The sequence below is a fragment of the Coffea arabica genome, chromosome 6c, assembly GCF_036785885.1.
Source record: "Coffea arabica cultivar ET-39 chromosome 6c, Coffea Arabica ET-39 HiFi, whole genome shotgun sequence".
In the NCBI taxonomy this organism is placed as follows: Eukaryota; Viridiplantae; Streptophyta; class Magnoliopsida; order Gentianales; family Rubiaceae; genus Coffea; species Coffea arabica.
The window spans coordinates 9,487,459-9,626,210 of NC_092320.1; the positions used below are offsets into that span (position 1 = coordinate 9,487,459).

The 138,752-nt window shown below is 35.4% G+C and overlaps 14 protein-coding genes and 2 long non-coding RNA genes across 33 annotated transcripts in view; 7 read left to right on the plus strand and 9 right to left on the minus strand.

Annotated features, from left to right (window-relative positions):
- Positions 1-5,683: 5,683 nt before the first annotated feature.
- Positions 5,684-16,783, plus strand: LOC113694188 (probable RNA-dependent RNA polymerase 3). Of its 3 annotated transcripts, XM_027213052.2 has the most exons (19): positions 5,684-6,258; positions 7,009-7,237; positions 7,320-7,458; positions 7,760-7,834; positions 8,952-9,105; positions 9,389-9,608; positions 9,685-9,772; positions 9,880-10,023; positions 11,351-11,398; positions 11,518-11,589; positions 12,345-12,451; positions 12,898-13,046; positions 13,322-13,547; positions 13,803-14,028; positions 14,540-14,682; positions 15,044-15,206; positions 15,755-15,893; positions 16,120-16,292; positions 16,376-16,783. In XM_027213052.2, exons 1-19 carry the CDS (start codon positions 5,841-5,843, stop codon positions 16,616-16,618), a joined length of 3,156 nt encoding a protein of 1,051 aa, XP_027068853.1. In that variant the 5' UTR covers positions 5,684-5,840; the 3' UTR covers positions 16,619-16,783. The 3 variants fall into 3 exon arrangements, with proteins under 3 accessions (XP_027068853.1, XP_071908814.1, XP_071908815.1); XM_072052713.1 differs by lacking the exon at positions 7,760-7,834; XM_072052714.1 differs by lacking the exons at positions 16,120-16,292; positions 16,376-16,783 and having other exon boundaries at positions 14,540-14,720; positions 15,755-15,935.
- Positions 16,784-18,783: 2,000 nt separating this feature from the next.
- On the plus strand, positions 18,784-30,126 carry LOC113691297 (probable RNA-dependent RNA polymerase 5). Of its 2 annotated transcripts, none has more exons than XM_027209392.2 (19): positions 18,784-19,479; positions 20,225-20,474; positions 20,554-20,692; positions 21,015-21,089; positions 21,713-21,866; positions 22,704-22,926; positions 23,009-23,099; positions 23,214-23,357; positions 24,199-24,273; positions 24,395-24,466; positions 24,629-24,735; positions 25,049-25,197; positions 25,482-25,707; positions 26,711-26,936; positions 27,509-27,645; positions 28,399-28,561; positions 28,981-29,116; positions 29,297-29,460; positions 29,540-30,126. In XM_027209392.2, exons 1-19 carry the CDS (start codon positions 19,041-19,043, stop codon positions 29,774-29,776), a joined length of 3,207 nt encoding a protein of 1,068 aa, XP_027065193.2. In that variant the 5' UTR covers positions 18,784-19,040; the 3' UTR covers positions 29,777-30,126. The 2 variants fall into 2 exon arrangements, with proteins under 2 accessions (XP_027065193.2, XP_071908816.1); XM_072052715.1 differs by lacking the exon at positions 18,784-19,479 and adding an exon at positions 20,058-20,074.
- Positions 30,127-34,419: 4,293 nt separating this feature from the next.
- On the plus strand, positions 34,420-39,466 carry LOC113691422 (NADP-dependent malic enzyme). Its single transcript, XM_072052717.1, has 19 exons — positions 34,420-34,730; positions 35,295-35,415; positions 35,532-35,606; positions 35,800-35,951; positions 36,039-36,144; positions 36,289-36,354; positions 36,597-36,692; positions 36,789-36,860; positions 37,008-37,091; positions 37,170-37,268; positions 37,583-37,630; positions 37,723-37,776; positions 37,909-38,007; positions 38,091-38,180; positions 38,264-38,341; positions 38,505-38,579; positions 38,672-38,762; positions 38,845-38,973; positions 39,083-39,466. Exons 1-19 carry the CDS (start codon positions 34,579-34,581, stop codon positions 39,169-39,171), a joined length of 1,776 nt encoding a protein of 591 aa, XP_071908818.1. The 5' UTR covers positions 34,420-34,578; the 3' UTR covers positions 39,172-39,466.
- A 1,594-nt stretch (positions 39,467-41,060) lies between these two features.
- On the plus strand, positions 41,061-45,235 carry LOC140008429 (uncharacterized). Its single transcript, XM_072052718.1, has 6 exons — positions 41,061-41,196; positions 41,290-41,641; positions 43,016-43,103; positions 43,210-43,298; positions 43,420-43,740; positions 44,277-45,235. Exons 3-6 carry the CDS (start codon positions 43,064-43,066, stop codon positions 44,883-44,885), a joined length of 1,059 nt encoding a protein of 352 aa, XP_071908819.1. The 5' UTR covers positions 41,061-41,196; positions 41,290-41,641; positions 43,016-43,063; the 3' UTR covers positions 44,886-45,235.
- Positions 45,236-48,477: 3,242 nt separating this feature from the next.
- On the minus strand, positions 48,478-48,898 carry LOC140008430 (uncharacterized). The gene is made up of 2 exons (XR_011815807.1): positions 48,806-48,898; positions 48,478-48,689 (listed from the first exon to the last, which is right to left on the minus strand). It is a non-coding gene; the product is annotated as an uncharacterized lncRNA (long non-coding RNA).
- A 438-nt stretch (positions 48,899-49,336) lies between these two features.
- Positions 49,337-54,291, minus strand: LOC113691542 (azadirone synthase LFS). 3 transcript variants are annotated; one of them, XM_027209713.2, is made up of 12 exons: positions 54,186-54,291; positions 53,969-54,105; positions 53,276-53,471; positions 52,791-52,889; positions 52,638-52,689; positions 51,567-51,688; positions 51,397-51,497; positions 51,251-51,309; positions 50,835-50,891; positions 50,293-50,338; positions 49,952-50,031; positions 49,337-49,620 (listed from the first exon to the last, which is right to left on the minus strand). In XM_027209713.2, the coding sequence occupies exons 2-12, from the start codon at positions 54,035-54,037 to the stop codon at positions 49,548-49,550; spliced, it is 954 nt and encodes a 317-aa protein (XP_027065514.1). In that variant the 5' UTR covers positions 54,038-54,105; positions 54,186-54,291; the 3' UTR covers positions 49,337-49,547. The 3 variants fall into 3 exon arrangements, with proteins under 3 accessions (XP_027065514.1, XP_071908820.1, XP_071908821.1); XM_072052719.1 differs by lacking the exon at positions 49,952-50,031; XM_072052720.1 differs by lacking the exons at positions 49,952-50,031; positions 50,293-50,338.
- Positions 54,292-64,787: 10,496 nt separating this feature from the next.
- Positions 64,788-69,711, minus strand: LOC113691545 (azadirone synthase LFS-like). Of its 4 annotated transcripts, none has more exons than XR_011815808.1 (11): positions 69,476-69,711; positions 68,753-68,948; positions 68,268-68,366; positions 68,115-68,166; positions 67,044-67,165; positions 66,874-66,974; positions 66,728-66,786; positions 66,312-66,368; positions 65,770-65,815; positions 65,325-65,508; positions 64,788-65,102 (listed from the first exon to the last, which is right to left on the minus strand). XR_011815808.1 is itself a non-coding variant. In XM_027209721.2 (11 exons), exons 1-11 carry the CDS (start codon positions 69,542-69,544, stop codon positions 65,030-65,032), a joined length of 954 nt encoding a protein of 317 aa, XP_027065522.1. In that variant the 5' UTR covers positions 69,545-69,709; the 3' UTR covers positions 64,788-65,029. The 4 variants fall into 4 exon arrangements, 2 of the variants coding, with proteins under 2 accessions (XP_027065522.1, XP_071908825.1); XM_027209721.2 differs by having other exon boundaries at positions 65,429-65,508; positions 69,476-69,709; XR_011815809.1 differs by having other exon boundaries at positions 64,941-65,102; positions 65,429-65,626; positions 69,476-69,710.
- A 6,096-nt stretch (positions 69,712-75,807) lies between these two features.
- LOC113691543 (kihadalactone A synthase LFS-like) lies at positions 75,808-80,816 on the minus strand. 3 transcript variants are annotated; one of them, XM_027209716.2, is made up of 12 exons: positions 80,693-80,816; positions 80,477-80,613; positions 79,789-79,984; positions 79,304-79,402; positions 79,150-79,201; positions 78,079-78,200; positions 77,910-78,010; positions 77,764-77,822; positions 77,348-77,404; positions 76,806-76,851; positions 76,465-76,544; positions 75,808-76,133 (listed from the first exon to the last, which is right to left on the minus strand). In XM_027209716.2, the coding sequence occupies exons 2-12, from the start codon at positions 80,543-80,545 to the stop codon at positions 76,061-76,063; spliced, it is 954 nt and encodes a 317-aa protein (XP_027065517.1). In that variant the 5' UTR covers positions 80,546-80,613; positions 80,693-80,816; the 3' UTR covers positions 75,808-76,060. The 3 variants fall into 3 exon arrangements, with proteins under 3 accessions (XP_027065517.1, XP_071908822.1, XP_071908824.1); XM_072052721.1 differs by lacking the exon at positions 80,693-80,816 and having other exon boundaries at positions 80,477-80,660; XM_072052723.1 differs by lacking the exons at positions 76,465-76,544; positions 80,693-80,816 and having other exon boundaries at positions 80,477-80,661.
- Positions 80,817-81,338: 522 nt separating this feature from the next.
- LOC113692889 (NADP-dependent malic enzyme-like) lies at positions 81,339-82,627 on the plus strand. The gene is made up of 3 exons (XM_072052725.1): positions 81,339-82,148; positions 82,304-82,432; positions 82,542-82,627. Exons 1-3 carry the CDS (start codon positions 82,052-82,054, stop codon positions 82,595-82,597), a joined length of 282 nt encoding a protein of 93 aa, XP_071908826.1. The 5' UTR covers positions 81,339-82,051; the 3' UTR covers positions 82,598-82,627.
- A 5,853-nt stretch (positions 82,628-88,480) lies between these two features.
- On the minus strand, positions 88,481-93,513 carry LOC113691544 (kihadalactone A synthase LFS-like). 5 transcript variants are annotated; one of them, XM_027209718.2, is made up of 11 exons: positions 93,293-93,513; positions 92,614-92,809; positions 92,148-92,246; positions 91,994-92,045; positions 90,923-91,044; positions 90,755-90,816; positions 90,609-90,667; positions 90,184-90,240; positions 89,670-89,715; positions 89,329-89,408; positions 88,481-89,020 (listed from the first exon to the last, which is right to left on the minus strand). In XM_027209718.2, the coding sequence occupies exons 1-11, from the start codon at positions 93,383-93,385 to the stop codon at positions 88,948-88,950; spliced, it is 939 nt and encodes a 312-aa protein (XP_027065519.1). In that variant the 5' UTR covers positions 93,386-93,513; the 3' UTR covers positions 88,481-88,947. The 5 variants fall into 5 exon arrangements, with proteins under 5 accessions (XP_027065519.1, XP_027065518.1, XP_027065521.1 ...); XM_027209717.2 differs by having other exon boundaries at positions 90,755-90,855; XM_027209720.2 differs by having other exon boundaries at positions 90,755-90,855; positions 92,614-92,879; positions 93,293-93,450.
- A 15,858-nt stretch (positions 93,514-109,371) lies between these two features.
- Positions 109,372-110,521, plus strand: LOC140008431 (uncharacterized). Its single transcript, XR_011815810.1, has 2 exons — positions 109,372-109,475; positions 110,024-110,521. It is a non-coding gene; the product is annotated as an uncharacterized lncRNA (long non-coding RNA).
- LOC113691828 (putative ABC transporter B family member 8) lies at positions 109,773-116,711 on the minus strand. Its single transcript, XM_027210127.2, has 9 exons — positions 116,331-116,711; positions 116,100-116,154; positions 115,545-115,723; positions 114,929-115,386; positions 112,957-113,497; positions 112,623-112,802; positions 111,055-112,335; positions 110,514-110,929; positions 109,773-110,398 (listed from the first exon to the last, which is right to left on the minus strand). The coding sequence occupies exons 1-9, from the start codon at positions 116,574-116,576 to the stop codon at positions 110,044-110,046; spliced, it is 3,711 nt and encodes a 1,236-aa protein (XP_027065928.1). The 5' UTR covers positions 116,577-116,711; the 3' UTR covers positions 109,773-110,043.
- An 8,323-nt stretch (positions 116,712-125,034) lies between these two features.
- LOC113691670 (tRNA A64-2'-O-ribosylphosphate transferase) lies at positions 125,035-129,401 on the minus strand. 2 transcript variants are annotated; one of them, XM_027209918.2, is made up of 7 exons: positions 128,947-129,401; positions 128,299-128,462; positions 127,215-127,881; positions 126,365-126,465; positions 126,155-126,263; positions 125,535-125,594; positions 125,035-125,320 (listed from the first exon to the last, which is right to left on the minus strand). In XM_027209918.2, exons 1-7 carry the CDS (start codon positions 129,251-129,253, stop codon positions 125,145-125,147), a joined length of 1,584 nt encoding a protein of 527 aa, XP_027065719.1. In that variant the 5' UTR covers positions 129,254-129,401; the 3' UTR covers positions 125,035-125,144. The 2 variants fall into 2 exon arrangements, with proteins under 2 accessions (XP_027065719.1, XP_027065721.1); XM_027209920.2 differs by having other exon boundaries at positions 128,299-128,457; positions 128,947-129,378.
- A 1,087-nt stretch (positions 129,402-130,488) lies between these two features.
- On the minus strand, positions 130,489-132,821 carry LOC113691782 (senescence/dehydration-associated protein At4g35985, chloroplastic). 2 transcript variants are annotated; one of them, XM_027210079.2, is made up of 5 exons: positions 132,146-132,817; positions 131,730-131,851; positions 131,379-131,545; positions 131,162-131,246; positions 130,489-130,837 (listed from the first exon to the last, which is right to left on the minus strand). In XM_027210079.2, exons 1-5 carry the CDS (start codon positions 132,728-132,730, stop codon positions 130,672-130,674), a joined length of 1,125 nt encoding a protein of 374 aa, XP_027065880.1. In that variant the 5' UTR covers positions 132,731-132,817; the 3' UTR covers positions 130,489-130,671. The 2 variants fall into 2 exon arrangements, with proteins under 2 accessions (XP_027065880.1, XP_071908829.1); XM_072052728.1 differs by lacking the exon at positions 131,162-131,246 and having other exon boundaries at positions 132,146-132,821.
- Positions 132,822-134,085: 1,264 nt separating this feature from the next.
- Positions 134,086-136,346, plus strand: LOC113691986 (cytochrome B5-like protein). 2 transcript variants are annotated; one of them, XM_027210320.2, is made up of 6 exons: positions 134,086-134,346; positions 134,510-134,658; positions 134,776-134,813; positions 135,501-135,578; positions 135,693-135,784; positions 136,127-136,346. In XM_027210320.2, the coding sequence occupies exons 2-6, from the start codon at positions 134,580-134,582 to the stop codon at positions 136,191-136,193; spliced, it is 354 nt and encodes a 117-aa protein (XP_027066121.1). In that variant the 5' UTR covers positions 134,086-134,346; positions 134,510-134,579; the 3' UTR covers positions 136,194-136,346. The 2 variants fall into 2 exon arrangements, with proteins under 2 accessions (XP_027066121.1, XP_027066120.1); XM_027210319.2 differs by having other exon boundaries at positions 134,088-134,346; positions 134,510-134,661.
- Positions 136,347-136,767: 421 nt separating this feature from the next.
- Positions 136,768-138,752, minus strand: part of LOC113691393 (uncharacterized) — an 8,049-nt gene continuing 6,064 nt past the window's right edge. Inside the window, exons 12-14 of the mRNA XM_027209516.2 lie at positions 138,551-138,696; positions 138,063-138,185; positions 136,768-137,192 (exon numbers count right to left, since the gene is read on the minus strand). Of these exons, the coding sequence (XP_027065317.1) occupies positions 137,040-137,192; positions 138,063-138,185; positions 138,551-138,696 (422 nt within the window). The 3' untranslated portion in view covers positions 136,768-137,039. The remainder of the gene's footprint in view (positions 137,193-138,062; positions 138,186-138,550; positions 138,697-138,752) is intronic.

Sequence of the window (138,752 nt, forward strand, 5' to 3'; positions counted from 1 at the left end):
GCGTTCTGTCTAAAGAGTGTCCTATAAAAATATATTTATGATGTTATCTTTTTAGAAATATAAGATTAATTAAGAAAAACATATAAATACAGGAAGATTGATTAAAAAAAGTATATAAATATAAAAGAAAGTAATAATTATTAGTGTGTGTATGTACATGATAGAATGTGTTAACGAGTTTCTGTAGGGTATTTGTTAAAAAAATTCATGTAAATATTCCTTTTACATGAATATAAATATTTCATAACTATAATTATAAATTCAGGCATCCGATGAACTAGTGATCCATCTGTATATTGGACTAAAGCCAGTCTGGCCACTGCTCCAATGATCCAATCCAAGAAAGAAAATGTTACATCTAGCAAGTTAGATGTAACTAGGTTGTAATTGATGACTTCGTACGATGAGGAATCCGGAAAGATTAAAGAATAACTCTTCCTTTATTTCTGTGTCAAGGGATTTAAAAAGATTCCTCTTAGTCGTCTATTCTTGCGAGGTTATGTTGGTCCCTTAGGCATCCATAATGCTATTACATCTTATGAAGTGTAATTCACATGCCATATTAGTATTACACTTTCTTCTCTTTTATTACACTTTCACTCACAATGGATTACACTTCACAAGGTGTAATAGCATGGATCCACAATTAAATCAAATATTTATTTTAATAATGCATAACTCATATCCCATAAATAAAAAAGTAATTTTTAAAAATAATTTTGTTACTTTTAAAAAATAAAGTACTAACTTTCATTAAATTTTTTACCTTTTGAATTTTTTATTTTCTAAAAATGATATTATTAATTTTTAAGTTTGAATAATATATCTTTTTCTATCTCTCAAAAAGTAATAGCATGGATCCACAATTAAATCAAATATTTATTTTAATAATGCATAACTCATATCCCATAAATAAAAAAGTAATTTTTAAAAATAATTTTGTTACTTTTAAAAAATAAAGTACTAACTTTCATTAAATTTTTTACCTTTTGAATTTTTTATTTTCTAAAAATGATATTATTAATTTTTAAGTTTGAATAATATATCTTTTTCTATCTCTCAAAAATAATATATTGTTATTTTTTCAAAAATAATTATGCAAAAAATTAAACAAATATTTGATACCTCAAATGCGAAGATATCATAATAATCCATACTTAATTAATAATTCGAAATGTAATTAGTTGAACTCCATAACATAATATTACATAATTTAAATCAAATAAAATACAAATAATAATAATGGGATTACAATAAAATGATTATGAGTCCCACAGCATCATGGATTACATGCATCATATCCATGATTCATGTAATCTCCATGACACGACTCCAATGGGAAATCGTGTCATGGAACGGTGTAACGGGGAGCCATTACACCTGCGTTGTGGATGTTCTTAATCTTTATCTATTCTGTCAGTCATTTACGTAGATATGGGGACGCTTATATATATAGTAGACAAGGGGCAGGAACGGTTGCAGGTGCAACTGTTTCTGGCAATTTTGATCATTTTTAACAGCACGTAATTTTGATTGCACACATCGTAACTTTATTTGTATAACGTGTAACTTTAGTATAAAATTTTACGAATTCCACACATATTATGAAAATTAATATATAACTAGTGATCTGAATCACATTTTATCTGGGCCCTTAACCGCTCAGGACGGTCCACCGTCCCTGCCCCTTATCCATATATAGTGGAGACAGGCTGCACTTTCCTGTCATCTTTAAACCTTCTTTGCAATGCTCATATGCGATTTATCTATGGATGTACACGCATTTCCATGCGATTTCTTGTCATCTTTGAACTTTTCTTTACTGTACTAAATCCAGTGCATTGAGTCCGGACAAAGGATAAAAGCACGAGAAGAAATCAAGACCGTCCAGTAATCACTTGGAGACGAAGTAACTGACTGCACACTGGTGGATGAGCTTTCAGAGGTACGATGTTTCCACAGAATCTTGACTCTTGAGCAGGAAAGTGTCCTATGATTGACGTGTTATGTTAGTAGCTTTTTCCTTTACTTTTTTGGCTTCTTTCCATTCCGAAAGGTACACCGGTGCACTTTGCTTTACTTGCCATGCGTCTTTCTGGCTTCAGTTCGCTTTAAACCAATTCATCTAGCGGAGTTAGCGGGTGGCGACCCACTTTGAATTGTGTATTTTTTTGAAATCTTTGTTAAAAAAAACATACACTATTTGAGATTTGATGTGTGTATTGTAAGTAAAAGAAAAAAATATAAAAAAATGTGCAAGGATAATTTTTTTAGAAAATCAAAAAAATTTCACAAAATATAAAATTTCAAAAGAGACTTAGAGTTTCTTGTTAGGCTACAAGACAGAAATCAAATCTCTTGACTTATAGTCCATTCCCAATATGGGCCCCGTTTGGCAAGTGAATTTCTTTTTTATATTTATCTAAAACTTTGGCCGTATTTGGCACTTGAGTTTTTTGCCAAATTTATTTACTACAAGTTTTTTAAAAATTTTAACTACAATAATTTCAAAAAAAAATTTTAAAAATTTTAAATTATACATTTCAAAATATTCAAAAATTTACACACTTCAAAAAAATTTTAAAAAACTTCTACAGTAAACTATAGTAAAGTTTTAGACAAACACTCAAAAAATTCACTTGTCAAACGGGGCCTTTATTGTAACTTATTGTAGAAGTTTTTTTTTAAAAAAATTGAAGTGTATTTTTTTTAATATTTTGAAGTGTATAATTTAAAATTTTGAAAAGTTTTTTGAGTTTATTGTAGCTAAAGTTTTTTAAAAATTTGTAGCAGATAAACTTGGCAAAAAACTTGTCTACCAAACAAGGCCTTGAGGTTTTTTGAGTGTTTGGAAAATAGCAATTAGGAATTTCTTTAATCACAATAGCTTGCAATTACAAAATGGTGCCAATTGATAAACCAAATTTTGATTCACTCTCATAAATTGATACACCAAACAATAATTTATCTGATTTTTTTTCAAGATAAAAAATCTTCACAATTGCCTTATGACTACAATTATGATATTTGAATTTCATTATTCGTCCCTTAGTTTGATGAGACCATAGTTTCTGCACCTATATAGCACCCTCAGCTTGACAGATCCACACAAATAGCTCAATTTTGCCAAATAATATTTCACATGTATCATAAACACATTTCTCAACATATCTCTTAACATTCCCAACCATCTTTTTATCTCACATATATCATATTAAAAAAAGTGTTACAGTAATTATTCTCAATAGTATTTCAAATAATACTCTATCCAAACACTCTCACTATTTTCCTATCTCAAATTTTGCTGCTTCAAGTGAAAATAAGATCCATCTTAATGCTCTTTGTTGCCTTTAAATGCATAATGGCAAAGACCAAAAAAAAAAAAGTTGTTGTAATGCAGTGCACTAGCCGTTGATCCACCTTGTAGAGAAAGTTAGTTGCTATTTATTTCTGGTTCTTTACCATTTGCACTTGCCTTCCTTTACTTTTATTAATATGTTTTTGGTCTTTCATTAATACAACTTATACACATGCATAAAGGGCATTTTTGAAATAAAATTTTATCTCTCTCTTTAAAGTATTTTTTTTTATTTGAACTGATTTTGTTACTAGAATCTTTACCTCAGGAAAGGTTAATATAATTTTTCAAAGCTTAAGGATGGTCAATGAAATTGTCAAAAACCTCAAGGAGGTTTTTGAAATTATCCCTACTTTCAAAGGACGACACTACAGTCTATCTTGGGGCCTGTTTGGAACCTGAGTTTTTTGGGAGTTTGTCTAAAACTTTACTGTAGTGCACTGTAGAAGTTTTTGAAAAAATTTTGTAGAAGTTTTTATAAGGTGAAAAACTTTTTTGTAGAAGTTTTTGAAAAGTTACTGTAGACGTTTTTTGGATTATTTTTAAAGGTATTTTTAAAACATATTTTTGAATATTTTATAATTTATAATTTTTATATTTTTATATTTTTAAACATTTATGCATTTATAATACATTTATAAATATTTAGAAATAAATATATTTATATATTTATATAAAAATATATAAATGTATTATATTATATATAATACGTAATATACATATATTTATAAATGTATAAATGTATAATTAATATAAATATATAAATTATAAATGAATATTATATAAATGTATAAATTATAATTTATAAATGTATACGATGATTATGTATAAATGTATAATTAATATTATTTATAATTTATAATTTTTATTGTTTAAATATTTATATGCATTTATAATACATTTATAAATAAATATATTTATATATTTATATAAAAATATATAAATGTATTATATTATATATAACACATAATATACATATATTTATAAATGTATAAATGTATAATTAATATAAATGTATATATTATAGATGAATATTATATAAATGTATAAATTATAATTTATAAATATATATGATGATTATGTATAACTGTATTAATATAATTAATATAAATGTATAAATGTATAATTAATATTGTTTATAATTTATAATTTTTATTGTTTAAATATTTATATATATTTATGCATTTATAATACATTTATAAATAAATATATTTATATAGTTATATAAAATATATAAATGTATTATATTATATATAATACATAATATAAATATATTTACAAATGTAATAATTGTATATTATTATAAATGAATATTATATAAATATATAAATGAATATATTATAAATATATAAATATATAATATTATGTATAAATGTATTAATATAATTAATATAATTAATACAAATGTATAAATGTATTATTATTATGTATAAATGTATAATTAATATTGTGTGTTAATATTATGGTTAAATGTATTATGTTATACATAATACATAATATAATTGTATATAAATATACATAAATATATATACATAAATGTGTAATATATATAATATGTATTATATATATTAAATATATAATATATAATATTTATATAAATGTATAATTACATATTTATATTAATATTAATTTATATGGTATATAATATTTATATAAATATGTAAAAATATTTGTTTAACAAGATAAAATATTTATAATATGTTTAAATAAATATATAAATATATAATATTATAAATATATAATATATATAATAAATTTTTGAGGGTGAGGGACTCAAAAATTCAAAAAAAAATTTTGAGGTTATCGGCAGCGCCGGAATAGGTGATCGGCGCCGGGAGAGGTGGTGGAGGCGGTGTCTGGTGTGGTGGGTTGGGTGAGGGAGGAAGAAAAATTTTTGAGAAATTTTTTGTGTATAGATTTTTTAAGTGTTTAGGTAAAAAACTTTGAAAAGTTTTTTGGGGTTCCTGTAGCAAAAGTTGTTAAAAAACTAGTAGCTAAAAAACTTGGTAAAAAACTAGGGTGCCAAACAGGCCCTTGGTGTGGTTCGGGCTATGCGTTTTTAAAAGGTTCCCAGTGCCACTCCCAATCCGCATATTGTTATATATATATTAATGAGAGTGTTTGGATATTCAAATTATTTTAAATAATATTTTGTTTGTATCATAAACACATTTTTCAATCTATCTTTTTATATTCTTAATCACCTTTTATTTCACATATATCACATTACAAAAAATATTACAGTAATTATTTCAAATAATGCGTCCAAACAAACTAAATATAAGGAGCGGAGAAATGCGTTCTACGCCACGCCTGTGCGACAAAAGTAATCGTTAGAACCCGTAATTCAATTTCTCAAAAGTCTCTTCTGTCCCTCCCAATTTCAAAACATTTCTCTGTAGCAAAGACGACTACTAGCAAGCACTAGAACTATCAGAATATTACAACCCAAATATCTTCGTTCCCGGCAGCACAACAAACAATGGACAATCCTTTTCGAACTCCACCTCCACATCCGCCTCCACCTCCACCGCTTCAAGGTCAAGTCCCTCTTCCACCGAAAGTAGAGGAGGTAATAAACAGAATCTGCGCAGAAAAGCACCATGATCCGCCGGATCACTTGGCCCGGAAAAAGCTGGCACGGGTGGGTGAAGAAGCTGCTCTTGATGTTGTGAGGAGAATTTACAATACCCCGAACCCCATCCGATCCTTGAGCGGTTACATTACATATTTGGTCAATCAGTCAGACTGTGGAGGTGCTGGCGCTAGTGGTAGCCAAGTAGCAGAAGTCTCTTGTGCTACCGCTACTGCTGCTCCAGAGGAATCTATTCCTTACTATTTCTCTCCTCTGAAACGCCCTTTGCCCTCATCACCTTCTGCTTCTCCTATATCTCCCCAAAGTAACATTCTTTAACTCTCTTACGACTTGCAGTTTTGTTGGTTCCTGTTATTTTGCACCTTTGGTTTTAGTTGCTTATTCGTATGCAGCTTGTTTTTTGTTCTTTTAAGTGCCTTCCTCCAACCCAAGAAAAACGGGGAAATAAAGAAAAACAATAAAAAGAAGAACTTTTAGTTCTAGGCTGCCGTTGGAGTTGTCTGTCGTGTAACTTTGGCCACAGCCTCCAGCTCTTCGCAGCAGTTGGACTTTGTCCGTCTTGTCATCTTTAATTTGGCAAACAGGCTTGGTTCGAATCTGATGGGCACTTGCTTATGCTTCTTCAAATCTAATAGCAACTCCTTTTACATTTCCATATTTCCCGGAAAAGTGCTCATTTCGAACGAAAAAAATTTCAGTCTTTTTGCTCCTTTTCGAGTCTAATCATTTCCAAAATGTGCCATTTATTTAGACAAGCAAATATCATTACTCTTTCGAATGTCTTCTTATTATCTTACTCGTATTATCAAATTCGGAGGTTTTTTTTTATGTGTTACTTCTTCATTAGCGTAATTAAAAACATTTTGGCCAAATCTCCTATAAAATATCTGTTGCTCGTGAGTGGAACTTCCATGCAATAACACGTCCAATGCTTTTTGCTTTGTGGTCAACAGTGGACTCATTGAACAATTTTGGTAGACTGCATTCGCTATGTATGTCTGAACCACTCTGTTGAGATGTCGTCTGATTGATGCGGGCTTTAATGAATATACAGATGGTGAAAGCTCTGGCTATCAGAAGTTGGACCGTCGTGTGGGCTCACCCTCATCATCAAATTTACCAATGCCAAAGGCTAGCAAAGTTACTCGCCAGCTACAGTTTTCTGGTGAACCTGAGCGTAATGAGAAGAAGATAACTCCTGAGGTTTTCAGCTACCAGAGGACTCTCTTAACTAGTAAACTGGAGTACAGAAAGCTATTCTTAATTTACAGTTATATTGGAAGGTCGGTTAATTCTTTAATCCCAGCATTAAACCCTGTTTGTTTACACTGTAGCAGTTTCTGACTGAGCCAGTTTCATTTGCAGGAGAAAGTTCGAAGATGTTGTCAGTGATGATGATGCAGACCAAATTTTGGAGATGAAAGATCTCCCGATGGGTAATTTTGAATCCCGCATTTGGGATGCTTATGGAAAGCGATACGTTCCAGCTGCTGATAGAAGACAGGTGAAGCTTCTATTCAAAGTTCTGTCCTTTTTTTTTTTTTTTTGGGATTCTGAATGTCTTTCAGTTTATAATTGCTCATATTTCTGCACGGTCATCATCTGATCATTGAGTACAAATTAACTTGGTGTTTCAATTATGTAAACTTGGAATTTCGCAAGGATGAAAAATTGATAGAAGATCATGTTTGGTAATCGGGGTGCAATTTGACCAATGACATTGGTTTGTAGCAGACCTTCTCAGTGTTGTTCTTCTGCTAGTTTGATAGCATTTACCATCACTATTTAATCTGTTGGTCTTGCAGAGCACCGAGTGGGATACCGGGAAAACGCATCTGTATTATTGTTACGTATACGCAGATGGAAGTTGTTCTTTTAAGGTTCGTGTTTGTAGAATAATAAAGAGAAAAGCATCTAGTAAGGTTTTTTTTTTTTTTTTTAAACAAAATTTGTTTAATTAGTTGCACTATTTTCTTGCTTTGCTGCACCCTGCAATTTTCTTTGTTTCAAGTTTTCCCAATACTATACTATTTTGTCTTGCTTTTCTTGTCTAAAACAAACTTTTGTGATGGTTGTACTTCCACCTTGTCTGTGACAAGGCCATGGTTTTGCGTCCTTATAATTAGATTTATTTTTTTGTTTTAAATGTGCTGCGCGGGGCAAAGTCCGTCATTTTCTCTTTTAATTTTTTGGGGGGGGGGGGGGGGGGTAGAATTGCATGACAACAAATTCAGTATGTTCTCATTTTCCGTTGGGGTAATAATTTATTTGTCAAATTTTTTCCTTCCTTGTGTTTTGGTCAATTTTTTATTTCAAATATGTACGCATGGGAAACTAACCCAATTCATCCTTCACTATTTTAGATTTTTTTTTTTCTCATTCCCACATTTAAAATAATGCAAAATCATCCCTAAAATTTTGAAAATGCACCATTTTTGTCCCACAATGCAATTCCAATCAACCTTCAAGCTCAAAGTCTCATGTCCCAGCCACGCACATATTATATGAGGGCCAATTCAAAACCAGAAATAAGATTCTTCCCCTCCAAATTTGAAAGACCAATTTTGTCCCTCACATTTTCAAATATATATATATATATAATATAATATGTCTATTATTTTACGGGCTATTTGTCAAACAAGTGATGAAAACAAGAGTAGCTGGCAAACTACAAGTCTAAAATTTGATCTGCTTCACAAATGATGAAGTAGAAGGCAAACAATTCATTTCTCATGTTCCAGGCAAGCCTGTAAAAATGCTTCAACTAGCTGGTAATTTACAAGCTCTCTTCTCTGAATTGTATATATGCATGTGTTTTAGCCCCGGGAGAGGGGGGGGGGGTTGGTATATTCATCATGGCTTATCTGTCAATGTGGTACAGTGTCATGTTTGCCATAATGACATTATGAACTTGAATACTCAATCTTAAAATTGGAAGCGAAGCTTCTATCTGTCTTCTTATTGCTGTAACACATATGTTAAATTTGTGTTGTTCAGGGACCTTGTTTGGATACTACATCAACTCATCTGCAAAGAACATTAGGAGACGACAATATACTAATTGTCAAGTTTGCTGAAGATGGAAGGAGTTGTATTGACAGGATTTTAAAGGAAGGAATCCTTGTTGGTTTGAGATGTTACCAATTTTTTGGTGAGGTCTTCCCTCCTTTTCCTGATCAGAAAATGCTTAAATGTTCTCTGTTGCTTTCTTTGTTAATTATATTGCTCTACTTTAAGCTGCTTTGTACCCAGAATATTCTTGGTAATTATATACCTGTTGAAAGTACGCAACCAAACCTTAATGCCTATTGTGTCTTCTCTTTGACTTACAAGTATTGAACTTTTCTTTTAATAATAATTTACTTGCTTATATGATCTTTTGGAAGGTTAAATGACTTACCAGTATTAGGTATTTTTTTATCTTTATTTTGCAGTTATTAAAGATGAAAGCAAAGGTACCAAGAAACAAAAGGAGATGGAGAAGGATAAGACTTCACTTTCTCCTGCTGTTAGATGCTATTTTGTTAATTATGACTCTATTGCTGCTCGTGGTAATAGTGAATCATATAGTTTGTGTCCATCGAACTTAAACAAAGCTAGATGCCATTTTATGCACGTCCACATGGTATCTAGCTTGGCAAAATACATGGCAAGGTAAGATTCCTTAACTTCATCAATGACCAAATCTTAGAACCTTGCAAGTAGTAACACTTGATACCTTTTAATGCAGGTTTTCGCTGATATTGTCGAAAACAATTAAACTTCCTGTTGATCTGTCTAGCATTGTTATTGAGAGTATTGAAGATATACCTTGTCGTGTATAAGATTTGCTTCCTTTCATTCATTGCCATCACTTGCTTGTATACAAGAAATTTGCTTCTACTAAAGAATTATTTATTGTATATTGAAATTCCATCAATTGTAGGATGAAAATGGTGATGAAATCCTTGATGAAGATGGAGAAGTGCTTGTACTCACAGATGGAACTGGTTTCATCTCAGAAGATTTAGCTCTGAAGTGTCCCCAAAATTTTTGCAGTGCAAAATTTTTGAAGGATAACGACTTTGAGGTGACATGCTATGCTTGTAAACTAAACTGTTAGCGTATCCACCTTTTACTAAATGATTGTTCAAAGGGTCAAAGACTAGCTTCCTTATGTTAGGGTCAAAAGATTGTTTAGACAATGAAGAGTTTGAATGTCTAGATCACCCAAATGTTTAATTCGAATTCAAGGATTTAGAGATGATTTTGAATAGGAAAAACATGTCTGAAATACTCTGTAGTGCCATGATAACAGATGGTCTTAAGTTGTTGACCTGAGAGCAAATTTAAGAAGTGCTTGGGAGACAGTTTTTTCTTTTCTCAATTAAATTGATCAGAAGTAGTTAAAATGTGCGATGAGATTTGTCTGAAGATGACAATTCTTGTGGGCTGAATTTGTGGATAGTGCGACCTTATCTAGTTATGCCAGCAGGGTGCCTACATAATGGTAATTATAAAACATGATAACTATCATTCTGCTGATGTGATACAGAATTTCAGTAGTGCTCAAGCAATGGTTCTTTTACTGTCAAATTTGAAAAACTATAGGAAACTGTGTCCCAGTTTAGAAGGGCTGGACAGCACTTTGTTAGCACATGATTCAAGGGGATTATCAAATTAATATTGCAACTGATTTTCAATGATGGATTAAAGATTGAAAACATTCAAGATGAGAACGAAAGTATCATGTAAGATTATAGGATCCTATTGAGCCTTTTATGTCATGTTGCAGTTCTTTTCTGTTTTGTCCTATGTTTTTACTTCTTGTGACTGCTGGTAAACTCTATCATAAGCTTCATACATGTGGTTGTTCCGTTGAACATGTAATCATGCATACATTCATGGTTTCCAACTTGAATTGGAAGCAAAGAAAGTAGCTTGTGAAGCACAATGAACTGTGGCGAACCCAAAACATCTAAGATTCAAGGTAGGGGGTGATCCTTATAGCTGTGACCATTCTTTCTTCCACAAAATGATACACGTAACAGATGCTCATATGGGAAAGTTGACTCTTGGATTTGGAACCTGGTTGAAAAGTGGGAAGAGAAATTAAAGCAATGGCATGGGCTTTTAATACTGCTACAACTTTTAAAGCGCTATGAGTTGGAGTATAGAGATGACCATTATATAGTATGGCTGCAAAAGCCTCTAGGCGAGCAAATGGCATACTAGAAGTATTCGGCCTGGAAATGTGCTGAGTTGATCTCATAAACTGCCTTGTCTTTAATTCAAATACAACCTTATGGTGGCCTAGTGTGTTTTTGTCTTGAACTTTCTTTTTAAACCTGTTTATGTGTCTTTCAAGTTTTATTTACTTGTTCTTTTCTTACTTGACTATTTTTGTTGAATTTGAGGATGTGCTGCATCAAGAAAGAAGAGTGGAAGATTGGAATAGGAAACCGGTACAAGCTTAAGTCTATTACTTTCTTTGTTCTATTGTTTTGGGAATTTCTCAGTTGATTTTTTCCCCCTCTCAGTGGGGATATGATTGTAAACTCTTCTTTTTACCTTTTTGTTGTAGCCTCTACTGATGCAGTGCCGTCTGTTCAGTAGAGGTTTGGCAGTCAAGGGAACACTTCTTGTTAATAGAAAGGTACTTTCTATCTTTTCTTCGTAGTGTTGTATAATGCCAATTATTTTTTGCACTTGTCTTGTTTACAAGGACAGTGATGCCTTCTGTGTGTGACATGATATTGGTCTTGGAGTGTTCTGGTGGGATCTTCATGGACAGAAAAAGTTTGCACTCGGTCTCTGTCTCAAGTGGTTTGCAGAGAGACAGTCTGGCTTTTATGCCTTCTGAGTTGCTTGTGTTTTCCTTTAAGCCCATATGTGCTTCTTCCTATCTACATGTAACAATTATCCTTGCAGTGAGAAAAGAATATCCAACGATTTGCACATAAGATGACACCAGTCTTTGAACAACCCTAATCTTACATTAGAATAGAAGAACAATACTTGCAGTTACGTTGCCACTTTTTGGATAACTTTTCCAGGAATGTGGTCCAACATTTAGTTTTCAAGGTTTGCTGTATTGAGCAGTCCTGTCATTTCTTTGCCTGTGATTCATGTTGATGTGTAGAATTTCACTTTCATGGTGAGAATGGTGATAACCAACTGAGAGTTCTGGGTTTTGTAGAAGATGTTTAAGCAATTAGTCAGTGCTCCTCTACTTTAATTAAGCAATTAGTCAGTCCCCCCCGGCGGACAAAAACCACCCCACAAAAGAAGGAAATTTATCAAATTGTATCAACCATTATAAATGGTATTTGTTTGCTGTTAAAGCTATATGCCAGTTTGTCTGTTGAATTTGACACCAGACATTACCAATTTATCCTTGTCAAATTTAAGCTTGACGCAGGAACAATTCAGATCAGATCCTCCATGGTGAAGGTCAAGAGGGATATCAGGTGTCCTGTTGCTCCAACATTTGACTCACTTGAAATTGTAGCAGTAAGGTGTCTTCCTTTCCTGAGTGATCTTTATTCCTTTTGCTCTTTATACTGCTGCAGTTTAGTGAAGTTCAGTGCAGGAAGTATGAAGTTGTTGCTCTTTATACTGCTTTCATTTTATTAGAAAATCGATTGATCTGTGCTTTAATTTGGGTTGATCTCAAACTAGTGCAAAGTTTTGTCATTCTGGCTTACAGTTCATGTTCTTAATAATCTAAGCTTTAGTTTGCTGCAGCTGACAAGGTTATGATTTATCTGACTGTTTTAATTAAGTCAATGTTTTACATTAATCAACTCTTATGTCTTATCCATACGTAGGTTGCAAGCAGCTTTGCTTGCTACTTAAAGGTGTTAAACTGCAATTTAAAGATTGAAGAGAGAACAATGCAATGTGATGCATCTGCTTACAAGTTTGATTAGTGATCATGAAACTTTTTTTTTTCATAATTCAGCCATAAACCAAGGAGATGTCAGCTATCGAAAAATTTGATTGCTCTTTTGAGCTATGGAGGAGTGCCAAGAAACTTTTTCCTGGATATTTTGAGAACTGTTCTTGAAGAGACGCAAGCATTATTTACAAACTTGCACGCAGCGCTTAAAGGTATTGCAGATCTGAATCTTATCTGCGTATTTGCTTTAGAGGACAAATCATTTTACATGCTCTCCTTTTATTGATGAGGATTTATAAAACTCTCTTGGCCAAAGATGGATGATGTTGTCTTTCAAATAGTTGTTCCACTCAGAATTTTTTTTATGTTAATTTACTTCAACAGTCGCCACCAATTGCCAAATTTTGAAAAAAAAAAAAAAAAAAAAAAAAACCTTTATACAAACGACATTGAAAAGTACTTCTCTTGGGGGCAATTGATGTTGCAGTTTCTATCCGAAATGGAGACATGGATGATGGTTGGACTACCGCAAGAATGATATTAGCTGGAGTGCCTCTCAGTGAGCCTCACCTTCAGGATCGTTTAGCTAAACTGGCAAATTTTGAGAGGAAATCACTTAAAGAAGGAAAGCTCCCCATTAGTGAAAGCTTTTACGTGATGGGAACAGCTGATCCAACGGGCCTGTTAAAAGCTAATGAAGTCTGTGTGATCTTGTATGTGGACTACTTGGTTTCTTGTTAGTTGCGCATTTTACAATTCAGGCACATTTTGTAGGTGTCATTCATGGGAGTGAGGAATTGTCCTTGCAAGCATTTCATATCTTTTTCGATAATCTGGTTGAGTTTTTAACTTCTTGTTTTCTCCTCTACTGATATTGTTCGTCTATTTTGTACCATAATCAAGAAGTGTGTTTTTGCAGTTATGTAGCATCTTATCTGAATGTTAACATGTATATTCCTGTCTATTAGGGAGAATGGGCAAATATCAGGAAAGGTACTAGTATACAGAAATCCTGGTCTCCACTTTGGTGACGTACATGTCCTTGAAGCAGTATATGTGAAGGAGTTGGAAGATGTAATTGGCAATGCCAAATTTGGTATATTTTTCTCCACCAAAGGACAGAGATCAGTAGCAAATGAAATTGCCAATGGAGATTTTGATGGAGATATGTATTGGGTTTCCAGAAACCCGCAGGTTGGTACTGATATAAGCCCTTAAACCTATCCCTTATATCAAGATACACTTCACTTTTTGACTGCTTATTATGGAGCTGATGTGCTTAATGTGATGATTTAGTCTGTGTTGAATTTTTCAGACAGAGACAAAGAGACAGATAGAGAGAGCACTACAATATTTGGGTGATAGATATGTAAACAATATGGTGGCTGTTTAGAAGTAGCCAAGCTATCAATCCGTTGGCTTCTTTTCTTCCTTTTTTCTAAAAAATAAAAAATCATGAGGCCAAGTATTGTGGTTAAAGCTCATGTTGATAGTTTTTTTACTCGACGGACATTATGCTTTAATTGCAAACTTTTCGTGGATCCAGGAAATTGCATTTTTGTCGAAGGATCTGCCTCTCTCTTTATATTTCATCTGGTCTACATCTACTTATGAGCTTCCTTGTCTTAATGATAATACTATAGTTCGTACTCTTCTGGATATGACAGAAGTTGTTGAAGTTTGTCCACCACTTTTTATATTTCAGCTTTTGAAGTACTTTAGAGCCAGTGAACCATGGACTCGAGTGTATTCATCTCCACCAGCAGAAAACAAGAAGCCCAGTGATTTTTCAGCTGAAGCATTAGAATATGAGCTTTTTCGACTCTCTCTAGAGAAGCGGAAGCAAAGGTATGCAGGCTGCGTGCTCATTATAAAGACATACAGAGGTAGACGTAATTAAAACTTTCAACAATCTCAAATCTGATACCTTTATAGTAGATGCCTGTACCTAGATCTGTGGTATTACCGAAAGGATATGAGTTACTTGTTTGGAGCAAAGTTTTCTGTTGAGTATGAACCAGGAGACCATTGGATGCACTAATCTGTGCCGCTAGTTAAAGATGCACTCCTTGAGCATCTATAGTTGTACCATGTACATTGTTCGTTACTCCTATGACTTTTTTTTTTGAGTTAAATCGCGCGTTATGTTTGCTGGCTCATTATGTGATGTTTGTATGTTGTGAATGGTTCAAATGATTTGCTGTTTCAGCTTTAACATGGCTGTTGCTGCTCATAGCTGGCTCGCATTCATGGACCGTCTTTTGGTACTTCGGGATGAAAATGCTGGTGACACAGATGGTCTTAGGCAACAGATACTTAAATTGGTTGACATATATTATGATGCATTAGATGCACCCAAAAGCGGAAAGAAGGTAAGCTTCAGCACTTGAATTTTCTTGGCATTTTTATTCAACGTGTTTTGGCCTTGTGGATAGCTTTCTTAATTTTTTATGATCTTGACATGCCTTTTCTCATGGAATTTGATCGCGGAATTACACACTTCTAAGTTCAATGCTTTGGTTAGGTGCACCCATTTCATGTGAATGGGCAACCCTTTCAAAGCTCTGGTCCCATGTTTGGCTTGTCGTGATACCAAAAAATGCCAGTTCCCAAGTACAACAATCAAATGGTGAATTGAGCGTTCGACCACTTTTCTTTGCTTCAGTGAAGAAGATGTTTTGGCTTCCATTTACATGTTTTTATGTGCTTATCCTACATGCAACTTTACGTACAAATAATTGGCAGATGGGGTTTAGACAAATACTTGGTGGTAGATAATATCATACACTTATTTTTTTTTTTTTTTTGTTGCTCGTCTCCTTTGAAGGGGAGTAGAATAATTATTATCTGACGAGGGATTGTTAGTCTGTCCACCGACATTCATTTTCCTCAGCGTATCCCTCCTGCTCTTCTGAAACAGGTAAATGTTCCCAGCGACCTGATAGCAAAAAGTTATCCGCACTATATGGGAAAAGGAAACAGCTACCATTCTACATCCATCCTGGGGGATATCTTCGATCAGACTGAGCAGTTTCAATCTGAAAGGCGCTCTATTGGAGGTAAAAATTGGTATTAATCGAAGTAAAAAGGTCGTGCAAAAATATACACTCCAGATGTTTAGGTTGATGAAACACTTTATAGTGAAATGTCATGTTGAGAATTGTGGGTTTGTGACCGTCTTCGCTCCTACATTTTCTATTTTCTTTGTTTCTTGACTAGAAGAAGAAATTGAAGTAGCATCTATCATTTGGGCATATTATATTATATTATATTATTTTCTGCTAGAAATATGGAAACTGCCTTGTTTCAATTCACGCATCCCTGAAGAGTACTTGAGCATGTGGATGGCGAGGTACGATGATTACCGGTATGAGATGCGAGACGCATTGGAACAAAATCCCGCCGACGACGGCCTGAAGAACAAGGCCGCAGACAGAGTGATCAAGAAATACAAGGAGGTCAGTGAATAATTACTCCTAGCGAAATGGATAGGATAGAGGATTGAATGGTTGGCTGAAATGAAGATTTTTTGCTCATGTAGTTGCTGTATGAAGCGGCAGAGTTGCAGGAAAGTAAGAAGAAGATGGAAGAAATCAATAACGAGGCGCTTGCCATCTACCATGTGAGCTATGATCATGCCATCGGTCGGGGATGTATTAGCAAATGCAGTTTTGCTTGGAGAGTGGCGGGTTCTGCTCTCTGCAACCTTCATGCCACAAATACCAGCACCAACGAATATCCAATGCTGGTTGTACCATCAGTCCTCCGGAATGCTTTATTTTAGCCCCCGTTCTGCAACTAATTTTTTTTTTTTTTTTTGGCTTCTTCTTTTTTGTTTTTTTGAAGTTTGTAAGCGTGTAAATATTTATGTTAATGTCAGTGGTGCGCTCGACTTCCCTATATGTAGAATGATTAAAATTAATTATCAAAAAATAACTTTGAATTTTAACTCTCTTTTTCTTGGATTATTTAAAAAGTTTATAATCTAAATGCAAAAGGAAACAGAAACATTAAAAACTCCATGTCTAAAATCAGAAAATATATTTCCCTCTAGGCATCTAAAGGACATAATTATAGAATAAAAAAGGAGTATGTTTATGATGTATTGGATATTCACCTCACTCAAACGCGATATTTACCTCAGCCCCGTCTGGATTATATTTTTTGAATTTTTTATAAAAAAATTATTATAACGATCTGATACATATGAAGTAAAAATGTGTTCAAAAAAATATATAATAACTTTTTTGAGAAAAATTGTAATCTTTCGTCTCCTTTTAGGTGAAATCCAAAGAATAATCGGCTTATGCAAAGTTTTTTTTTATCTATGGCCAATGAAGATCGCCCCATACTGTGATAGATTTTTAACGGTAGACAAGGGTTGGTTGGTGGTGATTACCAGGCCTGGCCAAAGGCCTAATGGCACGAAAAATCATTCATTCATCTGAGGAAGAAGAAAGGCCAAAAAGGAAAACAGACAAAACTCCCCCAGTTTATGATGTTACCCCTCGATGAGACATGTCGGTAGATATTTTCCTCAAATGTCACTCAAAAGTAAAAAGTGATCATGCATTAATATTCCGTTCCCACGGGTACGGGACGTTTTTCTTTTTCCGCTGCCCCCGGGGGCGGTATGTGGGGTCGGCAGTTAGCTATGATCTCGAGGGCAGCAACTTATAATTACGAAAAGCACATCCATGTGCTTTTAGATTTGCTTTCCTTAAATCAGTCCTTCCTTGTACTGTACCGGGAAATTAGTACTAATTATTAGCTTAGTTTGGGAGTTTAGAATAGAAAAGAAAAGAAGAGAAAAGAGAAGTTAGAAAATAAAAGAAAAGACGGAAAAGGATTCAAGCTCCTATTTAAGTTGTTTGGGAGTTTTAAGCAAAGAAGAGAAGGTAAAAAATTTCTTTTATTTTGGAAGTTAAAAACAATTGAAAAAAATACTCAAATAAATTACTTCACAAATTTATTTTTTTTGTAAATAAATATGAATTAAGTAAGTTGAGAGACTCATCAAATCGGAAATTAAAATTTTTTGTATCATAATTTCAAGGGCAATATTATCATATTAAAAATTTTACTTAAGCTTCCCTTCCTTTTCCACCCTACTTTGGACAGAAAGTTTTCCAAAACACAGAGGAAAGTGAAATATTTTCAAATATTTTCTTTTCCTTCTCATTTTTGCTCTCAAACAATGGAAAAAGTTTTTATAATCCTTTTCAATTCATTTCCTTCCTCCCAAACTAGCCATAAGCAAAATTTTTGCAGCAGCATCTTTACCATTAAAATTCAAAAATCAATGGATATCTTCGGATTTGAGCAAATTAAGGAGGTTGTCAAAGGGAAAAAAAAAAAGGAAGAATGAAAAGGTGAAAAAAAAATCCATGGATACACAGTAGGCCTACCAATAAGGTGGTTAATGGGATTCACACGCCGAACAGTACAGTTTGAATAGTAAATTCTTTGCAATAATTTTTTTTAATAATAGTATTGCAACACACTTTTTATTAGATGAAATAAAAATATAATTAAAAAATATGTTGATGAGATAAAATTTTACAAATAATCCCCAATTTCCAAACAAAGTGCAATGTAGATCTTCTATATAATGCACACTGGGATCTGAATATAGTTTTCTCTTTTTTTTTAAAATTTTTTTTCTCTTGATGAATTCCATGCATCGGTAAGTGTCGGACAGTAAAATTAATCTGAAATTCCTAACACTTACCCTCAGATAAATTGTGCCTAAACTGATTTGTTTGTTTAGGCCTCAGATAAATATTCCCATCCATTTTTTCTTCTTTTTTTTTTTTTGGGTGCGAAATTCTCCTCCAATTATAAAATTGGTGGTTTAGGTCGGGGCTCCAAACTCCTAGCGCCCGAACCGTTTGACAATCCGACCGGCTTCCTTCGGACTGAAGCTAATCGAGAAGAATCAACCGCCCTTTAATTTGCGCGGGAATCTTCCTCTCCTTCCCCTTTTGTCTCCTCTCTCTCTCTCTCTCTTTCTCAGAAGTCAGAGTTTATACCTTATAGACTAGAAAGCAGCGACAGCTATGGACTACTACTACTGCTGCGTAGCGTAACGACGATAGCAAGTCAGTTCCCACTGCGCACTTCCCAAGACAACACCCGCCACTTCCATTTCCCGGTTTCCTCCTCTTCACAGGTGTAGTATTACAAGTACAAAGCACCTGCGAAGAATGGGAGATTATCATCCTCCACAGCCCACCACTTTTCTCCACACACCCGCTACCTCCAAGGCAGCAATAATGGGATCTTCTCTTCAAACTCAACGTCGAGGGTCGGTTTCACTTTCAGAACCGGTGGAAAGAATGATCGAGCAGATCTGCATAGAAAAGCAGCAGCCGCCGCCTGATCATTATGCTCGCCAGAGGCTTTTTGATATTGGCGAAGAAAAAGCTTACGAGATTGTGAGGAGGATTTATTACTCCGAGGAGGCCATCCGGACTACTCTCAGTCGCTACATTACCTGGTTCACCGACAGCCCTCAAAGTCCCTTTCGCCAGTCCTCTTCTACTCCCTCCCCGCGCACGCCACCACCCCAACTTCACGCCAGCTCTTCCCCTCCTAAGCGTGCTCTGCATTTTCCTCCGCCTCCTCCCACTTGTTTTTCCCAATGTACGAGTACCTCCTTTTCTTCTTACTCCCACTACTTCAGTTCTTCCATAATTTACTGCTCGCTGGAGTGTTGATTTACTACTGCGGGTGTTTTGGTTGGTCCTTCTTGCCGTTGCAATTATTCAACTGGACTGTTTTTCTTTTTGTTCTTTGTCGCAAAGAATTTTTTCAATGCATTGCACCTCCATCTTTTCTCGTACCAGAAATATCTGAGCTTTGATTTTAATTTTGGGGTGGTGTTTGTTATTTTTCTTAGTACTTTCGATATATCAGTAAAATAGCTTATGCTTACAACTTCCTCTCTTTGCTGAGTTGTTGATTTCGAAGTTCAAATGTATTAGAAAAACTTTTATGCATGTCTTTCTTTTCAACCTACATTTTGAAAACTTTCATTGATATACATTATTATGTATTTGAATCCAACGTTGGCTTTCTTTCTTCATCCCCCCCCCCCCTAACAACAACCCCCAACCCCCAAACACAAAAGCACCACAAAAAACAACCCCCAAGAAAAAAAAACCGTTTGCGGCGCTAGTGGTTGTCCTTATGACCATGATCAGCTTTTTCTTCCCCAAGAAAATATCTGTTGCTTAATGTAAGTGAGCTTCTAGACAAGAGAATAAGTATTAACGAGACTGTATTTTTTAATAGTTTATTCTTTTCCTCGAATTTTTGTTGCATTCATTTTACTAATTTGTTGTCCCTATGATTCATGATGGGCTTGGACGTTTGTACTGCAATGCAGGTGATGAAAGCCCTTGTTCTCCGATGTCAAAGCTGAATATGAGCTCTCCCTTACCGCATCCCGAGAGTGCAAGGCCTTCACAGACTACTCACAAGTCAATGTTTTGTTGTGAACCTGGCGTTGAAGAGAGCACAAGCACCCACGATATGGGTTATCATTTTAAAGTCCTCAATGAAATCAGCTACCAGTTGACGGTCCTTAGTCAACTTGAGTTCAGAAAGTTCTTTCTCTTGTACTCTTACATTGGGAGGCTAGTCCTGTTCTTCATCCACATGTCAAGTCTGGTCTATTGTTGGCCATTTCTTTAACTGAGCCAGTTCTATTTGCAGGAGCAAGTTGGAAGAGGTTATAACTACCGAAAATGCCAATAAGATTTTAGAAATGAAAAATCTCCCAATGGGGGTTTACGAGTCTTGCATTTGGGATATGTGTGGAAAACAGTTATGTGCTCCGTCAGATAGAATAGAGGTTAAAATCACATTCAGTCTTTCTGATATTAGTTTTATTTTGTATATGATTGTCCTGCCTTTTCCCTGTTAGAGCCACCTTTCTCGTTGAGAGTCATAATTGGCAGGCATTTCTTCTGCATGCTTCCTTTTTTTGGTCAATCCCTTTTGCTCTCCCTTTTCTAAACTTTGAATTATATTATGGTCCAGAGTTCTATATGAAAAGTGAAAGTGTTGATTTACTGAAAAGTTAATTAACCAACAACGTTAGGTTAGAGCATAATATGACAAAATGATACAAGTAATATTTATGAACTTTCAATCCATCATCTTTTGTCTTGTAGGTCATCAATTGGGACTCTGGGAAGACGCATTTTTACTATTGTCACGTTTATGAAGATGGAAGTTATTGTTTCAAGGTTTGTGTGAGAATAGTGAAGGAAGATACATCAGGTGTTCATTTTTTTGTATTTTGAAAAGATTTGAATTTTGCAAGAGCATCAGGCATTTGTAATATACTGCAATTATCATGACTTGAAGCTGTTCAAGTAGTGTAGAAGGTGATCTCTTCATTATGGTTGGTGTATCTTGGCATGCTAACCGAGGCGAGGCTTTCTTATAGTAGTGTAATTTTACTTTATATATTGTGAAGAATATAGGTTTTAGAAAGATACTGAGTTTTTAGTATTTCCAAATTGTCCTTGTACTATAAACAAAGTAATCATTAGCTAGAAGGTTGAAAATAAAATGGGTGAACAGAGTTTTCTGAAACTGGTCCAAGTTTCCAACTGGCTACCAAATCATCTACCCGACTTCCTTCTGTAGCTGTTTTTTCCCCTTCTTTAGTAGTTATCTCTACCTAGATAATAGTACATGTTTTTATGACCATGTAGTTTCGTTAGCTCTCATTTTGACTTTACTTTATTCACTAGTTTAATAACCTGTGTACGTTATTGTAGAATTTGAACAAATGCTGATACTCAGTTTGAGTATCATTTGTAGAATTTGGCCAAATGCTACGTAACAGATTGCATTTTCTCAGGGACCTTACTTAAAGACCATAAGAACTCACCTTCAAAGAGCGTTAGGAGATGACAACGTGTTGATTGTCAGGTTTGTTGATGATGGCAAATGTAATTCTGACAGGATCATTGAGGATGGAATTATTGTTGGTTTGAGGCGCTACCGCTTTTTCGGTTGGTTTCCACTCCTTTCCCTAATTGGAAGACCTTCAATTGTTTCAGCTTGATTTTCCATTTCCCAAAACATATTTGCTTGGAATTGCTTTTATATTCTCTGTTCTAGACAGCTATAACTTCTTTAGATGCATTGCTAAACTTGCTATCTTTTGCATTTCTTTGAGTCGCCTGTACTTGAGTTATTTCCTGTCAGCAACAACATAGTCTATTGCCTCATACAGCCTTACCTTGGTCCTGCCAATTACATCAAGATTAACCTGACATTTTTTTCAAGTTTCTTCCAATTGTACCAAGGTTCTGCTTTAAGCTGGCATTATTTAATGAAAGCACCGGCTTACTAGGTCAATATTTGGGTAAGAATGCAAAAGAAAAGACTTAATTGAGCAGCCTTGTTGTTCTTGTCATCATTTAAACTTTTTTTTTTGCTCGTTTGTAGATCTCATTCTGTACATGGTTATAACACTTGAACAGAGTGCATGAATCGTTCTACGAGGTTTTACTATTGCATTCCAGGCTGCAACTATCCTTCTAGATAACCTCTTTCTCTCGTACACTAGCTTGTTTGCCATTTTTCAATAAGAAAATGATCATCTGTTCTTGGTCAACAGCAATTCGTTGCAACTTTGTTTGTTTCACTTATAAGGATTCTAATTACAGGTTTGGCATATGGTAACAGCTTGCACATCATATGACATCTATCTAATTGGCTGTTGGCACTTTCATCCCATTTCCCTCATGTTAAGCTTTTGGTTTGTTCTTGTACAGATTGTTTTACTAAAAGTAGGCAGTATCTTGTGCGGTCATGTGATGTTTTCTTTGTTGTTAATTTTGCAGCTTTTAAAGATGAATGCAAAGATGCCAAGAAGAAAAAAAAAGGATTGGAGAAGAATAAAACTCCTCTTTCTGCTTTTCCCAAGTGCTACTTCGTTCGATTTGATTCTATTGCTACTTCTGGCACTGATGAGCCATACCTTTTATCTTCACTGGAAGTGAATGAAGCAAGGCGCCTATTTATGGATGTGAACAGCATTTCTAGCATGGCAAAATACATAGCTAGGTGATACTTTTATTGTTAATGTGGATATCCATATCTAAGACTTGTATGAGTTGTAAATGTTCTGTACTTGTTCTAAGTGCAGGTTTTCCCTGATCTTGTCAAAGACGATAAAACTTCCAGTGGATCTTTCTTCTGTTGTCATTGATGATACAATTCAAGATATAGAATGCCGTGTATGACCTTTGCTTCTTTTCCTTGTTGTTTTCACTTCCTTCCTTGGCTAGGAGCAATTTCCTTCATCCTCTCATAATGGACATGTTCTTGCTCTATTATCCACTCTATTGTAGGATGGGAATAATCGACCTATCAAAGATGATAATGGAGAACCTCTCATACATACAGATGGAACTGGTTTTATCTCCGAAGATTTAGCACTGAAGTGTCCGCAGGATTTTGGTAGAGCAGAATACATAAAGGACAAGGATTTTCAGGTGAGAACAAAGTTCTTTGAAACGCCAAGTTTTCACTTTCAATTGCATTGATAAAAGTTCCAAGTGTCAAAGAACATGTGCCATGATGGTTTCAGTTGACATATGTAAAGAACTAAACCAGATTTTGTTTTGAGATTTTGTATGAACTTAAAGGTCCAGTTTGCTATACTATAATTCATAGTTGTGATAGAGGAAAAACCTGTCTGATACCATCTTCCTTCCTCTCCTTAATAAAAAAAGCTGTGGAGCTTTCTACTTTTGCCCCATTGCTGAGTCCTAAAATATCATGACTACATGACAATTTTTTTTGCATGTTACTGTTGATTGCATTTCTGTTTTTTAAGGTTCCATGTTGCCGTATAGTGGCACTTCTTGAACCTTGTGCTTGTAGGATAAACTTAAGTTATTTGTATTCACCAGGTAGGGAGGTATACTCCATATTAACATGACAGACATGATCTCAGAGATGGCACTAGTTGTAGTTTCTTTCACAAATGTAAACATTGTCTTCTGCGCAAATTACTTTCACGTTTTGACCCAATTTGAGCTGTACTTTGGAGTAAAATATGCCAACAAAGGGATCTACTGGAAAGTGTAGATCAGCATTTATCTTAAATTGGGCTCAGAACATTTCATATGCATGTCCATATTCTTGCAGTACACCCATAAAATGGAGATAAACATTCACTACATGAACAAATCTAAATTAATGCTTACCTAGTTGGCTTTCATTTTATTGATAGATAAATAATCTGCTAAATTGTCTTGTGTACTTCTGTCTTTTTTTTTTCAATGGCTGAATTGTTCAATATAATTTTCTAACTGTTTATTCTGCAAGTAGAAGTTTCACAATTTTGTCGGATTTGTGGATGCGCCATTTGATGTGAGAGGTACAGAAGCTCGGAATAGGGACCCGGTACGGGCACAGATCCTAATTTTTTCTATTAAATTTTATGAATGGATGCCTGGAAACATCTCAGCTGATGTTTTTAAGATCTTTAGAAGTTTTTCCTTTAATATTTTTGGTTTTCTTCCAGCCTCTGCTGATGCAGTGTCGTCTCTTCAGTCAAGGTCTTGCTGTTAAGGGAACTCTTCTTGTAAATAAAAAGGTAGCTTACTGTCTTTCCATGTGAATATTCTTATTGCAAAAGATGTATCTAAATGCTCTGTAGTTTTGCTAAACTGAGTTTGTTTACTGCACAAGCATTTGATTTGTTCGTATTTTTTTTCAACTGTCACCATAGCTTATAAAATCATCTCCACAAATTCAGCTTAAAGCAGGAACCATTCAGATTAGGCCCTCCATGATAAAGGTTCAGAAAGATAGGGAAGGTCCCATTGGGCAAACATTTGACTCACTGGAAATTGTTGCAGTCAGGTAGGCCATATAAACCCCACACCAGAGTCCCTTACTTCCAAATGTGGGATAACCAAGTCCCATACCTTAACAGTTGGGCCATAACATGCAATGACTTTGACAATTAAATAAGGCTTTGCATTGCAAAAAATTATCTATTCTTTATTTATTACTATAATAATTAGCTCCACTTGCTAGAAGTATCGTAAATGTGGTTAGATGTTAGGACAATTTAACAATTGTATCATAAGGAGGGAGCAAATATCAAAAAACTGTACTGCTTTTGGTGTGTCCTGTTAGAGATTGTAAACTGTTATTATTATTCGCCTTTCAGTCATAGACCGAGGAGATGTCATCTATCAAAGTATTTGATTGCTCTTTTGAGCTACGGAGGCGTTCCCAGGACCTTTTTTGTGGATCTAATGACAAGCGTGTTGGAAGAGACAAATGCTGTCTTCACAGATAAGCGTGCTGCATTCAAAGGTGATATGAGATACTATATTTTATTCTATGAAGAGCTTCTTTTTCTTTTGCAATTTTGGTAAGTTATCTATCCTTTTCTTTGACAAAGACAGAGTATTTTGTTGAGCACAAGTTACTGAATTTGGTTGTTTTTCTTTAAATCTTTGTTGTCCTCAGTTTTTTGTTTTGCTTAACTATACCGCAAAAAGTGATAACCTAGTTGCTTTTTTGTTATTTTTCTTCATTTTCCTCATATATATTGATAATTTCCTAAATGGTGTTCCTCTCTGCTTTAATTAATGCAGTTGCACTACATCAAGAAGGTTTTTATGATGCTGGCGGTGCTCTAAGACTGTTGTTAGCCGGAATCCCTCTTAATGAGCCTCATTTACAAAAACGTCTATCTGAGTTGGCAAATAATGAAAGAACCCTATTGAAAGAGGGAAAGATCCCTATTAGTGAAAGCTTTTACTTGATGGGAACGGCTGATCCTACAGGCTTGTTGAAAGAAAATGAAGTTTGTGTGGTCCTGTATGTAGACTTTTTACATGCTCTGTTCTTTTAATTGGCTTCGATTATTCTCATCACTTGCATTATTTATATTTAAGTGAAGTGATTTTACTTCAACTGTGACCAACTTCATCCTTGGTTCTTTATGCATCAAGGGAAGTACTGCTTTGGAGATAATGAATGCCATGTATTCAAATTAATACCATTATCTATAACTCTGCTTGAGGACATTGCAAGTTTCTCATAACAAATGTTGTGAAAAACAGGTCCTTTATGCAAGTCCACAATTCATCTTGCAAATATATGAAGGGATAATATTAGAAACCTCCCTTAAGAGGTTTCTCTTAATATCACTTGGTACCCTTGAGGTTTTTGAAATATCACTTACCTCTCCCCTAGTAATTTAAAAAGACTATATTAATCCTCACTTGCCACATAATTCGCATATCAAATAATTGGAGTTAAAAAATAAAGTCATTTTCTTCTCTTACCTTTTTTTCCATCATTCTCTGTTACTCATTTTTTGTAATTGTGATAAAGTGGGGTATGATTTATTTGGTTATTTTGAGTTAATTTTTATAATGATTGGTACAATTTAATAGTTTGGGCAAAGGTTGAAAAGAAGTTGAAAAAAATGTAAAGTTTATAAGAAATCAGTTTTAAGCATATAGAGTTAAGTTGGTGCAAGTGTATTTCTTTTCAAATATCTTTTTTATTTTTCAAATTTATTTTTTATGGAGTATAGTTTTATGATGTGGTAGTACTATAAGAGATTGTTTTTTAGGCGATGGTTTCTCTAAAGTGAACAAAGTGGTTTAGGAATATTATTATTTAGCAAGTGAAGGGGTAGTTTAGGGCTTTTAAAAATTTTGTTACACAAATAACAAGAGAAAGGGAGGTAAGTGCTATTAAGATAAACCTCAAGGGAGGTTTCTGATGTTATCCCGTATATGAATAATATTCGATTTGAATCCAAATAGTATCTTCATGCTAATTTTGATATTTCTGGTTTCTTGTATATTAGGGATAATGGTCAGGTTTCTGGGAAGGTTTTACTTTACAGGAATCCTGGTCTGCATTTTGGGGATGTCCATGTCCTTGAAGCGGTTTATGTGCCGGCGCTGGAGGATATAATTGGCAATGCCAAATATGGTATATTCTTCTCCACGAAAGGTCGGAGATCTGTTGCTTCTGAAATTGCAAATGGAGACTTTGATGGTGACATGTATTGGGTTTCTAGAAATCCTCAGGTTTGTGTTCACTAATCTTGTGATTAAATTAATAGTAGTCATTTTTTGATTCCTATTCTGAATTTTTTTATATTGGTCATAAGATATTATGTATCTTGAGCGTGTGGGTATTGATGTGAAGGAGACAGAGAGAGAGAGAGCAATCAGAAACTTAAGATGCTAGTCAATCTGGTTTTTGCTTGCAAGTTGCAAATCTATCAATCTAGTTCTCTTGGTCTCGTGTTGCTTATAAGGTAAAACGTGAAGAGAGATGCTGAAAATATAAAATGCTGTGGCACTTTTAAGTTAAATCTGGTCCAGCAATGAGCTGTGCTGCGTTTCTTTGGTACCATGTTATGTTCATGTGTTATGGTACCTGTCTGCTTGAGGTATCCCAGCATATATTACAACTCTGAGATTTTTCATTTAGCTAGATCCACAGAATTGCTTGTCTTGGAATCTATCTCTCCTGGCATTTTTTTTGTTTGGCTTCTAGCTTTCATGTATTTGCAGATGTAGCAAAGTTTGCATATGCTCTAAATTTGTGTAAGAAATTGGATCTAGCTTTGATTTTTTATCTCTGTGGATGACAGCTCTTAAAGTACTTCAGAGCAAGTCCACCATGGACGCGTGTTTATCCAAGTCCGCGAGCAGAGAGGAAGAATCCAAATGAATATTCAGCTGAACAATTGGAGCATGAGCTTTTTCGACATTTTCTAAAGAAGCCAAGGTATGCTGCCATCTTTGCATGTAAGAATAGCATGTGCATATCGTTCATGTATTGACAGTCACAAACAAGCATAAACATGCATGGTGTTTTAAAACATTTATGTATCTCTGTACAGGAGATAACATGTTTGTCCATATGATACGCATATGTAAACACAACTTAGCATATATGTAGTATTATGCACATACAGATACTTTGCTCGAACATGGTGAATTTGGGCTTATTACTGGATTGATTAGATACTCATGTGACACCACTGGGTTCAAGCTTAGATTTATGTACTTATTCCTGTTTGAATGCCTAAATGTTTTGTGAATCTTTGCAGAGTACTGCCTGTATACAAAAGGAGAACCATGTGAAATTTTGTGAAGTACTTGTGTCATCAATTATTGTTCAATTCCAGATAAAGGGCGTTTCCAATATTTCTCTGTTGTGTAGTAGTGAGTTAGGAGAAAATATAGAAGCAAATTCCTTTCAGAAGAACATGTTGGAAGTTTTGGATGCTCAAGGATGATGGAGATGAGGCTATTGATCAATAATATTAAGAAAAATGGCTCAAATGCATAGATCATCTGCCTTGTTTATGGAAGTGATAAGAGCGTACGAGCCCAAATTGAATGTTTGTCACTGTTATGTCCTTCGATTGCTATCTCCTCAAATTGAAAATGTCACATCAATTAGTATCTGGAAATAACCTTCCGATAGATTTTGTTTTTGTTGTGAATGTCTCTAAAGTTTTGATCTTCTTTTCAGCTATAATATGGCTGTTGCTGCTGATAGTTGGCTAGCTTTTATAGACCGTCTCTTGATATTGGGTGATGACAATGCCAAAGAGAAAGATGCTTTGAAAGAAAATATGCTTAAGTTGATTGATATATATTATGACGCGCTTGATGCACCAAAACGTGGAACGAAGGTCAGTTCTGTGGATACAAATCTTTTTTGCAACTGCCATTCAAATTTTTGTGGATGAGTCTGTCATGGTTACTTTCTAGATTCTTTTTTGGCTTGATGTGCTTGTGTATTTGTGTGCGTTCCTCTAGCACTTTTGTGAAGTTGTGCTTCTTCGCTTGGATTTTAAACATGTAGCTCTCATTTCTTCTGGTAAATGGTGATTGCTTTTTAGCTCTTTTCATACTTTTTATACCTTGAGAAGTGATGTTCATTGCCATCTTTTTAATTGTGATTTTAGATATTTGTGTGTTTTGGAGAACTAGCATGTTTGAATTTGTTTAGTGTCAAAGATAGGCTATAAATGTTTCCTACTATCATCAACATGCCGAGAAGAAGTTTGAAAATCATCTGATCAACGTAGTCCGTTTCATTCTTTCACAGGTCATTGTGCCTGAGGAGTTGAAGGCAGAAAGATTTCCCCATTACATGGGAAAGGATGGTAGCTACCGTTCTACTTCTGTCTTGGGTGACATTTATGACAGAGCAGAGGCATTTCAATCTGAACAACGGTGTATAGGTGGTTTGCATTCTTCTCTGTGCCCGTACCTTGATATTTAGGGGTTGATGATCTTTCTTGTAAATTACGCTGGATTCTTTGGAAAAAGCCTGATTGGTTTTATATTCTCGACAACTGACTCCAAAACATGAGTTCTACTAAGTTCCAAGACTGACATCCATCTTCCACGTGTAACTGTAGCTATTGAAAAACTGCCGTGTTTCGATGTCGAAGTTCCCCAAAACTACTTGAGCTCTTGGAGAGGAAGGTACAACGAGTATCGAAAGGAGATGAATGTGGCACTGCAAAAGGATGATGAATCTAGGAATGATGCTGCTGATGACGTAATCAAGAAATACAAGCGGGTCAGTTTTCATCTTTGTAGTTTATTTACATTGTGGTAAAGAGAAAAATTACTTGGTTGAAAGAACTATGCGATTGCAGTTACTGTACGAAGCAGCAGAGTTTGAAGAAAGTAAGAAGGATGTGCAGGAGATCCATAAGGAGGCACTTGCATTATATCAGGTAACCTATGACTATGCCATTAGCACAAAAGACGCAGGAAAATGTGGGTTTGCCTGGAAAGCAGCAGGTTCTGCTCTCTTGAGCTATTTTGCTACTGGCAGAAACGAAAGACTCGTACCAGTTTCACCGTCTGCTCTGCGAGAACTGTTTTCTTAGCCTCTCTTGGTCTTTCGCAACCGGCTTCGAAAGCACTGACCCAACTAGGAGTGTAGTAAAATGTTAAAAGAGACCTCTACTGGTATTATGCCCCGAGTACATCTCTAAATAGCTCATCCCTGAGCAAAAGTATTGCAAGGAGCCTTCAGAAGTTCGTATGTATTTTTGTTGTGGCCTCATCTTCCCTAAGCAACTAGTTGTTTGTTGTTGTGTAAATTTCTGCGCTCCAATAGCTTCTGTAAATATAGGGCTACGCTCAGACAGTCGCATGCATGTATGTGCTGGAGATCGCAGTGGGTCGCGGATGATGCCGTTGTCTAAGCACCTGCTAATATATTATTATTGCTATATCCTTCTGTGTCTGCCGCTGCTTTTGCATTGGTAAAATTTTCAGTAGCCTTTTGGCCTTTCCTGCGTATGCTTTTGCATTGGTAAGCATTATATTGTTACGATGAATGTCACATGTCCTTAAATTTAAATTCTACTTATATGATACCTATCTAATAATGATAATATATACACTGTCTGATTGATAGGGTATATAAGATTTATTCATATTTATTTATGATGAATTGAAGGTGCCAATTTTATGTTCACATTTAGAAAATTGATTTATTGACAACACGTTGCCTTTTTTTTTTTTTCCCTTCTTCTAATTGAAAGGTGTTTAGTTGTGATTGAGTAAGAATGATTTTTATGTTGTCCCCATTAAAATAAAAAAATAAAAAGGAAAAAAAAGTGTGGGGGATGATTCAAACAAAATGTGGTCACTTTCCTTTTAACTGAGGCCTGGGCATCCACCCATCTAAGCAGTGTGTTGGCTGATTGAATTTTCATCTCTTTTGTTTCTCTTTATTTTTTCCACAAAGGCCCCACTAGAAACTTATTATAATTCAAAATTGGTTGTAGTTTATTGTTCCAGTACAGTTTCCTCCTGTGGCGCCGGCGGATTTGGGGCAGGGACGGTCATCGCGGTTAAGGGTCAAGATTGATCCTCAAAATTTTGTGCAGCTGAGATTACACCGTGTAATTCGATTTTCGCGTCAAGTATAGGATTCATCACTATCCGTTGTGAAAATACATTATGTGAAAAAAAAGTTACACGATATACAAAGAAAGTTACGTCAAGTTGATAATGATTAAAATTGGCACAGACGATTGCACCCGAGTCCGGCGCCGGCTGCATACGAGGGTGGGCCAGGGCTGCTTCTTCATATTATAAAATTAAAGTTCACATTGATCCGATGGCATGTCAGTCCAGCCCTCCCCGTTTCGGTCATGAATTATTGGTGGAAAAAAGTCAAGAGTCAACTTGCTGGGCAAATTTATTTTTTAGTTGGATTAATTGACGCGATCGCCGAATCGTATTGGTTATTGGGAAAGGGCTACACAAGACTTGTATTTTGTTAAAGAAGTATCTTTGTGGATAAAATCTTATATATCAACGGCCACGGGTTTCTTCTAAGAGTCATGACAATGACAAGAGGTGAGTCCAATATTTAGTTGTCTATTAAAAAATAATAATAATTTTGTATACAAAAATTTTAAACAATTTACCAAATAAGATGAATAAAGTGAACTGCCAATGAGAAAAAAAAAAAGAGAATATTTTGAATTTTACATTAAATCTACTCTTATCTATTTTGTCCGTGATGGGCAGATAAGAAAAGCCGCCAGTGGTCGAAATCTTCTAATGGCTGGGTCAGAACTAATGGAGCGTTGGGGAGGTCTTGCACGCCTTGGAATACTATACCAGATCTCAACGTAAGCAACAACTGTTTTTTTTTCTCCTCGTTTTGGGAAGGAACAGAAGTGAATTTCATTTAGGACAAATCCGCAAGTGCAGATCTCCACGCAAGCAACAAATTAATATGTACAGTACTAAAGTACCTGACATTAATAGATCAAGTACCAAATAAATAGCTAATACATGGTACTAAAGTCATCTAACCACTTGGCCAATGGCTTGGTTGTCACTGGATTGCACTGCAGGTGAGGGTTTAAATCTCATTCGTAACTAAAAAAATTTAAGAATTATGTTAGAGCATTTTTTTAGTATAATTGAATCTGTATAACTATTAATCTCCTATCACAGGCTTCTTAAAGTCTCTCTTTCCTTAGATTAATATATATTAAAGTACCGCCTGAGCACAGCATGGAAAAAAAAAAGAATGTACTTTGTCTTTATTCATTCAAATTAACAGCCAACAATCACGGATTCAATCAAGAAATCACATCTGAGGTCTGACCTCAATGGATGTTTCACTTTTGTTCACGTTTCGTTCTTACATGTGGTTTTCATGAGTATTTTTCTTATTGATGAGCTGGTCTCCAACACTTATTTACAATTAGAAGTAATTTATGCTGTGACTTACATAAAAAGGGGAAAAAAACTCAACATTTTTTACACACTAGTACATTTAATATTCAAATAATAAATATTTTGCTCCTAATTAAATAGCATCAACTCATAAAAATCACTAGTAAATTTTTGCTTCGATGCACAACAATAATTTGCCTTTAATTTCCTTACTATTTGTGCCCATGTTAAGTTCCAACAATTATAATTATGTTTCTTTATGGTCATTATGTTAAATTCCCTTTACTTTTACTCTACTCTCTCTCTTTTTTTTTCCTAATATTGGGAGCGGACAAAATGAGAATATCCATTTTCCGCACAGACAACAATTCTGACGTTGACTGGACCGCGTGATGGGCTTCATGAGTCATCGCCGTAAAATTACACGCGCCTGAATCTCTGAAGCGGAAGTCCTTTTTTTTTTTTTTTTTTTTAATGATGATTAGCACTCCATCACATCATATCGGAAAAAAGATCTCCGACAGTGGTTCATAATTGTGGAGAATCTTTTTCTAGATAATCATTATCGTAGACTTGTAGTTGGAGGACTAAAATTTAAAAAGCAGAAAAATGTGGATCCAAAATAACTATTAAACATGTTTAATAAGTAGTTAGTTCAACGGTAATAGAAAAGTTCTACTTTGATTAATATTTAATTACTTGCTAATTTACATGTTAAATAGGATTCATTTGATATGTTGAATGAAATGAATTGGGATCCTAAAACTTTTTATTCGATTAGAAAATAACTATTAGACATATTTGATAGTTATTCTGAATCGGCATAAAATTTTTCGGACTGTTAAATGATCAGCTCGATAGAAATGCAAAGAAAGATCCATAGAAAGATCTTCCCGCTGCTTTGAAAAAAAAAGAAAACTTTTCGTTTTGGGTTGGCATAAACTGTAGCGCTGATTGAGGTTACCCCCCCCCCCCCCCCCCCCAAAAAAAGGCCTAGGATTATAGTAGATTTTTTGTAACGTTCTTAGAAGTGGGGGAAGGCTTGATTGACTAATACAACAAAGTGGTCGTTGCCATCTGGCTTAATAGTAACTAATGCCTAGCATTGGCGTATGAGTTGTGGACCCGTGCTGTCCTGTGGGTATTGATACTCCGGTTCAAAGCTTATGACGTCGTCATGACAGCAATGCGACACTGGTTTTGTTTTCCCGGTCGACGACCCCACCATACAATATCCAAATGTTTGATTATTGGAAGTTGCCAACAGATAGATAAGCATAAGCTCCCCCCGCCTTTCCACAAATAAATTCGATATTATTAATAAATAGTAATACTTACTAGTGGTCGATAAGTTCAGTCGTTAGAAGTGTTTGATCAATAAAAAATTACTACTGTCGTCGATTAACGAAATTACAACGTCACCATCTCATTTATTTAGATTGTACTTAACGTGGAGTTAGCGGGGTCTACAATTTTAGATAAAATATTTTATTTTCATTGGTCAAAGAATAATAACCAACTTGTCAAATAATTAGCCGGGGACGTGATAAAATTTTGAAGACTTGTTCCTGTGGCATATGCTGAATTTGGACACAATTTAGACTCGGCAGTGGTTTACTAGTGGTGGTCGCGGGTAGGGAAACAAACAAATTGAGTGGCTTGTGACCTGACCGATCAAGCAATTGGCTCGACACTGAGTCGATCGAATTCCAGTAGGTCTCGAGCGATTTATTTAGCCAAACGAGTTGAGTATCGGTCATTTTTAATTAGGATCGATAGTTCCTCAAATCTTATCAAACAATACATATTATATATATATATATATATATTAGTGTAGAATAAACTGTATATATAGGAATTAAGTTATTATAAATTTTTAAAACATCTTATTTTCTAATTGAGTTCAATACATCAATTTTCAATTTAAATTCGAGTTCGATTGGGTTTGAGTTTGCTCAAGTGCAAATGAGTCAAACTCGAACATCTCAAAAATATTATCGAATTAAGTTTAATCTATAGAATTTCATATTCAATCAAGTTGAATTCGAATTTGAGCCGCCGTGCCGTTGACTTGGGGCTACGTACGTGTGAAAGCGGTGCGGGAATAACTGAACATAGGAGTATCATATAGCCGAAATGTAATAAAACGATGAAATACTTGAGAGGTGTGGATCTGGTAAGTATATACTCCCATATACTACTTCCGTTTCTCTGCGTGCGTGTGTCTATATATACACACACACACACACATACATAGAGTTCCCCATCATGTCCGTCGGGGTAGCAGTACCATTACCTGCTCTGATATTTTGTGTGTGGTAGGACTGCAGAGTATCATAAGTTGCATACCACTCAAGTCACCGGAGTACCTTGCCTTACAGGCTTGCTTAAAGTTTGCACTGTTATTGTTGCTTCGGTGTGTGACTGTGCTTTTTGTTTTTCTGTCCTTTGAGAGAGAGCGAGAGAAGGAAAAAAGAAAGAAATGGAGAGCACGATGAAGGATTTGAGGGGAGGGGAATCGGTGCTGGACATGTCACCGCGCGCAACTGTCGGAGGCGGTGTTGAGGACGTCTACGGCGAGGATCGTGCGACTGAGGAACAACTCGTCACCCCCTGGGTTACTTCTGTCGCCAGGTCCCTCTTCTCTTTCCTTCGCCCAAATTCCTTTTCTTCTTTCCATTTCCTTTTCCGTCAACTTCTTGTACAACTAAACTAATTGAGTGATGAGAACTACTGCTAGTGTTTTGAATGAATTTTAGTTGGTGTAGTAGATAGGCTAAAATTTTAGTAAGCGATAGTAGTAGTAGTAGTAGTAGTGGTAGTGATTCTTCATGCCTTTTTTTTTTTAGTTAGTGATTCTTCATGCTTGTTTCTTTTTTGCTAAGATTTTGCTGTTTGTTTAACTTCACAATTCAAGGTAGATTCTGAGAAATCTTTGCTGCTTAGTTCCAACAGTTTGCTAAAGTTGAATTTTTTCTTTTACCGATGCTAGTAAAATTTGGTCGATTTGATCATTGTTATGTAAATAAAACAGAATTTAGCCAGATTTTTTACTTTCTGCTGACCCCTTTTTGATTCAAGTGTATTTAAGTTCCTCTCTTCATGCATAATTTGCATGTTCTGAAAGCTTTCGATCACATTAGTAATTGTGTAATGCTTTATTTTGTTAGTGATTTGACTTCACTTGTTTGAGAATAGTGGTTATAATTTGCTGAGAGATCCTCGTTACAACAAAGGACTTGCATTTTCTGAGAAAGAGAGAGATGCTCATTACTTGTGCGGTCTTCTGCCTCCGGCTCTTATGACTCAGGAACTTCAGGTACTATAATCTGGTCAACTTGGGGCTTGGAGAATTTGCTTATGTTTTATCATGTACTCTGTGCCTTTTGCTTGACAGTTCTTTTTAATCAAGTACTTTTGCTTCTACCTTATCAGGAGAAGAAATTGATGCACAGCATTCGCCAGTATCAGGTTCCTTTGCAGAAGTACATTGCTTTGATGGAACTGGAGGTAATGCAAATTGGCTTCTCCGTTCTAGTTTCTTCTCACTTTTAACTTAGAGCGTTCGTGTGGTATTTGACACAGAAAATTAGATTTTCTGGTTTTGATGCCAAAGAGTATTGAAGTTTCCACCTTCATATTGTATCTGAGGATGGCCAGTTGATTGTCTGTTTAAGATTTTCTTGCTACTAACCTTTTACAGGAGAGAAATGAAAGATTATTCTACAAGCTTCTTATTGATAATGTGGAGGAACTGCTCCCTATTGTGTATACTCCCACTGTTGGTGAGGCTTGCCAAAAATATGGGAGCATTTTTAGGCGTCCCCAGGGTCTCTTCATTAGTTTGAAGGAGAAGTATGATCTGTGTGGAAGCTATTCTTTCGAAGGTTACTTGTAGGGTATTATTTTACTCATCCAAATTAAATTTTTTGGAGCTAGCAGGGGTAAGATTCTTGAGGTTTTGAAGAACTGGCCTGAGAGGGCAATCCAAGTTATAGTTGTGACTGATGGTGAAAGAATATTGGGACTTGGGGACCTTGGCTGCCAGGTAAAAGCTGAAGTTCAACATATTTCTGCTTTTCTTCTGTGAATGTACATAATTTGGATTTAAATGTGCTGTATTTTCAACAATTCAGTTATGATGCTTGATTGGTTCAGTAGACTTCACTGGACTTGTTTTGCACTATTACAGGGAATGGGAATACCTGTTGGGAAATTGGCTCTGTACACTGCACTTGGAGGTGTCAGACCTTCAGCTGTAAGCATCAAAGTTTCCCTAAGCTTCTGGTTTTACTTGAAAAATATTAGATTAGAAACTCTTTTTTGGCACCATAAAGGGTGTCTGGAGTCATAATCATTTTGCATATGTTGAACCTGAGCAGTAAAGTTAAAGCTTCTAATCAGGTTTGTTGTGGGTACAACCTTCTCTGGTTGATTGGAGTTTTTGAGTGAAATTTGGTCATTTGGATTTCTGTGATGGCTTCGATCTTACTTGTGCAGTGTTTGCCTATTACCATTGATGTGGGGACAAATAATGAGAAGCTACTAAATGATGAATTCTACATCGGTCTCAAACAGAAGAGACCAACTGGAAAGGTGAAAATTTAGTACATTCTGCATGCGTGCTTCTGTATCACCATCTTTTGATTATGGGTTCCTTAGGGTTGACGTGATTTGTACTTTTAATCACAGGAATATTATGACTTCCTCCATGAGTTCATGACTGCTGTAAAACAGAATTACGGAGAAAAAGTCCTTGTACAGGTTAGTCCCCATACCTGTCAAAAGGTGGCCATATGAGATGATACCATGCTTTCAGGGTGTGTGTGTGTGTGTTCTTTTTTTTGCTTTTTTTTTTTTTCAATAATGTAGTTGTGGATAGAATTATTAATTCAATCTCTAACTCTGCAGTTTGAAGATTTTGCAAATCACAATGCTTTTGAGCTGTTGGCCAAATATGGTACCACCCATCTGGTATTCAATGATGACATACAGGTATGTGGATGCTTACTAGTAGAACCTTGTTGCAGGATTCCCCTTGCTTATTTATAAACATGACCTTGTTTATTTCAGGGGACAGCATCTGTTGTCCTTGCTGGTCTTGTTGCATCACTTAAATTGCTTGGGGGGACCTTGGCTGAGCATACGTTTTTGTTCCTTGGTGCTGGAGAGGTAAAGCTCTGGCTTTTGCTCAAACTATTGAAGTGCATTTCTGTATTATGAAGATAAAATGTAAAACCCCATTTTGACCTGTCTCTTCGACCGGCATGAGCACATCTGTATGTATTAAAACAAGTAGAAGATGAAAGGAATGATAATTTAGGCTTACATTTTTATTTTTTTTTAATCTTTTGGGTACCATAGAGGTGTTTCAACTTTCTTAGTGTATATTTTCCTGCTCTACATGGTTCCCTTGCTGAGACACGTGATGCAAACATGTGCAAGATTGAGCTTTCATATCTCACCTAGTTGTCTTGTAATTGCAGGCTGGTACTGGCATAGCAGAGCTTATAGCCCTTGAAATGTCAAAGAAGGTAAGGACTTGTACCTCTCATTCTGTGTACGGTGAGGAATTCTATTCAGCGGGTTATTTGCAGTGATGTTTTATATCCATGCAAAATTGCAGGCAAATGTTTCTGTTGAAGAGTTGCGTAAGAAGATTTGGCTGGTGGACTCAAAGGTCGTAAAATATTTAATGATTTTCTCTTGGACCATATTTTGGTATTGGTCTTGTTGGTTATTATTTTGTACTGTTACATGGATATGATTATCTAGATTCTCGAATATGCACTCATCGGGAATCATATTGCAGGGTTTAATTGTTAGTTCTCGTAAGGAGTCCCTTCAACACTTCAAGAAGCCTTGGGCTCATGAGTGTGAACCCGTTAACAATCTTTTAGATGCTATTAAGGTTGGTTTATTCTCAATACATATATGCAACCTTTAATAAAACTTTCACAAGCCTTAATCTTTTTTTCATGTGAACTTCATCAGGCTGTCAAGCCTACCGCCCTAATTGGGACCTCTGGAGTTGGAAAACAATTTACAAAGGAGGTCATTGAGGCTATGGCTGCCTTGAACGAGGTTTGTTAATCTCTCTCCTTTCTCGAGGAAATAAAAGCCAGTACAGGCTTAATTCAGTCTCATATTAAATGCATGATATGCAGAAACCTCTTATTATGGCTCTTTCGAACCCAACCTCACAATCTGAGTGCACTGCTGAAGAAGCTTATAAATGGTCTGAGGTGAGATAAATAAAAGTTTTTACTGAGCATTGGTTCTCGTCATACGGCCATTAGGTCTTGTAAAGTGTTTTTGTTGGTTTGTTTATTTGTGATCAAATTATATGGTAGTGTGACCGTGATTCTATAACCAAATCTTTCTTTTCAATGTGTGGTATTGGAAAAGGGTCGAGCAATATTTGCAAGTGGAAGTCCATTTGACCCTGTTGAATTCAACGGCAAAGTTTACGTCCCTGGCCAGGTTTAATAAATTTCTCATGTTCCTAATTTTGTCACAGTTTCCTTCATTAACCGAGCGGACAGTAATTAAATTATGCTGTCTTGGGAATGCAGGCAAACAATTGCTACATATTTCCTGGATTTGGTTTTGGTTTGGTCATGTGTGGTGCAATTCGTGTTCATGATGATATGCTTCTGGCAGCATGTAAGTATTTGCATGTCGAGGTTTGCTGTCTTGTTAATTGTAGTGTAGTATGTTGATACGTTTAGTCTCTATATTGGAACAGCGGAAGCTTTGGCTAAGCAAGTTACAGACGAGCATTATGCACGGGGGATGATTTATCCTCCATTTGCAAATATCAGAAAAATCTCAGCTCATATTGCGGCTGGTGTTGCTGCAAAAGCATATGAGCTCGGTGGGTGCTCTTTACATATTTTCCTATGCGGATGCTTAAAAGCCCCTCCTTTTTTATCTCTAAAACTCAAACGAGATTTGTGCCTGAATGCTGTTTGCTTATTATGTAGGTGTGGCAACACGGCTTCCTCGACCTGCGGATCTGGTGAAGTTCGCTGAAAGCTGCATGTACACTCCAAACTACCGAAGTTACCGGTGATTTCTCAGTTTTTCCTGCTGCTGGTGTGCTGAAAGCTGCATGTACACTCCAAACTACCGAAGTTACCGGTGATTTCTCAGTTTTTCCTGCTGCTGGTGTGCCTTCATCCAATGGTTTGTCTTATGGATGACTCAGGTGTCACAGTGGTCTCTAATAAGCTGCGACGAAATGTGTCTGTACCCTGCCACGTTATCAGCTGATTTGTGGTAAAAATATGACGCTTGCACTGGTCTGTGTTTCTCCTTGCTGTTGTGAGATGAATAAAATATTTTCCGGAGTTTGGTTGCCCTTCAAATCGAATATTGTTGCTCCTTAACGAGTCCGGGGGATTTTTTTGTTTTTTTTTCCGGGAGCAACTAGTTGAGGAGATCCAGAAGTGCAGCACACAGAACTACTACGTAATTTCTAGTTAGAACAAAAATTCAGGGAAAAAGTAGGGGTGGCAATGGAGTGGCGATCACCTCCCCCAACTCCCATCCCGTTGCATGTTAAGTCTTCCCGCCTCTGCCTTGTTCCCTGTCCTGTCCCGTTTTGCTTTTCCCGCTGGGGTACCTGTAGGGTTAAAAAAAATTTTATTATATAATTTTATTATAATTAAATTTGAGCAAATAATTAAGTACTAAAATATCAACACATTATCAAATTATTATTCATTGTAATTTTACAATTGAAATTCATAAAAATAATTAAATAAAGGTTATTTAAATACAATCTAATATAATAAAATAAATATAATTAAAATAATCAAAATTTCACTTTTGATACAAATACAATCACTAAATTATTAGTGTTTTTTTTTAAAAAAAAGTGTTATTGTATTAAGTGTAGTTAGGAATTTAACATAAATGTATTAATAAATTTAGTTTAAATAATTAATAATTTTTATTAATAAACATGTATAATTAATAGTATAATTGATAATATCATTATCAATATATATATATATATATATATATATATAATTATGTACATATACATATATATTTTTTCAAATGAATGACGGGGCGAGGGAGTATACCCCGCCCCTGTCCCGTTTCTAAACGGGGAAAAAAGTCCCCCCACACATGCCCTAATGACCTCTCGCGGGTACCCACCCCCGTTGCCATTGCTAGGGAAAAGGGAAGGGATTTGTTTAAGCACTGCAGAACTTGCATTTTGCATAACGTGGTTGACATGGACGAAGTGAAAATGCCGGGAGGCAAAGACATTCTCAGTTATTTTGTACTCCGTAGTTGGAGAAGGGAAGGGCTTTCTCTTTGCCATTGCAAAGCTTGCATTTTGGATAACATGGTTCATGGGCTACGACAAGTAAATCCAGGAGCATAAACAACATGGCTGATTAGCCTAGGCCTTGGAGAAGTGATTCCGCAAGTGAGCCGGCATTTTCGTTTATTTCGTGCATTTTTTTTATAGTCGCAGAAGTATTTAGTTGTTTACGGGGTATTTTACGGCATTCATGAGTACATTCAAATTAAATTTAACTTATTATGTCAATAAATATGCTTAGATACTTTCTAAAATAAACTTCTAATTTTATATAAAAATTTAACCATCCCTACTTTCCTTGCATCTCCCTCACCAGCCCCCCCCCCCCCCCCCAAAAACAAAAAACACAAAAAAAAAAACACCCAACAAAAAAGGAGAAAAAAAAAGGAACCTGCCACCCACAAAAAGAAAAAAAAAAGAAAAAAAAAAGAAAGAAAGAAAAGTTAAAAAGTGCAAACCAACTGATACAATAATGAGTGTGTTTGGATAGACAATTTTTTGGGTTTTTTGAAATACTGGTACAAAAAAGTGTTTGGATAACACTTCAAATAACACAAATAATTGAGGGATTAGGCCAAAACTTTTCCTGCACACGTGGAATCAGTTACCAACGCTGGTGCTGAACCGTGCATCCACGTGGAAATTCCTTGGGACCCCTGGCTGGTCCACGCACATGATTGTAGCAAATGTGTAAGACGGATATTTTGGAGAACACTGTGCATTTTTTACCGTTGGTGCAATTGAAGACGAAAAGTAAAGGTAAAGCTGCTCCGGTTTCTTCCAAACCTGCAGAGAATTTATTCTCTTTGCTTTTCTCCTTCATTTCGTAGCTGACTGTCTTCTCCCATCCAGAAGTAATCAGATACGGCTTTTATCTTGCATCACGGGCAGATATCTAGCAAATTCGGATCTTGGATTCGATTCGCAACTATCAAATCTAGCTGAAACTACGACAGCAACCCACTGAAAGTGCTTTTCCCTGCTATGCAACACGCTACAGTTGCTCTCCCTGAAGCAGCTTTTCTCACATAAATCGAGCTGCTGCAAAGTCTTTGGAGCATAAATTTGGTGCTGTGTCCCGCGTTGCACGGTTCATCACCGTGCTTCAATTGCTTTTTTCCTTTTCATCAGCGGCGTTCGAGCAAGAACACAAAGCTTGAACAATTTCAGCATTTATTTGAGGGGTTGTGACAAATTGAATTCGGTAAGTAATCCTGATCCTCGATACCGACTGCACTTTCTTGTTTATGTTATGTCTCTATTTGGATGTCTGGACAAGTTACCCTAATGTACCAAAAATTTAAGGGTTCTGATAACTACAATCTGCTTTGTGATTAGAGCTCTCTGTGTTAGGGTTCTCTCGATTTGTCCTTTTCTTCATTACTTTGAAATGAATGTGAGTGGTTGTGTGGAAGAACACTTTGTAGATTTGTGAAATAAATTACTACCAAGCATACACTGGTCCTTTTCCCTAACTGCTGGTTCTCTACCAAGCTTAGGTTCTGAGGAGCGGTCGCTCTCTCCCTTTGCTGCACTGTATACATCGTTGCTTATTTTGATAGGACTTGAGCAGAATTGTAATGTATGTAGAAGTTATTTAAATCCTTTCCCTTCTCTGCTCGGCTCTGCTCGTGAATGACTTTAAGTTTGCTTTGCAGTATAAATATTTGGTTTCTTAATTTTCTTGAAACTCTTGTATTCTGATAAATACTCTACTCCCTGTTTTAGAATTATGGTTTCCTGATAATTGTCATCATGCTCGTAGACCTGAGACAACATCCTCTACTCTGTGCTTGAGGATGTCGATGGGAAAAACATTTGTAGTAATAACACATAGTTGTTCTTCTGATAATGACTGACCTTGATGCTGAATTGGTTTAGGCAGGACTTTTGTCGAGTTGGGTACATTTTGACATTCTGGCTATGGATTTCAAATTGTAAGGTCTTGATCCTTGCGAACGAGCCTAGTGCTATCGTTCTTGCACAGTTTTTAGAACTTTATAATGCTTGACCAGATCAATGATACGTTGATATCAGGTTGTTGGAGGATGGCCATTGATGGCTGTTATCCAAGTAAGAGGGTGCTTCATTCCGGCGTAGAAACTTTGAGTAACTAATTGGGTCTTTGAATGTACAAATGGTATATAAAGTTTGAAATATTGCCTGTACTTTCATTACCCTAAGGTATTTACTTTTCCATAGATAGGCTCTGTCCCTTTGATTTCCTAGACTTTTCTCTAAGCATCTGTCTTGTCTTCAAGTGCTTGTTTAGGTAGCAGATAAATTAGTGGGTCGGGCGTCTTAACTTTATATAACTACATTTACTTCCCCGATTATTTTAATTAAGTAAACGTATCATTTTACAGTAGCCAGATATCCCATATAGACTGGACTAAAGCTTGTTTTTTGTATGCAAACCGTAGCTCAACACTAGAATCCCAGAAATATGTTCGATCTACTGCTCGTTTTCGTTATGCCTTTGAATCTTGTTCTGTTCTTGGAATACCATCTTCACGTGTTTCTTTTTATGAGCTTGCTTATGCTCCTTCGAATTATTATATATGTCACTTTTTCGCAGAGCGGAAACTACAAAGTTTTCGGGAAAACTAATCTGTCGGACGTGTTAATGCCCACCAGAAAAGGGTTAAAATTAAGTTTAAGTCCAGGTAAACCACTGCTTTGTGACCTAACCATCCTCATCGGTTTATCTTCCGTTTTGAATTTATGTAGTTAACTCTTGCTCAATGGTTGTTCTGTTCCTTATTTCCTCAGCATCCCCATCAAGTGTGACTAGTTCGGTTAGTGCAAAGTCTTGTTGCGACTCAAACGACTTTCAAGAAAGCCTAATCAACTACTTTGAGGTGTGCCCATAAATTCTCACCTGGCCTCTTATACGATCAAAATGAAAGCAACATTGCTGTTTCCTCTTTATTTTGCATCTATGTAATCCATTGACTTTCCTTTTCTCGTCCTCAATCATAGATGTATGAAAAGAAGCACTGGGAAGACTGGGAAGAGGAGATGTACATCCGAACGTATGTTGAATGGCAGAAAGATGGAAGGTGGGAGGCAACTCGGACCACCTTGGCAAATCACACTGCAATGGCTGCCTACTTGACCCAAGAATTGGGGGTTATTTGCACTGGAACTCAATCCCAGTCGAAGTTCTATCGTGTGGTCGACAAATGGAGACTCTTCACACACCTCCGAGGTGATTCTGCCAAGGCAGAGATGGGGATAGGATGGGACGAGGAACACAGATGCTTTGTAGCTGGAAAAGAGCAATGGGGATATTTGTACCAAGTATGTTGTTCGACTTCTGCCTTCTACTATATTTGCAAATAAATTTGCACCTTTGTGCTTCGAAAGAGCTATGCCGAACCCAACTGGTAGTACACATTTTGGCAACATTGAAGTGTGTGTTTGTTCTTCATTTTGTTCATATAAGAAAGGCTGTTGGTGTCCTGTCTGAATGGTTTTAGTGCCGGAATGATTGTAGTTTTAGTGGAGAGTGTGTTTTTGCTTGGACATACACTATGTCGCATTAGAAATACATTATTGGTCTTAAGCTTGGAGTGCTCTGTTATCACTTATTCAATCCAGTGTCACTTATTCAATAGCCTGGAATTTATATAGCAAACACCGGCATATACTAGATCCCTGCGCATTGTAGACTGCTGTTTGCTTCTGTTAATCTTTCCTGGCATTTAAATAAATTGTCTTATGTTTGCTGTAAATTCTGTTACCATGTGTTATGGCTTCTGTTAGCAAGAGTAATGGCTTGTGTTGGGTAGTGTTATGGTATTTTAATGAATTGTCTTTTCTTTTTTGTCTAATAGCTCGACAAAAGTTATGTGGAATTCCAGCACCCAAATAGTGCTGATTTGATGATCCTATGGGATGAGGTGATGGACGGCAATCATGCCACAGGCACCCGTGCTCAATCTTCGGCCCAATTCGTGCCACCCCAATTTGTGCCTCCTCGTATCCGTAGACGTAGGGGTGATTCGACCCTCAAAGGCAAAGGAGTTGCCTCTAGCTCTGTCATCAACCCAGCAGATTCTAAGGGCACATCGGACGATACTGACAGCCCAATTATGCGTAATCCCGGCAAACGACCGTTGGGTAGTGCTCCACAAAGTTCGGAGAATGAAGGCTCAAGAGGAACCAAGTCCCGAAGGTCGGGTTCGGAGAACTACCAAGAGGCACTGAGCAACTTCAATAGATATTCTTCGATTGCATGTTCCGAAAGAGAATCGAAGGAGAAGTATTCAATTGAGGTTGCTAAGAAAGCAGTTGAGGACCTGAAATTGGACGATACTGTACACATGTATGTCTTGAAAAAATTGTTGGATGGGGAGTTCCGGGCTTTATTTATTAGCTTCAGTGAGAGTGAGCGGATTACATGGATTAATTTGTTCATCGTGCCAAAGATCGTCGGCAAGTAAGGGACCTAAATCCCCTGGGAGTAACTTCAATACATGTGTTTTTTGCTGTGCCTCTGTTATTGCTTATTTCGGACAGTTGGTTTCCCTGTGTTTTTCATTATATGTTGCTGTAACAAGTGGTGCTTGTTTAGGTGGCTTTGACCACCACATTCCTTGTGTGCCCATTTGCGTCATTTCTGATGACTGCATAGCTGGTTATGTCCACTTAAGTATAGATTTACTAGTTTCAGTAGTGAGTTTTTTTAAAGGAGATGCCACCTTTTATTAAGAATGTGTTAAGAGCTATAAATTGGTTTAGTTACGTTTTGAGTGAGCTATTTTATATAAATGTCTTAGCTGGATTCAACGTGCTTGTGGCTGTATGTTAGATATCATCTTACTCTGGAATTTGTTGCTGGCTTGTGCCCAAGTTAACTTCGGACAGTTCTTGTTTTTTATTTGCTGCTTGAGCCTCTGTAAACTCTCTCTATTTTGGAGGGATTCCTAATATCATTTGCATATGATTGTAGTTCAGGACATTTCACGCTACATTTAGTTATTCCATGGTCTAGTTCGAAAGAAGAGCAGTTCATATTAGGCTCAGTACATGTCATGGAGTAAATTTTTTAATTGGCTACCGCTATTTCTGTGCAGTTCCCCTTTTGAAGCTATTGGAAGTTGTTTTTTTAACGTGCCATTTGATACAGTAGTGTAATAAAAATAAAAAGTAGTGTGTGTTTTCAGTTGTTATTTAAATTTTTATACAGGAGTTTGTCTTTATAATTAAGAGTTACTTAATTATATATGGATTGGTTTAATGTAAAACCGCATTTCAATTGTACTATTGCAATTCTCATTTGTAATTTATTTTCTAGTATTTGAGTAGCTCGTAATGAACCGAGCTTCCATTATCAACTAAATGATTTTAAGCAGATTAAGTGGCAGCTTTTGCAAAAAAAAAGTCTTTATAACAATTTGTAGTAATAAGCAATTACCAAAATTAATTACCAGTACACATCAGTTGAAATTAAATTCAACTATAAATATTAGGCTGAAAAACTTAATCATTAACTACCAAATTAACTGAAATCTTTTGATTACGGAAATTGCAAACTACTTTGGATATCATCTTTCTCATAAATGTTTGACATAAAAACTAAATGAGCCTTTCATTTAATTGCTGAAAGAAACCTTTGAATAACAATCGCGGGTTTGTGCAAATCCTAAAAAAAAAAGCAAAACAAGTAATTTTTCCATTATCAGTTGAGGCCTTATCAATCACCTTGTAATGCATGGATTCGTGCATGAATGAATCCATTTGCAAGCATGAACACAGTCCTACAATAATGGCCTGTTGGAATCATTACAGAAAGCCACGAGGCTCTGGATTTCATGCAGCATTATCGGATGATGCCTGGGAAGAAAAGTCACGCGTGCTATCTCAACATCTCCTCACACACACGTAATCCAAAATAAAAAAGCACTCTACTTCAGTCCTACTACATACATATAGGCTTGTGTTTGTCAACAAAGTGGGATGAGAGCAGCGGACGTTTGTTGCCAATTCGACAGTAGGATGATTGTACCTCATGCATGTATATTCGATAACCTTTGTCTCAGATCACCGAAAGTTACCAGGCCCACTACCTTGCCTGCAATGCTTTTCGCTTTTGCAAAACATTAGAGCAAATAAAGAGGAGATCCCAAGGAAGGCATAGTATGAACAGATTAGGCATCTCTTTCTCTCCGTTACACATGGGAAACTAGTACAACTTCACATGGGACTATCAAATTTCTTTGCAGGCCTCCGACTAAAGCTTCCAACCTACTAATTCAACCCTATATATATACCCTAACATCAGACCTGATTCACACCACCTTGAGTTCGCAACATCTCCTGCAAAACAGCTTGAGGGCCATCCAAGTTTCTTATTTTCCAAAAGAAGTGCAACCCCATTCTTCATCACCGTTACTGAAATCACATAAGGAGTGGGTTTATCAGCTTTTCCCTTCCCTAGCAAACAAGGGACCACTACCACTTCAGCTAACGTAAAGGCATGTCGTGGGTTAATGCTTTCCCTCCCAATGGCTGCCCAAGACATTTTTTCTTGCATTCAATGCCTCTATTTCCACAGTCCTACTAAAGTACTTATCAATCACGCTGCATTTTAATAAAGTAATAACACACTTTATTGTACGATTGCAGGATTTTAGCTACTTTTCGTGCATGGCAAACTTCAACCCGTACTTCGCTTCCTCCTCTTCTGGCTCACGCTCTGAAGAAGACGAAGAGGTTATTCTCAATGCTGCAGCTATGATACTTTTTTCGCCGGAAGCCGAACGTTACGATGGACCTCTAATTAAAATACCTTGCCGCAATTCTGACATGCCTGGTTGGAAGTGGGTCCAAGAGCTAATAACAGGTCACCCACTACGTATTTTGGAGAATTGCTGAATCACAGTAGACAATTTTATGCGGCTTTGTGATGTTCTAGTAGCCAATAACTACGTACCTCAGAATCCACACAAGCATGTCTCAATTGAGGAATCGCTGGCCATGACTTTAGTTATGCTAAGTCATAGCACGCGAACTCGTGTAGTAGCTGAAAGATTTCAACATTCAACGGAAACCATTCATAGAAATGTAGCAGAAGTGCTGTTGGGGTTGTGTCGATTTGCACAAAGGATTATTAAACCAAAACAAAGTGACGAAGTACATCCAAAAATAAGATATAGCAGCAAGTATTATCCTTGGTTCAAGGTATTCTCTATTTTCCGTGTGCTATAACTTTAAATTGAATTCTACTTTTGGAAATAGTGAAAGGAAGATTTTCTAGTCTAGTAAATTTATTGTGATAGCCTTTGTCTCCACAAATACATTCATCAATCAGCCGCATTTCTTCACCACCCATTGATTGAGGTAAAGCACGGACTCAAATGCAAAAGCTCCCATTTCTGTCTCATGGTCGGACCAGATATCAAAAGCTACGAGATGATTCAAGGCATTTTTTAAAAAAGTCTAGACAGCTAATTTATTGCCGTAGTAAGACATATTATAATGCATTTTTTTATCTCAAATTTATGATCCTCTGTGAAATAAATGCAGGATTGTGTGGGTGCTTTGGACGGCACACATATCCCTGCTACAGTTCTGGCGAACGAGCAGATGGCCTACACAAATAGGCATGGGACTCAAAGCCAGAATGTGTTAGCTGTTTGTGACCATGATATGCGGTTCATATATGTCTATGCCGGATGGGAAGGCAGCGCACACGATGCACGGGTCCTAGAACATGCAATGAGAATGCACACCGATTTTCCATTTCCCCCCCAAGGTTATAAAAAATTTGATTTTTATTTATATTTGACTAAATACTTTAGGAAGGGTAACTATTCAAGGTTCCCTAATGTCCTAAACTTCTTAATTTGGAAGTAGGCAAGTTCTACCTCGTTGACGCGGCTTATAAGATGGTGCCCGGTTTTTTAGCACCGTTCAAGGGAGGACGTAACGTAAGGGTTGGACAAGGACGTGGTCGAGGACAAGGGCCGAAAGAACTGTTTAATACTCGTCACTCTCAGCTTCGTAATGTAATTGAACGATCCTTTGGTGTCCTGAAACAACGTTTTGCCTATTTAAGGGGTCTGGTTCCGTATTCATATATGCAAACGCAAATCAATGTCGTTATTGCATGTTGCGCACTACATAATTTTCTTAGGGAAAATCAGCCTTCAGATGATCACTTCATGATGTACGAGCAAGAGGACATGTTTTTTGAAGGCGAATGTGGAGCTCCTCCATATCCACAAATTCAACCATTGACGTCCCTGCAAGAAATAGAAGAATGGAAGGGAATGAGAGAAGAAATGGCTAATCAAATGCATGCCGCGTCACGAAGGCGGAGACAGTAGGTGAACGAGAATAAAAAAAATCTAATACCCACACAGGTATTAGACGATGTGAGGGCCAAGGGTGGAGAAATATTCAATAGTGAGGTGTACTGTAGCAATAAACTGTTGAATGCGTTTCGTTGTTAACTCTCTGTAATCAACATGTGGTTCTTAGTACAAGTTTGATGCAGTTGCTTATATTAAATGGAGAAGCTTGTTTGCAATAAATTGCGCTCCTCCTATGCTTTCCGATGAATTTTGCATTATTTAAATCGGACCAAATTTGCATGAAGTGTTCCAGAAGTCCTGGGCAAAGTCCTGGGCAATAAGAGATGGCCACCCGACACAGCAAAGTTGGAAGTGCTTTGATTTTACGACACTCAATCATTCCCTTTTGCATGGCTTAGTTCTCCCTAAAGGAGTAGTGGGCCGCTAACACTTGATTAGGAATCCCAGCCTTCAACATGCTCTTCAAAGTTACCAAGCACCGTGGTTGTCCTGATTGAAGAATAGAGAGCAAAGTTTTATCCTTACATCTACGTGGCAGTTGGGTTTCCTTCCATTATCGTCAGAGTCAAACTACATGTCCAAATAAGCATCTACCACCATTGACTTCTTTGAATAGGATGATTTCATGGTCCAAACATTATTTCAGCTATGCCTCATTATTTGAGGAAAAGGTCAATATTATTTGAAATATTATTTCAAATATCACCTATCCAAACACCTCCAATGTTTATCTACCATCCGTTACATGAAACAACTGATGCCTTGGCAATCAAGGGTCGAACTATCCTAGGAGCTCCGATCAACATACGTATCTTCATATCTCTGCATCAAGTAAGCTCCACATGTGACGGGTGGGTACCTGAATACAGATACAATAAATCAATGGCACAATGACACCATTACATCTGGCCAAAACATACAAAGGTTTTCCGCTGATCCACCTTGGATGTTAGAGGTCAAACTAAATTTACTAACTAAACAGCTTGGCATCTACTATTACCGATTCCAAGAGGACCAAGAGCGAATTTTGACGGAAAAAAGACAAAACTTGTAATTAAGAATTAACGACCAAACTTTTTACGTACGTGAACATTGCAACCAATCGCAGATCTCTTCTGGCCAAAACAACTAAAAGAAGGATAACAATGACCTACAAAATCCCATATCATGTATCTAAATGCAATACATACTTCGGAGGATCATCCTCTGAGTGGCAGGTTGGCAAGCATTTGACAACACAATTGAAACTCGGAAACACGAAGAAAGCAATCTGCCCACCATCACAGAGAGAAGAAATTAGCAAGGCACTGATCGCTGCTTACAGAACTAAATTTCTCATGGAGAAATCAGCTGAGCTTGTAATGTCCACTGTATCTGTAAAGCTATGGCTTGAGAAAGATTTAACTATTTAGAACTACGTTTGAAACTTTCCTTGTGCTAATATATTTGACGCAGACACTGTTTAAGATGAGGATCTCATTCCAACAAAACATTGCTGTTGCAGAACATAAGGAGGTTCAGAAAGCCTTACAGAATATCTTTCTTGACTGCTAACCAAGACTCGATGTATTGTTGACCTGAAAATGATCCCCACAACAGAACAATTTCAACATCACGGAGATGAAAGTTCAGTAAATTGGATATTCAATTATTTTATCTCCATGAAACCATAAATTCCAGGCCCTCAACTATAAATTTTCAGGTTTCCTGAATTATCAAACTTCATAACCCAACCAGTGAATATGGATGACTGCTTTTACGAAGAGTTTGTAACTTCAGACATCAGTGATTGTTTTTCTTACACCGAAACCACCATAAAGATAATGAGGTTCAATGTGTGCTAGAACATGAGAGCTCCTTGACTGAAACAGCTGTCTAATTAAAAACTGAATGCTTCTAGAAAAGACTGGTAAAATATGGGAACTCCTTGTCTGTGTTTGACATTCAATTATTGGCATAATTTGTGTTAAAACACAGATAAGAAAAATGCAGTTGCAATAGCTCAAGATCCATTCTCATTTTTTCAGGAGGGGGAAAAAAGGATTACTGTGCTTAGTAGAAACTCATAATTACCTGAAAGAACAATTGCTCCAGCGCTCCAGTAAATCTCCAAGATTCACAATAAATGCTCTGCATATCGTGCATCAACTATTTATTTGCAGCCATCATAGAATGCAGCATGATACTTATCATTGGGACTAATCTATAACAGTTATGCTGCAACAATAATTTAACAAGAAGTCCTCAAATAAAAATAAGAATGGCAGAATGCCAAAAGCATGACCATAAGAAAGTTCTTTAGGTTAATGACCTATACTAATTCATGAGCTGAAGACTTTTTAATCTATGGAGTGACTGCAAAATATCCTTTTTTAATTTTTTTTGAATATATGTATGATGAAATGTCCAAACACACCAAACAAGGAATCGGGAACAGAAAATTCGTTTCTACTCAAGAGAAACTGATCTTTGAGAGAAAAAGGCCTTACCCTTTTACTGGTGACACGTATTCCCAAATCTGAGGCTCAACATGCTTGTCCTTGCATATCTGCAATGGAACAGCAGGTTCATGGTCCCACTCAAGAATAATTATGGGATCATTCCTAATCAATCTAATTCCAACGTTTGTGTATACCTGAAGACCAGTGACATCATCTGTGGCTAACAAGGTAAGCAAGCCAAAGTCACTGTGGGCACCTGCACCATATATTCCGCTCTCTGGTTCAGAGATTTTACCTGAAATTAATCAAGCTCATGTCAGCTTATAAATACAGCCTTCTTTTAGGAAACTGTCCACAACCTGACCTTCATAATGTAGCAGCCGCAAAATTGCAATAGGATCGCCTAGCATTTCTGATTGATCAAAAAAGTTTCCATCCAGGTCAAGTGCTAGGGCTATAATTCTAGCAACTGCCCTTGCAACCTCACTGAACGCAAGAATAAAGATAGAGAGGATGTCAGTATCAAACAAGCTGTAAAAGCAGTCTGCAAGATGTAGAGCTAAATGTAGGAACATTTGGAAAGAACTGCTGAAAGTACATCACAAGATGATAATCAAGAACCTTTCAAATTTGGCAAAAGAAAAGATGCAGAACCAGACAACGACTTCAGTTTCATTTCAACATCATTGACTAGTATTGTACCTTGGAACAAGATAAGCCTTTCCAAAATGAAAAGCACCAATATTTCAATGGTCAAATGATGAACAAAATGATAGGTTCTCGCTTGAGAAATGTGGTGATCATTGTTTAATTACCTGATAATTAAACACAGAATTCCATTCTTCAAACTAGGAAGAATTAACAGTGAATGTGTGGATTCAAGCAAGCGATTAAAGACATCATAGGCGACTCAAAAAATTGTGTCTAAGTCTAATCAATTAATGTATTAGAAATGAGAGCGAATACAAAATCTATGTATTTGGACTTACTCAACACGATTTGATGACACATATTCATCAATAATGACTGTTCCGCTAAAAGAAATAATGATTTATCTGATTTTGTAAATATACAACCGCGTGGGAGCAGAGATATAACATCTTATGCATCAGTGACATCGAATTAAGTAATTTAACCGGATGGCCAGCAATTTACAATCTAAGTGGCCCAACAACCAATTTCATCAGAATTTAACACATCAAATGTTGTTAAGGTGATGGAACTGCAAATTGGTTAAGAAAAAAATATACCCTTGCACGCAAAGATGATTAATCAATATGATTAACTATATTGATCTGCTGCTTACTCATACAACAGCAAAGATGATTCAGGTCAGTACTTGATATTAAGTTACTTCTGCAGCACCGATGAGTAGAACCACATGCAAGAAAAATAGATAGTTTTTCTGATACATGATAGGCATCTCAATACTTACAGTGCTTCGCGGTGGTATCTCTCCATAGTTTCTCTCCATCCAGGCAAAATATCTTTACAGAAAAAAAAATTCCACTTTTAACCAAAAGATTTGCAAGATTTATGAAGCAAGATTGATGTTCAACATGTAACAATGATTGTGTAGCAAAGTTACCTGCTGTAGGCCACAAGTTTGGTCCAAGAAGTGGTTTTTCGGCTTGAGGATCATCTTCTGGTACTTCCACACCAATGGAATATCCTTCTTTATAATCTCCTACAAGAACATCAGGGCACAGAAATGCTTAGCTCAAATAAAAACACGAACTTAGTTCTGCTGCTCATTCTGGTAAGTGGCATGTACAAACATCACATAAGAGAACAGAGGATGCAGAAAGAAAAGGAGCATATAAACAACATAAAAGAGGCCTGATAAGTGACATTTGATAGCAATGCTAAATATAGCCACAACCAGGAGTTGATATAGTCAACATGTAAGGCCGGAAAGTGTAGCTGAAAATGAAAATACTCTAAAGCGACGAGAGAATGAACTCCAACTATTCACTTGTATAATACATTGGCTACACCTGTCCTTATATTCTGGTAAAAACAACCATCGGATATAAAAATTAGGATAAACGCAATAGGTATGAGAAAACAAACCATGTATCTGGTTGACAGGATCCAGATGCTGATCTAGAAGAGGAGTGTAACCACGGTTTTTTTCATTCCTGAGAAGCTTCATCTTTTCATCAAGCGGTAGACTAAAGAACCTTTTGCTTTGAGAAAAGACCTCATCCATAAATTCTGGGCTGATGCCATGATTGACTACATAAAAAAATCCAGAGTCCAAGCAAGCCTAAATAAACGATAACATCATTAGGAGTAAGTAACTCAACTCCCAGAATGATGCCAATCATTGGTAAGCACTGATATGGAGAATGGAAACGGCTTTAGATAAAGGTGTATATTATTGTAAGAGTATTTGTGCAGGCAAGAACAGGTTATCCATGTATAGCTGCAATAACAAATTAATGCAGCACTAATCAATAAAAGTGATCATAGAATTGAGACGCAGAGTTACGTTACGTTACTTACTGTATCTATTGCATCGTTGCATGGAAATATTATATACTAACTTAACAACTGAACAATTCATTACTTGCTAAGAAGTATTAGTCCCACTTTCTACTGATATATTCACTCCTTTAGTTCTTCAACCTTCAAACTAAATTACTCATCATCGGAAAAAACTGTAAATTTACCCCACAGATAGACCAAAGAATGCACAAAAATAGCAGGTGTTGTTGGGGGGGGGGGGGGGGGGAATAAAAAGAAAAGGAGTGGAGTGCCTGCCTGTCTGAGGAGAGAGACAGATTTTTGTATGTCGGAATTGGAGAGGTCTATACAATTCAGTGCCGCCATATTTGCAGATGCTGCCGGAAGCTTTTGCTCGTCGATGGTTTTTTCAACTCTATGGTATAAGAGCCAATCTTAAGAACACCGAAAAAAGTGATGAGTCCGCCATATATTTAAAAAAAAAAAAAAAAAAAAAATCTGACCTCATGTCTACCTCTTGGCTTTGAGGTTAGAAATTGGAATTTTGCAGATAAGATAACACCGAAACACGTCTCTTATCTGGATACCACCGAAACATTTTTGTGCCACAAAAGATTGCGTAGACTCATTTAATTCTTTTGTGGATAAGTACCGATGCGTTTACGTGTTAAATTTTTTTTAGAAAAATGGAGAGGGGCGTGTTTGGATCCCTTGTTTTTAAGGTTGTTTTTGAAAAATTATTTTTCACATTTCAAATGTTACAGTAAATGTATATTTCCAAAACAATTCAAAAAACAACATATCCAAACATTATATCAAAAACAACTACATATCTATATTTCAATTTGTATATTTCAATTATGTATATTATATATATATATATTATATTATATTAATATAAATTGAAATATACAAATTGAAAATTATATATATATATTATATATAATATAAATATTTATATAAATTAATATTATACATAATATTGTATATTATACATAATATAATATAATATACATAATATGTAATATTGTACACATAAATGTGTAAATATTTATACATAATATATTATGTACATTATATTATAATATATACATTATTAATGTATAATATTATTATGTATATTATTGTGTATAATAATGTTATGTACAATATATAATATACATAATATGTAATAATGTATATTATGTATAATATATTATATTATGTATATTATACTATATATATACAATATTATGTATATTATACAAATTGAAATTTATATATTATATATTATATGCATATTTATATAATGAAATATACAATAAACATTACAAATTGAAATATTATATAAACACCATATTTATAATATTATAATCTTTATAATTAATATTAATGTATATTATATATATTAAATATTTATATATTTATTTATACATATTATAAATATTTTTATATATTTATATGAGTATTATATATTATATAAATTATATATAATATAACATATATTATATATTATATATATTATACATTTATATAAATGTACATTTATACATAATATATATATTAATGTATATTTATAATATACATTTATATTATGTATTATATATAATATAATACATTTGTAATACATTTATACATTTATATTAACATACATAAAATTAATTTTATATTTACATAATATTAATATATTTGTACATTTATATTAATTATATTAATACATTTATACTTAATATTAATATATATTAATAAAATTATAATTTATATATTTATATAATATTCATTTATAATTTATACATTTATAATAATATAGACTTATACGTTTATAAATATATTTATATTATGTATTATATATAATATAATACATTTATATATTTTTATATAAAAACATAAATATATTTATTTATAAATATTTATAAATGCATAAATATATATTTATATAAAAATATAAAATTTATAATTTATAATTTATACATATATAATATTCATTTATAATTTATACATTTACAATAATATGCACTTATATATTTATAAATATATTTATATTATTTATTATATATAATATAATAAATTTATATATTTTTAAATATATTTATTTATAAATATTTATAAATGTATTATAAATGCATAAATGTATATTTATATAAAAATATAAAAATTATAAATTATAAATTTTAATTTATACATTTATATAATATTCATTTATAATTTATACATTTATAATAATATACACTTATATATTTATTACTATTTTTATATTATGTATTATATATAATATAATACATTTATATATTTTTTAGAGAATATATAAATATATTTATTTATAAATATTTATAAATGTAGTATAAATGCATAAATGTATATAAAAATTAAAAATATAAATTAAAAATTATAAAAATACCAAAAAATATGTTTTAAAAATACCTCTAAAAATAATCCATAAAACATATATAGTAAAAGTTTTTCATATAGTTTTTGAAAAACAACTCCAAAAACAACTAATCCAAACGGACTTGTATTTAAAAAACAAAATGCTACAGTGCTGTTTTTGAAAAACAACCCCAAAAACAGCTAATCCAAACAGAGCCGAGATCAATTGAAAAAAGGCATATAAATGTAAGAGAAGTTAATAATTACAAGTGTCTTCTTTATTCATATAATAGATTAAATATTATTTAGATATGCTAACAAAGTGTTCGTGAACACTTATTAGAAAAACCTAAGAATAAAAGAACTGTTTGGATTCATCAGTTTTTTAAAAATTAAAATTTTATATACTATAAAATTTTTTTAAAATATTCTAAAAAGTAGTCCAAATTTTTTTTAGGGAAAATCGTCCAAAACGTCCCTCACATTTTGTAAAATGACTTTTTTCATCTCTTACTTTTAAAAGTGCAATTTTATGTCCCTTACATATTTACATCGGTCAAATTTAGTCCCTAACTAGGTTTTCGATCATTTTTTGGCCGGAATCCATCACGTGCCTTGCACGTGATCATTTTTTAAGGGTAAATTTGTCAAATTATATTTTACATAATCTGATCTATAGTCCTCCACATTTTATAAAACAAATTTTTTCGTCCCTCACATTTTATAAAATGATTTTTTCATCCCTCACATTTCACAAAATGAATTTCTCCATCCCTCACATTTCAAAAAATTAATATTTTCATCCCTCACTAATTATGTATGTGAGGGAAACCCTAAAAAAAAATGTGTGTGAATACATTTTGTTTAAATACAAGTATATGTCTATTTGATTTTGCTTAATAATCCGAATAGTATAAATATATGTATGTGTCTATTTGATTTCACTTAACAATACGAATACCATATATTATACGTGATCATTTGATTTCATCTGGTATTAGCTAGTAAATAATCTTGCATTCATTGTCAAGTTAGCCAATAAAGTTATTTTCGGTCAAAATACAATAAGAATATGCAAATTAAGATTCTATTGGTAAATATTAGTCATAATCATACAAAAAAGAAAAAGAAAATAGCCCACAAGTTGAGCCCAATTACATACATGTGTTTATACTATTATTATTAAACAAAATCAAATAAACATATATGTGTGTTTATAAAAATGTATTCACACATATAATTAGTGAGAAATGAAAAATTCATTTTGTGAAATGTGAGGGATGAAAAAAAATCATTTGACAAAATGTGAGGGACGAAAAAATTTATTTTATAAAATTTGGAGGACTATAGATGAGATTATGTAAAATATAATTTACCCTTCAAAAATGATCATGTGCCTTGCACATGATGGATTCCGGCCAAAAAATGATCGGAAACCTAATTAGGGACTAAATTTGTCCGATGTGAATATGTAAGGGATATAAAATTACACTTTTAAAAGTGAGGGACGAAAAAAGTTATTTTACAAAATGTGAGGGACGTTTTGGACGATTTTCCCTTTTTTTTTTAATATTTAAAAGCATGTTTCTCCTTGCTGTTGTGAGATCAATAAAATATTTTCCAGAGTTTGGTTGCCCTTCAAATCGAATATTGTTGCTCCTTATTGAGTGCGGGAGATTTTTTTTTTTTTTGCACGGGAGCAACCGGTTGAGGAGATCCAGAAGTGCAAAGCACAGAAGTACTACGTAATTTCTAGTTAATGCAGGGGAATAGAGAAGGGATTTCTTTGGCACTGTAGAACTTGCATTTTGCATAACGCGGTTGATATGGTTCTGGGACAAGCGAAAATGCCGGGCGAAAAAGGTATTATCATTTATTCTGTAGTCCGTACTTGGAGAAGGGAAGGGCTTTCTTTTTGTTCCTCCAAACTTGCATTTTGGATAACATGCAGATACATGGGTTAGGACAAATAAATCCAGGAGGAAGGACAACATGGCTGATTGGCCTAGGCTTCGGAGTCGTCATTTTTGTTTAGTTCGTGCAATTTTTTTTTTTTATAGTTGTAGAAGTATTTAGTTGTTCACAGGGTATCTATATCTATATCTATATGTATTGTAGAAAGGGTCTCTAGCAGAGACCCTCTTAATGATTTTCAAACTTCTCATTCTTTTTTCTAAATTTTTGTATTTATTTTAATACATAAAAAGTAGTGGGTTATAATCAACCCTATCACAAATCAAATTTAAAATTTAAAACATTCCCACTATCTAATTCATAAACCATTTATAGTTTGTTATTTATACTTTAAATCCTTTTTACTCCTTAATTAAAGACAAATGCTTATTCATATGCTATTTTAATACAATGTTATATTTTTATAATTAAGAAATATTTGTCACCACGCTAATCCTATAACCACCCCTACAAATGAGCTTTGCAAATTAGAATCATGTTTCAAAAAAAATCACAAATGTGCAACTAAATATAAACTTGAGGGGGTAAAATGCAGATAAATGTAAAGTTAAGGGAGTTTACTATATTTAACCCTAAAAAAAATTCCAAGAACGGAATAGATTTTTGTATTTATTTTAATACATAAAAAGTAGTGGAATATAACTAACCCTATCACCAGTCAATTTTAAAATTTAAAACTTTCTCATAATTTATTTCATAAACCGTTTATAGTTTGTTGTTTATACTTTAAATTCTTTTTACCCCTTAATTAAAGACAAATGCTCATTCACATGCTATTTTAATACAATTTTAATTCGGAAGCATACAACATAATCAAGAAACAGCAGAACCAATTAGGACTAGATTTTGACCTAAAAAAAAATTAGACCTAGATGCCACTGGCACGTTGCCGTAACTTGCGATGTCAATTAGGACTATTTAGCGTTTTTTTCTTTTGTAAGGAGTTAGGACACTATAAAGCTTATTTAAGCAAATTTTGCGTCATCGGTGATTTGAGTATCAAGTTATTGAATATACTACAAATCCTATAATATCAGTCTGTTACAAAAAATAATTATTTTACTAGCATGTGTTATTTGCGTACAAAATTTCAGAGGTAAATCAAATACTTTTACTTATATTCTATATAATTTGAATAGTTTTTTAACGAATATAACCATACTATGCAAGACTATCACTTTGTACAATTGGACCTAGCAAATTGTACATCAATCACAATTTAGATTTTGCTCGATACCTGCGCAGTTGGTGAGTTTAATCAGTAATACTACATCAAACATGTATTTTGTAGACACCAAATTTTTGGTTTCGAATTTTATTTATTTTATTAGTTTAATATTAGATTTATTTGTTTCAATTTTTAGGTTTATTTTGGTTGTTTCCTGTTTCGTGTCTCTTATTGTATTTTAATTAGTTTATGAGCATTTATTTTATCCACTAATTTAATTAAAAAAAGAAAAAAAAAGAGAGAAAATCATCAATCAAAAAAAATTATTACTAAGATTAGCATTTTTGTTTTATTTTTCTATTTTAGTCAATTTTACTTAATTTGTTTTTTTTAATTGTTTGGCTTATTTGAAAAAAAAAAAAATCCGCGGCATTCAAGCTGCGTATTTTCGCAGCTTGCAAGGAAGGACTCGGGCAGCCCTTTGGCTGCAATTTTAGAAAAGATGACTGAGGGTTTAGGGTTGTGGTTCCCTCATATAAAAGGAAAGAAACAGCCGAGAACTGGAAGAGGTTTTTTGGGAACGGCAAAAAAAAAAACTCAGAAGAGAGGAAATAGCAGACGACTAAGAAAAAAGAAACAAGGGATGAGAAAGAGTGAAAGAGAGAGCTACGACTGAGAGGGAACTGGGGGGAGCAACTGAGAGAGAGCTAAGCAGGGTGGCGGTTGAGAGTTTGAGAGGATAGAGGAAACGGAAACCAGGGAGGCTAAGGACGGCGGGGGAAATCTGGTGAAGGGACTGAGAGGAGGGTGAGAGAAATCGAGAGAAAGGCTTCAGGGTAGCGGAGAGAAAACCACCGAAAGGGAAAAAGAAGGAAACCCGAGAGTGAATTTTGGGCTGATTAAGAGGGCTGGAGAAGAAACCAAAAAGAAACGAAGCAAAAGGGGTTCGGCTGTGAAAGAAGTAAGGGGCCAGAATCTCAAGCCCGCGCTTTCTTCACCAAAAGTCTGCAAAAAATTCATCTTTTTCAATCTCTGGTGGGGCCTCTTCAATCTCTTGCCGAGGCCTGCTGCAGATTCAAGTCCGAAGGTGGTGAAGAGGTAATCTTCGATCTTTTCCCTGTTGCTTCCCTCCATCTTCCCTTCCGTCCATTCTTTGTCCAAGGATCTGTTTCCTATTTCTATCAGAGTTGATAGCTTAATCAGGCCTCTTAGTTTAGGTTTTGGTTGCTTTATTTTCTGGAAATCTGAGTCAGAGTTAGCATGCTTTTCCAGATTGTTTTGCTGCAATTTTGAGTTCGAAAGCTTTGTTAGATCTTTCCCTCTCCCTTTGTTTCAAGTCTATGCATTTCGGGATTAAATGAATGGGGATGTGCTCGAATCATTTGTGTAAACATGTTTCGGTTGGTTGAAATGGTATGAGCATATGTTTCGTCTGAGTTTCTTCGCTGCTAATTATGTATTGTTCTTGCTTTCTTAGACCTGGACCATCTCGGTTGGGGTACGTTGGGGGGGAGACAGCCATGTTTGATCAGTGATAGGCGGATGTTTGAAGATATGCGTGAGTTTGGTAGATAAATGATGGGTCTAACACAATGTTTTCGGCATTTAATCCACGCGAGCCTGAAGCTACAAAAATCCGTAGCAAAGCAAAAAAAAAAAGCTGCTGCATTTTCTGTGCTGTTTTTCTTTTTCGTGGCTGTTCATCAAGTTTTTACACTTAAGTTGCATGCTTAATCTGGTGTTGAAGGGAAGCAATGGAAGGTTTGGTGTTGAGTTTGCATGTTTGCATGTTTGGATCATGTTTGAACACCTTGCTGAAAAACAAACAAGCAGGCTGCCGAACCATTTCTGCATGTATTTTTCAGAATTTTGGTATGATATATTTCCAAGTTTTCTGGTCATTTGGATTGTGATCATTGTGTAGTCTATTGCTTAGCTTAAGGTTGTGATGTTGGGTTAAAAAATATCTTATCAAAACCGTGTATTTGAATCAAAATCTGGTCTGCATGATGAAATGGAAAGAAAAGCCGTGGCTGAAAAAAAAATTGCAGAATGCTTTTCGGCTGAAGAAAATGAGTTCTTCGTAGCTTGCATGCATGAGATTCCCTTGGAAAATTGTATTTCAACCCCTTGGTTTTTGGTTTGTTCCACTATGACCCAACCAATTGAATGATTTCCTCAATTTGGTCCTTGGCAGCCCTAATTTTACAACTCTTCATTGTTTGTTTGCTTCAATTGACTACTATGCTTTGTTTCAATTGCACTTAAATCATGACTTTAGGGGCTTTACAATCAAGTGAGCTTTGTATTTGCGCATTTCTTTTAATTTTTCTCAATTAAAGTGGTATCTTGACCTTTTTATTGTTTTGAAGCCATTTTTCTTTCATTTGATCACCATTGCAAGGGAGGTATAACTTCTTTTATCTTTTTTGTCTCTCCCCTATGTGATTCAACGTGCTAAATGAGAATTGCATGTCCACTTTGCTTGTTTTCCTTGCTTTTCCTTGATTCATTCCATTTACTTTTGCTTTTATTAAGTCATTCTTTTATTTATGGGGTATGTGTACACCTCTTGACTTGTAATAGATAGGGCTTGGAGAGCATTTTATTCACTTTTTCCCTTCCCCATTTGTTTTAGTTAGCCAATGTAATAGGTTCATTAGCTTGATTGTTTGCTTTTGTTGCTACGTGTTAATTTGCTTTATTAGGTTCTTGCATTTAGTCGAGCATGCTAAGTGTTATGTGCTACGTGTTTATAGGTGATTGGCATGTCTACTTGCTTTTTATAGTCATAGATAAATGCAATGGATGAATGCGTCACCGTGACTAGTCCAACGCTGGCCATGGTCTTTCTCCCCGAGCTCTCGCAAGTCCAATGCTTGTGAGAGAATTTTAGAAATGGGCTAGTCCAATGCTAGACCCAAGAGGCCATCCCCTCTCGTTAGCACATACTTGCATGTTTCACTACATTTCATACATTTTTCTTAGTTTTCTAGCATTTGGCATGCTCCTCCGATCCTTTCCCCTTCATTTTAGGTTTTTGCATTCTCATACTAGTTATGGGATACATTTGCTTGAAAGTCCCCTTTAGGTAACGAAAACGAGCGAGTGTGGCTACAAAATAGCCTTAGCACGCTAGTTCTTCCTTCTAATCAAAGGAAAAATTAAAATTGTGAAGTTAGGAGTCATTCCCGTACCCGACTTGATGCATTCCTCTAGGTTCATGCACCTCAATTTTACCATATCATTTTTTCATCTACTTATATTTTTCTCACTCCACATGCCATGTCACACATTTCTCTTCTTTTCCTATCACTTATTTATTTCCTACCTCACAAATTGCATCCAATTGTACTTAGATGCATTTACTACCATTATACCATATTTTGATCCACTTGCACACACACACCTTCATCTGCTCAATTGACACACATGCACTTTTCTTACATTTGCACACATGCACTTACATTTGTATTTTTATTTTATTTTATTTTACATTCCTCTTACATTTTCACATTTGCACTCATATTTGGGTCTTCATTTGCATTACACGTGACCTCTATGAGAGTTTCCCTTATTGGCCATCACAACTCATGTGATTGGGACCAAAAAATCTCATAAGAGACATTTTAGATTTAGGATTGCATTTTTGTCATATCCATTAGTCACATCCAACATGCAACGCATACTTAGGGTAGAAGAATTAGGAAAAAAAGGGCTAAGTAACGCAACTAGCTTTGGCTAGGGTAAGGGAGTGCCTTAGACTTTGCCTTTGCCTTCTCTCTTATCAAATGTGACCCCCGATCCCTTTATTTGGTTACGTAGACCTAAAAGTTTTTTCAAAAGGGTTTGTTTGCTTTTCTTTCCAAAAAATTCATTTTTGGGTGACTTGATACACCCTAACTCTATACCAAGTGGCGACTCCATTTTCCATTCAAAAATCCTTTTTGAACTTTGATTGGCCAAACCGTCGCATATCACAATGCCACGGCCTTTTATTTTCATTTTCACACACGTTCACATACATATCCCACACACTACTTTCACACCATCAAAAAGTGGGGCGCGGCATATTTCAAAAAATTATAGATTTAAAAATGATACATGTGCTCAAAAGTTAGTTACGTGGTTAAAGTCAAGCAATTTTACAACATCACAAACATTGTTGATAGCAAATTCAAAGAAAATATGGATATCTGAATATATAATCATGCATATAGTATTCACACTAGTTTTATGGTATTCACGGGTATTCACACTAGTTTGAATGTACTCATGAATACTATAAAACTAGTGTGAATACCGTATGCATGATTGTATATTCGGATATCCATATTCTTTTTGAATTTGCTAATGCTTGTGATGTTATAAAATTGTTTGACCTCAACCACGTAACTAACTTTTGAGCACATGTATCATTTTCAAACCTACAATTTTTTGAAATACATGTTAATAAGAGTATGAAACAACATTAGAAGTTTGATGTAGTGTTACTATGGAACTCACCAACTACGCATGTATCGAGCAAAATCTAAATTGTAAGTGATGTATAATTTGTTAGGTTCAATTGTACAAAGTGATGGTCTTGCATAGTATGGTTATATTCGCTAAAAAACTATTCAAATTATATAGAGTATAAGTAAAAATATTTGATTTACCTCTGAAATTTTGTACGCAAATAACACATGCTAGTAAAATAATTATTTTTTTGTAGTAGACTGATATTATAGGATTTATAGTATATTCAATAACTTGATATTCAAATCACCGATGAGGCAAAGTTTGCCTAAATAAACTTTACAATGTCCTAACTCCTTGCAAAAGAACAAAACGCTAAATAGTTCTAATTGACATCGCAAGTTACGGTAACGTGCCAGTGGCATCTAGGTCTAATTTTTTTTCGGTCAAAATCTAGTCCTAATTGGTTCTGCTGTTTCTTGATCATGTTGTATGCTTCCGAATTAAAATTGTATTAAAATAGCATGTGAATGAGTATTTGTCTTTAATTAAGGAGTAAAAAGAATTTAAAGTATAAACAACAAACTATAAACGGTTTATGAAGTAGATTATGAAAAAGTTTTAAATTTTAAAATTGACTGGTGATAGGGTTGGTTATAATCCACTACTTTTTATGTATTAAAATAAATACAAAAATCTAGACAAAAATCTATAATCCACTACTTGTTCCTTGGGATTTTTTTTAGAGTTAAATATAGTAAACTCCCTTAACTTTACATTTAGCTGCATTTTACCCCCTCAACTTTATATTTAGTTGCACGATTGTAATTTTTTTGAAACATAATTGTAATTAGCAAAACTCATTTATAGGGGTGGTTATAGGGTTAATGTGATGACAAATATTTTTTAATTATAAAATGTAACATTATATTAAAATAGCATACGAATAAGCATTTGTTTTTAATTAAAAAGTAAAAAAAATTTAAAGTATAAATAATAAACTATAAACGATTTATGAAATAGATAGTTGAAATGTTTTAAATTTTAAATTTGATTTGTGACGGGGTTGGTTATAATCCACTACTTTTTATGTATTAAAATAAATACAAAAATTTAGAAAAAAGAATGAGAAGTTTAAAGATCATTAAAAGGATTTCTGCCAAAAATCCCTTCTGCAATACATATAGATATAGATTATATTTAACTTATTATGTCAATAAATACACTTAGATACTTTCTAAAATAAACTTCTACTTTTACCACAAAAAAAAAGAGAAAAAAAAGGAGCCTGCCACCCGCAAAAAAAAAAAAAAAAAAAAAGAGTTAAAAAGTGGAAACCAACTGATAGAATGTTTATCCACCATCCGTTACATGAAACAACTGATGCCTTGGCAATCAAGGGTCGAACTATCCTAGGAGCTCCGATCAACATACGTATCTTCATATCTCTGCATCAAGTAAGCTCCACATGTGACGGGTGGGAACCTGAATACAGATACAATAAATCAATGACACAATAAGACCATTACATCTGGCCAAAGCATACAAAAGTTTTCTGCTGATCCACCATGGGTGGGATGTTAGAGGTCAAACTAAATTTACTAACTAAACAGCTTGGCATCTACTATTACCGATTCCAAGAGCGAATTTTGACGGAAAAAAGACAAAACTTGTAATTAAGAATTAACGACCAAACTTTTTACGTACGTGAACATTGCAACCAATCGCAGATCTCTTCTGGCCAAAACAACTAAAAGAAGATAATAATGACCTACAAAATCCCATATCATCTATCAAAATGCAATACATACTTCGGAGGATTATCCTCTGAGTGGCAGGCTGGCAGGCATTTGACAACACAATTGAAACTCGGAAACACGAAGAAAGCAATCTGCCCACCATCACAGAGAGAAGAAATTAGCAAGGCACTGATCGCTGCTTACAGAACTAAATTTCTCATGGAGAAATCAGCTGAGCTTGTAATGTCCACTGTATCTGTAAAGCTATGGCTTGAGAAAGATTTAACTATTTAGAACTACGTTTGAAACTTTCCTTGTGCTAATGTATTTGACGCAGACACTGTTTAAGATGAGGATCTCATTCCAACAAAACATTGCTGTTGCAGAACATAAGGAGGTTCAGAAAGCCTTACAGAATATCTTTCTTGACTGCTAACCAAGACTCGATGTATTGTTGACCTGAAAATGATCCCCACAACAGAACAATTTCAACATCACGGAGATGAAAGTTCAGTAAATTGGATATTCAATTATTTTATCTCCATGAAACCATAAATTCCAGGCCCTCAACTATAAATTTTCAGGTTTCCTGAATTATCAAACTTCATAACCCAACCAGTGAATATGGATGACTGCTTTTACGAAGAGTTTGTAACTTCAGACATCAGTGATTGTTTTTCTTACACCGAAACCACCATAAAGATAATGAGGTTCAATGTGTGCTAGAACATGAGAGCTCCTTGACTGAAACAGCTGTCTAATTAAAAACTGAATGCTTCTAGAAAAGACTGGTAAAATATGGGAACTCCTTGTCTGTGTTTGACATTCAATTATTGGCATAATTTGTGTTAAAACACAGATAAGAAAAATGCAGTTGCAATAGCTCAAGATCCATTCTCATTTTTTCAGGAGGGGGAAAAAAGGATTACTGTGCTTAGTAGAAACTCATAATTACCTGAAAGAACAATTGCTCCAGCGCTCCAGTAAATCTCCAAGATTCACAATAAATGCTCTGCATATCGTGCATCAACTATTTATTTGCAGCCATCATAGAATGCAGCATGATACTTATCATTGGGACTAATCTATAACAGTTATGCTGCAACAATAATTTAACAAGAAGTCCTCAAATAAAAATAAGAATGGCAGAATGCCAAGAGCATGACCATAAGAAAGTTCTTTAGGTTAATGACCTATACTAATTCATGAGCTGAAGACTTTTTAATCTATGGAGTGACTGCAAAATATCCTTTTTTAATTTTTTTTGAATATATGTATGATGAAATGTCCAAACACACCAAACAAGGAATCAGGAACAGAAAATTCGTTTCTACTCAAGAGAAACTGATCGTTGAGAGAAAAAGGCCTTACCCTTTTACTGGTGACACGTATTCCCAAATCTGAGGCTCAACATGCTTGTCCTTGCATATCTGCAATGGAACAGCAGGTTCATGGTCCCACTCAAGAATAATTATGGGATCATTCCTAATCAATCTAATTCCAACGTTTGTGTATACCTGAAGACCAATGACATCATCTGTGGCTAACAAGGTAAGCAAGCCAAAGTCACTGTGGGCACCTGCACCATATATTCCTCTCTCTGGTTCAGAGATTTTACCTGAAATTAATCAAGCTCATGTCAGCTTATAAATACAGCCTTCTTTTAGGAAACTGTCCACAACCTGACCTTCATAATGTAGCAGCCGCAAAATTGCAATAGGATCGCCTAGCATTTCTGATTGATCAAAAAAGTTTCCATCCAGGTCAAGTGCTAGGGCTATAATTCTAGCAACTGCCCTTGCAACCTCACTGAATGCAAGAATAAAGATAGAGAGGATGTCAGTATCAAACAAGCTGTAAAAGCAGTCTGCAAGATGTAGAGCTAAATGTAGGAACATTTGGAAAGAACTGCTGAAAGTACATCACAAGATGATAATCAAGAACCTTTCAAATTTGGCAAAAGAAAAGATGCAGAACCAGACAACGACTTCAGTTTCATTTCAACATCATTGACTAGTATTGTACCTTGGAACAAGATAAGCCTTTCCAAAATGAAAAGCACCAATATTTCAATGGTCAAATGATGAACAAAATGATAGGTTCTCGCTTGAGAAATGTGGTGATCATTGTTTAATTACCTGATAATTAAACACAGAATTCCATTCTTCAAACTAGGAAGAATTAACAGTGAATGTGTGGATTCAAGCAAGCGATTAAAGACATCATAGGCGACTCAAAAAATTGTGTCTAAGTCTAATCAATTAATGTATTAGAAATGAGAGCGAATACAAAATCTATGTATTTGGACTTACTCAACACGATTTGATGACACATATTCATCAATAATGACTGTTCCGCTAAAAGAAATAATGATTTATCTGATTTTGTAAATATACAACCGCATGGGAGCAGAGATATAACATCTTATGCATCAGTGACATCGAATTAAGTAATTTAACCGGATGGCCAGCAATTTACAATCTAAGTGGCCCAACCACCAATTTCATCAGAATTTAACACATCAAATGTTGTTAAGGTGATGGAAATGCAAATTGGTTAAGAAAAAAATATACCCTTGCACCCAAAGATGATTAATCAATATGATTAACTAAATTGATCCGCTGCTTACTCATACAACAGCAAAGATGATTCAGGTCAGTACTTGACATTAAGTTACTTCTGCAGCACCGATGAGTACAACCACATGCAAGAAAAATAGATAGTTTTTCTGATACATGATAGGCATCTCAATACTTACAGTGCTTCACGGTGGTATCTCTCCATAGTTTCTCTCCATCCTGGCAAAATATCTTTACAGAAAAAAAAATTCCACTTTTAACCAAAAGATTTGCAAGATTTATGAAGCAAGATTGATGTTCAACATGTAACAGTAATTGCGTAGCAAAGTTACCTGCTGTAGGCCACAAGTTTGGTCCACGAAATGGTTTTTTGGCTTGAGGATCATCTTCTGGTATTTCCACACCAATGTAATATCCTTCTTTATAATCTCCTACAAGAACATCAGGGCGCAGAAATGCTTAGCTCAAATAAAAACACGAACTTAGTTCTGCTGCTCATTCTGGTAAGTGGCATGCACAAACATCACATAAGAGAACAGAGGATGCAGAAAGAAAAGGAGCATATAAACAACATAAAAGAGGCCTGATAAGTGACATTTGATAGCAATGCTAAATATCGCCACAACCAGGAGTTGATATAGTCAACATGTAAGGCCGGAAAGTGTAGCTGAAAATGAAAATACTCTAAAGCGACGAGAGAATGAACTCCAACTATTCACTTGTATAATGCATTGGCTACACCTGTCCTTATATTCTGGTATAAACAACCATCGGATATAAAAATTAGGATAAACGCAATAGGTATGAGAAAACAAACCATGTATCTGGTTGACAGGATCCAGATGCTGATCTAGAAGAGGAGTGTAACCACGGTTTTTTTCATTCCTGAGAAGCTTCATCTTTTCATCAAGTGGTAGACTAAAGAACCTTTTGCTTTGAGAAAAGACCTCATCCATAAATTCTGGGCTGATACCATGATTGACTACATAAAAAAATCCAGAGTCCGAGCAAGCCTAAATAAACGGTAACATCATTAGGAGTAAGTAACTCAACTCCCAGAATGATGCCAATCATTGGAAAGCACTGATATGGAGAATGGAAACGGCTTTAGATAAAGGTGTATATTATTGTAAGAGTATTTGTGCAGGCAAGAACAGGTTATCCATGTATAGCTGCAATAACAAATTAATGCAGCACTAATCAATAAAAGTGATCATAGAATTGAGACGCAGAGTTACGTTACGTTACTTACTGTATCTATTGCATCGTTGCATGGAAATACTATATACTAACTTAACAACTGAACAATTCATTACTTGCTAAGAAGTATTAGTCCCACTTTCTACTGATATATTCACTCCTTTAGTTCTTCAACCTTCAAAATAAATTACTCATCATCGGAAAAAACTGTAAATTTACCCCACAGATAGACCAAAGAATGCACAAAAATAAACTTAAATCGAACGATAGCAGGTGTTTTGGGGGGGGGGGGGGGGGGGTGGTGGTGGAATAAAAAGAAAAGGAGGAGTGGAGTGCCTGCCTGTCTGAGGAGAGAGACAGATTTTTGTATGTCGGAACTGGAGAGGTCTATACAATTCAGTGCCGCCATATTTGCAGATGCTGCGGGAAGCTTTTGTTCGTCGATGGTTTTTTCAACTCTATGTTCTAAGAGCAAATATTAAGAACAACTTGGTGGGTATGCCTCCTCATGTCTACCTCTTGACTCTGCGGTTAGATATTGGAATTTTGCAGGTAAGATAACACCGAAACATTTTTGTGCCACAAAAGTGTGCATGGACTCGTTTAATTCTTTTGTGGATAAGTACCGATGCGTTTACGTGTTAAATTTTTTTTAGAAAAATGGAGATCAATTGAAAAAAGGCATATAAATGCAAGAGAAGTTAATAATTACAAGTGTCTTCTTTATTCATACAATAGATTAAATATTATTTAGATATGCTAACAAAGTGTTCGTGAACACTTATTAGAAAAACCTAAGAATAAAAGAACTGTTTGGATTCATCAGTTTTTTAAAAATTAATTTTTTATATACTATAAAAATTTTTAAAAATATTCTAAAAAGTAGTCCAAAATTTTTTTAACTAGTATTTTTGACCCGTGCTATGCACGGGTTATATTTCAAATCAAAATAATATTTTATATATTGTGGTACAAAATAATAAATATATATAGACTAAAAATTTTAAAGAAGTATATGCTTAATATCTTGGGAAAAAAATTAATATATAATGATTTACATGATAAAAGAATTGTTAACGCATTTAATGAGAGGGTTAGGTTGGGTGGTAAGGTGAGAAGAGTTTTCTAAAAAAAAGTCAATTTACCAATATCCGACAAAACATATTATGTTATACTCATATATCAAAACTTATAATATAAAAAAATAAATTATAACCAATTTATTTTCTTCCATTTTTAGAAAAAAAAAATTTCTCCTATCTTGTGCCCCTAAAATTATTGACTGCATTTAACTTAGCATTTTTCATAAATTTTAACGTATATTTTTAAAAAAAAATTTCCGTAATATGTGTTTTTAGAGTTTTCAAAATTATTAAAAATCTATCATTTCTCTCTTCTTTTATTTCGCCAGTTAGTCATCAGATGCCTTCTACGACTTTCATATCTTCTATCATGGTACTATCCTCTCTATTTTTTTTTTTGTCATTTCTGTCATATTCCTGCAATCCCCTTTCTTCTTCTCTCCCTTCTTTGCCCATCCTTGTAACCCATATTTGTTCTTCAACCTTTCCTGCTACTTTTCAACACCTCACCATTTTCTTCCCTCGCTCCTCCCCCTATACATAACTTCTAAATGCATATTTCTGCGACCCAATATATTTAACTTTACCTATCATAATGAAAATAAAATTGAAAATTAATTACAATGGTTGCAATTATTAGTATCTAAAATGGAAATGAAAAACTGGTAATATCTATAATATCCTCAAGTACTGCAATCAATATATACATATATATATATATATATATTTTAACATGGCAAATACATATTTACATATGCAGAGAGCAATAAGAATACATAAAATAATTAATGATACCAAAAGTTATCTTTAGTGTTTGAGTTTTGCACTCTTATTCAAATCTAATGTCAAATTTGGGCCAGATATATACAAATTAAGTAGCATTTTATGTTTGAATGTTCTATATCTTTCTCTTAAACTATAATATTATTTTTTTAAAAATTTTTGGTAGAATTAGTGTTGTTATTATCATTATTTTTTTTTATCAAAAATGAATATTTTAAAAAAATTTCGACATTAAAAGGCTAAAAGTACTTTGTTTTTTATTTAGTGATTTCATAATTTGAATTTCATGAATGGTACCATTATTGATTTTTTAAATCCACGACATTATTTTCTTCTTGTTTTCTATTTAATTTTGCCCTTTTACCAAGGATTGCTAAGTTTAAAGATAAAATATTATCATTTACTTTTTTACTTTTACTAAGTTTGGCAATATTTTCTTTTTATTTACCCTCCCACTAATAAACTTTAAACCAAATTTCTATATAGGCGGGGCCACTACTTTTTTAAATTAGAAAGGCATGGGAGCCATTTCTTACTTAAGAAAATGTTATTTGCACTCAATTTTTAATTATTTGCAATTCCATCATTTGTTTTATCATATAGTCTAATTACTGAAAATTATATGATCAAAATGATTATTGAAGTGTGAATAACAAAAATAGAGTGTAAATAATCTTACTTATTTAAATTAATAAGAAAGCATAAAAGGATGTTATATTTGTTATCTCTTCTTATGGTCTTATAGAAGTTTTAATTGTTGTAGAATCATAAATAATGCAAGGCAATAGGAAACGTGATGGGTTGAAATTCATATAGGATAACATGCACATTAACCAACGATTTAAAATAGAATGATTTTAAAAAATAACCAACAATTTCAAAAGTGGAGAGTAGATGTGGAAGTTGAGAAGAATATATTTTATAAATTAAATTAAATGGGAAATGCTAGAAAAATTGAATTGACAGTAAGAAGATGCGCGGAGGCTTGTCGCTAAAAATCCCTTCTCAAATTTATAGAGATATAGATTCTTATGGTCTTATAGAAGTTTTAATTGTTGTAGAATCATAAATAACGCAAGGCAATTGGAAACGTGCTGGATTGAAGTTCATATAAGATAACATGCACATTAACCAACGATTTAAAATGGAATGATTTTAAAAAGTAACCAACAATTTCAAATGTGAAGAGTAGAAGTGGAATTTGAGAAGAATATATTTTATAAATTAAATTAAATATGAAATGGTAGAAAAATTGAATTGGTAGTAGGAAGATGCGTGGAGGTTTGTTGCTAAAAATCCCTTCTCAAATTTATATAGATATAGATATAGATTCTTATGGTCTTATAGAAGTTTTACTTATTGTAGAATCATAAATAACGCAAGACAATCGGAAACGTGCTGGGTTGAAATTCATAAAGGATAACATGCACATTAACCAATGATTTAAAATGGAATGATTTTAAAAAGTAACCAACAATTTCAAATGTGAAGAGTAGATGTGGAAGTTGAGAGAAATATATTTTATAAATTGAATTAAATGTGAAATGTTAGAAAAATTGAATTGGTAGTAGGAAGATGCGTGGAGGCTTGTTGCTAAAAATCCCTTCTCAAATTTATATAGATATAGATATTTAAAAGCATGTTTCTCCTTGCTGTTGTGAGATCAATAAAATATTTTCCAGAGTTTGGTTGCCCTTCAAATCGAATATTGTTGCTCCTTATTGAGTGCGGGAGATTTTTTTTTTTTTTTGCACGAGAGCAACCGGTTGAGGAGATCCAGAAGTGCAAAGCACAGAGGTACTATGTAATATCTAGTTAATGCAGGGGAATAAAGAAGGGATTTCTTTGGCACTGCAGAACTTGCATTTTGCATAACGCGGTTGATATGATTCTGGGACAAGCGAAAATGTCGGGCGGAAAAGGTATTATCATTTATTCTGTAGTCCATACTTGGAGAAGGGAAGGGCTTTCTTTTTGCTCCTCCAAACTTGCATTTTGGATAACATGCAGATACAATGGCTAGGACAAATAAATCCCGGAGGAAGGACAACATGGCTGATTGGCCTAGGCTTCGGAGTCGTCATTTTTGTTTAGTTCGTGCATTTTTTTTTTCTTTTATAGTCGTAGAAGTATTTAGTTGTTCACAGGGTATCTATATCTATATCTATATGTATTGTAGAAGGGGTTTCTAGCAGAGACTCTCTTAATGACTTCCAAATTTCTCATTCTTTTTTCTAAATTTTTGTATTTACTTTAATACATAAAAAGTAGTGGGTTATAACCAACCCTATTACAAATCAAATTTAAAATTTAAAATATTCTCACTATCTACTTCATAAATTGTTTATAGTTTGTTATTTATACTTTAAATCATTTTTACTCCTTAATTAAAGACAAATGCTTATTTATATGCTATTTTAATACAATGTTATATTTTTATAATTAAGAAATATTTGTCACCACACTAATCCTATAACCACCCCTACAAATGAGCTTTGCAAATTACAATCATGTTTCAAAAAAAATCACAAATGTGCAACTAAATATAAACGTGGCAGATAAATGTAAAGTTAAGGGAGTTTACTATATTTAACCCTAAAAAAAATTCCAAGAACGGAATAAATTTTTTTATTTATTTTAATACATAAAAAGTACTGGATTATAACCAACCCTATCACCAGTCAATTTTAAAATTTAAAACTTTCTCATAATCTAGTTCATAAACTATTTATAGTTTGTTGTTTATACTTTAAATTCTTTTTACTCCTTAATTAAAGACAAATGCTCATTCACATGCTATTTTAATACAATTTTAATTCGGAAGCATACAACATGATCAAGAAACAGCAGAACCAATTAGGACTAGATTTTGACCTAAAAAAAAATTAGACCTAGATGCAACTGGCACGTTGCCGTAACTTGCGATGTCAATTAGGACTATTTAGCGTTTTTTTCTTTTGTAAGGAGTTAGGACACTGTAAAGTTTATTTAGGCAAACTTTGCCTCATCAGTGATTTGAGTATCAAGTTATTGAATATACTACAAATCCTATAATATCAATCTGCTACAAAAAATAATTATTTTACTAGCATGTGTTATTTGCGTACAAAATTTCAGAGGTAAATCAAATACTTTTACTTATATTCTATATAATTTGAATAGTTTTTTAACGAATATAACCATACTATGCAAGACCATCACTTTGTACAATTGGACCTAGCAAATTGTACATCAATCACAATTTAGATTTTGCTCGATACCTGCGCAGTTGGTGAGTTTAATCAGTAACACTACATCAAACACGTATTTCAAAAAATTATAGATTTAAAAATGATACATGTGCTCGAAAGTTAGTTACGTGATTAAAGTCAAGCAATTTTACAACATCACAAACATTGTTGATAGCAAATTCAAAGAGAATATGGATATTCGAATATATAATCATGCATACAGTATTCACACTAGTTTTATAGTATTCACGGGTATTCACACTAGTTTGAATGTACTCATGAATACTATAAAACTAGTGTGAATACCGTATGCATGATTCTATATTCGGACATCCATATTCTTTTAGAATTTGCTAATGCTTGTGATGTTATAAAATTGTTTGACCTCAACCACGTAACTAACTTTTGAGCACATGTATCATTTTCAAACCTACAATTTTTTGAAATACATGTTGATAAGAGTATGAAACAACATTAGAAGTTTGATGTAGTGTTACTATGGAACTCACCAACTGCACATGTATCGAGCAAAATCTAAATTGTAAGTGATGTACAATTTGTTAAGTTCAATTGTACAAAGTGATGGTCTTGCATAATATGGTTATATTCGCTAAAAAACTATTCAAATTATATAGAGTATAAGTAAAAATATTTGATTTACCTCTGAAATTTTGTCTGCAAATAACACATGCTAGTAAAATAATTAATTTTTTTGTAGCAGACTGATATTATAGGATTTATAGTATATTCAATAACTTGATATTCAAATCACCGATGAGGCAAAGTTTGCCTAAATAAACTTTACAATGTCCTAACTCCTTGCAAAAGAACAAAACGCTAAATAGTCATAATTGACATCGCAAGTTACGGTAACATGCCAGTGACATCTAGGTCTAATTTTTTTTAGATCAAAATCTAGTCCTAATTGGTTCTTCTGTTTCTTGATCATGTTGTATGCTTCCGAATTAAAATTGTATTAAAATAGCATGTGAATGAGCATTTGTCTTTAATTAAGAAGTAAAAAGAATTTAAAGTATAAACTATAAACGATTTATGAAGTAGATTATGGAAAAGTTTTAAATTTTAAAATTGACTGGTGATAGAGTTGGTTATAATCCACTACTTTTTATGTATTAAAATAAATACAAAAATCTATAATCTACTACTCTTTCCTTGGGATTTCTCCCTTAACTTTACATTTAGCTGCATTTTACCCCCTCAACTTTATATTTAGTGGCACATTTGTAATTTTTTTGAAACATAATTGTAATTAGCAAAACTCATTTATAGGGGTGGTTATAGGGTTAAAATGGTGACAAATATTTCTTAATTATAAAATGTAACATTATATTAAAATAGCATACGAATAAGCATTTGCCTTTAATTAAAAAGTAAAAAAAAATTAAAGTATAAATAATAAACTATAAACGATTTATGAAATAGATAGTTGAAATGTTTTAAATTTTAAATTTAATTTTTAACGGGGTTGGTTATAATTCACTACTTTTTATGTATTAAAATAAATATAAAAATTTAGAAAAAAGAATGAGAAGTTTAGAAGTCATTAAAAAGATCTCTGCCAAAAATTCCTTCTGCAGTACATATAGATATAGATTATTATTAACTTATTATGTCAATAAATACACTTAGATACTTTCTAAAATAAACTTCTACTTTTACCACAAAAAAAAAAAGAGAAAAAAAAGGAGCCTGCCACCCGGAAAAAAAAAAAAAAAAAGAGTTAAAAAGTGCAAACCAACTGATAGAATGTTTATCCACCATCCGTTACATGAAACAACTGATGCCTTGGCAATCAAGGGTCGAACTATCCTAGGAGCTCCGATCAACATGCGTATCTTCATATCTCTGCATCAAGTAAGCTCCACATGTGACGGGTGGGTACCTGAATACAGATACAATAAATCAATGGCACAATGACACCATTACATCTGGCCAAAACATACAAAGGTTTTCCGCTGATCCACCTTGGATGTTAGAGGTCAAACTAAATTTACTAACTAAACAGCTTGGCATCTACTATTACCGATTCCAAGAGGACCAAGAGCGAATTTTGACGGAAAAAAGACAAAACTTGTAATTAAGAATTAACGACCAAACTTTTTACGTACGTGAACATTGCAACCAATCGCAGATCTCTTCTGGCCAAAACAACTAAAAGAAGGATAACAATGACCTACAAAATCCCATATCATGTATCTAAATGCAATACATACTTCGGAGGATCATCCTCTGAGTGGCAGGTTGGCAAGCATTTGACAACACAATTGAAACTGGGCAGCACGAAGAAAGCAATCTGCCCACCATCACAGAGAGAAGAAATTAGCAAGGCACTGATCGCTGCTTACAGAACTAAATTTCTCATGTAGAAATCAGCTGAGCTTGTAATGTCCACTGTATCTGTAAAGCTATGGCTTGAGAAAGATTTAACTATTTAGAACTACGTCTGAAACTTTCCTTGTGCTAATATATTTGACGCACACACTGTTTAAGATGAGGATCTCATTCCAACAAAACATTGCTGTTACAGAACATAAGGAGGTTCAGAAAGCCTTACAGAATATCTATCTTGACCGCCAACCAAGACTCGATGTAGTGTTGACCTGAAAATGATCCCCACAACAGAACAATTTCAACATCACGGAGATGAAAGTTCGGTAAATTAGATATTCAATTATTTTATCTCCAAGAAACCATAAATTCCAGGCCCTCAACTATAAATTTTCAGGTTTCCAGAATTATCAAACTTCATAACCCAACCAGAGAATATGAATGACTGCTTTTACGAAGAGTTTGTAACTTCAGACATCAGTGATTGTTTTTCTTACACCGAAACCACCATAAAGATAATGAGGTTCAATGTGTGCTAGAACATGAGAACTCCTTGACTGAAACAGCTGTTTAATTAAAAACTGAATGCTTCTAGAAAAGACTGGTAAAATATGGGAACTCCTTGTCTGTGTTTGACATTCAATTATTGGCATAATTTGTGTTAAAACGCAGATAAGAAATATGCAGTTGCAATAGCTCAAGATCCATTCTCATTTTTTCAGGAGGGGGAAAAAAGGATTACTGTGCTTAGTAGAAACTCATAATTACCTGAAAGAACAATTGCTCCAGCGCTCCAGTAAATCTCCAAGATTCACAATAAATGCTCTGCATACCGTGTATCAACTATTTATTTGCAGCCATCATAGAATGCAGCATGATACTTATCATTGGGACTAATCTATAACAGTTATGCTGCAACAATAATTTAACCAGTAGTCCTCAAATAAAAATAAGAATGGCAGAATGCCAAGAGCATAACCATAAGAAAGTTCTTTAGGTTAATGACCTATACTAATTCATGAGCTGAAGACTTTTTGATCTATGGAGTGACAGCATAATATCCTTTTTTAATTTTTTGTTAATATATGTATTATGAAATGTCCAAACACACCAAACAAGGAATCATGAACAGAAAATTCGTTTCTACTCAAGAGAAACTGATCGTTGAGAGAAAAAGGCCTTACCCTTTTACTGGTGACACATATTCCCAAATCTGAGGCTCAACATGCTTGTCCTTGCATATCTGCAATGGAACAGCAGGTTCATGGTCCCACTCAAGAATAATTATGGGATCATTCCTAATCAATCTAATTCCAACGTTTGTGTATACCTGAAGACCAGTGACATCATCTGTGGCTAACAAGGTAAGCAAGCCAAAGTCACTGTGGGCACCTGCACCATATATTCCGCTCTCTGGTTCAGAGATTTTACCTGAAATTAATCAAGCTCATGTCAGCTTATAAAGACAGCCTTCTTTAGGAAACTGTCCACAACCTGACCTTCATAATGTAGCAGCCGCAAAGTTGCAATAGGATCGCCTAGCATTTCTGATTGATCAAAAAAGTTTCTATCCAGGTCAAGTGCTAGGGCTATAATTCTAGCAACTGCCCTTGCAACCTCACTGAACGCAAGAATAAAGATAGAGAGGATGTCAGTATCAAACAAGCTGTAAAAGCAGTCTGCAAGATGTAGAGCTAAATGCAGGAAGATTTGGAAAGAACTGCTGAAAGTACATCACAAGATAATAATCAAGAACCTTTCAAATTTGGGAATAGAAAAGATGCAGAACCAGACAACGACTTCAGTTTCATTTCAACATCATTGACTAGTATTGTACCTTGGAACAAGATAAGCCTTTCCAAAATGAAAAGCACCAATATTTCAATGGTCAAATGATGAACAAAATGATAGGTTCTCGCTTGAGAAATGTGGTGATCATTGTTTAATTACCTGATAATTAAACACAGAATTCCACTCTTCAAACTAGGAAGAATTAACAGTGAATGTGTGGATTCAAGCAAGTGCTTAAAGACATCATAGGCGACTCAAAAAATTGTGTCTAAGTCTAATCAATTAATGTATTAGAAATGAGAGCGAATACAAAATCTATGTATTTGGACTTACTCAACACGATTTGATGACACATATTCATCAATAATGACTGTTCCGCTAAAAGAAATAATGATTTATCTGATTTTGTAAATATACAACCGCATGGGAGCAGAGATATAACATCTTATGCATCAGTGACATCGAATTAAGTAATTTAACCGGATGGCCAGCAATTTACAATCTAAGTGGCCCAACCACCAATTTCATCAGAATTTAACACATCAAATGTTGTTAAGGTGATGGAAATGCAAATTGGTTAAGAAAAAAATATACCCTTGCACCCAAAGATGATTAATCAATATGATTAACTAAATTGATCCGCTGCTTACTCATACAACAGCAAAGATGATTCAGGTCAGTACTTGACATTAAGTTACTTCTGCCGCACCAATGAGTACAACCACATGCAAGAAAAATAGATAGTTTTTCTGATACATGATAGGCATCTCAATACTTACAGTGCTTCACGGTGGTATCTCTCCATAGTTTCTCTCCATCCAGGCAAAATATCTTTACAGAAAAAAAAAATTCCACTTTTAACCAAAAGATTTGCAAGATTTATGAAGCAAGATTGATGTTCAACATGTAACAGTAATTGCGTAGCAAAGTTACCTGCTGTAGGCCACAAGTTTGGTCCACGAAATGGTTTTTTGGCTTGAGGATCATCTTCTGGTATTTCCACACCAATGTAATATCCTTCTTTATAATCTCCTACAAGAACATCAGGGCGCAGAAATGCTTATCTCAAATAAAAACACGAACTTAGTTCTGCTGCTCATTCTGGTAAGTGGCATGTACAAACATCACATAAGAGAACAGAGGATGCAGAAAGAAAAGGAGCATATAAACAACATAAAAGAGGCCTGATAAGTGACATTTGATAGCAATGCTAAATATCGCCACAACCAGGAGTTGATATAGTCAACATGTAAGGCCGGAAAGTGTAGCTGAAAATGAAAATACTCTAAAGCGACGAGAGAATGAACTCCAACTATTCACTTGTATAATGCATTGGCTACACCTGTCCTTATATTCTGGTATAAACAATCATCGGATATAAAAATTAGGATAAACGCAATAGGTATGAGAAAACAAACCATGTATCTGGTTGACAGGATCCAAATGCTGATCTAGAAGAGGAGTGTAACCACGGTTTTTTTCATTCCTGAGAAGCTTCATCTTTTCATCAAGTGGTAGACTAAAGAACCTTTTGCTTTGAGAAAAGACCTCATCCATAAATTCTGGGCTGATGCCATGATTGACTACATAAAAAAATCCAGAGTCCAAGCAAGCCTAAATAAACGATAACATCATTAGGAGTAAGTAACTCAACTCCCAGAATGATGCCAATCATTGGAAAGCACTGATATGGAGAATGGAAACGGCTTTAGATAAAGGTGTATATTATTGTAAGAGTATTTGTGCAGGCAAGAACAGGTTATCCATGTATAGCTGCAATAACAAATTAATGCAGCACTAATCAATAAAAGTGATCATAGAATTGAGACGCAGAGTTACGTTACGTTACTTACTGTATCTATTGCATCGTTGCATGGAAATATTATATACTAACTTAACAACTGAACAATTCATTACTTGCTAAGAAGTATTAGTCCCACTTTCTACTGATATATTCACTCCTTTAGTTCTTCAACCTTCAAACTAAATTACTCATCATCGGAAAAAACTGTAAATTTACCCCACAGATAGACCAAAGAATGCACAAAAATAGCAGGTGTTGTTGGGGGGGGGGGGGAATAAAAAGAAAAGGAGTGGAGTGCCTGCCTGTCTGAGGAGAGAGACAGATTTTTGTATGTCGGAATTGGAGAGGTCTATACAATTCAGTGCCGCCATATTTGCAGATGCTGCCGGAAGCTTTTGCTCGTCGATGGTTTTTTCAACTCTATGGTATAAGAGCCAATCTTAAGAACACCGAAAAAAGTGATGAGTCCGCCATATATTTTTAAAAAAAAAAAAAAAAAAATCTGACCTCATGTCTACCTCTTGGCTTTGAGGTTAGAAATTGGAATTTTGCAGATAAGATAACACCGAAACACGTCTCTTATCTGGATACCACCGAAACATTTTTGTGCCACAAAAGATTGCGTAGACTCATTTAATTCTTTTGTGGATAAGTACCGATGCGTTTACGTGTTAAATTTTTTTTAGAAAAATGGAGATCAATTGAAAAGGCATATAAATGCAAGAGAAGTTAATAACTATAAGTATCTTCTCTATTCATACAATGGATTAAATATTATTTAGATATGCTAACAAAGTGTTCGTAAACACTTATTAGAAAAACCTAAGAATAAAAGAACTATTTGGATTCATCAGTTTTTTAAAATTAATTTTTTATATACTATAAAAATTTTTAAAATATTCTAAAACGAAGTCTAAATTGTTTTTAATATTTAAAATATATTCTAAATATTTTACTACCCTTAAATATTTCAAAATATACTCTAAAAACTTTGCTACGGTAAATCCAAAAGAATTTCAAAAAATACCCTAAAAAAAAAAGCTAATCCAAATGGATAGAATCGTTAACCCCAGAAGGAGAAGAAATACGTCTTTAAACAATTACAACACAAATGCTTTAACGCGGCTTTGGATCCTATGTCTCGGTGCATTGCATGTCTGCTGATAACAAGAGAAACAAAGGGGAAAAATGACAAACTCGAGGAATAGAAGGAAGTAAAGGACGTCGTCTGCATCTTCCAATCCATATCTAATAAAGGAGCATGAATATTCATAACAAATTGTAACGTCCTATTAATCAGCTCCAAGTCTATATTTAATCAGCTCCTATATTAAACAGAAATAATTAATTGATGCAAAATCGAAGGGGAAAAAAAATAAAAGAATGTGTATTTTCAAATGATGAAGTGACAGGAAAAGATGTTTAGGTGGCAGTGAGAACTGTGGATCGGCAAAGAGGACAAGAATTGTGATCGGAGAGCCACTGAGCTATACAAGATGAATGGAAGACGTGCCCAGATGGAACTTTTTTACCCCCAACGCCGGACTCGAAAACTTCCATGCAAATGATGCAGTCTCCCACTGCTTCCACCATCGGCATTTCACTCAGTTGATTCTGGTTCAAAGTCTTGGCTTCAAACAACTTTGTCTGGATATAGTTCTCCTCCATAGTTGTCATGGACAGAGCCATCTCCAGATCAAACATTCCTTCCATTGGCTTCAAACAACTTTGTCTGGTTATAGTCCATTTGACGCTGTTGAATTCAACGGCAAAGTTTACGTCCCTGGCCAGATTTAATAAATTTCTCATGTTCCTGATTTTGTCACAGTTTCCTTCATTAACCGAGCGGACAGTAATTAAATTATGCTGTCTTGGGAATGCAGACAAACAATTGCTACATATTTCCTGGATTTGGTTTTGGTTTGGTCATGTGTGGTGCAATTCTTGTTGATGATGATATGCTTCTGGCAGCATGTAAGTATTTGCATCTCAAGTTTTGCTGTCATGTGCGGTGCCGTTCGGGGATTTTCCGCTTAGTTCTACAATATCTTCATATTTCAGGTCTTGATATTTGCTTATGTTAATTGTAGTGTAGTATGTTGATACGTTTAGTCTCTATTTTGGAACAGCGGAAGCTTTGGCAAAGCAAGTTACAGACGAGCATTATGCACGGGGGATGATTTATCCTCCATTTGTAAATATCAGAAAAATCTCAGCTCATATTGCTGCTGGTGTTGCTGCAAAAGCATATGAGCTCGGTGGGTGCTCTTTACATATTTTCCTATGCGGGTGTTTAAAGGCCCCTCCTTTTTTATCTCTAAAACTCAAACAAGATTTGTCCCTAAATGCTGTTTGCTTATTATGTAGGTGTGGCAAGTGGCAACACGGCTTCCTCGACCTGCGGATCTGGTGAAGTTCGCTGAAAGCTGCATGTGCACTCCAAACTACCAAAATTACCGGTGATTTCTCAGTTTTGTCCTGCTGCTGGCGTGCCTTCATCCAATAAGCTGCGACGAAATGTGTCTGTACGCTCTGCCACGTAATCAGCTGATTTGTTGTAAAAATATGACGCTTGCACTGGTCTCTGTTTCTACAATTTATCTCACAATTAGAGGTGTCAAAATGGGTGACTTGGGCGGGTTTGGGTTGGGTAAAATGGGTAATGGGTATAAGTGAGTCAACTCATTTATACCCATTTAATTAGATGGGTATAAATGGATAAGTCAAAAAATGAATTGGGTAACCCAATTACCCATTTATAACTCATTTATTTTAACTTTTTGCAAACTCATTTAAATTCATTTTTACAAACTAAGTTATTAATTTATACCACTCTTTGTACCCATCATTAGTTTTAAATATTTACTTATAATGTTCAATAAACTTAATTACCAATTTTTTTCATTTATACTCTATGTCACAAAATTACCTATTATTTAATAATTGAATAATACGAATATAAAAATTTGAATTAAGTACTATAAAAACTTAATCCAAAAATTTTGAACCCCTAATATTTTTTTCATATATAAATTTAAAATTTCATTTTATAAAGATAATAAAATAGGCTAAAATTTATCATAAATTGGTAATGCTAAAAAACGAGCAAGTTAACAAACTAAGAAAAAATAAAATAATAAGATAAAACCAACAAATAATAATAATAATAATGTTAACATCATGACAAAATGAAAAATTTGAAAAAAAAAAAAGGTAGGGGAAAAGAAGAGATTTGGGGGGAAGAGAATTTTAAATGGGTTAATTGGGTTTGATGGGTTACCCAATAATACCAATTTAATAAATGGGTATTATTGGGTAACCCATTTATACCCATATATAAAAATTTAAAATACCCATACCCATCTATTCATGGGCGGGTATGGGTAAATCTAGTTAAGTGGGTTGATTTGCCACCTCTACTCACAATAAGCAGGTTTCTCCTTACTGTTGTGAGATCAATAAAATATTTTCCAGAGTTTGGTTGCCCTTCGACTCGAATATTGTTGCTCATTAATGAGTGCGGGAGATTTTTTCTTTTTTTGCACGGGAGCAACCAGTTGAGGAGATCCAGAAGTGCAAAGCACAGAAGTACTACGTAATTTCTAGTTAATGCAGGGGAATAGAGAAGGGATTCTTTGGCACTGCAGAACTTGCATTTTGCATAACGCGGTTGATTGCATAACGCGGTTGATATGGTTCTGGGGCAAGCGAAAATGCTGGGCGGAAAAGGTGTTATCATTTATTCTGTAGTCCGTACTTGGAGAAGGGAAGGGCTTTCTTTTTGCTCCTCCAAACTTGCATTTTGGATAACATGCAGATTCATGGGTTAGGACAAATAAATCCAGGAGGAAGGACAACATGGCTGATTGACCTAGGCCTCGGAGAATTGTATCAGCAAGTGGGTCGTCATTTTTGTTTAGTTCGTGCATTTTTTTTGATAGTCGTAGAAGTATTTAGCTGTTCACATGGTATCTATATCTATATCTATATGTATTCTAGAAGAGTTTCTAGTAGAGACCCTCTTAATGACTTTCAAACTTCTCATTCTTTTTTCTAAATTTTTGTATTTATTTTAATACATAAAAAGTAGTGGGTTATAACCAACCCTATCACAAATCAAATTTAAAATTTAAAACATTCTCACTATCTACTTCATAAACCGTTTATAATTTGTTATTTATACTTTAAATTATTTTTACTCCTTAATTAAAAACAAATGCTTATTCATATGCTATTTTAATACAATGTTATATTTTTATAATTAAGAAATATTTGTCACCACACTAACCCTATAACCACCCCTACAAATGAGCTTTGTAAATTACAATCATGTTTCAAAAAAATCACAAATGTGCAACTAAATATAAATTTGAGGGGGTAAAGTGCAGATAAATGTAAAGTTAAAGGGGTTTACTATATTTAATCCTAAAAAAAATTTCAAGAACGGAATAGATTTTTGTTTAGATTTTTATATTTACTTTAATACATAAAAAGTAGTGGATTATAACCAACCCTATTACCAGTCAATTTTAAAATTTAAAACTTTCCCATAATCTACTTCATAAACCGTTTATAGTTTGTTATTTATACTTTAAATTTTTTTTACTCCTTAATTAAAGACAAATGCTCATTCGTATGCTATTTTAATACAATATTACATTTTTGTAATTAAAAAATATTTATTACCACACTAACCCTATAACCACCCCTACAAATAACCTTTGCAAATTACAGTCATATTTCAAAAAATTCACAAATGTGCAACTAAATGTAAAATTGAGGGGGTAAAGTGCAGTTAAATGTAAAGTTAAGGGGGCTTACTATATTTAACCCTAAAAAAAATCTCAAGAACGGAACAAGTAGTGTGTTATAGGTTTTTGTCTAGATTTTTGTATTTATTTTAATACATAAAAAGTAGTGGGTTATAACCAACCCTATCACCAGTAAAATTTAAAATTTAAAACTTTCTCATAATTTATTTCATAAACCGTTTATAGTTTGTTGTTTATACTCTAAATTCTTTTTACTCCGTAACTAAAGACAAATGCTCATTCACATGCTATTTTAATACAATTTTAATTTGGGAGCATATAACATGATCAAGAAACAGCATAACCAATTAGGACTATATTTTGACCTCAAAAAAAAAAATTTGGCCTAGATGCCACTGACACGTTGCCGTAATTTGCGATGCCAATTGGGACTATTTAACGCTTTTTTCTTTTGCAAGGAGTTAGAACACTGTAAAGTTTATTTAGGCAAACTTTACTTCATCGATGATTTGAGTATTAAATTATTGAATATACTACAAATCCTATAATATTAGTCTGCTACAAAAAATAATTATTTTACTAGCATATGTTATTTGCGTACAAAATTTCAGAAGTAAATCAAATGCTTTTACTTATCTATATCTATATGTATTGCAGAAGGGATTTTTAGTAAAGACCCTCTTAATAACTTCCAAACTTCTCATTCTTTTTTCTAAATTTTTGTATTTATTTTAATACATAAAAAGTAGTGGGTTATAATCAATTCTATCGCAAATCAAATTTAAAATTTAAAACATTTCCACTATCTGCTTCATAAACCGTTTATAGTTTGTTATTTATATTTTAAATCTTTTTTACTCCTTACTTAAAGACAAATGCTTATTCGTATGCTATTTTAATACAATGTTACATTTTTATAATTAAGAAATATTTGTCACCATACTAACCCTATAACCACCCCTACAAATGACCTTTGCAAATTACAATCATGTTTGAAAAAAATCACAAATGTGCAACTAAATGTAAAATTGAGAGGGTAAAATGCAGCTAATGTAAAGTTAAGGGGGCTTATTATATTTAACTCTAAAAAAAAATTTCAAGAACGGAACAAGTAGTGGATTATAGATTTTTGTATTTATTTTAATAAATAAAAAGTAGTGGGTTATAACCAATCCTATCACCAGTTAAATTTAAAATTTAAAATTTTTCCATAATCTACTTCATAAACCGTTTATAGTTTGTTATTTATACTTTAAATCCTTTTTATTCTATAATTAAAAACAAATACTCATTCACATGTTATTTTAATACAAGTTTAATTCGAAAGCATACAACATGATCAAGAAACAGTAGAACCAATTAGGACTAGATTTTGACCTCTAAAAAAAAATTAGACCTAGATGCCACTGGCACGTTGCCGTAACTTGCGAGGCCAATTAAAACTATTTAACGCTTTTTTCTTTTGCAAGGAGTTAGGACACTATAAAATTTATTTAGGCAAACTTTGCCTCATCGGTGATTTGAGTATCAAGTTATTGAATATACTACAAATCCTATAATTTCAGTCTGCTACAAAAAATAATTATTTTACTAGCATGTGTTATTTGCGTACAAAATTTCAGAGATAAATCAAATACTTTTACTTATATTCTATATAATTTGAATAGTTTTTTAGCGAATATAACCATACTATGCAAGACCATCACTTTGTACAATTGGACCTAGCAAATTGTACATCAATCACAATTTAGATTTTGCTCGATATTTGTGCAGTTGGTGAGTTCCATCAGTAACACTACATCAAACTTCTAATATTGTTCCATACTCTTATCAACGTGTATTTCCAAAAATTATAGTTTTGAAAATGATACATGTGCTCGAAAGTTAGTTACGTGGTTGAGGTCAAGTAATTTTACAATATCACAAGCATTGTTGATAGCAAATTCAAAGAGAATATGGATATCCGAATATACAATCATGTGTACGGTAAACTTACTCTATTTAATTTAATTACTGCACAAATGTTTTAAATTTATAATCATAAGCTATACCTTTTTTTCATTCTTACTAGATTAAATATTTTCGAATACTTGTTTACATTCAAAGAATTAACATAGAAAACATGTTCTATGAGACATGTTCTATGAGCTATGCAAAAATTGTAAATAACTATGTGAAGATCGTTTTTCAAAAACAGTATGTATGCATTGTAATGACATAGTCGACACTGTTTTTAGGTAATTAATTTCATGTACATTTAATTTCAACAAAATTTTCTGTATTGTATATAACATTTTATTTGTCAAACAGGTACAATGTTAACATACAAATCAAATATTCCAGTGGTAATATGCATCTTAATCTACAGGACAGATATACACGACTCATATTTGATTGTAATGCTTCTTATCTCAAAGAATTACAAAGGAAGATAGAGTTTCTTGATATATGTTTATTTTTTATAATGCTATTTATAAATTATGTATACAAAATACATTAATTTTGAATTTCGCATGTATTTAATTCTCAGGACAATGGTGATAGGTTGTTCAACAACTGAATCAATTCATACAAAGATCATGCATTTTCATTTGTAGTACGCATTCCATAAAATTCAACAGAATTAATTAAATCATCAATTTTGGCTTTCGTACTAAAAGTTGATTGGTGTGAAAAGTGTTCGCACCTTCATGCAAGATTATCAAATCGGATGCATAATATTTGTAAGTATTTTATTTTAACAACATTTAATTACATTCATTTTTATTCATATATCATTCATTTTCTAATATAATTTTTTTTTTCAAGATCTATCTTCCGAAAAAGGTAATTTTTGAATAATATACACATTCTATCATATTTCAAACTATTGTTGGACAGATGTTATATTTTAATTGTATTAGTACAATTTTTTAACCTTTTTTAATTTGCCCTTTTATTTTCATTTTTTAATAATGTCAGTACCATACGTAGCACGGATATTTACACTACTTATATAGTAATTTTCATTACAAGTTATCGTCATGTTACTTCACAAAGGATTAGATACATAATTGTGGATCTAAGACAATTTTGAAGAGCTTTCGTAGTATGTGGGAGGTTAAGTCTGAATTCAATTAAATCGTAAAATTAATGAAAGTAATCATTACTAACTGTAATCTAACCAGGCACAATATTCTGGCCTAGATCATCTCCCGAATGGGCCGAGTCAGGGACATTAGGCATTTGGGCAAAAGATGGCGTGTATGGGAACATTAGTCGTTTGGGCAAAGGTGGTATGTCATTTATGAAGCAGTATCAAATTTTCGGACCATCCACCGCAAATAATAAAAGCCAGCCAGCCAGAGCCAGATGTCTTCTGATATCCAAACAAATATGCACACAGGATATGGTGAATCAGACGCATAGACGAGAGAGTAATGACCTGCTAATAAAACTAACGTTGTTTACGTCTAACCTGCTGTCTACCAATAATCCGGAAAGAGTGACTAGCATGATGGATCTCTTGGAAACAATAAAATATTATGTACTAGATTTCTGTAACATTTCATATCATTCATAATGTAACGGCTGAATATACAATTTCATGTATTTTAACGTTTCAAAATCTGGATTATTTCAGCTAAGTCATAATTTTTGTGTTCCTAGCCATCAAATATTAGGGAAAAACCAACTGATAAGAATGTACATAACCATCCGTTACATGAAACAACAGATCAGCAAAAGGTTCAACAACCTTGCCAATCAGGGACGAACGCCTCCAGGGCATATGGCGCAGCGGTTGAAGGGTCAACCTTGTGTTGCTGGTTTCCCCACTAACCAGGTCCCCACTAATCAGGGTTCGTGCCCGTTGCGTCGCACATCCTGACGCGCCCGGAAAAGCTGTATGAGGCTATCGACTTCCCTCCGATTTGGTGTACCGGCTCGGGTCCAAAGGGTTCGGGTCGGGGCATATTCCGAGTTACAAAAAAAAAAAAAAAAAAAATCAGGGACGAACTATCCTAGGAGCTCAGATCAGCATGCGTATGTTCATATCTCTGCACCAAGTAAGCTCCACATATGATGGGTGGGAACCTGAACACAGATACAATAAATCAATGGCACAATGACACCATTACATCTGGCCAAAACATACAAAGGTTTTCCGCTGATCCACCTTGGATGTTATAGGTCAAACTAAATTTACTAACTCAACAGCTTGGCATCTACTATTACCGGTTCCAAGAGCGAAAAAAAAAAACTTGTAATTGAGAATTTACGACCAAACCTTTCACGTACGTGAACGTTGCAACCAATAGCAGATCTCTTCTGGCCAAAACAACTAAAAGAAGATAATAATGACCTACAAAATCCCATATCATGTATCTAAATGCAATACATACTTCGGAGGATTATCCTCTGACTGGCAGGTTGGCAGGCATTTGACAACACAATTGAAACTGGGCAGCACGAAGAAAGCAATCTGCCCACCATCACAGAGAGAAGAAGTTAGCAAGGCCCTGATCGCTGCTTACAGAACTAAATTTCTTACGGAGAAATCAGCCGAGCTTGTAACGTCCACTGTATCTGTAAAGCTATGGCTTGAGAAAGGTTTAACTATTTAGAACTACGTTTGAAACTTTGCTTGTGCTAATGTATTTGACGCAGACACTGTTTAAGATGAGGATCTCATTCCAACAAAACATTGCTGTTACAGAACATATGGAGGTTCAGAAAGCCTTACAGAATATCTTTCTTGACCACTAATCAAGACTCGATGTAGTGTTGACCTGAAATGAAAGTTCAGTAAATTAGATATTCAATTAGTTTATCTCCAAGAAACCATAAATTCCAGGCCCTCAACTACAAATCTTCAGGTTTCCTGAATTATCAAACTTCATAACCCAACCACTGAAAATGGATGACTGCTTTTACGAAGAGTTATTAACTTCAGACATTAGTGATTGTTTTTCTTACAACGAAACCACCATAGAGATAATTAGGTTCAATGTGTGCTAGAACATGAGAACTCCTTGACTGAAACAGCTGTCTAATTAAAAACTGAATGCTTCTAGAAAAGACTGGTAAAATATGGGAACCCCTTGTCTGTGTTAGACATTCAATTATTGGTGCATGATTTGTGTTAAAACACAGACAAGAAAAATGAGAACTAACAGTTGCAATAGCTCAAGAAGCATTCTCATTTTTTTAGGAGGGGGAAAAAAGGATTACTGTGCTTAGTAAAAACTCAGAATTACCTAAAAGAACAATTGCTCCAGCGCTCCAGTAAATCTCCAAGATTCACAATAAATGCTCTGCATTTTGTGCATCAACTATTTATTTGCAGCCATCATAGAATGCAGTATGATACTTATCGTTGGGACTAATCTAATCTATAACAGTTATGCTGCAACAATAATTTAACAAGAAGTCTAAAAATAAGAATGGCAGAATGTCAAGAGCATAGCCATAAGAAAGTTCTTTAGGTTAATGAGCTATACTAATTCATGAGCTGACTCCACAAAAGACTTTTTGATCTATGGAGTGACAGCATAATATCCTTTTTTAATTTTTTTTTTAATATATGTATGATGAAATGTCCAGACACACCAAACAAGGAATCAGGAACAGAAAATTCGTTTCTACTTAAGAGAAACTGATCGTTGAGAGAAAAAGGCCTTACCCTTTTACTGGTGACACGTATTCCCAAATCTGAGGCTCAAAATGCTTGTCCTTGCATATCTGCAATGGAACAGCAGGTTCATGGTCCCACTCAAGAATAATTATGGGATCATTCCTAAGCAATCTAATTCCAACGTTTGTGGATACCTGAAGACCAATGACATCATCTGTGGCTAAGAAGGTAAGCAAGCCAAAGTCAGAGTGGGCACCTGCACCATATATTCCGCTTTCTGGTTCAGAGATTTTACCTGAATTAATCAAGCTCATGTCAGCTTATAAATACAGCCTTCTTTAGGAAACTGTCCACAACCTGACCTTCATAATGTAGTGGTCGCAAGATTGCAATAGGATTGCCTAGCATTTCTGATTGATCAAAAAAGTTTCCATCCAGGTCAAGTGCTAGGGCTATAATTCTAGCAACTGCCCTTGCAACCTCACTGAATGCAAGAATAAAGACAGAGAGGATGTCAGTATCAAACAAGCTGTAAAAGCAGTCTGCAAGATGTAGAGCTAAATGTAGGAAGAGTTGGAGAGAACTACTGAAAGTACATCACAAGATAATAATCAAGAACCTTTCAAATTTGGCAGTAGAAAAGATGCAGAACCAGACAACGACTTCAGTTTCATTTCAACATCATTGACTAGTATTGTACCTTGGAACAAGATAAGCCTTTCCAAAATGAAAAACACCAATATTTCAATAGTCAAATGATGAACAAAATGATAGGTTCTCGCTTGAGAAATGTGGTGCTCATTGTTTAATTACCTGATAATTAAACACAGAATTCCATTCTTCAAACTAGGAAGAATTAACAGTGAATGTGTGGATTCAAGCAAGCGCTTAAAGACATCATAGGCGAGTCAAAAAATTGTGTCCAAGTCTAATCAATTAATGTATTAGAAATGAGGGCGAATACAAAATCTATGTATTTGGACTTACTCAACACGATTTGATGACACATATTCATCAATAATGACTGTTCCGCTAAAAGAAATAATGATTTATCTGATTTTGTAAATATACAACCGCATGGGAGCAGAGATATAACATCTTATGCATCAGTGACATCGAATTAAGTAATTTAACCAGATGGCCAGCAATTTACAATCTAAGTGGCCCAACCACCAATTTCATCAGAATTTAACACATCAAATGTTGTTAAGGTGATGGAAATGCAAATTGGTTAAGAAAAAAATATACCCTTGCACCCAAAGATGATTAATCAATATGATTAACTAAACTGATCTGCTGCTTACTCATACAACAGCAAAGATGATTCAGGTCAGTACTTGACATTAAGTTACTTCTGCAGCACCGATGAGAGCAACCACATGCAAGAGAAATAGATAGTTTTTCTGATACATGATAGGCATCTCAATACTTACAGTGCTTCGCGGTGGTACCTCTCCATAGTTTCTCTCCATCCAGGCAAAATATCTTTACAGAAAAAAAAAATTCCACTTGTAACCAAAAGATTTGCAAGATTTATGAAGCAAGATTGATGTTCACCATGTAACAATAATTGCGTAGCAAAGTTACCTGCCGTAGGCCACAAGTTTGGTCCATGAAATGGTTTTTCGGCTTGAGGATCATCTTCTGGTACTTCCACACCAATGTAATATCCTTCTTTATAATCTCCTACAAGAACATCAGGGCGCAGAAATGCTTAGCTCAAATAAAAACACGAACTTAGTTCTGCTGCTCATTCTGGTAAGTGGCATGTACAAACATCACATAAGAGAACAGAGGACGCAGAAAGAAAAGGAGCATATAAACAACATAAAAGAGGCCTGATAAGTGACATTTGATAGCAATGCAAAAATAGCCACAGCCAGGAGTTGATATAGTCAACATGTAGGGCCGGAAGGTGTTGAAAATGAAAATATTCTAGAGCAACAAGAGAATGAACTCCAACTATTCACTTGTTTAATGCATTGGCTACACCTGTCCTGGTATTCTGGTATGTAAAAATTAGGATAAACGCAGTAGGTATGAGAAAGCAAACCATGTATCTGGTTGACAGGATCCAGATGCTGATCTAGAAGAGGAGTGTAACCACGGTTTTTTTCATTCCTGAGAAGCTTCATCTTTTCACCCAGTGGTAGACTAAAGAACCTTTTGCTTTGAGAAAAGACCTCATCCATAAATTCTGGGCTGATACCATGATTGACTACATAAAAAAATCCAGAGTCCAAGCAAGCCTAAATAAACGATAACATCATTAGGAGTAAGCAAATCAACTCCCAGAACGATGCCAATCATTGGTAAGCCCTGATATGGAGAATGGAAACGGCTTTAGATAAAGGTGTATATTATTGTAAGAGTATTTGTACAGACACGAACAGGTTACCCATGTATAGCTGCAATAACAAATTAATACAGCACTAATCGATAAAAGTGATCATAGAATTGAGATGCAGAGTTGCGTTACGTTACGTTACTTGCTGTATCTATTACATCGTTGCATGGAAATACTATATACTAACTTAACAACTGAACAATTCATTACTTGCTAAGAGGTATTAGTCCCACTCTCTACTCATATATTCACTCCTTTAGTTCTTCAACCTTCAAACTAAATTACTCATCAAAGAATGCACAAAAATAAACTTAAATCGAACGATAGCAGGTGTTGTGGGGGGGGGGGGGGGGAATAAAAAGAAAAGGAGGAGTGGAGTGCCTGCCTGTCTGAGGAGAGAAACAGATTTTTGTATGTCGGAATCGGAGAGGTCTATACAATTCAGTGCCGCCATACAATTCAGTTCGTCGAAATTCATGGTTAATATCCTTCTTTGGGTTTTCCTCGATTAAGTTAGGGAATGTCAGCAAGTTGCAGCGTTGACAAAGGAATAGGGAGAAGCTTTTCAAGAAGAAGTCTTCTGGGGAAGTTGGATAAAAAAAAAAAAGCCAGAGTGGGTCATTTTGTCAGTCTTGATTTGAGTTTTTAACTGTCTTGGAAATGGGCACAAAATCGGACTTCATTGGAAACCGATTCCAGTATTCTTAAAACCCAGCCCATCTTCAATTGGGTTGTCAGTTGGGCTTACTTCTCATGTTTCAAGGAACATCTTTCACTCTTTTGCGGCAACATAGGATCAAACTATTCTGAAAAAAAATAAAAATATATTTGCATTCTTCACGGACGTTGATTAGCGTAGGATTATATACAAGGACTCCTCTCACGTGTAGAGGCTTTCTCTCTCTCTTGGGAAGAGAGCTTCTTTCTCCTTGGTGGGAACTTCAGCGTTTGAAACTTCAAAGCAACCAATGAACACAGTTCAAAAGTTTGAAACTTTGCTATCTTCCAGTTACCAAAATTGTCTGCATGTTGGGATCGTAAAGCCAAGCATTCACTAAGGATCCAGAATCAGATATCATCAAGAAGGCATAGTGAAGGAAACAAGAACAGGGGAGCGGGTTGTAGAGTGAAAAAAAAAAAAAAAAAAAAAAAAAAAAGCAAAAATGCAGGAAAGGTAAGGGTACTTCAGTTAGCCTATTTCCTGAGCAACTGGTCGGAAAATTCCAACAACTCTGGTTAAGGAAGGACGTCTAGTGAAGGTATTTTAACTGTTCTTGCTCTTGTGCTCTTTTCTTTTTTCCTAGTACATTTGGCTCAGCTATTCAGCTCAGTGTGTTTGTCTGGAGAAAACGTTATCTTTTATCTTATTTTTACCTCTATAGGGTTAGGTGTTTAGTGTGGCTGGTGGTAAGTGCTAGGAGTGCCATCTGGTTTCAGCTTGGGTCAGAATGGAGGAGGAATTGGTGGAAGTGTTACAGAAATTCGCCCTCTCAGAAAGGGAAGTAGGGGGTACCCTTCTGGAGTTGGGGGACCTAGATGAGGGCATTACAGAGTGTCAGGGTAGTATCATAGGGAAGATACGGGGGGAGAAGATTGCTAATTTCACAGGAGTTAAAAATTTTGCTACTGTGGCTTGGAGCTACCCTAAAGGTCTTAGAGTAGCTGAGTTAGGTCCTAATGTTTTCCAATTTACTATCCCGGATGCTAAGGATAGGGAACGAATTCTTGGAGGAGGGCCATGGATCATAGACAACCAGATTTTAGTGCTTAGAAATTGGGAGGTGGGGATAGAGGAGGATGAAGACGCGTTTAGTGTAGCTCCGGTTTGGGTGCAGGTATGGAACCTGCCCATACATTGTCTGTCTAAGACAGTGGGAAAGAAAGTGGGATCTATCTTTCGTGAGGTTAGGGAGGTGTTAATCCCTCAATCAGGGGGCAAGGAAGGGAAACATATGAAACTTCTGGTTCTGATAGATATTAAACAGCCTTTGTTGAGAGGTTCAACAATCCAGATGAACGGGGTGAGTAAGTGGCTGTCTTTTAAATATGAAAAATGTCCCGACTTCTGCTATAGTTGTGGTGTCATTGGGCACAGTGAAAAGAATTGTAAGTGCCCTGTGATGGTGAAAAAGGGACAATACCAGAACCAGTATGGACCTTGGATGAGGGTGTTTGGGGGAAGAGGATCTCCTCAGAAGGAAGGTACCCAAAAGATTTGGACGCCACACAAGCAGGTATGGAAGGTTAGAAATGGGGAAATGATCAGAATAGAGGATTTAGAGAAACAGGAGAAAGGGGTAGGTCTGTATGAGAATATGGATTTGAGCAAGACAAAGGAAGTTAGGGGGGAAGAGAGCCAGACTCATGAGTTAGAGAAGGGGGGACTCACTATTGCAGATAGGGAGAAGGCTGGTAGGATATTACCAAATTGGAGCTCTGAGAAGGACAGGGAGAAGGTGATAGGGATGCAGGAGGGTATTAAGAGTAGTACAGGAATGGATGTAGTACGAATATTGGAGGGTAGGAATGATGAGGGTACTAATATGGGAAATACTGAGAAGGGAGAGGTTGGAAGGACAGGAGAAGGTAAAGGAGGGGAACAAGAAATACCCAGGTCAGGGGAGGAGCTAGTGAATATGGAAACAGATGAAACCACCAATAAAGAAAACCAAGGAGGGTGTAGGATAGAGGGGAAGAGGTTCAGGAGAGTGCACACTGGACCTAGAGAGATTAGAACTCCTCTAAAGGAGCTCAATGGGACAAAAAGGAAGTTTTATCTGTGTGATGAAGAAATGACAGATGTGGAGAACCAGGATCACATAGATAAAAAGTATAGGGGAGAACAGATTGGAGGGATAAGCAAGGATTTGTCTGAAGGGGATGGGATCAGCCCTCACTGGTCCCCAAAGGACCAATGAGAGCTATGGTGTGGAATTGCCAAGGAGCAGGGAGCCCCTTGACAATTCCCCACCTGAAGGAGGTTAAAAACCTCCTCTCCCTGAACATGATATTCCTGAGTGAGACTAAGAATAAAGCTAAGTATATGGAGAAGGTGAAAAGGATCCTGAATTATGATAACTGTTATGTGGTTGAAGCCATGAATAAGGCAGGGGGCATGAGCCTGATGTGGAATGAGGAGACTAAAGTTAAGGAAATTAAACATTCTGCCTTTACTATTGAGGTGTTGATAGAGGATGCAGAAGTGAAGAAGGATTGGTGGCTGATAGGGATCTATGCTAGTTGTGATAACCAGCAGAGACGAGGGCAGTGGGAAGTCATCAGTAGGAGGAAAGTTTTGTGGGGGGAAGACTGGCTTATTATGGGGGACTTTAATGACTTATGTTCTAATGAGGAGAAGTGGGGAGGTAGAATTAGGGAGGAGTGGAGTTTCTATGACTTCAGAAATTTTATTCAGGAGAACCAGCTGGTTGATTTGGGGTTTGAAGGTAACCCATGGACTTGGAGTAATCAGTGGCAAAATGGAGAAATTAGACAAAGGCTGGATAGGGGTCTAAGTAGTGGAAGTTGGAGCAATCTGTTTGAGCACCCCAAGTGTACTCATTTAGAAAGCTTAGCCTCTGACCATAGCATGCTGATTCTGGACACTATTCCAGGGGTAAGGAGGAAAAAAAAGAGATTCTGGTTTGACAAAAGATGGGTCCAGAGAGAAGGTATAGGAGAAGTGATTAAGAAGGCCTGGGATGAGGATGTTAGAGGATCCAGAATGTTCAGAGTTATGAATCAGATTAAGAGGTGTAGGGTTGCTCTGCTGAAGTGGAGAAATGATTTTATTGATAACACTAGGAAGAGGATCTCTACTCTGAAGCAGCAACTGATTAAGGAAAAAAGTTCAGAGGCTGAAGGTAGGAAGGGGAGAATAGCTGTTTTGAAGAATCAGTTAGTGGGAGCTTATAGGGAAGAGGAACTGTATTGGAGTCAGAAAGCAAGGCTCAACTGGCTTCAGGAAAGGGATAAGAATACTAAATACTTCCATGCAGTGGTGAAGGGGAGGAGAAAAAGGAATAATATAGGTAATTTGCAAAAAGAGGATGGGTCCTGGACTACGGATGACAAGGAGATAGCAGAAGAGATTGCTAGTTATTATAAGCAGCTTTTTAAGTCTTGTAGGACTGATGATTTTGAGGAGATTCTGGATGGCATTCCTTGCACTATTACTAGGCAGATTAATGAAAATATTACTAGACCTGTAGAGGAAAATGAGATAAAAGTAGCTGTTTTCTCCATGAATCCCAACAAGGCTCCAGGGCCTGATGGGATGACACCTCTCTTTTTTCAAAAATTCTGGTTAACCATCAAGGAGGAGGTTGTGAATGCAATCAGAACTTTCTTTCACTCGGGCCACATTCTCAAATCTCTGAACCACACCACTATATCTCTTATTCCGAAGGTAGAGTTGCCCACTGATCTGAAGCATTACAGGCCTATTAGCCTGTGTAATGTTTTATACAAAGTAATCTCTAAGATCCTAGCCAATAGGCTGAAACCTGTCCTGGATTTCTGTATCAGCAAAAACCAGTCAGCCTTCATACCAAACAGACAAATCTTAGATAATATTATCATTTCCCATGAATGTCTTCACTTCCTTAAAAACAAGAGACAAGGCAAGGATGGTTATACTGCTATTAAATTGGACATGTCTAAAGCCTATGACAGAGTTGAGTGGAGTTATCTGAAAGCTGTTATGGAAAGGATGGGGTTCAATTATATCTGGGTAGCATGGATTTTGGATTGTATTAGCTCAGTATCATACTCCTTCAATGTTAATGGAGAGACTAAGGAGTATGTAATCCCTTCAAGGGGCATCAGGCAAGGTGACCCACTGTCACCTTACTTGTTTCTTTTATGCTCTGAAGGTCTCTCAAACCTGTTAAGGAAAGCAGCACGACAAGGCAAGCTAAGTGGTTTAAGAATCAGCAAACAAGGACCTGCTATTACTCATCTATTTTTTGCTGACGACACCCTAATATTCTGTAAAGCTGCGGGGGAGGAAGCAAGGACTTTGAAAGCTATTCTGAATCAGTATGAGAAGGGATCTGGTCAAGTCATTAATTTGGAAAAATCTTCTATCTGTTTTAGCAAAAACACTAAGGCTGAAGATAAGAAGGAAACCTGTGAGTCTTTAGAAGGGGTTAGGATAGTGAGCCAGGGTAAATATCTGGGCCTTCCTATGGTGATCACAAGGACAAAAGGTCAGATTTTTGCCTACATTAAAGACAGCATAAAGACTAGGCTCAACAACTGGAAGAACAAGCTTCTAAGTGCAGCAGGGAAAGAGGTGATGTTAAAAGCTGTGACAATGGCCATGCCAATCTATGCAATGTCTTGCTTCAAGTTACCAGTTACACTTTGCAAGGAAATCTCAGGACTAATGGCCAAATACTGGTGGGGTGAAGTAGGAGGGAGAAACAAAATGCATTGGTGTTCATGGGACAGGATGATGAAGGCAAAAATGGATGGAGGTTTGGGGTTCAGGAATTTAAGATGTTTCAACAAGGCGTTACTGGGAAAGCAGATTTGGAGGATGCTCAGATTTCCAAACCTGCTGGTAAGCAAAATCTTAAAAGCTAAGTACTTCCCTAAGGACTCCATTTTGAACTGTAAAATCCCCAAAAATTCGTCCTGGTTCTGGCAGAGTATAATGTCAGCTAGGGAGGTAGTTAAGGGAGGGGTACTGAAGAGGGTAGGATCAGGGAAGAGTATTAGAATTTGGAAAGATCAATGGATCCCAAACAATCTGAATGGAAGACCAACTACAATGAGGGCAGATAGGGGGGAGGAACAGAGAGTGGAGGAACTAATTACAAACTTCAGATGGAATAGGAATGAAGTCTACAGGAGGTTCAATAGGGAGGATGCGGATAACATACTGAAAATACCAATCAGTCTGTCAAATTCTGGGGACAAGCACTTCTGGATACATAGCAGACAGGGAGAATACTCAGTAAAATCCTGCTACCAGACTTTACTCAAGGAAGAGAAAAGGAAAGAAAGTGATGCGAGAGGAGAGTCTGGGTCGAGCTATGATGACTCCAACACACAAATCTGGAAAACTCTTTGGGAGCTGAACATTAAACATAAGATCAAGCTATTCATATGGAGATGCATTACGAATACGCTGACAGCTAGGGAATCGATCTTCAGGAGAACAAAGCAAGGATCGCCATTTTGCTCAAGATGTGGGGATGGAATAGAAACAGTAGAACACATCTTGTTCCACTGTCATCAGGCCCAGAAGGTTTGGAAGCTGGCACCAGTACAATGGGATGGTTTACAGAATCAAACAGGATGCTTCAAGCAATGGTGGTCAGCATTAGTCCAAGCCAGAAATAGAAATGGAGGAAGGCAGCATATTGGATTGACAGCTAATATACTGTGGCAGCTATGGAAGGACAGAAATGAAATGGAGTTTGAAGGGAAAGAGAGAGATGGATGGAAAGCTGTACATAAAGCTAGCACGGAATGGATGGAGTATGAGGAAGCTGGAAAAAGGATGAATGAGGAAAGCACACTAGAAACAGATGAAGCAAGAGAAAGAGCTAGGGAGGAAGGAAGGGAGGAGGAAGACATGATGGAACTTCAAGTAGCTACTAAGAGATCAGCTGAGGGTAAGAGGTTGGGAATTGGGGTTGTAGCTAGGCAGAATGGAGGGAGAATCAGAGCTGAATGGAAGTTAATTGAAAGAAGTTCGGACAAGGATATTTAGGATGAAGCCGAAGCAGTAAGATTGACTATGTTGAAAGCAAGACAGTTGAGCTGGCAGAAAATCAAAATCATCAATGCTAACAAACAGCTTATTGCCTTGCTTAAAACTGGGATAGGGGACAACCCAAATACTGCTACATTGGTTGAGGATATACAAGCGTTAGCTAATCTGTTTCAAGTGTGCTCTTTTGAAGAAAGAACTAGTAGTAATATGACTCTATGTAATCACATTAGCCATTATGCTTTAAGCATATTTAGGGATGAGGAGAGGTTTTTTGGCTCTCCTTAAGTGTCTTGGTACACTTAGTATAGTTGATTGGGCCTTTGCTCAGATATTGTAAAGTTAGTTTTTTTATAAAATGACATCTATCGTTTCCGGAAAAAAAAAAAAAAAAAGATTAGCGTAGGATTAAAGCATCTTCATTGTTTACAGTAGCACGGATTGCCACATCATTTAACTCTAAATTTCATGGCTTTTTTAACTCTATGGTCCAAGAGCAAATATTAAGAACACCGAAAAAACACTTGAGATCCTCGGTGAGATGTTTTCTATGCCAATTCAGTGCCACCAATAGTATTGTGCCAAGTGTCATGTTATTATTTACCCTTGTGTTAAATCAAGCCAAATTAAATTATTAAAAAATTAAAATGTAAATAATAACATGACACTTGACACAATATTATTGGTGGTATTGGGTTGGCATAGAAAACATGTCACCGAGGATCTCAAGTGCCGAAAAAAGAGATGAGCCCGCCATATATATATATATATATATATATATATATATATATATATATATATATATCTGACAGTATCAGCAACCTCTTGACTTTGAGGTTAGAAATTGGAATTTTGCAGATAAGATAGCACCAAAACAGATCTCTTATCCGGATAATATGAAGATCATCGATGCCACTAATTTGAGAGTTATAAACGTTGATAAACCATTAATAGTTTTGTTATATAAATAATATAATAATGTTTCAATCTAATTTCACTAACCACTAATATTTTCAACCTGACTTTTAAACGCTTATCCTTAACTTTTAGGTAATTCCATTGTTCGATTGTAGGCTTTCATCCCAATGTTTAAAAATCTGAAACGAGTTCGATCGTTGAATTGTCTGGTCCGACTACAAACAAACGTGTCTTGTCTGGTCCTAACTTTCCAGTTTCCATTCCAATCGACCACGTAACTCGTCAAGTTAAATCCATTCTAGTCCGACCCAACGAACAATTAAAAAGAAGGCATCGTTTTTTTCACGTGAAAAGATTGCGACAACATTCTGTTCTTCGGAGAATGAATGTGTGGAGCTGATTCATCATCATTTTTTGTGCCACAAAAGTGTGCATGGACTCATTTAATTCTTTTGTAAACAAGTGCTCGATGTGTTTACGTGTTAAATTTTTTTTCTTAGAAGAGCGGAGATCAATTGAAAAGACACATAAATGCAAGAGAAGTTAATAACTACAAGCGTTTTCTTTATTCATACAATAGATTAAGTATTATTTAGATAGTGTCCGTAAACACTTATTAGAAAAATTCAAGAATAAAAGAACTGTTTGGATCTATCAGTTTTTCAAAAATTATAAAATTTTTTAAAAAAGTAATCTAATTTATTTTAAGTATTCAAAAAATATTTTAAAATACATTTTAAAAACTCTACTACTCTTAAATATTTCAAAATATGCTTTAAAATCCCAAAGAGATTTGAAAAACACGCTAAAAATAAAAAATAGGTAATCCGAACGGATAGAATCGTTAACCCCAGAAGCAGAACAAATACGTCTTTAAACTATTACAACACAAATGCTTTAACGCAGCTTTGGATCCTATGTCTCGGTGCATTGCATATCTGCTGATAATAATAAGATAAGAGAAACAAAGGGGAAAAATGACAAACTCGAGGAACAGAAGGAAGTAAAGGACGTCGTCTGCATCTTCCAATCCATATCTAATAAAGGAGCATGAATATTCATAACAAATTGTAACGTCCGATTAATCAGCGCCAAGTCTATATTTATGACAACGGAGCCTGATTCATGTTACAGAAATAATTAATTGATGCAAAATCGAAGGGGAAAAAAAATAAAAGAATGTGTATTTTCAAACGATGAAGTGACAGGAAAAGATGTTCAGGTGGCAGTGAGAACTGTGGATCGGCAAAGAGGACAAGAATTGTGATCGGAGAGCCACTGAGCTATACAAGATGAATGGAAGACGTGCCCACATGGAACTTTTTTACCCCCAACGCCGGGCTCGAAATCTTCCATACAAATTATGCAGTCTCCAACTGCTTCCACCATCGGCATTTCACTCAGTTGATTCTGGTTCAAAGTCTTGGCTTCAAACAACTTTGTCTGGATATAGTTCTCCTCCATAGTTGTCATGGACAGAGCCATCTCCAGATCAAACATTCCCTCCATTGGATTTGATGATGCTAGTCACACGAGATTTTGTAAGGATATGGGCTAGCTAGGAAGTACTCACCAGTTATCTGGGATTGCGGGTATTTTGTAGCGTCTTGCGATGTTTCTTTAGCTCGGACGTGGATGTACTATAGTACTATAGTACATCAATTGCCGATGAATTTGGTCTATATATATATAGAAGCATACGCAAGAAGGGAAGGAGGAGGGGTGGGGAGCTCAAGATGCATTGGCAGCCTTTGGAAATGTGATCCTTCTGATTAGTTTCCTATTTTGCGCTCTTCTGTGGGACCGTCGTTCGACAGAATTTCGACAGGGAAAGACCAACCATTGTATTTGTGGGCCTTAGCTAGCATTCATTGAGAGGGGTCAGATGTTAAATATATATATATTTTTTTATAAAAGTATAATTATTTTGAGATAGTGTGAGTGTGCGTTTTCACATGGTAAAGACTCAGGTGCAATCCTTAGAAAAATTTATACGTGATATGGGAGCATTTGACTTTTTTGTACGGTAGGAATTTAGTATTTTGTAATAAAGCAAAGGGATAATATATACATTTTGGTCCAGATTAATTATTTTGCCATGAGAGCAACTATGGTGGTAAAACTATTATACAGTAATTTTCATTACGAGTTATCGTCATGTTACTTCACAGAGGATTAGGTACATAATTGTGGATTTAAGACAATTTCGAAGAGCTTTCGCAGTGTGCGGGAGATTAAATCTGAATCCAATTAATTGTAAAATTGATGGAAGTAATCACTACTAACTGTAATCTAATCTAACTCCCAGAAAAAAAAAAAAGAAAAGGAAAAGCTTCCTTCTTATCATGTGATTGATTAAGAACATTTATGCGGTCAATTAATTTGGTTTCTACGGTCTTTGTGAATTAATTGTAAGACCATAGAAAGATCTTGTTCAAAATTGCAAATATTATGTTAATTTGAAACTTTTATTTTCTCAAAAATAAAAAAAAGGGCATTATGTTGACTATTCTACACGTGGTGAACATGTTCAATATGTATAAAAATAAAGTTAATGCTTAGATTTGCTTTCCAAATTAAAGCGTGGCGGCGTACATCTAGTTCTAACTTCAATTCAAGGTTGACGGCAGCTGTTTCTGGCTGAGACGGTGTTTCACATGCATAGCGAGCAGAATGACTAAAAAGCAGAAGAAAACAAAGAAGAGGGCTGAAGAGAAAGACGTTTTATGACGACTTCTTTGAAGCTCCCAGCATCGTTATTCACGAAGCTGACGGTCCCCATCCGCGTTTAAGTACGTAAAGGTAAGAGAAACTTTATCACGGACCTTTCCACCAACAAGGTGAATACGTAATTAGTATTTGGTTTTTTCAGAAATACAGTTTGCTACTACTATTATGTAAAGGGGGTGTGACTAACATATTAAATTAATACTAAATCATTTCATTTAACCTTTTTTATTCCAAGTCTTTGCTGAACACTATGTAGCTAGTATACAAATGTCATGTAAATTTGAAAATTATGTTTGGATAGCAGATTGCTTGGAAATTTTCTTCTTTTTTTTTTCTTTTAGAATAACACTAAAGTATCTCTTTTGTGGTGTAATATGTGTAAGATAAAAAGGTGATTGAAATGATAAACAAGATAACTAGACATATTTTATGATGCAAGCCAAAGAAAAAATAAAAAGGAAAAGGCTATCCAAACGCCGACAGGATTCTCTATCCATTTTTCCTGTTCAATACAAAATTATGTAGCTCCACTTATTAATATTGCTCATGTGACACATAACATTGAATGCATATTTAGGGGGTATTTGGTAAATGGGTTTCAAATTCAATAATATTCTAATTGTACCCATAGTCTTCTATTATGGAATTTCACGCCGCATGATTCAGATGAGCTTAGACAAGCATTTGAGGACAAAATCCTTGAATTTGTCAGAGTTGTAGTTAACGTGCAGTCATTTTGATTCAGAAAATAGGTCGTTCATGCTAAAATTGAATTTAAAACCCATTTATCAAATACCCCATAAATATGCATTCAATGTTAATAAGTGAAATTACATAATTTTACATTAGACAGATATAATGAATAGAGGATCCGTCTGATCCAAACGATGTTGGGCTTTAGATACCAGATTTAAGGTTTTCATGCATTAGCCTGTATTAACACATAGATAGAAAGGCAAAAATGGGATGGATTTAATTGCATCATGAAAGGCTAAAATGGCCATTGGCTCTTTTGATCAAACACCGCCAGCTGCGATGAAGCCCACCGGCAATTGATCGTGCAAATCGAACTGCAACTGCAAGTTGACGCTGACGTTGCCCTTATCTTTCTTAATTTCTTCGTCAGGTATGAGTAATATCTTCTTATCTTCTTCTTCTTTTTTTCTTCTTTGAAACAAAATATCTCATCTTGTACTGCTACTACACGAACACCCATGTTGTATGTTTTCTCTCTTGCCTTGATGGTAATCGATAATGACACGCACACTTTCAAGTGATACAAGTTCCCAGTAAAAATTTGACCATTGTTTGAGGACCAAAACTTTCACCATCAATTTCTGTACAAGTTATGCTAAATTTTAAAACATGTACTACTCTTCAATCTTTCATTTGATTTGAGAGAGAGAGAGAGAAGCTTGATTGAATGAATGAAGGTGTGAAATTAAAATATCAGAGCAGCTGTTTAGGAATACGACTGCGGTAGGTGTGCGGCCCGCCATCAACTCATCGAAAAGATCTTAGACTAAGTCGTAGTAGTAGTAATTTGGACTTCGTACGGTGACCCATATTACCTCCGTCCTATTTTGATAGTCCTATATTCCTTTTTTATCTGTCCCAAATTATAGTTCACTTTCCAATTGAGAAATGTAGTTGTATTTTAATTTTCTTAAAATACCCTTATTCAATGTAAGTAATTATTACTATAAATATACCCCATTTAATGAGAGTTGATTCTTTTTTACCATCAATTCAAGTTTTCATAAAGTTATATCATATTTAATGTGAGGGTATTTTAGAAAAATAGCAATTTAAATTTACTTTTTCAATAAAGTTAATTACTTTTTCTTAAATTGTGTGAAAAAAGAAACAGAACTACCAAATTGGGACGGAGAGAGTACTTATTAATATAACAGTAAAAAGCAATCACAATTAATACATATGTTAACTTAAGAATCTTTGCTGGTTGACCTGCAATAGTAGTAAGAGGAGAAGAGAAGACCATAACCACTTTTTTCTTCTTTTTTTTTTTTTTTTAATTTTAGCAAGAAATCCTTTATAGTCAAACCTAGAGGTGCTTGCGTGAAACGTCCCTCGAAAACCTTTTCAACGTTGAATGAATCTGCCGCCGGGGACCGCTAAATTTTGATTCTAGACCGGAGAGAAGATGCGGATAGAAATTTCGTGATTAATGTGGTTGACCGGACAAGGGAAGCGAGAAAGAACCCAAAAAAAAAGAGAAAAAAATAAAATAAAAGACCTTAACCAGTTCGTACGTTTGGTTCCACAGGCTGCTGTGCTTGGTTGGATTTTAAGTTGTACTGTTCTAAAGTAGAACAGCTTAATTAATTAATTGGAAGCGTGGCCAAAAATAAGTCATGAATATTAGGCGGCATGGGCGAAACAATTCACACCAAATTAAGCCGTAAATTGTACTAGTAAATGGAACTCCGATTACATGGTATATATGTATATTCCATGCTACAGTAACGCTGGAAAATTTGAAGCGACCTAGCTAAGAAGTGGTGGTGGAAGAAGCTTGGCCGGCGGAAAAGACTGAGAACCGGCAAAGGGGGCAGGAATTCCGAACTGTGAGCCACTTTCCAATGCATTCTGCGTGAAAAACATGGCCACAGGGAACTTGTTTGCCGGTTTCCACAAAGGCTTCCATGCAAACAGTACAGGCACCGGTGGCCGCAACCGCCGGCAACTCGACTTGACGATTATGTCTGGAAGCATTGGACTCCGACAGCTTCATTGGATTCGTTTGATCGTCGCTGCTGGAACCGTCCAACCTTGTCGTCTCCGGTATTGTCGAGGCCGTGTCGAGGTCGAACATTTCCTCGACATCAAAAAGTGACATTGGGCCGTGGATAATACGTACGAGGATGATTAGTACTGCAAAGATATGATTAAAAGATAATTTGCACTTTGCAGGGCGTATGTGTGTATATATAGTTGCGGAGTGCGTGAGTGTGTGCTCTGCTGATCGACCGTCGGGCGCGGGTGTTGCAACTTGGAAAACTGTCAATGGCGTCGTTGTCAAAATTATTTAGGGGTCTGACGGCATTGGCAAGCTTTTCAACTTGTGACTCTTTTGTCCTTTTACCACTTTCTTCCCTTCTAACCTACCGTATTTTGCAAATGAGCAGGCAGCTGCAGAAAACAGTGGGACAGCTAAAAGTGCTAGCACAAGTTGCTAGTGGAAGAAATACATGTTGTGATAGGGAAGCTGTATTTTGTAGCGACTGGCAAGTGGCAAGCGGCAACCATCACCTATTACCTGGCAAGGGCCAATAGATGGCCGGAAAGATTTGGACTCGTTTAAAGAAAGGAATCTTGTGAACACAGTAGCGTGTTAGATATTTTTCAAATTTTGATATTTTCAAATATGATCACGGTGAACATAATGTCAGATATTTTTTTAAATTTGATCATTTGCATTGATGGGGCCGTGTTGGAATCCGACATAAGATTCATCTTTCTCTGATTCATGCAATCGTCAGAAGTTGATCAAGTTTGTTTGCCACCTCTTCATGCTTTTTTTTTTTTTTTTTTTTTTTACAGTTAATTACCATTTAAATGGTGTTTAAACGTCCAAAACTTGTCTGAATACTTGTATTGATGTTGAGGAACCTTTTGACCAACACAAATTCGCAAACGTTCAAGTGGTGAGAGGTTGCAACTCTTGGTAATTACGAATCTCAACTCTCTAAGGGTCTAATAGGGATAGTTTGCTACAAAAAAAATCATTTTTCCAACTACTAAAATTCTCTACAAAAATACACCGTAATTTAAGTAGGTGTGTCTAATTTTGTGCAAGAATTAATGCAAATACCCTTCAAATTATCTTAAAGGATATTTGTCCAAGATCTTTACACACAAAATTCTAGATAAATAAAATCTAGATGAAAGTGTACTTGAGTTACGATTTGAAATCTTCTTGCATTATTTACTTTGTAACTTTTAGTTATTTTCTCTTGTATTATCCCCAACACATAGTAAACTTACAGCCACCTAAACTTCATTGTGTAGGGTAACTTCAGTTCCAATTTACACCCTAAATCTATGCGAACAGTGAAGTCTAGATGATTTACCTCTATTTCGAAAGGTATTTGGCTTGCATCTTGGATAGTTGAATTATTTCATATATAATTTGATTTGTATTATGAACAGATTTTTTAATCTTTTTTTTATATTGCCAACTATTTTTTAATCTCACATATATCACATTACAAAAAATATTATAATAATAATTTTAAATTATACTCTGTCCAAACACTGGGACCACCACCCAGTGGGTGGTGGTGGGTGGTTGAAATTTTTATAAAATATCTCAAATAATTCTTAAATTCTAAAAATATCTCAAAATACAACCATAAAAACACCCCTAAAAACAATCTCATTATTTAAAATACCAAATCTGTGAATGCGTTTTAACTGTTATTCATTGATATTCTAAAGTATCATTTTTCCATCAAATACCAGCTCTTTATGACTTTCCTCCATAATAAGAACAGAATACCTATGTTCCCATAAACAAATTTATTTATCAGATAAAATAAAAATAAACCCGTTTCCAATAAAACACCAGTTTTTTATGACTTTCTTCCATTATAAGAACAGAGTACCCATTTTTCCATAAACAAATTTATTTATCGGATAAAATAAAAATAAATCCGTTTTCCAATAAAACACCAACTCTTTATGGCTTTCATTCATTATAAGAACAGAGTACTCATTTTCCCATAAACAAATTTATTTATCGGATAAAATAAAAATAAACCCGTTTTTCAATAAAACACCAGCTCTTTATGGCTTTCCTCCATAAATTATCCATTTACCCATTTTTCCATAAGCTAAATTATTACTTGGATAAAATTAGGTTGAATGGCAAATTACCCTTTAGGATACAATGGAAAACAAGAAACTAACCTATAGCAAGTTTAAACTTCGTTTCCACTAGCTATAGATGTGCAAGAAATTGTTTTTGCAAACTCAAGACACCTAATTTATAAAGTCTCAAACAACCTTTAGAACCGTTATAAAAAGCAACTTACTCATTCTAAATTTTTGTTTGGGATAATTTCATAAACCTCCCCAGAGGTTTCTAACAATTTTACTTGGCACTCACAAATATTGAAAAATCTCACTTGCCTTTTTCTTTTTTTGGGGGTGTGAAACTCACTTGACTCCCTTACTTTAAACTATTTGTTTATTTACAGTTCATTTTAAAATATAATATTTAAAAAATTCATTTTGAGTACATTAAAAAATGTAATTTCAAATTTACCCTTTTGTTGTCTTACTTTTTATTACCAAAACTTGAGTATATTAAAAACAAATAAAAATAAAAAAGTATAAGGATTTATTCTGATTCGATAAAATATAGTGCATTTTTAAAATACCAATAGTTAGTATTTGAATGTTTATTTGAAGTTTTTGCAAGTTACAAGATAATGTTTTGGGTAGTCTATAAAGTGTTTTTGAGTTAATTTATGAATCTTTTACATATTTTCAATTTTATTTTATTTTTTTGGTCCAAACTGATGTATTGAAAACAAAAAAGATACAAGAAGAAAAAATGAGAATTTTTAAAGAAAATGAAAGAAATGGAACTGATCATATTTGATTAATGTCTTGAAAATGATAGAGTATTAAAATATACCAAATCACATACAATGCTTCTATATGGATGACATTTTCCACGCACATTAGGACTATAACATTCTATATAACTGATATTCTCCACACGCGTTAGAACTACAATATAATCGATCCTTTAGCACCTTTATTTCCAAACACACGTGTCATGCACTGATCCTCTACCTACGGTATAGGATGGTCGATGCCCTTCCTACCATAAAGGTATCCGTCAAACCTTTCCTGCTCCAATAACAATATAATCTCATCCAATAACTAGTGGACCCAGTTCTCCCCAAATTTCTAAGCCCATTCGCCGTCATCCCTCTTCCGTACTCCTTGGACTTTGCCTCTTTCGTTAGCTCGCGCCGCTCAATTATATATATATATATATATATTATTTTTTATTTTAATAATAAAATTACATATATATCCCTTATATATATATTTTTTATTTGTTAAGAAGGGACCTTGAACTGCAGAAAATTGACTTACATGAGGAACATACGCAACCTTGGACGCCATGATTAGCTGCAGCATCTTTTGATATTGTAGGGTAAATTCTTCTGAATTATAGTCGGTGCATATTTAATTTTGATGTATAAGATTCAACAGTAGTTTTGTTCATCAGCATTCATAGCAAACTGTGCATGTAATGTAATGGCTGTAATATCTGGAGGCCGTGACTTGAAATGCTAGTTTGTAGCTTTATAGGGTGATTGATGTTTGATCTGATGCTTGTAAGATACAAATTCTTGAACCATAAGTTATGTCAAATTAAAGATTTGGTTATTTGTGATCATGAATGTTTAGATTATTTCATTAGGATCTAAACAATTGCGCGGAACACAAATTGCAAAAATCTTTACCCTGAAACTTAGTTCAGAGGCATAGTGAGGAAGCCTGGAGATTTTTCTGCAAGAAGATTCTGATTGTAGGATACAAGACTATGCCAACCTTCAGGCTCTCATATTTAAGTTGAGGAAATTACATAGTATTTAGTTTGACAACGGTTTGCCATCTGATATCAGGAAAACTGCTGTTGCATTACTTCCCAGATTTACTTTACGTACTAAAACTAAACTTAAAAAACGTGGCTGTCAGACTGGCGGAGCAGACAATTCCTATACTTTCTGAAGGCTGAGAAGATTGAAAAAGGCACCACGCTTGTTCTTGAGCTGACCATAGCTGCCCTGCTCAATCACTTTTCCCTCAGAAACGAAGGCAACTGAGTCTAAGTTCTTGATTGTGTTGAGCCTATGTGCCACCACAACTGTTGTCCTTCCCACCATTATTCGATCCAATGCTTCCTGTACAATTTGCTCAGATTGCAAGTCGAGAGCACTGGTTGCCTCATCTAGCAGTAGTATGGTTGGATTCCTAATTATGGCTCTAGCAATTGCAATTCTCTGTTTCTGCCCTCCAGATAATTGCACTCCTCTTTCTCCACATTCGGTTTCATACCCATTTATCAGGGATCTGCAGAAAAGCAAATTAGAAATCATGTCTAAGCATTATATTTCTGGTTTTGATTGAACATTAAGGCTTTATGTATCGCATCTAAATTCCATTAAAATACTATGATCACACTTACGAGATAAATTCATGAGCATTGGCTGCTCTAGCAGCATCCACCACCTCATTTTCTGATGCATCAGGCTTCCCGAAGACTATGTTATCACGGATGCTACCTGAATATATCACCGGCTCTTGGCTTACGAGTGCCATTTGCCTTCTGAACCACCCAATGTCAAGCAACCTTATATCCAGCTGATCCACCTTAACTGTTCCTCCGGTGACATCGTAGAATCTTTGGATCAAAGCAATAACTGTTGACTTTCCACAACCACTTTTTCCAACAAGACCAATGCTTGTTCCTGGTTTCACACCCAAGCTAAAGCCATTTAATACTCGGATCTCAGGCCGGCCCGGATATGCAAATTCAACCTTTTTCATCTCTATGCCACCGCATATTTTCTTTACCTTGGTTTCTGTGTAGCCATCACCGGCCTAATACATCATAAAGAATTAAAGTCTCAGAAACTACATTAGTAAGAGCAAGAGAGATTGACATATCCTAGCATGAAAAAAACCTAAAGAGAATATAAGTCTAGTACTACTATTAAATCACTCACTTTGTCAGTTTCTGGAATCAGAGATTTGCGGTCAAGAATGGCAAAGATAGATGCAACAGCTGCTGATCCCTTGGCTAGATCAGAAGTCATGCTCCCAGCTTCAGCTATAACTTTGCCAGTACTAACCAATATGAAGAAAGTTTTGAAAACATCCCCAGATGATATGTTCCCAGAATTGATTAGTCTTCCACCATACCAAAAGTCAAGAGCCCAGCTCATGAAAGTAAGACCTTGAGCTGATCCTATCCCAACTCCAGCAAGCAAGGATTTCTTTCGGGCCTCTTTCCTTGCCTCATCCTGAGCTTCGTCAAAAATCTGAAGAACTTTATGTATGCTTCCATATGAGGTCACAATTCTATGATTGTAAACTGCTTCTACAGCAATCTGAGTGCTATCATACTGAGCCTTAACGAATTTAGCTGTGATGGTAGATAACAATACCCGTCGTGTATAAAAGCATAGAATTGTGAGTGGCTGGACAGCAATCATAACAAGGGCAAGCTTCCAAGCCACAATTAGCCCCATGATCATTGCAATGGTTACAGCTGAAGTTGTTTGAACCAAGAGAGAAAGCCTATCAGCAACAAGAGACTTAACTAAGGATGCTTCAGTACTCAATCTCGAACATAAGACTCCACTTGAATTCTTTTCTTCATCAAACCAAGCTGGTTCAAAGGTTAAAATTTTCTCAAGCACTCTCAATCTGATTCTTTTGGTCAGATGTTCACCCATGTAACCAAAATTGTAATGTTGACAGAGATTCACAACCATGGAGACAAGGCAAAGTGAACTAAAAATTGTAGCATAAGTCTGTATTCGAGCTTGCATTTCTTCATGACTTGGTGAGAAGAAAGCTGAGATCATGCCACCAATAGTTAGTGCATAGACAGGTTGCACTGCTCCAAAAGCTATTGCTGAGATGCTTCCAATAACTCCTGGTTTCCATTCAGGTGCGTTCATGGAAAGTAATCGAAAAAATGAAGGGGGAGGATAAGGTGCAGATTTAGGGGTGTTGTCTACGGGCAAGGGTGAGGCAAAAATAGCTGGGCTTCTTGTTTCGCTTCTCCTGCCACCACTGCTTTTTGCAACTGAAGAGACAGAAGCTTCCATATGATGCTCATGATCAACAGCACTAAATTGTCTTTGGAATTTTGCCATCTTTGCGTAGTATCCGTTCTTGTTAATCAGTTCACTGTGCGATCCCATTTCAATGACACAACCACCACTCATAACGGCTATTAAGTCTGCATTTCTTACAGTTGAGAGTTTGTGGGCGACTACCTGGTTCAGAAAAACTCATGCAAGTGTCACGGCTAAGTGAAGATACACAGTTCCAAGACATCTTACTTATTGGCAGCTTTAATGGCCATAACTGGAACATTGATCAGTTAGATTGTATTCTTAGATTTCTCTTGTGACTAGACAAATACTCTTAGGAAGAAGCACAAGAAACAATTTGGTATAGGATTAAAATGCTGAGAAGATTAACCAGGCTTTGCAATGTATCAAAAATTGGGACAACGAGATGAAAGCTTGAAGTAATTTGAAAATGACTAAGAAGACAATACCAGCGTAGTTCTTCCCATGGAGGCTTGATCTAGTGCATTTTGAACAAGTGTCTCCGATTCCGAGTCAAGTGCACTTGTAGCCTCGTCAAGAAGAAGAATCACAGGATTTCTTATGATGGCTCTGGCAATGGCAATTCGCTGCTTTTGCCCACCAGACAGAAGTGCTCCTCGTTCACCAACCTATGACCGCAACAAAACATAGTAAGATCAGGCCCAAATTTTGGTACAGACCCCAGCAGTACAACTTTCTAACGTAGTTGTCATTTCACGACAATTGGCAATATAAGTTTGCTTAACCAAAAAAAAAAAAAATCACCAAAAATTATCACGGTACCTTAGTCTCATATCCATCAGGAAGTTGCCTTATGAAATCATGGGCATTTGCTGCCGTTGCTGCAGTTAGTACTTCATTCATGGTCGCATCATGCTTGGCAAACATGATGTTCTCCTTTATTGTTGTCGCAAATAGTGCATGTTCTTGACTAACTAAACCCATCTGTGATCTCAACCATTTTAGCTGTAAAGATTTTATGTCTACGCCATCAACGCGAACAACTCCACTGTTCGCATCATAAAAACGTTGAACCAATGCAATGGCAGTGGATTTTCCACTTCCACTTGCGCCAACAAGAGCCACGGTCTTCCCCGCTTCAATCTTAAGATTGAAGTCTTTGAGCACAAGCGAGTCAGGCCGGGAAGGATAAGTGAATTGGACATGCTGAAATTCAACTTCACCTCTTACTTTATCTAGCTGAGTCCCCTTTGTATCATCACCATCGATTTCTGGGATCCGATCAATTCTGTTAAAAATTCTAGAGACTGCAACAGAAGCTTCTGTGAAGTACTTCACCTCTGGTAAGGCCATTCCGAGGGATCTGCAGGACATTGATTATTTCTTAACTGAGAAAGAAGAAAATTGCTTGATGGTTGTTTACTTGTTACTTGAATAATCTACAATGTGTTTGGAACTGATGGGTCGAAAGATTCTGAAAACCTGATACAAGAATCGCTGAAATTGATGACACGTTTCTCCTAAACTGGTGATTTAAAGATAGACAAGGCAGAAAAGCATCTACGACAAAATCAATGCCTGACAGCTTTTGCGATTCATGGATAATCTGAGTATAGGATGGTGAGGAAATAGAATTCTTTGGGTAATGTAAGATTTAGGATTCATGAGCAAGAGGATAAAATCGAGAAATCAAGATTCAGTTTTGAGATTATTATCAGTTAATTAGATAGAGAGGTAACGCCGGAAATGCTTATGGTCATATCATACCAGCCTAATGCTTTTCCATATTTCTGTACATTACAAGTACTAGTCCATTTATTGTTGACAAACAGAATTCAGCATTCGGGAACTGAAAATTGGCTTTAGAAGCAAGAGAATTGGCAAGGGTAGAATAAAAATTCAAGTGCATAAATCACATGCATTAGACCTGACAACCTCTTGAATTGGAGAACGGCACAATTAATTGATGATTTATTGGAAACATACGAAGTCACTAATACGTAGTCTAGGCACCATAGAAAGCTTTCAGAAGGGATCTAATTGCATTATGATTTTGCGGTTGCAAACTCTTGATACCAGGACTGATATGTTGCATACATTCAAATAATAAACCCAAGACAAATACATCCAATGATGTCATGTCTGCTCATCTGATGAACATTTGGCAGCTGATCAAAATTCTGTGTACTCTAAAGCCGGTGAATCACTTAAAAGTTCTACACAAGCCACAGATGGAACATGTTTCCTCAAAACATTTTTTATTTCTATAATTATATTTCCTCGAAACACATTCAAAGAGAAGAACCATTAAGACATAAATTAGTTGTTTTTCATCATACATATGACACACAGTAACAATTAAAGAGCATTAATGTCTCTAGAAAAGTATTTCTTTGTGTAGCAGTTCTCAAAATAAACAAAATAAAGTCCTCCAGAATTACGTCATTTTGCAAAGCAAGACGCAGTGAATTCTTCTAGTCCCAAAGAAAATAGTCCTACAGGCGTGCAGACAATCCCTACTTACTAAAATCCAGATTAAGCAAATGATCCTAAGGTTGGCAATCTCGGATAATTATAGTCTACATTCTCTAGCTTGCCATAATAGGAAAAGGCTGAAACTAAAATTTTCATCTAGCTAGACTAAAATCCCATAGCGTTGGGCTGAAATCAAAGTGAGCCGAAGAAGATATTGTATATTACTTACGAAGAATTATCTGCTACTACTAGTATTGAAAACAAGGCAAAAACTATTGACGCTGAGGGTTGTTGGAAAGAAGTAAAGAGAATGACATACAGTCCACCCATGACGAAGGAAATCCCAGCTGCATAAATTCTTCCTCCACTTTCTCCTTTGTACATAACCAGATGACTCCCATACCAAGCAAGCAAAGCCCAAATTGCAAAAGCAAGCCCCGTACTTCCAACAGCAAGACCTTTTGCAATCCCTTGCTTTATTCCCAGCTTCGTGGTACGATCCAAGATTGATGAATACTTTTGTACAATCCCTCTCTCCGCGGTGAACGAATACACAGTTTTAATGGAACTAAGAGCCTGCCCCACAATGGCATTTGCTTTGCTGTATTCCTCAGAGGACTTCTTGGATAGAAATAGGAGGTACTTTTTGTAGATCAATCCAGGGATAATTAAGAGTAGCATTGTTGGAAAGGCCACCAAAGCCAACCTCCATGAAAAGTAGGTAGAAAAACCGAGTGCAGATATAAATGATGTCGAGTGCATCAGAAATAACGGTACCTAAAAGTAAGATGAGAAATTTTAGAGGTACAGAAAGTATAACGGACACACCTACTTAGGGTCAAATCGTTCTTCAAACTTTTGATTTCTTGCTTCCTTTTTTGTTGTTTCTCAGGTGTTAAAGTGTAGGCTGTGTAGGTTAAAGTACTGTAGTGTACCTTTTCACTCAGGACTTCTTGCATGAGAGAAGTGTCTTTAGAAATGCTATCAATAATTTCTGAAGTGGTCGCTTCCTGTGAATCAAAAAACCCAACTTCTTGTCTAAGAACAGCTTCTAGATACTTGTAACGGATTTTGAGGACTTGCCGCTCGCTGGTTTTGCTCCAACAGTAACCTTCTGCAATAATAGATTAGTGAAATAGTCAGTAAAATGAAATGAAGATGAAAGCAATCCTTTAATGAGTCTGTTATCTCTTTACTATTAAAAAAAAAAAAAGAAAAGAAAAGGTTAAGGTCCCGAGAAGTTTAGAATTTAGGGATTACTAATCAAGTTACTTCATTTGTATATTGTGCTCCGAACATTGTTAATTTATAGTTTTATAACTTTGTTGATATATGTCTAGCTCCTCAATGCTCAAGTACTCATCAATAGCGTGTTTAGATTTTGTAGAATGATAATGTTGTGGTTTATGTCGAAATAGTGAGTGACAGTACTGATTTCACTCAAGCGTAAGCTATCAAGGAATCCAGGAAAAAAGTTTACAGGAATATACCCATAAAAGCAACAACCATAACTGCTAATCCCAAGTAGACAAAGTATAAGCTGCACTGCAAAATAGACAGAAAACATATGTGAGAACTTGGTTAAAAGTTTCCCTTTTTCCTTTAAAGGTTATTTAAGAACTTGAAATAAGAGAGAATACTAGTGTAGAAAGCCACAGAGCTAGCAAGGGAGGTTGAGAATATGGAGATAAGAACAAGAAAATGAGAATATACATGCTAACCTTTTCAACCACGGCCATGAAATTCCAATGGTTCAACTGTGTCTTACCGTAACCCAAGCTATTAAATAGATGGGTGACATAGAGCAATAAGCAGTTTGTAGACGATCCATCCCCAATGGCTCCAATGGTTCCCAAGAACATAAGCAAAAGGTCTTGCCAATCAGCATATCTGAAAATGAGAGCTATAGAGTTCTTCCCATTTATTGTGATATCTCGTTTCTCCATACTGCCTGATGAAGAACTCATTTCTTAGCTAGGTTTCAAGTTGCAGCTACAATGCAATGGTTGAATATCAGTTTGATGACCAGATGTTCCCACAAAGCAAGCAGCTAGTAGAAACGCAAAAACACATATAGAGCTCGTCAATATACTACACCCTGCGGTTGCTAGCTTGGTTTGTATCAATATAGAGGGTGCGACCAGTCTATTTATGCATACTAATCCTTATGACTTCTAAATTGGAAAAAAAAAAGGTTTTCTTTCCTGAAAAAAAAAAAATAAAAAGCATGACCCATGAAGAAGCAGCCCTACCAGTCAAGCTTTTAGGGTGGGGTTCGTGGAATATATAAGCTCTTTCAATATCAGGGTGGTGTTACTTTCAATACCACCAAAACTTGAGATAACACCTTCGTAGGAGTGTCAAATAAAGATGACTATGACTCGTGTCTCCTTGTTCGGCTTTAATGTTGTTAAGCTTTATATGCTTTAGGCTTTTGTTGGTTTATTTGTGGTGGCATGGAGTTGCTGTTATCAAATTGCCCTTTAGCTCCATTTTGTGATCAATTATTGGATATTGGTGGATCTACAAAACAAATTTTTACTTAGAGATTAGGTAAACAACTTGCTCTGCCATATTTGGCAAATGACAACTTTGTGTATCCAATTATGGAGATTTTCTTCAAGGATTACCACCTGCAAATGGAGTAGCAGGTGCCAGGATGAGTTTGCAAGTGCTTCTGGTTGCTCAACTTGACTCTACTATCATGGAAAACTGCAGGGCAACTCAGGTACATATAATTGACAACTTCACAGGCCAATATTTTTTCACGGTAAAGATTTGTTATACATTTAAAATTACATCTGACGTACGCTTAATTTTTATCTGAGTACTACGCATTGTAGGTAGAAAAAATTAATGTGTTTGGATTGAGTGTTATTTAAAATATTATTTAGAATAATTACTGTAGTATTTTTTGTGATGTGATATATGTGAAATAAAAAGATGGGTTGAAAAATATGTTTATGATACAAACGAAATATTATTTGAAAAAATAGGATATCCAAACAATATAGAATTCTTTAAGAACCCTCTATCATAAATAATATGACTTCAACTAGAATTTCGGTAGAAGAAACCTATATATATATTTATTTTTTACAACCTTTGCTATAATGCCCCGACAGCCCAGCCCAATGAAAAAATAAAAGGCAAACAGAAATAAAAACTAAATCGAAACCACCTCTCCACAAAAAAAGCCCAATTACCCCTCTTTTTTTGCTGGGGTGGGGGGAAGGGAAATCTAAGGGGAAATCTAAGAAACTTTGATTGTGTAGATCTACCTATTGATAACTAGGAAACATTTTTGAAACACACCCCCCCCCCTCCCCCGGCCGGCCGCCGCCCCGCCCCCAATCCCCTTAAAAAAAAAAAAGGCGTAAATTGGAAATATGGAAGACCAGGCTTGCTTTGAATCGAGGTGAATGTGGTCCTTTGTACTCTTACCATTGTTTTTTATGCCCTTATATTTGTCTCAAGGGAAAAGTTTAAATTTGAAAAGATGTAAAGTTACCATGATACTCATGTTTTGGCTTCACTCTTAACTGCTACTCTTTTTCTTTTACAACATTCTGTACCAATGCCTAATTGTAAGGCGTACATCATTGGGCATACTAATCCGACAAGGATTAACAAGATTAGTACGTGAAATTAGAGAGCGTTTCTTTTATTCTGGTTCCCCTCGCTAATTAGAACCTGAGTAACACCCATTGGTTTAAAACCTAGTCGGACTGGCCCCTCGACCGGTTGAACCATCAATGGTCTGCTTTCTGGTCCGAGCAACCCTCAAAACTAGGAGTGTGCAAAATTAAAAAATTTTGATTTACTAACCGAATTCGAAATTCGGCACTGAAATTAGAATTTTCGATTTTGAATTCATAATTTGAAATCGAAATTTTCGATTTCAATTTCATTTTATAATATATATAATAATATTTTTTTTATTTCAATTTCATTTTATAATATATATTAATATATATAATAATATTTTTCTAATATATGTAATATGAAATTTATATCATTTAACAAAACATCTCACAAAAAAGAAAAAAAAAGGAAAAAAGTTTTCTGAATTCAGTGAATTCGGAATTTACCGAATTTCGGATTGAATTCAGAATCGATTTCGAATTCGAAACTGGTGAATTGGAAATCAAATTCGGTTAGTAATTCTATTGCCAAATTTTTGAAAATTTCGAATTCAAACTTCCGAATTACTGAATTCGAATTCGTTGCAAACCCCTACTCAAAACTCAGTTGTGCTTGAGCAAAACCGAAAACCGTTGACCCATTAAACCTAGACGGTTTTGAGAGAACTAACTAGTCCAATCCCTTCCTTTAATTAAGTCTAAAAATTTTGAAATTGGTCAATTAATGTCTTTAATTAACATTCATAATTCAAACCTTACCAATCATGGATGGTAATTGTCTTCAATCAATTAGACATAATAAATATTGCCTTATCCTTTTCCATTGTCTATCTTTTTATAATTATATTTTTAACAATTTTCTAATCAATTATGGACGCATAATTGTCTCTACAATTGTAAGTATTGCCTTATTTCTTTTATTTTTCTCTCTTTTTTCTAATTATATTTTAACATTTATAAGATATAGTATAATGATCTTTTTTTTAATGCATTTCTTTTTTTTTTTTTTGTCATTGCCTTTAATGCCTCTTTTTCAAACTGCTATTCATATAATTTAAGAAAAATTAAAATGTTAGAAATAGTTCTTTTACCTTTTACATATATTAGTTACTTGAGTCTCAAATAAGCAATACTCACGAGATTAAAATGACAACTAAAGTAATTATTTCTAATATAAGGCTAAAACTTATACAGATATTTGCATATTGTTAAATAATATCATGAGTTGATAATGGTTAGTCCAATGGTTGAACTAGTAATTCTTGACCTAATCATTTTTTTCTTTGTGAGTCAACCAATGGTCTAGATTTCAAAGCCTTAACACCTATCTCCACCACCCATAGCAATTCAAAGAAAATCTTCTTTCTCTAAGCACAAAAGGTGAAAAGGGAAAAGATGAAAGTATCCCTTTTAAAGGAGGACCAAGTGTAGCCGGGAAGGTTAGAGTTGAAATATTTCAAGAATCAGTTCTGACGTGGAATCCTGATCCGTTGATCCTTGGCCCTCCTCCTCCTGGCTAGTTGTTCGTAAAGTCTAGCCTTTAACTTTCTAACTTTTCAATTCATGCTATTATATGTTCTTCAAGCAACATGTTACATAGGCAACAGCAACATACGTGACCACATGAATGTGTGTGTATATATATATATATACTTAAAATTAAGCAGACAATGTATAGCCAAAACTACTTACAGATTATACATGCAGTGTTACAGGCTTGATGTGTCCCTGTGGAAGCCACGCATCATCAGAAAGTAGCAGCTCATCAAAGCAACACCAATAAAAGATTGTTCATAAAACTTCTGCCCAACATAAGGAGGATCGGATCGGATTTCTAAGCACCTGAACTATAAAAATCTATACAAGAATGGATCCTAGTTTCTGTGAGTATGGGACATTTTCCATCTTAGGATATTGACTTCAGCTAGCAAATGCTTCACTCCTGGTCTGCACATATATATAATGCTGCAGCCGATTAAATTCAATCACATGCTTGTGACCTGATGAAAAAAATGAACGTGTTATTCGTTTCATTCTTTGTTTATTCCGATATAGAACAATGACTGATTAGATGCAATCCCAAACATAAGAGCACAAGCGAATCTAAGCAAACCGAATACCTTAGTGTCAAGTTTGATTGTTTTGATGAATTTCAAATTTTGTTTAAATTTAGGTTATTTACTTCACTAGCTGAATTCGGATGAACTTCTATCAAGTTAAACTCGAGTAGTTTGAGTTTTTAATATATAAATTTTATTTCTACTCCAATCGAGTCAAATTTGAGCGGAACTTGAAAATTTGTCAAATATAAAATGCTATTCAAATTTAATTTTTTATTCAGATTCAACTTAATCAATGGACGAACTTGTTTCATCTCCCAGTGGTACCCAAACACTTGGGTCAAATACACCCATATTCGCATAAAGCTCAGCGAATTAGCACATTGATCATGGTTGGAATGGCATCAAACAGCCTTTTACATATTCAGATACTTTTTGACGTCTAACATTGTTGACCGTCGTCTACATTTCACGTGGAATAAAACCGCAAATCACGAAGTATGTATTTTAATCTCTTCTAAACTTGTTACTTGCCACGGAGCAAGTGGGTAGAAGAGCAGTCATTATAGGGTACCACATTGATTAGCTAAATAAATTAATCCATTGGGTGTAAAAGATGATTATAGCTGTGGAGGCTAGGCTTAGCACTAGCATTATTTATGATAATTTAAGGTTAGTGGAGCGATGACGTCCTCCATCGTTAATTTGAATGCTAGGAGTCCGAATTTGAAAACCAAAAAGCAGCCCGTCACCTGATGTCTCGTGAAATCCTTTATTTTTTGGTCCTTTAACTAACGATGATGAATCTGCTACCATAAAATATATTTTTTTTGGGAAACTTCATTGGAAACGTGTGTTATAGTACATAGACGGCGAAGAGTAGTTTATAAATAACTACCGCCACCGGACTTGGGATTCTTGGACGGAACCAAAACAAACACGACTACTTCTACTTTGCACTCTAATGTTTTTACAATAATCTTCACTTTGTGCTCTCAACTTTTGTGTTCAACACATCACACCCTAAATTTGAGAATTCATATCTAAATACCATAATTGTATGCATTATCAATTTCACACGAACAATACGCACCTATACACCATGACACCATTTGTAATCTACTGTTAAGAAAGTGCGCTGGTTTCTGCAGTCTCGCTCTCCTCCCTAGTGGTTTCAAAAATATCACAAACTTCCTCTGAGGTTTAGAATCAGCCCATGATATCAAAAGTGAACATAAAAAAGTGTTTTTAGGAAAGAGAGGGAATTTTGTTTCCATAAATGCCCCTGAGGTAAGTGTACAATTTATATTAGTGAAATAATGAAAATTAATAAAAATAAATTAGAAAAAGGGATAATTTCAGATACAATATGTTATTCATCAATAATATTATATCAAAAGCTTTTACTAGATGGCTATTTGTTCCAATTGCATATTAAATCAATCATTAGTACTTATGAGAGTGCATTAAATATTTAGTAGAGAGGTAGTTTAATTCAATAAGTAGCATATATATAAATACTTAGTGAATGTACAATTTGGTTGAAATAATGTACACCGTGTTATCGACCAAGTACGATGCATAGAAATTGTTGAACATGCAGTTATTTGTTCACATGCATATTGCAATTAGTCATCGCAGCAATATGTATAATGCAATGATATGTATACATCTGTAATGGTTATTGGTGCCTTAACCCACTTGTGCATCTCCTTACAAGTTGCAGTGGGTATGTAATTTTATCTATATGACTAATACTAATTTGCCTATAAACACTTTACACGGAGTGATTTATGAGGTACAATCAATTTACAAATATATACATTATGTTAGATGTTAGTTACTTGACTGTGTATATCTATAAAAGATAGTGTAATGGTACGCATAAAATTGGAATGGTTAGGTGTTAAAAAAATATACATCATGTTAGGTGTTATTTATTTGACTATGTATACATGTAAAATGGAGATTAGATACAGCGTAGAAAAAAATAATTACGTGAGTTGGAATGTATTTGTCCTGATAATCACGAAATATTAGCTGACTTGTGAGGGTATTTAAGTCTTTTTGGCCATGATGTTGTAAGAAATGGGACCTAAATTCTGACAAGGGAGGTTTGTGATATTTTTGAAACCACAAGGGAGAAGAGTGAGACCGTTAGAAACCTCAGGGGAGGTATCTGAAATTATCCCAATGACGTTACCACAACATGTTTTTAAATCCTGTAGTAGATTTCTTTGAAATAACATCAAAGCGCTTCACTAATCAAAGGTAAATTCATTATACAAAAGGCGAATTTGTTATTTCAAGCGATATATGTTGTGGAACCAAAAAAGGTGTTGTGATGATATCATTAATCTTTTATCTATTTTCTTTGACAATATAAGCGATTGAAACTATTTGGACCATTTTAGCAGATTTATGAGTATGAAGTGTCCAAAATAAAAGTTAAGGGTGTAAAATATGACATTACAACAAATATCAGTGAGCGCGAAGCGACATTAGTCCAAACAAAACACTACTCATATACAGAGTACTAAGAAAATCAAGCAAAAGCAAATACAACAGAAGAACAATTTCCCAAGGATATCTGAGTCAACTGGGGCGCCAACCATACTATTGCTATAGATGTCTAGACTCTTATGTGCATCTTTATTTGGTCTCAAGAACGGTGACTTAAGCTATTAAAACCAGTAACAATCAACAGGAGGGTTTCTGTTCTTCTATCCGCTGGAATATTGGTATCGCAACAACACTGCTTAGGATATGCATGCCGAAGCCTGATTATAACTCTGCCACGAGTTTCTTATCAAGTAAAAACCAATAATCTGTACCTTAAATACAGAATAAACATTTCAGAGTATGATTACGACTCTATCGTCAATTTCGATAAAGTAATAATGACTGAGTACCTTTTATGTGATTCACGGTGGAATGAAAGGACTATCCTCGTTTCTCTTAATTTATATGCTAAAGAGTTCCTAACTTTCACTGCTTGGCAGGCCCATGCAATACATTAGGCTTTGCACAGCAGTTTGCAAGATATGGCGTACGTGAAGATAGCGAGTCCCCACTGCAAAGCATTATGACGAAGCTTTTGCATTTGCCATTGAATGTACGTACCAGACACATATATTTTAAAGCTTGCTTTCTTCTTTTGAGATTGGCGTCGATTGTTTACAACGAGATCAAATGGTTCGGCCCCGGAACTCTGATTTTTTAAACTTTTACTCCATACTTGGTGACAAAGAAAGCACACGAGAGTTATTTTATTTCTCTTAGGTATATCCTGATTCTCACTTTACTCTCTAATCTTTATTTGTGTCATTTAACCTCCAAGAGACAAATTACCCTTTCACCATGCCGATTTCCCCCCCCCCCACCCCTCTCTTATCTTTTTTATTCTAAACTAGGTTTGAATTGTTTAGTTTGAGAAGATAAAAATTTTCTCCAACAAAAAGTATAGGAAGTCCATTTACTAATTTATAAAATTGAATAAACTATACATATTTCTTCTATGTAATTAATTAAATACAAATCAAGTTCATCTATTTTCCAATTTAAGAAATTAAAAAATATATATATATTCCATTTCCTTATGCGTAGACAATTCAAAGTCAATTACGCATTTTGTACAATCACGCGTTCACATGTCAGGTATTTGGGTTTTTTTTTTCCCTTGTCTAATAGGTTTTGTTTATTAGGATCTTTTCTTTGCAATTTTTTCAAAATAATCAATTGTTAGTGTATTCTCCAATACACATGCTCCTTTCATGTAAAACTTTAATACCATAAATTAGAGCGGTCAAAGTTGAACCACATGTTAAATTTCATTGGAAAAAAGAGGTAGAAAATCTTAAAATAAAAACGTAGTATAGTAAGGGGGTATTTTTGTTAGAGGTCAAGCTTGCAGACCCATTAACTCACACAGATATTAGAGGTCATGTTTGTTTGTTTGTTTGCACAGATAAGTACTTTGCAGGCGCATGATTGCTGGTAATTATTGCAGCGATCAACATTTTAAAAAGCCCTAATTGCTGCTATCGTACGAACATGACCAAAGAAAGAGTAATTTAAGATCTCAATTAATGGAGCGTACTATTAAAACTCACTTTAATCAACAGCGAGCTTAACAACTCACGACAGGCAATTTTTTACAGTTTGATCTGATGTTTCAAATGTTTGCTAAGCTGTCCTAACAACTCAATCCCCAGACTACTTAAATATTGTAGTGCCATGACGAGTCCACAGAATCAGGCACACACTTTAAGACCAAAAATCCACTAAATTTTGGAGTGGTAAGAGGAGTCCACATAATCTTTATGAACTCAAACCCAATCCAAGCCGTAGAACAATTACCTTCCTTGGCCCATAAATTCATTATTCCAATGGATAAGGACAAAGGAAACAAGACGGCCCCATTGTTCTAAACCGTAAAGCACCAACAGCAAAAATTTACTTATATTGGCAGAGCACTGGTTTAACTGGAAAAAGACACAGACCATTTCCTACGTGAAACTGGGCTTTAGGCTGCGCACCTTTTCTCATCTCAATTAAAGCAAAGGGATGCAGGGTCTCTTTTTCGTCAACCGCATCAGTCCAATAGCTAAATGACGACACTATAGTGACGCTTAATCAAACTCCAGCACTGTTTTAACTGTGGACTAGTATTTAATTATATTATAATCTATAGCAAGGGACGTAGAGGATAAACAGACAACTGAAAAGAAGCCGTATACAACAACAGCAGAAAAACCATTTTCTTTTAATCGAATTGACATTTTTTTTAATCAAACAAATAGCCAGTCAAAAACCTCATGTCCTTCAAATGTTATTTAGATGAAGCATTGCCGGCACTCCCGCCACTAAGATAATTAAAGACTTGCTTCAAATTTCCTCTGGAGGGGCGAGCATTTACAGCAAATTTACAGATAAAAACCAACCGCCGTCGCAATTCTGACTTAGTCATATGTGTCTCGCTGAAAGACTTCCCATCATCGAATTGTCCTGGTGAAAGTTTTAAACATTAGAAATGACCGCTTAAAAGACAAATGGTGATCTAGCAACAAGCCCCATCACAACAGATGAAAACTTTCAAGCAGGCTCCTACATGATCAGTTAAGAGTAATTGTCTAAGAAAGAGGCGAAAACAACAATACAAAATTGATCCGGTACCCCCAAAAAAAAGAATCATGATTTGGTTATATATCTTAATGCATACCTTTGTCGTTGAATAATGATACCAAGATTGCCAGACAAACACATATACTGATGTCTTGTCCTGCAAGAAGAACAAATTTCATCACATTTAAGAAGATACACAAAGATCTTAAGCCAGGTTTAACGCGTAAAAGACACCATTAACAGGAGACCTAAAATGTGGTTAAACAGGCTCTTCTACTATCTATACCACATGAAGAAATTAAACTGCAGCAAAGCATATCCTATAAATTCTCATTCCCAACAGATGTCTCCGAAAAAAAAAAAAAAGGTTTGAACTATGTTTAGCTGCCATTGGTGGCTACATCTCTAGGGTCATTTTAAGGCTGGAAATTTGATGAAAAAAGGGGGAAACTATTTTTTGTGACAGAGAACAAAGCAGAATGCCAATTACCATTGCAGTGGCAAGGCTGTAATTGGGGTAAATGCTCAGCACAGCATATGATAATTTACAAAACAAGATAAAATGTCAAGGTTGCAAATGAAGGACTAACTCTACCCCCACCATATGAAGAGAAGCGTGTAAAGAATTAGTTTATGAGCTATAAAATTGGGAAGGGGAAGAGATTCCATGCCATTTCCGTAGAGGAGAATACAGTAATTGCAGGACACAGTGCTTACCATCATTGCAGCAAATAATGAGTCTTTTCCCTTGCCTTAAGTTCAGCCTAGCAAAATCCAGGGCATAAGGCAGATTTCTAAACAGGGAAAACCGATCAAATTTTGAGCTCTGTCCATGAAAAAGAAAAGAAAGTGTACATGAGAATGCATTATAGCATTTGTTACATTTTTATGTAACACCTCTCTCAGACAAAATTCAGCAATACATACAACAATTTGCAGATGTAAATAAGCTTCGGTATTCTCTAGGCATCGTGAAAGTGACTCTCCACCGCAACACAACAAGCTGTCACTACATGAGATCTCCATAGCTGCATTTTGTAAATCTTATTCAGAGGTAACAAAAGGACTTAAACAACTAATAGCCACAAATGCAGCAATTAATAGACAGAAAACTGATGTGGACACATGAAGTTCGTAGTCAGTCTACTTCGTAGCTTCAATCATGACGGAGAAACAAAAAATCGGCTCATTCTCACAAAAACTATGCAATCAAAGCACAAAGCTCCAGAGAAGAAACATTAATGCATATATTAAAGAAGGGAACAATAAAGACTACCGCATAAGACTGCAAATTATCTTACTTTTCAAAATAGAGTAGCACTTCAAAATCATAATGTATCTTAAATGGTGTATAAAAAAAAAAAAGTGATCCCAAGCACCCTTGGTAAGGAGATACACATTTTTATTGTTGTTCTTGAATAGTTGAAAATGCCAAAAAGGACTCATGGTATGCAAGATGAGAATGAGAACTGGTGTCATTACGAGTTATCTTAGCTCCCTATAAGTGGAGATCTCACTGTCTTGCTGTTCCTGGGATTATCCAATTGCACTATACCAGGGTACAACGACCACATAAGTTGGTTTCCACACAACTTGTCATCATTGTTTTGTGTGACTCTGTTTATCCATTTTCACAAAAAAAAAAAAAAAAGGGTAGAATTTCTACTGCCATTTGAGTTCTTGGAAATCAGCTATTTACAAAAAGAGGATAGCAACAACGAAAGAGAAACAAGAACAAGCATTCAGCCAGGAAAAGGAGAATAAAGAACCAGTATACCAAGACGAGTTGCACCAACTGCTACATTCGTCAAGTCCAGCCAGAATATGGTAGAGTCATCTAAAGCACTTGAACTTGAAGAGTCTTTATTTTCATCTAGGTTTGGAACTTCCAGTTCCATTGGCTGTTTGATAGGTAGGTCATCCAAGGTCCTTGAAAACTTTGAAGGCCTGACAGATATCTGAGAAGCATTTCCCCCTCTTTGAGCACGATATACTCTATCCTTTTCAACAATGTCAGCCACCTTCTGGTTACATAAATTGGGTCCTGAGCTTATAAGATCGTATGCATGCTTCCAGAAAAGGTTAGGCGATAACCCTCTAGCCCAACTTTCTTCATCATCTCCAGCCCCAGGAATATAATTCCAACTAAACTCAGAGGTGGTCTTTTGCTGATAAGCGCCATTTGGGGAGGAAGTGGACACTAACATTATAGGTGTGAAATCCCAAGAATCATATTCAGGCACTTCATTTAACCAGATGACAGTTTTTTGAGAGATCCACAAAGAACGCAGTGGTTTTTCCAGGGACAAAGCAAGAGACGCAATGTCAGCTCCACTTGCCTCTAGTTCCGCGGTCCAACCTTCCAAGCGGTCCTCAATAAGCAATTTCTCAGTTTCTGATACCCAGAGGGGAAGATGCAAGGAACAATCCCAATCAGAAGAGACCTGCATTGTATCATCTTCTCTAGGTAAATCAGAAACATTTGATACCCGTTGAAGCACAGGTATATCAAGATTTATGCAGGTAATATATTGTACAAGAACTTCTGTCAACAGAGCTAGTAGTTGTGCATTAGACAGCTCAGTGAAACAGTTGACCGGTCTTTAATTACCCTTCAACATGGAGAAGTGAAACAGTTGAAGAGATCTTAAGTCAAAAACAGTATATTCTGACTGCACAAGCAAGACAGAGGATACAAGCACAGGAAGATGCAGCATCCCAAGAGATATACTGCACAAATAGTAACAACACAACATACACAAACCAGCAACAAATTTGTAACAATTGTAATTTCCAATCCTACAACCAAACTGTCAAAAACAATGTAAAATTCACAAACCTTTAAAAAACTTGTTACTTACTCTATCCTGGGGACTTCCAGAGCCACCTCCCACTGATCTATTTCTGTAATTGAAGATTGCACGATTTAATACACAGGTCCAAATCGGAATGGTCTTTGACATACTATCTGGAAATCTCTTCCCTTTTCTGGTCGAATCAACAATCATGCATCCTCCCTTCTGTCCTACCCATCCAACATAAGATTAACTCCATAATCCATAGAACCTATCCTTTAACAAAAACAGCTTTTTATTGGATCAAATATTTTTTCATCGAAGCATCTACATTTATACCAAAAACCATAATGCAGTTTCCTGACCATCCTCCGCATAAATTGAATATAACTTACCAACGAAATAAGTGAATGTCGCTATCCACAGAGTTCAGAATTGATACTAAGCTACTTATACAAACTTTTATTCCTGCATTACTTAACTTATTTTCGCTTCTATTTTCTGTTACCAATTCTCATACTCCTAAGGCCCAGTAGGATAAGAGTATCATAATCAAACCAGTTGTAGCCTTATTTTCTGCTCATAAAATGATGTCAAAGCGTAATTGCTATGTCCCATAATACTAATAAATTCAGAAATAATAATGGAAAGAAAAGACACAGGAAAATTGTCTAAAAAATATATTACAGTCATCCAAAATAAGGCGAGAGGTACCGGCGAGGAGGGCGACGTGGAGGTTGAGGCGAGAGGTATTGAAGGACCAATTGTTGGTGTGGCCATCAGTGGATTTGAAATAACAGGTGGATTGAAAGTTGGAGGAGTACCAGAGGCCGCAACGGAGGTTGGCGAGCAAGGGAAGCTCCGGCCATATCTGAGAGATCTCACCGACGAAGATAGAGTCCTCGTAAATCGAGCGGAGAGCGTTGTAGAGAGTGTTATCTCTGCGCTTTATGGTCCGAGCTGCTTTGTATATGCTTAGTCGTTCCATGTCTAAGTCTAACGCCGCCGATTCCATTTCCATGCCTGCCTGCCTGGCGACTGAAAATCGTTCGCGCTGGTAATAACGTTCGGTGCAGCCTGGATGCAGTTGAGAGAATTTCTAAGATGGGCCTTCGTTTTCGAGGGGCCGTCTAATGTGATTGAAATACTAATTACTGGTTGAAAGCATGAAATGGGCATTGCAAAGTTATTGGGCTGAGCATGATGCGTGCTCTTCTGAATTTTTTTTCTTTTTTTAACTATTTTATTTTTACACTCTGCTGAATTTTGTTAATTCTTCTCTTTAATAATAAAAAAAATTGAAAAATAAAAGAGATCTACCTTTAAAATATATAGTACTCCAAATATATTTATATTTCAAGTATTGATAAATTGAGTTTTTTATTTAATTTTATTTTTTACAAATCAGTTGCAACTCGGCCGGCGGAGCAGGACAAAAGCAACAGCATGAATGAATCTACCTAATTAGAGATATTAATACACAATTATTTAATCCTTACCAGATGAGCTATCTACGAGAAGTGATTAATTGTGATAATTAAAATTGCTACAAAAGTTTTCAATTCATCGTTTTTTGTGCGAAAAGATTTGTCCCTTTGCCGATGATGATATAGCAACGCAAGCTTCCAAAATGAGAACTTTGAGATGCTCAACAAAATTGGCGCATGGATCCGCATAACACCTATACATTTATATTCAAGCTCTCGACTCGATATATAAGAGAAATACTCGAACTTAAATTCGAACTCGAATTCAAACGAATAGTATTATTGAAACTCGACCTCAAGCTTGATGATTGTTTACTGAACTCAAATTCAACTCATATTAGCTCGAGCCAATGCGAATCTTATCGAATTCGAGTCAAAAAAATTTCATTTTCTTGACAGTTTTTGAGTGAAAAAATATTATTATCCTTTAAAAAATTTTCATACGATTTGAAATATTTCATAAATTCAACCACTTTTTTGAACATAAGGATAATTTCATAATAATAATATATTAAAAAATTAAAATAAAAAAACTCGATAAGACTTGACAAGCCTTCAAGCATTACATCTGAATACTCGAACTCGGCTTGCTCGGCTTATCAACCTCGACTCGAATTCAGTTTGAGTCAAGTTTTTGACTGCTCGCAAGCAACTCAGTTTGATTACCGCCATTAGAAAGGTCCTTTCAGATTTGAATAGTGTTAGGATTAGTAGTTCTTACTCATTCAAAAGAAAATAATGTCTGACAAAACAAAAAAAAATAGAATAGTTAATTAAATGATTATAGTACACTACCATTCAAGACCATTGTTACACTCGAATATGAGAGCTATTAAGATACATGAGACATCAAGCTTCAAACCACAATTCTTCATGCAGTGATAAATGTTCCCCGGAAGAAAAAAAGGGCAATACATAAATCAATTTGAATTCAATTACGGGCTTAATCAATCTATCGCATAGTTCCAGTCTTTGCTGCATTCTTGAGAACCCCTGAGGACGCAGATGATGCAGGATTTATGGCTTTCCTTATCTTGAACACGTTCCAGGCGAAGCCTGCACAGTGTCCTGCAGTCGCCAGCACGTCTTCGGTTGCCTCCCCTGCACTTTCTCCAAACCTGTGTTTTTCCAGTATTACCAAAACAAATCACAAATCTTTGCTGTCATTATTCATCACCAAGAAAGTATAGGTGGAGCAATGTCGCTTGAGAGAATGGATGGATCATTAAGCACATTTACGATTAATATGGTGGTTTATTCGAGTGGCGTTCGGATTCTTGATATGCATGAAACATTCAGGATCGAATATTGTAGTTAGGAAAACATTTTGCAAACCAGAAGACCATACAATGCTTTCGAACCTATAACAAGAAGCATTTGCAAGAATTGGGAAATGAGAAAGAAAACCACGCATGACTCTTTCAATTTTACAAGCGCTTCACCTTTTCGTCACCATCCTTGTCACAGCGCCTGATGTAGCAGACAAAGCCTGTTTCTCAGCAGCTTCAGCTGCATCGATAATCTTGTCTGTGGTTTTATGGACAATTAAAGTACCACTAATTAATCTATTCTAAAAGACAGAAACTGAAAAAAAAAGTCCAAATTTAAGGATTTCGTAGAATGCATAAAAGGGCATCCAAATTTAAAGTTTTTACTTACTGACAGCATCAAGGGAAGCCAAGAGTACCTCCCCCGGTAGCATGGTGAAGAATGCCTTTCCAGCTTGTGATCGAACAACTGGTGCCATCACTGACCCAGTGGCAATACCAACCCCATCAAGCATTGCTTTGCTCATCTTTTCTGTCATCTTGGACAACTTTCTCACACTTAAAAAAAAAAAAGATTTTTTTTTGTGATGTGAGGTTAGTTAATACTTTCCACTTGCCAAAATAAAGTGACAACTTTCTCCCACTAATGAATTGGTAAAATCCAGTTAATACTTTCCACCTTCTGAAATAAAAGTGCTCTCTGGAATAATAAGCTAATGCAGGTATTGAAATTACATAATACCGTTTCAGGCTTTTATTCACGGCATTCTTCTTTTGGGAATCACTATTATTGCTCCTTTTACTGGAAGTTGCCGAAACACTATTTCCCTCCGCTACCAAAATTGTTTCCCCTCCTTTATGAACCTGCTTGTTGCAAGCAAATTCCGTGTTCAGAATGCAATCTTGCAAGATTTCAGGCAAATGGAAATGAAAACTAGTAAAACTGTGAAAGGAAAATCACAAGCGTCGTGACCAGACAGCAAAGCTTTCTAGAAGCTGAGTAAGAAAGAACACCTTTCATTTATTTGCTCAAATGAAAATTTGGTTTTGTAAAAATGCCTTTTGACCAGGAAAAAGCTAAGCTTATGGAAGCAGTAATTTCAGGTTAGCAGGGAGCAACTTTAATATTGTTATGTTGTTTAACTTACTAAGACTGACCTGATTGGCATAAGCATTGCTACATTTGAAGATTCCCTTGACAATCTGGCCCGTACCTCCCGCAATAGCCTTTGCCAAGACATGGTTATAGTTATCAATTCTCGGTGCAAACTCCTTCCAATTGACGTTCTTATTTTTAGTCGACGATGCTGATGCTGTCAATAATGCATGCTCACTGAGGAACGAGTCCAGCAATCCCAAATTCCCGCTGTTCAGTCCTGAAAATGTTATGCCATAACTCAGAGGGTCACCATCTTTCATTGGTAAAGAAAACAGATAGTGAAGAGCGTCAAGCTTCACCACAGGTTCATCTTTTGTCAAAGGCCACTGAAGTTCATCACCAATCTTTATGACAGTAGCAAGAGAAACATTATCATCTGATATACGAACAAGCTCGAAATCTCCGCTGGCGAGCTCAACGGCTTCTCCTGCATCCATCAGATGAGCTTTGCATCCGGGAATGCTCAATAGAACTTCATGTTTTACATTTTTGCTTTCTGGGATTTCTTGCTTTGGTAACTGATCAGCCGATGCTGGAGTCATGGTTGGGAAACTTTTCGATCTCTTGGGCCTAAAGCAGTTCATTTTTCTCTTCCTGTAGTGAAAATGAGAACAATCATAGAGAAAGGAAAGAAATGATTGTGGGAGGAGATTATAAAGATAAAAAGTAGATGGTTAACAGAGAAGGTTGTGCTGCGATTGATTCCATGATATAGTAGCTTTATTCCAATCTTCAAAAGCAAGGTCATGTCAAGGTATTATTCTTCCTTTCGTTCCTGATTTCTTTGACTTCTTGCAAAAGGTAATTTTTTTTCACTCACTTTCGGTGGAAGACATTTATGGGCTCGAGTCTCAAGTCTCAACTTTGTTGAACAGTCGGCCATACCTGGTCAGGCTGCTGAAAATAGTCCAATGCCAGTCTGGAGATTTTCTATCCATTTTCCATCCGAATTGTTTTGTTTGTGATTCGAGTCTACTCAATAATCAAGAAGGTTAACCTGGTTGATCCGTCGGTCAAAAGTCTCAGTTAAAAACATATAGGAAGACTCTTAGAAAATCCGATCATTTTCCTTTTTATGAAGGTGGGATTATGCTCTTCTGGGTAGGACCATTACGCCCAAATGAAAGATGGTCTAATTTAGTGTTGGAGCACCAGGAGAATTTTTTCAACAATGACAACCCAAAAAAGCATACATATCGCATACGAAAGTTCTGAATTGAATTAGTAATGATACAATGTCAACCATTTGATAATTCTTTCTGTAGGAGTTCCCAGTTAGTTTTCTTCTGTAGTTTTTATTATGTTATCATCTCTAGAGTTGATACTTTTCCTCAATAATTTCTTGACCTAAAAAGTAAACTAAGAATGTGTTTGGATTGCATTTTTCATGATTTTTCATAGAAAAATTACTGTAGCGATTTAATGTATATGAGGAAAAAAGATAATATGAAAATATGATAATGGAAAACAACGTAATTTCCCGACGAAAAACTGCAATCCAAACAAAGCCAAAGTACGGTGATTGTTAAACTACGCCTCCATAAGTTCATGCGGGACTCTTTTTTTTTTTTTTTTTGGTTTTGGTTTACAATACCAATAGGTCTAAAAACAAGAAGAAATTGAAGTATTGATAACAACTCTAGCGTCGTTTGATTCAAATTCCACAATTACTTTCACTATAGGAATCATTGACGAATAATGATATCGAGTTATAAAAACTGTACAATATTATTAAGATATATTAAATAAATTGTACAATAGTGACAAGATACAATAAATAAATAAAACTCTGCTTTTCTTTTTGATAATTAATTGATTTCAGTTGACGTTACACAAACATTCAATACGAATTTAATTGAAATTGAAACCCAAGTCTTGACTTGAAAGTTGAAACCTACTCACCAAACCCCTCTAATTAGTTATTAATTAAAAAAGAAAAAAAAAAGAAAGAAATGCCAGCCCGCTGTCCACAACTCCAACTCCCCTGAATCTCGACCCCCTCTTTCAACCCCAAACCCGCACGTGACTGTCGGGAACGCGGGCGCACCGCGCAGTACCAGCAGCCTTTTTCTTCCACTGAACTCTCTCAAGTCTCAACTTGCAACTGGGCCTCCGCCATTAGTCGCCGTCAACTCCACTGTGGAAAACTCGCCGGAAAATCAACTAACCGATTAAAATACTCCACCCAACTGCAATACAGGTCAGCCCCCTCTTGACATTCCTTTTATTAGTTTTTCACACTTTCTCACTCAGTCACCCAAGCTGCGTAGCTATCTCATTGCACTCCATTGAAATGGTTTCTCATATCTGTTATGCTGCTTTATCTCTGGATTGTATTAATGTCTAATTATTTCATCACTTAGAACTCTGTGCTCTATCTCGAACTTTTTCGCTCTACTTGGAGGCTTCATATTGAGCTATAGAAGTTGGGGAATGGATATTGCGGTTATAACTTTGGTTTTGAGCTTCTTATTGGGTTTGTTGCTTGTCATCCCTCGGCTGCGAAAATCTGGTGGTACTTCTTTGTCCCATGTGTTTATTATGTTTTGTGATTTGAATCTGGTGATGGAATAGATTAAACGCGAATTTAATCTCTTGTCCATTAATGGTTGGAATCTGTACAATGCAGATCAAGGGAAACAGGTACATTCAAATGCCAATTCCAAGGTACTATCGAGACTCTATCTGGTTGATTAATTTCTTGCCTCAGCTCTTCTGCTTGATTTGAGTTGCTTGTTTTAGGCTTTTAGCGCCTCAATTCGTCAGAAACGAATATGTGTCCCGTTGCGATAAGAGAGTGGCGTGTTTTGTGTAGAATAAAGCATAGAATCGTATTGGTTTAAGTTGTTAAGAGAAAATATTGCTAGGGCATTCTTCAGTCATTGTTTAAGTTGGACAAAGGGCAAGATAAAAGTGTAGTAGTCGATGCAAATTAACTGGAGGTGTGAGCATGTTAAGTGTCGCTCCAACGAAATCAAGGCATTGCTGCTTATTCCGTTGATCAGAATCCTTTCAGATTGACAAATACAAATATTACACGTTCATATCAGGATGACCTTATCAAAGTTTCTTGTTTGAAACCTCGACACACTGAATGTTGCTAGAGGATGTAATGTATGAGTGACTCTACAAATTACATCTATACGGGACAACAGTTCGCTTTAAAAGTACCACAGTCTCTGCTTAATTTAGCATGCTTCTCCACCTTGCTTTGGGAAGCATTATCTGAAGGGAGCTGATAACCGAGCCATCTACCTTAGGTGGATTGCTTGTAGTGTCCCATTATCATGTTCCCTGTCCATTTCTTACTCTCTCATTGACTTTTTGTTTCTTCTATCCATTGCTTCTATTCAGGCTTATAAGACATACTCTAAAGCTGAAGTTTCATTGCATAACAAGCGGGCAGACTGTTGGATCATCATTAAAGATAAGGTTCACTTAAGATTATCATAACAGCTCCTGGAAGTAGAGAATTCTGCCTTATGCAGAAGAGATTAATAAGACAGCTGATCTCTGATTAAACCTTTGCATTTTCCGGTTTGATAGGTTTATGATGTTACCTCGTATGTAGAAGAACACCCCGGTGGTGATGCCATCCTCGCACATGCAGGTGATGACTCAACGGAAGGCTTCTATGGGTAAGTCTTTGAGTATGGAAAACGTTTCCTTTGTCATAATCAACCTTGAAAAGTGAAACATAATTGCCTGCACCACGACTGCAGAAAATGGGAGAATCAACATTGCCTATTCTCCCTCGTTTTTTTGTCTATAAAGAATTAAAATTCAGTAAAAGTGTTCTTTGTGTGAATTCATTTGGTCCATAATTGTTTTTCACTTCCTTGGCTTATTGCCCTTTATCTCTTTTGGTTAGTTGCTGATCTGCTTCTGTGATCTTACCTTGTTTCTGAAATTTGTGCAATACTTGTTGCTTTACTTCTCCGGCTTTAGAGCTCAAACAAACTACAATGTTGTCTTGGCAGGCCACAGCATGCTACCCGAGTATTCGACATGATTGAAGACTTTTACATTGGAGATCTGCAAAACTAACATTTGTCTAACGATAAACAAGTAATCCTAGGCTCATCTGCCCCTACGAGGCATTTTCTGGTTGTGATAATCTTCTTGCTTTCATTATGTTGTGCCTTCGCATTGTTTCCCATTTTTCTGCTGCTGCTATCCAACTAATGCCTTTCAAGATCATTTTAAGCGTGACTGGCCCTGTATTAATAATTTCTCAATAATCAAGATTCAAAAAGTAATGCCGTAGTTTCAGACGGTGAACAGATACTTGACGCTACAGCGGCTTCTAAGTTCTGATTACTGAATTTGGAGCTCTAGAATTACAGCATACCAATTGGAAAGAGAATAAAGTCAAAGGAACAGATTGCAGAAATTGAACCCAATGTTCAGACGAATAATCTTCCGGAGAAGTAATTATGTTTTTAAATGTTTTTGGCTTCTGCTATAGATCTCAACAGTTATTGCAAATTGAAAGTGCATGATGCAGGGACTACTAAGGAGGTTCATTAACGTCCATAAAGTTTCACATTGTCTACCGAGTGGCAACAGTGAATCCGGGATTCTTGGGTGGAGATCAACAACGAAAAAGGAGCACAAAGAATAAAAGTTCTAATAACTTCTCTTGCATGAACGGGGAAATATTCTCATTAAATTACAGCAACGATCAATACAATTACAAAAAATGGGCCAACTTGGCCCCCCAAGAATCAATCGATTTAATAAATCAATATAGACAACCAACCAAAAAACTACCGCTTAATCTATACTCGTTGATCTCGTCCATAATCAGGGGAAAAATGATGATCCCCAATGTCCACTGCGGGCTATCAGAACCGGGAACAAAGAATTACATCTACTTGCTAAAGGCTCTTCCTATACATCATACTTCTTGGGCTGGCGCCACTGTGCCAGATTTCTGGACAAAGAATAAAGAAGAGAAGCGGTGGGCTGCATGCCTTTCTTCCCATACAAACGCTTTCCTCCCAGATCCGTAAACTTTGGACCCTTTCCCTTGGGTCTGTCAATCTGTACAATAGGCAAAGAGGTGGAGAGAGGGAAGGGGAAAGCCATACATTATATTCTGCAGATTCGAAGGTTATATAGCTAACAAAAGTGATATGCCCTTAGGGGCAAGCAATGATACGAAAAGAAGCCAAGCAATGTTACAATATCAGAATTTAGAAAAGAATTTGTCCGTGTAAGCAGAATGCGGTCGGGGAAGATGTTCACAACACTTTCACCCAAAAAAACAAAAAGAAAAAGGTTCTGCAGGACTGGAAATTAAACTCAGGATGAAGTAATCACCCCCAGAATCTAGCTCCAACATAAGGAAATTGAATAAGTATCGCAGAATGCTACCTCAATCTAGTCATAGCCGGAAATGAACGCTACTTACCAGAAAAGAATAAGCAAAACGTAATATAAATTTATCAAATCACTAGCGCAGTTTTGAAATGCATAAAAAGTAATGCAAATGCATGCACAGGCATGCAAACATTTATATATATATATATATATATATATATATATATATATATATATATATATATATATATATATATATATATATATATATATATATATATATGTGTGTGTGTGTGTGTGTGTGTGTGTGTGTGTGTGTGTGTGTGTGTGTTTAAATTCTTGTACTTGTAACAGCAAATATAATTTCAATAAATTAAATGAAACAAATTGTTAATGGGGAAAACTGTATGACAGAGTGTCCACCTCTTAATTTCTCCAACAGAAATTGTTTCTATAGATTCTGTTTCACTCTGTCTTATCAACCACGATGACATACTTTAAAATATTTTCAAATAAATTTTCCATTCCAGATAAGAGCAATATTTTAACAAAATACAATCTGAGAGCACGACGATACTTATTAAGACACACCTTGCTTATCTTCCCATTCTTCAAATGATATCGGATGCCAGACCAGTTGATAGACTGAGAAAAATGTGATCTCATTGCTGAAATCGGATAGAGAAAATTATCCACCAGCAGAGCACAAAATACCTGATCGCCAAACGTCAAATGAACAAGGTAAGGGGCTAATTTGTGATCTTATAGTCACAAAACTTTTCAGGAAGTGTCCTCACTCATGAGTTTTGACCAGCTCCATTATGATAAAAAAAAAAAAAAGGACTCTTGGTGTATTTCCAACCGTAAGATCACTTGGTACTTAAATTGATTCACCATTTATAAAAAGTTCTTTGCTTAAGAATAAAACAAAGATCAAGTTTGTAATGTTGTTTATACTTTTTTTCCCTTTTTATACCAACTTCTATAGCAATCTTAGGATGAAATATGAATTGCACTCTAAATGCCAAGGGTTAGACAATCAATGAAGAGCATGCATCACGATGTTGAGCTAAACTTACAAGAAACCAGTTGTACGTAGCAAGAGACAGCTGAGGTGCCTCAGGAGACAAGAAGTTGCATAGGTGAACTTCAATCCTGGTCAAGTTCCACATGGAAAGGAGTTCCAGAGTTGTGCATATGGTAAGGCAGCTAGCAAGTAGCAACCCTGGACAAAACAAGCACTGCCTTTAAGGATGCCATAGACAGAGTAGAAGTTCAAAA

What these genes read in the sequence shown, in the direction of transcription:
- LOC113694188 (XM_027213052.2), top strand. Translation starts at nt 5,841, where the DNA reads ATGGACAATCCTTTTCGAACTCCACCTCCACATCCGCCTCCACCTCCA. An exon ending in CAGCTGCTGATAGAAGACAG is followed by an intron (nt 7,459 to 7,759) that starts GTGAAGCTTCTA and finishes TTGGTCTTGCAG; the next exon opens with AGCACCGAGTGGGATACCGG. An exon ending in CTTGAAATTGTAGCAGTAAG is followed by an intron (nt 12,452 to 12,897) that starts GTGTCTTCCTTT and finishes TTCATAATTCAG; the next exon opens with CCATAAACCAAGGAGATGTC.
- LOC113691297 (XM_027209392.2), top strand. Translation starts at nt 19,041, where the DNA reads ATGGGAGATTATCATCCTCCACAGCCCACCACTTTTCTCCACACACCC. An exon ending in TCCCACTTGTTTTTCCCAAT is followed by an intron (nt 19,480 to 20,224) that starts GTACGAGTACCT and finishes ACTGCAATGCAG; the next exon opens with GTGATGAAAGCCCTTGTTCT. An exon ending in CTCCGTCAGATAGAATAGAG is followed by an intron (nt 20,693 to 21,014) that starts GTTAAAATCACA and finishes TTTGTCTTGTAG; the next exon opens with GTCATCAATTGGGACTCTGG.
- LOC113691422 (XM_072052717.1), top strand. Translation starts at nt 34,579, where the DNA reads ATGGAGAGCACGATGAAGGATTTGAGGGGAGGGGAATCGGTGCTGGAC. An exon ending in TTGGGGACCTTGGCTGCCAG is followed by an intron (nt 36,145 to 36,288) that starts GTAAAAGCTGAA and finishes GCACTATTACAG; the next exon opens with GGAATGGGAATACCTGTTGG. An exon ending in CTATGGCTGCCTTGAACGAG is followed by an intron (nt 38,181 to 38,263) that starts GTTTGTTAATCT and finishes CATGATATGCAG; the next exon opens with AAACCTCTTATTATGGCTCT.
- LOC140008429 (XM_072052718.1), top strand. Translation starts at nt 43,064, where the DNA reads ATGCCCACCAGAAAAGGGTTAAAATTAAGTTTAAGTCCAG. An exon ending in AAAATTAAGTTTAAGTCCAG is followed by an intron (nt 43,104 to 43,209) that starts GTAAACCACTGC and finishes TTATTTCCTCAG; the next exon opens with CATCCCCATCAAGTGTGACT. An exon ending in AATGGGGATATTTGTACCAA is followed by an intron (nt 43,741 to 44,276) that starts GTATGTTGTTCG and finishes TTTGTCTAATAG; the next exon opens with CTCGACAAAAGTTATGTGGA.
- LOC113691542 (XM_027209713.2), bottom strand. Translation starts at nt 54,037, where the DNA reads ATGGCGGCACTGAATTGTATAGACCTCTCCAATTCCGACATACAAAAA. An exon ending in CTGTCTCTCTCCTCAGACAG is followed by an intron (nt 53,472 to 53,968) that starts GCAGGCACTCCA and finishes TCGTTTATTTAG; the next exon opens with GCTTGCTTGGACTCTGGATT. An exon ending in AGATACCACCGCGAAGCACT is followed by an intron (nt 51,689 to 52,637) that starts GTAAGTATTGAG and finishes TCTTGCGTTCAG; the next exon opens with TGAGGTTGCAAGGGCAGTTG.
- LOC113691545 (XM_027209721.2), bottom strand. Translation starts at nt 69,544, where the DNA reads ATGGCGGCACTGAATTGTATAGACCTCTCCAGTTCCGACATACAAAAA. An exon ending in AAACTTGTGGCCTACAGCAG is followed by an intron (nt 68,167 to 68,267) that starts GTAACTTTGCTA and finishes TTTTCTGTAAAG; the next exon opens with ATATTTTGCCAGGATGGAGA. An exon ending in GCGGCTGCTACATTATGAAG is followed by an intron (nt 66,975 to 67,043) that starts GTCAGGTTGTGG and finishes GATTAATTTCAG; the next exon opens with GTAAAATCTCTGAACCAGAG.
- LOC113691543 (XM_027209716.2), bottom strand. Translation starts at nt 80,545, where the DNA reads ATGGCGGCACTGAATTGTATAGACCTCTCCAATTCCGACATACAAAAA. An exon ending in TCCTGTCAACCAGATACATG is followed by an intron (nt 79,403 to 79,788) that starts GTTTGTTTTCTC and finishes ATGTTCTTGTAG; the next exon opens with GAGATTATAAAGAAGGATAT. An exon ending in GCGGTCAAGATAGATATTCT is followed by an intron (nt 76,545 to 76,805) that starts GTAAGGCTTTCT and finishes GATGGTGGGCAG; the next exon opens with ATTGCTTTCTTCGTGCTGCC.
- LOC113692889 (XM_072052725.1), top strand. Translation starts at nt 82,052, where the DNA reads ATGCAGACAAACAATTGCTACATATTTCCTGGATTTGGTTTTGGTTTG. An exon ending in TGATATGCTTCTGGCAGCAT is followed by an intron (nt 82,149 to 82,303) that starts GTAAGTATTTGC and finishes ATTTTGGAACAG; the next exon opens with CGGAAGCTTTGGCAAAGCAA. An exon ending in TGCAAAAGCATATGAGCTCG is followed by an intron (nt 82,433 to 82,541) that starts GTGGGTGCTCTT and finishes CTTATTATGTAG; the next exon opens with GTGTGGCAAGTGGCAACACG.
- LOC113691544 (XM_027209717.2), bottom strand. Translation starts at nt 93,385, where the DNA reads ATGAATTTCGACGAACTGAATTGTATGGCGGCACTGAATTGTATAGAC. An exon ending in CTGTTTCTCTCCTCAGACAG is followed by an intron (nt 92,810 to 93,292) that starts GCAGGCACTCCA and finishes TCGTTTATTTAG; the next exon opens with GCTTGCTTGGACTCTGGATT. An exon ending in GCGACCACTACATTATGAAG is followed by an intron (nt 90,856 to 90,922) that starts GTCAGGTTGTGG and finishes TGATTAATTCAG; the next exon opens with GTAAAATCTCTGAACCAGAA.
- LOC113691828 (XM_027210127.2), bottom strand. Translation starts at nt 116,576, where the DNA reads ATGAGTTCTTCATCAGGCAGTATGGAGAAACGAGATATCACAATAAAT. An exon ending in AAGAAGTCCTGAGTGAAAAG is followed by an intron (nt 115,387 to 115,544) that starts GTACACTACAGT and finishes TCTTACTTTTAG; the next exon opens with GTACCGTTATTTCTGATGCA. An exon ending in CTGATGGATATGAGACTAAG is followed by an intron (nt 112,803 to 112,956) that starts GTACCGTGATAA and finishes TTGCGGTCATAG; the next exon opens with GTTGGTGAACGAGGAGCACT.
- LOC113691670 (XM_027209918.2), bottom strand. Translation starts at nt 129,253, where the DNA reads ATGGAAATGGAATCGGCGGCGTTAGACTTAGACATGGAACGACTAAGC. An exon ending in CTGGAAGTCCCCAGGATAGA is followed by an intron (nt 127,882 to 128,298) that starts GTAAGTAACAAG and finishes GATACAATGCAG; the next exon opens with GTCTCTTCTGATTGGGATTG. An exon ending in ATCATTATTCAACGACAAAG is followed by an intron (nt 125,321 to 125,534) that starts GTATGCATTAAG and finishes AACTTTCACCAG; the next exon opens with GACAATTCGATGATGGGAAG.
- LOC113691782 (XM_027210079.2), bottom strand. Translation starts at nt 132,730, where the DNA reads ATGAACTGCTTTAGGCCCAAGAGATCGAAAAGTTTCCCAACCATGACT. An exon ending in GCAATGCTTATGCCAATCAG is followed by an intron (nt 131,852 to 132,145) that starts GTCAGTCTTAGT and finishes TGCAACAAGCAG; the next exon opens with GTTCATAAAGGAGGGGAAAC. An exon ending in ACAAGGATGGTGACGAAAAG is followed by an intron (nt 130,838 to 131,161) that starts GTGAAGCGCTTG and finishes GGAAAAACACAG; the next exon opens with GTTTGGAGAAAGTGCAGGGG.
- LOC113691986 (XM_027210319.2), top strand. Translation starts at nt 134,580, where the DNA reads ATGGATATTGCGGTTATAACTTTGGTTTTGAGCTTCTTATTGGGTTTG. An exon ending in GGATCATCATTAAAGATAAG is followed by an intron (nt 135,579 to 135,692) that starts GTTCACTTAAGA and finishes CCGGTTTGATAG; the next exon opens with GTTTATGATGTTACCTCGTA. An exon ending in TCAACGGAAGGCTTCTATGG is followed by an intron (nt 135,785 to 136,126) that starts GTAAGTCTTTGA and finishes TTGTCTTGGCAG; the next exon opens with GCCACAGCATGCTACCCGAG.